The sequence below is a fragment of the Hypomesus nipponensis genome, chromosome 18, assembly GCF_054491055.1.
Source record: "Hypomesus nipponensis isolate SF chromosome 18, ASM5449105v1, whole genome shotgun sequence".
NCBI lineage: Eukaryota > Metazoa > Chordata > Actinopteri > Osmeriformes > Osmeridae > Hypomesus > Hypomesus nipponensis.
In genome coordinates this window covers 18,278,790-18,419,266 of record NC_140378.1, presented here as the reverse complement: position 1 = coordinate 18,419,266, position 140,477 = coordinate 18,278,790, and the positions used below count along the sequence as shown (strand labels likewise).

Below are 140,477 nucleotides of genomic sequence, written 5' to 3'. Positions count from 1 at the left end.
GACATTCGTCTCATTCGGAAGACGCTACTTTGCAGCGTCGCGTTAGGGACCGGGTGAAAATACTTTTATAATATTTGTATTAATATAAAACCTCAAACTGACACCAGAGTGTTCAAACAATGTCTGGTATACTTCCATAGCCTTTACTTTTTCAATTACGTTTTTTTAAATGATAGAAAATTGCTTATCTCTGAAAATAGAATGAAATCCTCGCTAATCTTAATTATTTTTTCAAAATTGTGTCAACAAATCTCAAATACACCCGATCATTCTAATAAAGTCTGTACTACTTCCACACTCTTTACCTTTTCAATATCGTCACGTAGCCGCCCTTCAGTATCTAAATTATAACTTTGCTTTAGAATGAATGTTTTTTACATTCACAAAGAGTAAGCAATTAGGAAGAATAACTAGTTTGCAACTGCATTCTTTGTACTTTTATTTTGAAGGAATCTGATTTTAGGTAACACACATCCAAATAGATTTGTAAGCCTTTCTGATTGGGCTCAAGTTACATAAATGACCTGTTAACAAAATGTTTGAAAAACAAGATAGGCTACTCTAGAATATCTTAAATCAATACGTCTTCCCCTGTGCTTGCATTATGGCATGTATCAGTCTTTACACAATTATATAAGTAATATTACTACTGTATATCACAGGCTAGTATTGCCGTTTCATTTACCAAGTTCTAGAGTAAGTACACTTTTTCACAAAACATTATTTCACCTACTGTAAAGCCTTATACACGCGTGATTAATTAATGACACTCAAAGTAAAAAGTGTCAAGTCTACCTCTTGCGGCCACCATACGTCATTAACTGTCAGACAGAGAAAGGGATACACGGACGCAAGGGGTTGAGCTAAACGCAAGGAAGAGAGGTCGACTTCGGAGGTGAGAACAAAAGACTTTATCACATATCGAGTTTTATAAAATCTCAAGGCCTTCTGATTCGCCAACTCATTCTTAAATGTTATGTATTCCTGTCGCTTGATCAATTTGTTTCATAACGGTTTTACTCTGGCTATCTTTAGCTAGGCTAACTTTTCAACGACCAGCCTTGGTTAGTCTAGCGTATCGAGGGAGCTAGATGGCTAGCTATCCAGACACCAACGTCAACTGCCTGGGCAAGAATAGTCACTGGACTTGTGTAGCTAACGTCCTATTGAACTTTCTTGTTTACACATGAAGTCAAGATGTAGCTTGCTTGTACAACTAAATAACAGAAACATTCTCTAACTTTTAAGTTAAACACGGTGAGCCACTCGGTAAATATGTATTGTAATTTAGCTGGCTGCATTTGCACACTCAATTCATACTGACTGTTCCATTAAAATTCTGCCTTCGTTCCAGCAAATAGACGGACTCTTCTTGGCTAACTTTAGCCACCAGGTCATTGCACGGGTGCTGGTGGTAGCTGTAGTAGCTATGACTTTGTAGATCGTTTATCTTGTGGTAATGCTGGTTAGCTTGCCACCTTAGGAAAGTTGCAATGGCTGACATTTAAGTTGCTTTCAGTTTCAGTGTCCCCACGTTGGGTCATTGAGCTAAAATAGTTTGAATCATGCGGCCGTGAGATAACCAGCTAGCTAACGACGTTAGCATGTGTTGGCCAGGCAGTAGAAGCATTCGGCTAGTTGTCTGACGTTGATGTTGTTGAGCTCAGTAGCACTTAAGACCAGCCACGGTTAGCGTTACTTCAGGTAATTGGTTAGCTAGCTGTGTTTAGCTTTTAACTAGTGCTATCGAAATTAAGTTGGCTTGTAAGTTTGGTCTAGGAACCAGTGTGGCTGGCAGTGACTATTATCAACCACAGGCGATAGACGATACCTCAGTAACGTCTTTTATTCTTGTTGCAACTGCAAATGTCACAACCACCTTGATGTAGCTCTTTGCTTGCCCTAAACAAGATCACTGATGTTAGCCAAACCTTAGCTAGACGTGTTCAATACTATGGTTACACGTAAACCTAGTAGAATCTGTCATAATTACTCTACGTTATTATTGCATTTCACGTAATGATTAGGGATTTGAAAATTGGCAATTTTAAACATGGACGGGTTTAAAATGTTAGTGGAAATACACATTTGTTTAAAACCTACTAAAGTTTGTGGAGACACAGGCGAGATGGATAATTAATATGGCTCCTTTAATTTATTGCCCTTACCAGCACTTGATGTGGAAATAAAAGTTGACTTTCCAACTATCCCCTAAACGGCTCTGTATTTTATGGTCTTGTCTTAATGTCTTTATGCAAGTTCCGTACACGCAGCAATTTTCTTTTCAACATTAATTTAACTTGAATGGGGCACTAGTCTTTCGTTTTAATGACCCCCTTAGTCAGTGGCCAACTGAACGTCCGAATAATTGAATTACACTGACCTTACTGAGGCAGAGACACACAAATCAAGAGCTTAGTCAATGAGCAGAGCTCTTATCCAAACAACATGCCAGTTGCCTGTGACCCCTCCTCCTCCTTCTCTCCCCCTCCTTCTCTCCTCCTCGTCCTTCTCCCCTCGTCCTTCTCTCCTCCTCCTTCTTTCTTCCTCCCTCCCTCTCTCCTCCTCCCTCTCTCCTCCTTCTCTCCTCCTCCTTCTCTCCTCCTCCTTCTTTCCTCCTCCTCTCCTCCCTCTCTCCTCCTCCTTCTCTCCTCCTCCTTCTTTCTTCCTCCCTCCCTCTCTCCTCCTCCCTCTCTCCTCCTTCTCTCCTCCTCCTTCTTTCCTCCTCCTCTCCTCCTTCTCTCCTCCTCCCTCTCTCCTCCTCCTTCTCTCCTCCTCCCTCTCTCCTCCCTCTCTCCTCCTTCTCTACTCCTCCTTCTTTCCTCCTCTCCTCCTCCCCTCCTCCTTCTTCCACCTCAAGGGTACAACGCCCCTGTTGCTCAGTCAGACAGAACGGACTCAGCCCTTGTGGACATAGACATACTGTACTGGGTTCTGAAAGAGACCGATTGTGTTTAACCCATGGGAGTATTTTTTTTAAATAGCAGTCTCTGCCCGTAGTGGAAGGTGAAAGCCAAGTACATCTGAATATATCAGGAAGGATATAAGATGTAGAGAGCCAAATGAAACGTTTGCTTGGGCTTTTTTTGTTGTTGTGATTGTTAATGTTTTATGGACGATTTGTGAAATCAACTCTGCCCTCAAACCACTACCCCCAACCCCCCTCCAGGTAACCATGGCGATGACGGGCCAGACTTCCTGCTCCTCGATGAGTAACCACACTAAGGAGAGAGTGACCATGGCTAAGGTGACCCTGGAGAACTTCTACAGCAACCTTATCGCCCAGCATGAAGAGAGGGAGATGAGGTGAGGCTCTCCTTCCAACAGTCTGCCCACTTCCACACTGTCCTTCCCCAAACAATGCATGAAAGGAGAACGTAAAGAGAATGTAAAGATTCAATTACATCTGCACACCTGCATCAGGCACGTTTTTAAGATTGTTGTGAGCTCAGCGGCCCCACGGGGGCAGGTCACTTCCTTGAACAGGCACGGCGTTGTTATGTGGAGTCGGTTCTCACAAGTCTGTGTGTGATGCAAACGATCTCTCCTGGGCTTTGCTGCTTTCTGTCAGCACATGCACTTCTCACTGTGGTGAACTCCTCCCAGTCTCAGCCTTCTGCTTCACAGAGCAGCCACGGACCACAGACAGTTTCTCAAGCTCAAGGACCCCAATTAACCTGTTGTTTCACTATCAAGACTGATTATTCAAATACACACACACATACTTGTGTTTGAATAATCAGTCTTGAAAGAAATACAAGTTTCATCACATTTATCCTACAGGCTTGCCTTGCTTGGTCATGGGGCTTCTATGTCTGTAGGTTCAGAGCTTGAAAAAACATGGGCTTCTTTTTCACATGTGTGGGTGTGTCACTTTTGAAATCGCCCTCAACAGTGACAGACTATTGAATAGAAGTTCCCGTTATAAATTCTCTGTGAAATGACAACAGATGGAAGTGACATTGTGCAAGACAGTTTTCAGTTGGAGGTTTATTGTTTGCTCACTGCCTCCAAAAGGAAGTTGATAAAGGGTGAATATGACAAATGAAGTGTCTGTTGTCCAACCCAGCTACCACTTAGCTGACTAATAACATAACCTGCTTATCTTGGTAGCCTCAGCTGTACATGGAGAAGGAAATGGCATTGTTGTATGGATGTCTCAGTCTAATATGGACGACAGGCATGATACACACACACGCGCGCACCAAAGAGTTGACTGTTTAGTCCAGTAATCATGTGTCATTTGAAAACTCAACAGTACTGAACACACAATCCATCAGAAGCCTTTTAAGCATGATTAGCCTTAAACATTGAAAAGTTGTGCTCATTATCTTTAACAGTCAACAGCTTTAACTGTTCGATCTCGTTTCTTCAGGGGAGTTCGGTCTCCTGAGCTTTTGCTCACAGTAAGGTGAACTAGGAGGAACTGAGATCTGCTAGTTTTAGCCTGGGGTTAGTAAAAGGACATTTGAATATAATTTTTTTTATATATATATAACTTTTTTATTTTTTCCAGGCAGCAAAAGTTAGAGAAAGTGATGGATCAGGAGGGCTTGGCTGATGAAGAAGTGAGTCCAGAGATGTTTACTACACACACATTCCTCACTCACTCACTCACACATTCCAGGCTCACTCACTCACATCTCTGTCTGATTGGGAGGCTTCCTGATTCTCGATAGGGTTTGATATTTGTTTCCAGGCTCCTAATGCCACGCGCTCACGTCAGCACCGACTCTAATCACGGTTGTTTACGCCCGTACAGAAACGTATCCGGCGTTCCCAACACGCCAGGAAGGAGACAGAGTTTCTTCGCCTCAAACGCACCCGTCTGGGCCTGGAGGACTTTGAGTCCCTCAAGGTGATTGGACGAGGGGCTTTCGGAGAGGTGAGCGAGAACACGTCTACACTAGCCCGTCGGGGGGGGAGTGGCTTATCCGCTGCTCAGATCCCCAGCTCGGTTTCTAGTCGTTAGCGTCCCCGCTGAGCTTCTGTGTGAATCTCTTTTTGAATCCAGGTGCGTTTGGTGCAGAAGAAAGACACAGGCCATGTGTACGCCATGAAGATCCTCCGCAAGGCTGACATGCTGGAGAAGGAACAGGTAGGGAGGGAACTGTGCAGAGAGGTGGTGTGAACACTGACAGGTGTGCAATGTATCGATGATGTCCATCCTACCATCCGACCTTTAGTCATTTAGCAGACGCTCTCATCCAGAGCGACTTACAGTAAGTACAGGGACATTCCCCCCGAGGCAAGTAGGGTGAAGTGCCTTGCCCAAGGACACAATGTCATTTGGCACAGCTGGGAATCGATCTGGCAACCCTCTGATTACTAGCCCGACTCCCTAACCGCTCAGCCATCTTACCCCCCTACTTAAGAGTTTCAACCCCAAACTTGTCATGTGCATGCATTGACTGTGTGTGTGTGTGTTGCAGGTGGGCCACATCCGTGCTGAGAGGGACATACTGGTGGAGGCCGACAGCTTGTGGGTGGTGAAGATGTTCTACAGCTTCCAGGACAAGATGAACCTCTACCTCATCATGGAGTTCCTGCCTGGTGGTAAGCCGAGCAACACTTCTGTTTTCGCAACGCTACTCAACATTCGGCGTCGTTGAACAAACCTCAGTGGCCAGAGCCCGGGCTGGTGTTTGGTTGGCTGTGGATCAGACTCTTGGTGTCGTGTGCTGCCCTCTACAGGTGACATGATGACCCTGCTGATGAAGAAGGATACTCTGACTGAGGAGGCCACTCAGTTCTATATCGCAGAAACGGTGCTGGCTATCGACTCCATACACCAGCTGGGCTTCATTCACAGAGACATCAAACCGGACAACCTGTTGCTGGACTCGAGGGTAAAGATGTCACTTTAGGCTCACCCTCAAAGATGTTTTAAAACATTCAGATCATAACATACAGACACCTAGACGCACACACACCTAGACGCACACACACCTAGACGCACACACACCTGGACACACAGACACATACACACTTCTGGGAACTACCACTGGAGTAGTATGACTCACTGTGCCTTGTTCTGGATGTTCTAGGGCCACGTCAAGCTGTCTGACTTTGGGCTGTGTACTGGGCTGAAGAGGGCTCACCGCACTGAGTTCTACAAGAACCTCAACCACAGCCTGCCCAGTGACTTCAGTAAGCAAAGTCAGGCAACCCATTTCAATCAACTCTCTCCTTTAAATTTGCGATAAAAAAAATAATCTCTAAATCTGTAATTGTCTTCTAAACTCTCAAGTATATTATACTGTAGAAATGTAATTCTAAGATGTGTATTTGATAGTGTATAAATCATTGATATTATGGCACTCGCTGTATGATGAGCAGCTCGTACGATATGAAAGTGATTGATCCTGTGAGTGGTGGCACGTGGTTCTCATGCATGACCCCTCTTTTGTTGACAGCATTCCAGAACATGAACTCTAAGAGGAAAGCAGAGACATGGAAGAGGAACAGGCGACAACTGGTGAGTCTAGTATAGTTCAGTCCTGCAGGAGCAGTCACGTTCCTGTAGTAATGTAAGGGAGTCAGATGGCTGAGCGGTTAGGGAATCGGGCTATTACTCAGAAGGTTGCCAAAAATGACATTGTGTCCTTGGGCAAGGCACTTCACCCTACTTGCCTCGGTCACTCTGGATAAGAGCGTCTGCTAAATGACTAAATGTAAATGGAGTAGCGGGAGTAGCTCTGAAGACGGAACTAGAAAGAAAGTGATCTAACTAACCGGGTGATGGGAATAGAAAAAATAGCAACAGGAAAACAAAGAGAATACCTTCATACTGAAGTAGTAATTCAGTAATTTCTCCCTCCCTGTCTCCCCCTCCCTGTCTCCCCCTCCATGTCTCCCCCTCCATGTCTCTCCCTCCCTGTCTCCCCCTCCCTGTCTCCCCCTCCCTGTCTCCCCCTCCCTGTCTCTCCCTCCATGTCTCTCCCTCCCTGTCTCTCCCCCCCCCTGTCTCTCCCCCCCCCTGTCTCTCCCCCTCCCTGTCTCCCCCTCCCCGTCTCCCCCTCCCCGTCTCCCCCTCCCCGTCTCCCCCTCCCTGTCTCCCCCTCCCTCCCTAGGCATTTTCCACAGTTGGCACGCCTGACTACATTGCCCCGGAAGTCTTCATGCAGAACGGCTACAACAAGCTGTGTGATTGGTGGAGCCTCGGCGTCATCATGTATGAGATGCTGATAGGTCAGTACCATTTCTCTCGTTGAGGGAGCATTTCCCTGTTGCCGTGTGAAAAGTACAATCCCTGTTTTCTTCTATAACTGTTCCTGTTCATGACGTGTTGTGTTCCAGGGTACCCCCCGTTCTGCTCCGAGACCCCTCAGGAGACCTACAGGAAGGTGATGAACTGGCGGGAAACCCTGACCTTTCCTCCAGAAGTGCCTATATCTGAGAGGGCCAAGGACCTCATCCTCAGGTAAGGACCTCCACCTGAATCACTGTTGGTCCAGGTAGCACGTCTCAGTTCCTCTGGGGTACACACACACACACACACACACACACACACACACACTGCCACCCCACAGAGATTGACAACTTGAGTTTTTAGCAGTAACCACACACTGAAGCCAAAATGACCTTTTACAGTGCACACACATTTCCGGTGCCACGATTAGAGTGTTGTAACCAAGTCTGATGCACGTCCTCTGCAGGTTCTGCTGTGAGGAGGAGAACCGGATCGGAGCCACAGGGATGGAGGAGATCAAGGCCAACGCCTTCTTTGAGGGAGTCGACTATGACCACATCAGGTACTACAGCCCTCGGCTACGACCCCAATCTAGAGCCGGTCACTGTGCCATGTAGAGGACCTCCAGGTTAATCTGTTGCAGGACAGTTACATTATAGTTAAGCATGGATAATGTATTTGTAAAAGTGTGGTATTCTTTAATTTTGAAGTATCAACCGACTAACTTGTCGAGTTGAAATATCAGGAAATTAAACGCCTGTCTACTAATTATTTCCCTCTTTCCCTGTGATGTTATACCCTGGTTATTTTAAGAGGCATTCCTTAGTTAGCTTCTTTGTTCCAGAGTGCTGGATCTTCTCTCTAACCCAGTCTCTCCTGTCCCTACAGAGAGAGGCCAGCTGCCATTCCCATAGAGATCAAAAGCATCGATGACACGTCCAACTTTGACGAGTTCCCCGACTCAGACATCATCCAGCCCACAGGTAGCTGTCTCACTCTCACCACCTCCAAGCACACAGGCCACTAATCCCCCCTGTTGTCCTTTATGATGCTTAGCCTTCCATGGCTTTCATGCAGGATGATGTTAAAGGAAGTTGTCTCTCTCTCCCCCCTCCCCCCTCCCCCTACAGCAGCCCCGGTGGTGTCTAACCAGACGGAAGCAGACCTGAAGAACAAGGACTGGGTTTTCATCAACTACACCTACAAGCGTTTTGAGGGCCTGACTGCCCGTGGGGCCATCCCCTCCTACATGAAGTCAGGGAAGAGATGAAGCCTGCAGCAGCCGGCCCTCTGAAACTCCTCGCTCGCTCTCTCCATCTGCCTCCCTCAAGCTGGCGTTAGGGGGACACCACCGTTAGAGGACAACCCCTTCGTCCCCTCCTCAGCCGCAAGGACAAACTAGACTCCTGAATGGAGGCCCCCCCTTTGAACTTGGTTTGAACCCAGAGTGATGGAGATCTGGATGCCCTTTTTCCCCACCCCCACTCTGCCCTTTTTTTGGCAGAGTGGGTTGGTCCAAGGACTCTGGATTCAATGAGCAGAGACGATTCCATTCACATTAGCGGGGAGGGTTTGGTCTGTGTCCGTGATGCAAATGGATAACAGGCCTCGTCTTTTTCTTATTTTTATTTTTTATTTTTTTGCATTAGTTTTCCATGTTCCAAGACCAGAACGCATTTATACCACAGACTTTTTACATGTGCGTTCCACCAAAGAGCAGTCTTGGAGGTGTTGCTAATACTTTAGCCTTCGTTTATCTTTACTAGCATCGGTTTCAACTCATCTACGACTGATTCTATGCTTCAGTATGGACTGACTCGGCCCCCTTGTCACACCAGCAGACTTCTCTTTGACCCCCAGTACCAGCATCCTTCACTTCTCTCTAATTAACCAACACAACGTCTTACATTTGACTGTGGCGCCAGCAGTGGACGCGTATGTCTGTAAAGGGCTGTTAATGTCTGTACATTTTCAAAAAAACAGTACAATTTGAAGTGAATTCATGCTTTTCAGGGACTGTGTAAAAATGTTTTTAAACAGTTTTGCTTTGAGAGCTCTTTTCAAGTGCTTCTATGAGTTTGGAAACAACATTTTGACTGTTGAAAAATGTAGCTCCTAACCAAAGACTCAGAACCGATGTAGGCTTAATCTTGTCAAAATTAAGTCCTTATTTTTGAGTCTATGTAGGTTAGTTGTCTAATCTTTCTACAATTTAGATTTCTGAGCTGTTTGTACATGGAAATATGCAAAAGATAATAGCAATATAATCCACATAGTTGCACACTTTGATTCCTTAAAAAAAAACTTGATTGTACGAACGATCTCAGTAACCCAGACATTTAGATGCACCTCTTAGTGTCTTTTAGACAATCATCTGCTTGGTTCAGTGTAGCGCCTTCATTCTGTGGAATTTGATTTAGAAAGTTGCATATCAAATTGCTTGTCTAAATGTGGCTAAAAGTATGCAGTTTGTGGAGATGCAAGTCTTTAGGTAGAAAACATAAAGGGATCCAGAAAGAAGCTGTATGATGCCTTTCATCAATGTTTTGTTCAATGGAGTCAACTAGATTGAGGGTAGTCATTAAGATATTACCTATACCCTCTATACCCAGATATAAAAAAGATTTTAAAAATACTTTGGAATTTTCCCTGAACGGTCTAAGTATGACACGTGATGTAGTAGTCTGGATAGCTGAAGGAGAACAGGAAATTACACCATTCCTCTTTTTTCACTTCCTGACATTTTAATTCCTTCTCGCCTTGGCGGGAGAATAACCTCGACCTGACATTCGTATGAAACGTGCGTCTCAACCAAGGAAAGTGCACGTCACGTCTACGGGATTGCGTGTGTCCCCCACCTCCGAAGAGTACACAGCTGTGATGACAACGTCAGCAGATCCAGGCCTGTCTAATTGTCTGTAGAAAACAACAAAACAAACTAACAAAAAAAAAACCCACATGATCCCAAATGCTGTTGTTTAGAATTGAATGTAATCCATGGTTGTTGAAAGGTGACATTGGTGCCACCCCAAATCCAGAATGCTGTCATATGAATGATAATGAGCCTGGACCACTGAAGTGGCGGTAAGGCTCCTGTCTCACAGGGTAAGATGTTGTCCTGTCCAAGTCTTTTCTGAATGATATGTCCAGTGTTTCCAGCTGGTGTGTCAGGATTGTGTGAATCCAGGCATTTTAGACTGAACAAGAAATGTTTTGGGGCTGGTCTCACTTTCTTTTTTATTGAGGCTTGATGTTGGGACGATCCTGCCATGTGCTTTTCTGAAAGCGTTTGTGAGCGAGTGAGGTGGTGAAGTGCAAATGATGTGGAATAAATCTTTTTTTCTTTTCTTTTTTTTGTTGTATTTATGCTGCTTGTGTGTGTGCAATTTGAGGGATATGTGATTGTGTTCTGTGTTGTAAGATCATGCGTTTTAGTTTGATAATGTTAGAATTTACACTGATTGGGTGGGGGGTGGGGGGGTGCTGTGTTAGGCTACTTCTGTTGAAGAATGTAACCCTGTTTGTGTGCCCCTACTGTTTAAAAACGTGGAAACACTGTTCAAAACTTTTAGGGTTGTCAAATTGTAAACAGAGAGGTGGTGGTGGGGGGGGGGGGGTCATTGTAATTAATCCACTGTTGTTGCTGTGTGTGGGGGGCGGGGGGTTCTATCATATAGTTTCTGCTATTGGACAATGAATAACTCTGCACTTAATCCCTGTATTGTGTCCAGTGTAGACTGTTTGAACGAATGGGCCCCTCTGAAGTTGTCTAGTATTCTAGAGCTATTTTTAGGATCCCTGTACTGGACATTGCTCAACAAGGCTGTTTGCTGATTGTTCTTTGTTTTAGGTGGGTGGGGGACGCCACAATCCTTTCTGTGTTTATGGAGTGGGCCCACCGGCTACTTTTTAATGGGTGTTTATTCGCCCATGGGTCATATTTACCTCCACTGAAAGCATTTGTCGAATAGGTTTCTATTACTGCAGCCCACTCAGTCTTAGCAATGCTTCTCAACTGGTCCATGGATACTAAACAAACGTGAGTTTTATTGTAAAGGGGTGTGGCGTTGCATGAAAAGCCTGTTTCTGAAGCATTTAAAGGAAACTGACTCGCCACACCTACACACCCATCTAATTAAGGACAAGAAGTTAGCTGGACAAACCTGTTCTTCAAGACCCATCCTGGAAGTTGTCGGTCTTTGTCAAAGGTCTAGACATTATGTGTACCACAGACTAGAACTGGCTACACTGCATGGTTGAGATGTCACAAGTAGAATGTTTACTTGATTAGCATCCATGCAATTGTGGTAGCCTTTTTTCTGCCTTAACAAAGTAAGTTTCTGGATTCAGTTTTTCTCTGGTAAATATAAAGAGCACATTTGTACAGCCTGTTAAAGGCAACCAGCTTGTGTCACTGGTGGTAGCAATAGCCTGCACTATAATGAAGGTAGACTTTAACAGCATTAAATAAAACACCAGTTTGTTTGAACCTGTGTTTTGTTTCTCGTTGTGAGTTTGGAATTCAAACACGCCCATTTGACCTGAGGGTCAGGTCTTTTTTTTATTGGGATCAGTTTACTGAATGAGGACCATAATGGATGAGGATGGTTGAAGCTTTGTGGGTAGAGTAATTCACTGCAGATCTAAAGGTCATGGGTTTGAATCCACCTCAGGTGTCTGCTAAATGTTATTGCATTACTCAAACTGGCTTTAGAGGGGCAGTCAAATCACTATCTGGCCCGGGTAACTGGCTGAAGCACACGCACACAAACATCCTGTATTTGCAGCTATCCGTCTAAAAACTATACCTGCTGGAAATATCGTGAACTGAGCACTATGAATTTTTAATTTGCCAGGGTCTCACAAGAAATAGGTTCAAACAGGTTTGCCAAAATTATTAAACATGGCAACCTAGCTAAGGTTCAGTGATGTGACATATCTCAAAAAGTTTAATGTTTTCTTTTTTCTTTATTACTTCAAGGCACACATTCATCTACAGTAACAACAGGCTCAGATGTAGTTTCGTGATCGTGTTGAAAAAAACTACAAACATGGTCCCTCCTCTCCTTGTATATATGGTTGTCATGTTGCCATGGGAACATGTAACTTCCAGTGGAATGTACTATAAAGTGTGAACTGGTTTCACTCATAGGCCTACAGAACACTCATGCCTACAACGGTAACAAAAACAGCAGGCACAGGATATAACATGACACACATACTATCAGGTCAGAGACTAACACAACATAATGTCATAAACGTGTTTGCATATACCGCACATAGACAGAGTATGAAAGCACTCCAAAATATACATCACTGACATCCAAAGCTAAGATTGATCGCAATAACAGTATCATTCCAAACTATGAGAACATTTGCTAGATAGACTCCATAGCCCTAAGGGGTGGACAGTCTTGCGAGGAACACAGTAGCAAGACATCCAACATGCCCAACAGTACAAGCCCTTAAAATGTGCAACCCATCCAAGAACAAACCAAATGTTCCTCTTAGCAAAAATACTTTCACAGCGGGTGGAGGGTTGACAAATTTCGCTGAATAGTCCAAGCGCCTCACAATGAGCCGATGAGAATGGATGGGGAGTAGCAGCACGTTCGATCAGGGTTTCCAGGAAATGAGGCAGGAGGGTGTGGTCCACGCTTCTCAACTGTCATTGGCTGTGGTCTGGGTGGGGAGGAGGAGCAGCCGGGAGGGGGCGGGCCCATTGAGCCTGTCGAGCTCGTCGACCTGTGGCGTTGGCATGGCACCAGCCCAGCTAACCCCCACTTCCCCGGGCGCCGCCAGGTTGGGCACGCTCTTGCTGCGAACGCACTGGAAGTCAACATGGCGGCTCTTCCCCTCCTCCTTCTCCCAGGACAGCTGGATGAAGGGCCGCTGGACGTAGTTGTAGATGACCTCTGACCTTCCGCCTGGGCGCCTTTTCACCTTTTCTTTACACGTGGGATACCCTGGGATACAAAGAACAGGGGGGGTCAGATGGTTAGGGAGTCGGGCTATTAATCAGAAGGATGCCGGTTCAATTTCCGGCCATGCCAAATGATGTTGTGTCCCTGAGCAAGGCACTTCACCCTACTTGTCCGGGAAAAATGTCCCTGTACTTACTGTAAGTCGCTCTGGATAGGAGCGTCTGCTAAATGACTAAATCTAAATGTAATACAAAAAAAGGAGGAGGAGAATGAATAAGGCAATATAAACGAGTATAAACATAACTCACCCTCTATGCCTATACGGATGTTCTTCAGACCCCTCTCCTTCAGCAAGGCTTTGGCCACATCCCTGTTCTCTATGTACTTAAAGAAGCGGTAGAGCTTTGAGCTGTATAGGACTGGGAAAGAGAACGGAGAAACCCATTAGCATACTAGGACACCAGATAGTGACAATTAGCATACTAGGACACCAGATAGTGACAATTAGCATACTAGGACACCAGATAGCCCATTAGCATTAGCTTACTTAGACACCAGACAGTGTGCATTAGCATCAGTCGTCAGATGGAAGTGGTAGCTGGTAAACGTGTGTTATATGGATACACATGGACGGTCTTCATGTAGAGGTAGCTTAATTAGTACCCTTCTCTGGAGGCATGGTCACATTAAGCCACACCCCTCCGCATGTATCCATGGAAACGTGGCACTCACTCTGGGAATACTCCTCCCCCATTGGTGGAGGGTGCTCCTCGTCCCAGTCCACGATGTCATCGTCGGCGAGCACCACAATGTGACATTCCCTCTCCCCTCCCTGGGCGCACGCCACCATGGCAGGGACCACCAGGTCCTCCAGGAACTCCTCAAATTGCTTCCGTGCCCCGTCATTGGACAGCTCGTGCAGCAGGGCGCCTGGGAAACAGGAAGTGGATGTTGGAAGGTAGAGAAGATTTTTGAACACCAGACATTCCCAGTACCTGTCTGTTCGCCGGGCCAAATTGTAGTTTACCAACCCCAACCAAAGGAAGTCGATGCGTCAATAGTAAACACCAATAAAAGTTGTTGAAGGAGGTACAGTAATTGCATTTAAGCAGAGAGAGCGGGAATACTCACTCAGGTCGCGACACTTGACGGTGCTGGCGTTGAAGTTGATACAGAGGTAGTCACATGCTTCTCTGAGCTCAGCCACCAAGACGCCATCAGGACACCTCATCACACCCGTCTGATAGAAGGTCTGACAGGAACAACAAAAAGTGGAACGCTTCACGTGTTGAACATGTTCACAGTGTCTTTCAGACTGAGATAACAAGACTGTTCGGGAGGAGAGAATTTGATTTTGATTGGCTGTTGTTTAAATGCGGTTCTGGTGTGTGGGTGTGTGTGTGTGTGTGTGTGTGTGTGTGTGTGTGTGTGTGTGTGTGTGTGTGTGTGTGTGTGTGTGTGTGTGTGTACTCACCAGTATGACCTGAAACACACTGGCGCTGATGCCCTCTGTGAGCTCATATTCTCCTTTCCCGTTGGGTCTGGTGAAGTTGTGTTGACGTGCTGGGCCAAACATTCTGCATTGACAACATCAACCGTTAACCTTTCGAAGCTCCGAGAATGTGCTTCTGCCATTTTCTCATGTGAACCAGTTCCACCAAAACTCAATGAAACAGTTGTATGGCACATCCACAGGCATGGGGATATAGCTTAGTGGTGGAGCATTTTGTCAAATCAAGAACTCGTAGGTTCAAATGCCCCTCTGTACACCGCTTTGGATGAAAGCGTATTGCTAGCTGAACACACTGCTACTGTACCTTCCAAGCATGGTGTCGGGGTGTGCTGTGAAGGCGGAGGGGTCAACCACAAAATGGCTACCGTCCACCACTAGTGTGATTCTCTCATGTTGGGCCCCAGGCACTTGGTCTCTCGGTCCGCTCATGTCTTCTTCTCAACCTGAAGGACAGTTCCGGTGCAGGTGTGTCACCATCTTTCACATACTTCGCACATTACCAAACTCAATGTAGGTCAGTCAAGTGTTATTTAGAATATATTATAAATAATACTGTTGTGTACCAGCTTTTATGCTATTCGGTTTCAGTCCAAACCATATTACAGACTCATGGTCTGGATGATACACAGGCCAAATGATAAACAAAAAAACGCAAAGCTACTGAATCATGTAAAGATCACGTGAATCAAGTATTTTAACGGCTGATACGCGTCCATATGGTAGGGTTCCTCACCGGATGTAGTCTCTACTCCAGACAACTGTCACCTCTGTAAACAGTATGGATCTGGCCACTTTGAGATCACTTGTGCACTGGCTTTTCAGAGATCTGTTGGAAAGCAGAGGATTTTTTTTTACCCCAGACATTACGTGTCAATTTGCCGGCCAAATCGTAGATTACCAACTCCGAATAACTCTGTTATAGTTGTAATATTATAGGACCTGTGGGGAACAAGTCAATTATTATTTTCTCGAATTTAATGTCTAACCGTATTTTAGTTAATGTCTACCAAAACCATGTTAAGTTAAATACTTATAAACAGGCACATTCACATAAGCATGTTCAATATAACCAACCGGTTAGTATCAGGCTAATTAATGGTTGAAATCGGCCAAACGGGATTGTCTTGTTTCGGTAATGCTAATCAGTTTATCCACATTTACTCTTTAATGAAGACGTCAATATAACAAAAGAACAGCGCTAACAAGAACGCATAAGTTTGTTAACAAGGACGATTCATTGTTAGTTTTACCACCAGGTGTCGACAAGCAGGTAGCGACAATAAATAGCTATAGGCTACGTACACCGAATGTTAAGCTATGTATTATTACGTTCGAGAATGCCCGGTGCGTTGAAAAACATGTACAAAAACTGTAATAGGGCCTTGATTTGAAGATTGTCTGTGACAGATTAAACGCAAAGCAATGTGGGTCAGTAGTTCTACACAATAATATATGTACAGCAAATATGCTTTGTCATTTGAACTAGGACAAGTTGCTACATGTTGCATGAAGAAATGCCAAAACTTACGTCTGTTTCATGTCATCTGTTCAGCTATTACAGGGCGCATGGTATCGTCGGGTCTGCAGGCTTTATTTTGTATGCCACCTGGTTTCAGACGATTAAGACATATGTTAACCGTTCGTAGAAATGATCTTGATTGCCTACACACTCTCTCTGGCGTGTTGTAGCCTACGCTTGTCGAGGATAGCCTACAAGTCGTTGACGGCTGAATCACATTCTCACCGCATCTGTCATAGGGGAGGGCTCCAACCGTAGCTTATGCTGCAACTGCGCAAGCATCCGAATTCTGCATTGAATAGATTTATTTTTAAATCGTAAGATTCCCACCAAAATACATCTCACTGTGTTTATCTAAGCATATTTTCATTTCCATGTTGTAGGCAATATAAAAATAACAGATAGCTTAGTTACACTGAAGTACAACGACAAAAAAGTCTAAACCTTTTTTATTTTAGCATAATTACGAGAAGCCTGGAAGATCATAAACTACAAACTGTCTTAAAAAAAAAAAAAAAAACATTTATATAGGTGGATAAAATGTTTCTGAAATCATGTGGCCTCATAACAATGTCTCATAACAATAAGTCGACCTGCAACTCAGAAAGGGTAATATAATTTAGACTGAGATTAAAGCCTTGTGATGTTGCGTAACAAATTGTGACAACCTGTTCTTTAGTTTCATTTGGTGAGAGACAGGGTCATTACGACCCACTGGAGTGAACAATCAGGTTATTTTCTTAAGAGGCCAAAGAGGTATATTGGTAGTCATGAGACCCTTCCTGGCATGTAGAATACAGGCCTAGTGGAGCAGAGAGAAAATATTACAAATACAAATTATGAAAAGTCGATGAGTGATTCACTGTGAATAGGAAGTGTGTGGGGTTTCTAATAAAACACACAGTAGCCTACATGACCATCCTCTTACTCTTTCATAATTGTTTAAAGATCGTGTGCAAGGTTGTTTTCTTCTTAGTGTAAAAAATATAGCAACACTGAAAGAATCATTTTAGTCTCGTTTTATTTATAAAACCAGATTACAAGCCATGTTAAAACAATCAGAGAAGAGACAGAGGAATATGGTGGATTTCGAATCATCTCTGGAAAATAAGAGTAATGTGAAGACATAATAATCAAGGTCACAAAAAGACATTGTTGCTCTGCTTTCTTTTGAAAATCAGACTGAAAACAGAACCCACAAGAGAGAGCATGTTCACTTTGAGAGAACAAGACATAGATAAGACGACATCATTCTACTCGACAACACACTTTTCAGAAAGACACTAAATAGATGACCAAAGGTATTTAAAGTGCTTCTTCAAAAGGACACACACACACTAAATCATCAAACCACGGTTCATCGTATACTTGTCATGCTACTTCCACGCCTTTAGTCCAAGCAAACAAGCACCCACCCACCCCCACCCCTCTGCCTGAGGCAACTGGGATGTTTCAAAAGAAGGAAAGGATACACAGTCTGCATCACTGATCATCACTGATCATGAGGGGACACTTACGGTTTGTAAACAAAGGGGATATATGTCTCAGTGCTAATGAGGTCCACAGAGCACTGTCAGGACAACTAGCATGCAGCACCAACAATTAATATATGTTTTGTATTTGCAAATGTCTGCCTGTGAGTTTATCTTAAAAGGTGAGTTTAGCACGTCTTAGCAAATATTCCGGGACTATACTTAGGAAGAACATTTTTAGGAAACTAACATTTGGCATTTTGTACAGTTAGTCAACTGAACACTTAGTTTATTGTTGTTTATAAGTCCCAACCCTTCATAGAACTTTAGTATATTGGTTGAAAAAATAAATTAATGGCAACATAAAGTGACACACACAAGTAAACAAAGAAAAAAGTAGTAGTGCAACTTTGGGCTGGTAGTTTGAAACGGGAATACTTTTCACAATGACAATTAATTGCCAAGAATAAGCATCAAGCTCACAATCCAACGGCACAATTAAAACTTTTTCGGTGGTCAAGAGAAAAAAAATGCTGTTTAATTTCTAAGTAGATTTAACTTTTCAAACAGACAGCACACCAGCAATATCTTACTGCCATCCTTCTATCCAAAGGTGGGTCAAGCTCGGTCTAATGGAGGACACAAGTGGCTCATCACTCTGAGGCACCAGACTAGGAGGAGTAACAGTGACAAGGGGTGTCGACAGGAAGTGACATCATTCCTCAAAGACCATGGTTGTTATAGGCACTCTGCGGAAGAAGAAGCTGGATCCTCGAAAGAGATTGCCCTGCAGGAAAGCAATTACAAGGAGCTTCACGATATGTATCTTGATGGCACTGTGCACTAGCTGACAGTGTCTCTAATAACCTTAAATAGAGGCCTGAGAGGCATGTCAAGTACTCAGAGATTTCCAGATACACTTTGCCTGTCATATCTGTCGAATATCAGTATTGAAAGGGGAGCTGTGTACCTGTTGGCTCAGGTGACTCCAGCAGTGGACCCAAGATTTGAAGATAGGAGAATTTGGAGGAAGACCTGCTACCAATCTGTAAACACACAGACACACACATGCTTTATTTGAATCCACAAATTAAATTAATTGGGCATAAAAAAAGGAGGGAGGGAATTCCTAAATGTTGAAAGATACTTAGAGGTATTATTAATGTTGTTTAATGCTGAACTTCCCACTAAAACGGGGCGTTGTCCTTCCAGCTATACCTGAATCCTCTTTTGGGCATGCCAGGAACACGAACGTCTGCACATCAGAGCAGTCTGTCACTCAATGGGTTTTAAATAACTAGTAGATTCACCCTCTACAACATCCGGAAGATCATGAGATACCTGTCTGAGCACTCCACCCGGCTGCTTGTCCAAGCACTTGTCCTCTCCAAGTTGGACTACTGCAACTCGCTGCTCGCCGGTCACCCAACATGTGCAACCCGCCCTCTTCAGAGGATTCAGAATGCAGCGGCACACCTGGTCTACAATCTACCCAGACGCTCCCACGTTACCCCGCTCCTCATCTCCCTCCACTGGCTACCCATCACGGCCCGCATCAGATTCAAGACCCTGGTACTGACCTTCCGAGCAGTGAAGGGGACTGCACCCGACTACATCAAGTCTCTCCTGCAGCCTTACACCCCCACCCGCCACCTACGGTCTTCTTCAGACAACCGTCTGGTGGTCTCACCGCTCAAGACCGCCCGATCCCAACACGAGCTCTTCTCCTACCTGGCCCCCCAGTGGTGGAATCAACTCCCCACCTCCATCAGAGACACAGACTGTCTCTCCACCTTCAAGAGACGCTCAAGACGCACTTGTTCCGGGAGTACAACGGTACTTAGGAATGGTTTGCTGAACCCATTGCTAGTTTCCTTAAGGATCACAATGACTCTTGCTTAGAGACTTGTTGCTCTTGTTGGTTAGTGGTAACTGATTTAAGATGTTGTATTCGCTGCAAAATATTCTATTTTAGTTAATCTTATTTTTATTTTATTTTACTGTTGCTTGTTTTTCTACAGGTACACTTGCACTTAGAGATTCATGTTGTTTAATTGTAACTTGCTTAACTACATGCTCTTATGGTTCTTCCCTTTGGCACTTATTTTTTGGTTGTTCACAATGTGTGCTTCTTGTTTTGGCTACCCGCAATGCTTTGGGGCTATCTTGTTGTTGTTATTATCAGTGACCTATGCACTTTGTAAAGCTCTCTCTTGGAAGTCGCTTTTGATAAAAGTGTCTGCTAAATGAATAAATGTAAATATAATGTAACTGGATTGTTGTGTACCTTTTTGAATTAGACAAAAGGACCCTGTCCTGAAATGAGTCTAATGACAGTTAATGGCAATACTATTTGGAAATTACAATACTATTTTAATATTAGCCAACATTTCAAAATACAGGCAAGTTTAAATGACCACGTCCTGATTTTAATGAACTTACATTTGGGTCAGTAGACTTAAATACCTAGGGTGTAGGCTACTGAGTATGCCAATAATGCGATGATCCCATAAACGCTAACAACGAGTCAGTTGTGGAATGTGTTTGTTACGTGTGAAATGAGTAATTTGGGTGTTGAGCGAGAAAGAATTACGTAATTATTAGGCTTTTATGACGCACACGTCCGTCAAAACAGGTATATTATTTGAATACAGCACCATCGTAAAATCATTCAGTTGGTGTGTTTCATAAATGAGCGGGGCAGGCACGTAGTCATATGTTATTTTGTCATCCTAGCCGCCTATAGATAAGACTGTTGGATCATTTAAGTTAATTGCGCCTTGTTAGAGATCTTAATTTAGTATTAGTTTTATTTATTTACCTAAACACTGTAGAGATGTGCTTGAAATTATTTAATGGGACTTTAGCGGTCATCAAGCCAGCAGACGGCGGAAAAGTACACTCTTCGTCGTTCTCCAGGTGAGGATATATCAGCTTGTCTGTCAGTGTTATTACCATCAATGCCGTATTGTTATTGTTATTGATATGCATATTTGATATGTTGTTCTTAAAGATGGTAATGAACACTCCAAAATCAATTTCAAAACATTGAAGATGTTTGACAAAAACAGCGATTAGACCTACATCGTCAAAACTAACATACTTATTTTTTGAGAAGTAAAACATTTTGCCCGCTTGCATTAGCTATTGATGTCCCTGCCAGATGTCCCTGATACCAAACTTGCGTCCCTGAACTGTTGTATAGTGGGTTAAGCAAGGGGAGTTTCTATAGCCTAGTAGTGCATTGTGCGCAGCAAGTTTGAGTGAAAAACCTGCCTCTGCGCATTACATTTACATTTAGTAATTTCGCAGACGCTCTTATCCAGAGCGACTTACAGTAAGTACAGGGACATTCCCCCCAGGCAAATAGGGTGAAGTGCCTTGCCCAAGGACACACCATCACTTTTCACAGCCAGGAATCGAACCTGCAACCATCTGATTACTAGCCCAATTCCCTAACCGCTCAGCCACCTGACTCCCCACATAACACTGACAGTTAGGCTACAAGTAGTATTTTGCAGCATTGGTCAAAGTGTGTTTGCGATGTTCGGGAAAACCAGTAATGTCCTGCCGGAGGAGCCCACTGGTTTGGAAATGTAGCCTAATACAGCGTTACTAAGACAACAGCTACAGTGGAGCCTTATTGAATATGTTTAGGAGATAGAACAGAGTCGAATTAGATTTCTCCATCGAAACAGAATGTATATTGTATGGATTGTATAGAGAGGTTATGATATAAGTAAAAATACACCATGGTTTGCTTCAAGCTTTGTCACGAAGATCAACTATATCCAAGGTCAAGGTCAGTTTTCTTTTTGTTTTTTCATTAATTGCATTCTATATTTTTAAAATGTACTTTTTTTTTACCTGTGCTTTAAAGAAAAAGAAAGATATTTTTACATCTCTTTATAAGATCTATATTTACCTCTTAAAATCTGGAATGTTATCTTACATTAGCTATCTTATCTCTGTTATGCTGAACAACCAGTAAGACCAGTAAACCACACATAAATACATTCTACATTTTGGGAGGATGTTCAATTTGTTTTCAAGTGTGTCACAGATGTGAACTTCAAGATGAAGTAACTGCTCAGTTACTTCATGTCTCCAGACAACCGTGACATGATGTTATCGAATCACAGACCTAACCCACACAGAGAAGACTGGCACTGTCATCACCTCTAATCCGTCCATCAACAGTCTTTTGTTCTCCATCTACAGAAACTCCAGCAACTCATCCAGCAATGTTTTTTTTTTTTTTCAAGTATGTTGAGGACAACACCCTCCAGATTCCAACATCATCATCCTCATCGCGAAGATCTGCATTTGTTCTCATCCTGTGTTATTTTGCAGATGGTATCATAGTCTCGGTTGAAAGGCTGAGACCACAATGCTTTAATTCAAAGAGGATGCCAATCTCATCTGAATGACATATTTTTGTACACATACCAGATGCTTTTCAGTACCTCAGTGCATATTCTTTAGAAAGTAAACAAAAAGGATCCTCTTCCTATTCACTGACAACACAAACACAATACAACTCCGCCTCATGATTGGCTAATTACATAGTCATTACGTGAGTCAGCTAGGAAGGACGACTCTGTGAAAAGTCAATAATAAGCTCGGATGTACTTGTATTAAGTCTGTTGTCTGGTCTATGAACGGACAGCCGGGTCGACGGCCGCGTCACTTTGCCAGTTTACTTTTAAAATTCCACCGGACCATCTTCCAAACTTAAATGAGAAAACTTTCCAAAACTGAAAATAAAGAATGAGCTTGACTTGGTAAGTTTTCATTGACTTGAAATTGCTCTTTTGTTTTTGCTTAGAAATATGTTAAATCGCAAGATCGAGATAGAAAATTGACTCTGCTGTTGCATAGGTGTTGCAGACTAAACATATTAACGTAAACAAGATTGAACTCTCCCTAATAATTGACTTTTAATATTGGCATGAGGGCTTTTTTTATTTAAGTTGTTTGTTAGCTAGAAATGTACACACCAAATGGAGATATCTAGATAGTAGATGCATTAATCTTTGCATGGTATTAACATTTTTACATTTAATTAGTTTCCTAGATGTATGCTCACCAGATGGAGGTAGATAGATAGGAGCTACATATTAGTATTATATATATTACTCATGTACATAAGTAGGACTTTGGAACAACCTACTCCTGTCTTCAATCTAATTTCCTGTTCTTACCTTCTGTACAGACCACCACTCTGTAATTGAAGAGGATTTTGTGATGGTTATCTTGTCAACAGTACCACATAAATCTTAACTTCCTCAAGTTACAACTAACAAACCGCAATCAAAATGTCTCTTCATGAGTGACATGAGTTGCGTAGTACAGATTTCCCTAACCAGTCTTTCTACTCTGTATTTTTCCAGCCTAAAGTCTGCATCCAAGAAAGACTTCAAGAAGTAAACAATCGCCTACATTTTGCTCATCTTCAAGAGGATCAGCCTTTTACTTTTTCACCTGACGTGTCCGTACTATTCCTTAAAGAGCGCACAACCTGGAGTTTTGAACGCCCTACACACGTCCTTGGGTCATCATGACTAATACACCTGCCGAATTTTTACTTAATATAGTGCCCGTTTCTCGAGATATTTAAGCCACAGACAGACACACACAGAGATGAGTGTGCCTTTATGGTAAAAAAAAAAAATGCCCTTCTGTTCTTTGTTCTGCTTGCATTCCGTTCTGCTCTGTGGGATCATTTGACACAAACTTTTGATAACTAGCTCGCATGGGTAAATTTCCTGGGTTATTTGCAACAAATGAATTAGGTAGTTCAGAAGAGATTATCTTGTCATTTTTTTGTCTGAAATAACCGAACAGCAGAACGGTGTGTGAGTAGAACCAGTGAACATCTATTAAATGAAAGCTTTGTAAGTAGGTGCTGCCCTGGGTTAACTATTAAATTCGAAACAAATATACGCCAATAATAAAGTGGGCGCGCCCTTCATACTGTTCAAACCACTCAAGCTCAGAGGATATGACGAAACTAGATCTTGTGAGTTTTTTGGATTGTTTTCACTCAAGCATAACTTGTTAGTTAGCTAGATTTCTACTGACCAGATATCTACATTGGTGCATTGTAACTAAATTACAATTGCAAATAGAAAGCAAACAAATGCATTGCTATTTGTTTTACAGTACAATATACCTTATGTATGTAGGACTCTATAATGATTATTGATCAAAACCAATTTACAGTTTATTGTTTCATATTTTGACACTTTTTCCCATCTCTACAGACCACAGCCCACTCACTTCAAAAGAATCCGCATTCGACAAGACTACAGGATGTAGTCTCATGTAGACCATGCTGAGTTACACATTAGATTTACTTTAACTAATTCAGAAGAATGTAAATCACTAGTGTTTTAATGCTTCCTTTATACAGCTGGCAGACTGCATCCAAGAACAATTTTTTTAAGGAAATGGTGTCAACAGGAACAGTTTCGTACATTTTGCAACTCTACAAGAGGATCTGCATTCTACATCCGTATTAATCCACGACGTGTGCAAACCTCAAGAATTTCAAACGTGATTCTCAGTAATATGATAAAGTGGTTGAGATTGCGATGCCTCAACAGCTACATCATGTTACTGAATATCAAGTACAAATCTACCCTACAGAGGGGAGAAGCACTGTGCTCTCTGCCTTCTCAACTCTGTAGATGTAAATTAGTGCTTTTTAAAGGGACACTCAACAGGATACAGCTGTTTTTGGCTCTTTACAATGAGAGTGTTGCTATAAGAGCAGGTTTCAATTGTGAGGAGTCAATAATAGTAAGAGGACGTTTATGTTAAACGTTTAACGTTAGTTGGTTAAACTCACTCCTTAGTATCAATACCGCCTTAAGTTTTCACTGGAAGTATTTCCATCTCAAATGAAGCCTTTTTTCAACCTCAGAAGACTTACTCCACTTACAACATGGAATGAGGTAAATTGATATTGGCATGAGTAAAAATGTTTGACGAACTTCATGAGTTACGAACTAGTTAGTTAGATGTCCACTGGACAAACAGAATACAAAAATAGATATAATTGCATGATATATCACTAATTTCACAGTAGATTGTAGCTCACATATGTAAGGCTTTAAGGTACCTGTTGAAACTCCTGACTTCTGTGTAATCTCCTGTTCTTATCTTCTCTGCAGATCACCCACTCCGTATTTGAGGAAAACTTTTAGATGTTCATCTTTTCAAAAGAACCACTTAAATAATATCAGCTAAACTGCTTCAATTTACCATTACAATCCACACTCCACATTTCTTTTTATGAGTATCAGCATATGACACCAATTGAGTTGTACACATTTCACTAACCAGTCTTTCTACTCTACATTTCTACAGCCTAAAGTCTGCATCCAAGAACAATTTCAAGAAGTAAACAATGTCTACAGAAACAATCGCCTACATTTTGCTACTCTTCAGGAGAATAGGCATTTTACTTTTTCACTAGACCTTTGTCAGCCAAACTATTCTGTAAACTGCGCAACATGGAGATTTTCGAACGTGATTCTCAGTAATATGGCAAAGTGACTGAGACTGATATCTCAACAGCTTTCTCATCTTACTGAATGACTAGCATTTACTAACAGTTGAAAGTTAGCTTGCGTGGGTGAATTTACTTGGTTATTTTCAACAAATTAATTTAAATCGTTCAGAGGAGATCTCATTTGGACAACATTATGACATTTTTAAAACTCAGAGCAGTCGCTGACATGAACACAAAGACAAGAAAATATATCAATGTGAGTTTTTCATATTTTTTTCTCTGAAACAACTTATTAGTTAGATAATTTCTACAGACCAGATGTCTACAGTACACTGGTAGACCTAGAAAGTATATTACAATTGCAACATACATACTGTAAATCTTGCTATTTGTTTTACAGTACAATACATCTCATGTATGTTGGTTGGTATTGTTAATAATATCAAATTTTATTGTAATTCTGACACACTTCCTTCCATCTCTCCAGACCACATCAAAAGTATCTACATTCAACAAGACTACAGGACACATCAGACCATAAGGTTACACATCAGATGTACTTATATTCACTTAAACTAATTCAGAAGCATGTAAATCACTAGTCTTTTCATTCTTCCTTTCTACAGCTGGCAGACTGCATCCAAGAACAATTTAAAAAAGGAAATGGTGTCAACAGAAACAGTTTCGTACATTTTGCAAATCTCTAGGATCTGCATTCTACATCCGTATCCGCAACGTGTGCAAACCTGGATCATTTTAAACGTGATTCTTAGAAACATGGTAAAATGGTTGAGATTGCGATGCCTCAACAGCTACATCATGTTACTGAATATAAGTACAAATTTACCCTACAGGGTGGAGAAGCACTGTGCTCTCTGCCTTCTCAACTCTGTAGATGGAACATATATTAGTGCTTTTTAAAAGGGACACCCAACAAGACATAGTCACAATGAACCAAGGAGCTTCTTCCTGTGTAATAATGTCTTCATTTAGCAGACACTTTAAATCAAAAACAGGGGAGGGGGATTTGAACCTGCAACCTCTCAAACTGCAATCAAATCCTCTCCGACTGAGCGATACTCATCCTGACAGAAGCATCAACATATTACAACCCTGCCCTCTTTATTGGCTCTTTACAATGACAGTGTTGCCATAACAGCAGGTTTTGATTGTTAGGAGTCAATAAACAGTGTGTAGGTGGGCTTGCATTATGTTTATCCTCTTGTCTGTGAGTGGGCTGTCTGGTGCAAACGAGTCGGTTAAACTCACTCAGTGTCAATAGCCCAACCTCCGAGCTGCGACATTAAGTGGTCTGCATTTTCGCGGCGTAGCCAAGATCGAACCCAGGAGATGACGAGGAAATAATAATAAACGGGAAACAGAATTTCAACAGAAGACAGAAACTTATGTTGTTTATGACTAATAGTCATGTGACCATGTCAGAAGACCCCAGATCAATCCCAGGAGTGGATGAGGAAGTGAGGAACACATTTGCGATGCATTATGATGTGTTTCCATTTGCACTGGACATCCTTAAAGTAATTTCTTTAACCTCAGTGAAGACTCAGATTCCACAGCAGGAATGCGGAATGAGGTAAAGATGGTTAGCTAAATGTCCACTGACCAGATATGTAGATGTCTGTATAGCTTTACAATAATGGTAAACGCCGATCTGCTGTCTTGTGTAATCTCCTTTCCTTTCCATCTCTACAGACTACCAGGCTGTATTTGAAAAGGATTTGAGGAAGATTACCCTGTCAAATGAATCTACAAATTCCACCAACATACACCACACTACATTTCTCTTCAAAAGTATCAGCATTTGACTAGACAACGGAATATAAAGTATCCAAATATTATATATTTAACTCACTAATGCAAAAGTATGTTCATCACAAGTCTCTCTATTCTTAATTTACTACTGTCCACAGACTGCATACAAGAACGATACAAAAGAGAATGTCATCAGCCAATCAGTCAACAGTCATCACATGATGTCATCAGAAAAAGTCACATCAGTTTTTGCTACTCAGCAAGAAGATGAGCATTGGACTTTTTTGCGTGCTATTTTTAAATAATTTTCTTCAGAAGCGAACAAACCTCGAACATTTCTAAAGAAATTCTCAGTAACATGGTAAAGAGAGTCCGATACCTCGACAGCTATATCATCTTACTGAATAACAAGTACAAAACTACCAATCTTTAAATGGAACATACTATATTTGTGTTTTTTAAGGGTCAATTCTAAATCCAAGTCAGACCTTCAAACCACTCACCCACAATTGTTGACTGCCATAAGATCTGCCACCAGCATGAAAGGATATGTCAACACGCTCACTGCGATCTTGAGTAAAGATAAGGCAAATAAGACAAAAAATACCAGGGATTTTATCGTAGATAAACAATGAAGTATTTTCGGACTTCTGTTTGAGGAGTGTCTATTGTGTTGTGCAGTAGTTCAACGTCTATCAAATGTCAAGAAAAGTTGTACTGCAGGGATAAAACACTGAAATACCCTCAACTTACCCCCATCACAAACTTAGTGTAGCTTCTCACTGCTGGTGCTTGGCTGAACTGCAAAAACAAATCACAAGGATGATGGTGTTTTACTTTGAGTAATATGTTTGCAGTTGCCGTAGTAATTCGATTGAAATTCGAATCGAATGTCGTATTTTATATATTTGATCCGACTCCTTGTTACAAATCAGCACATTCATCCACATGTTTCCACACCTGGCCTCTATAAAGTTGTTCATTGGTTTAATGATCCATCCAGTGATCCATGTTCCCTTCTCTCCTGTTTGCTGTCAAACTGTTCTCTCCTGTTTGCTGTCTATCTGTTTGCTGTCATTTCGGAGCTCCGGAGCATTTCCCCCTGTGGCCCCTGTCCCTGCGTTGAGTTGCCTGGTGCCACTGCATACCCTTGGCTGACCAACCCTGACCTCACCTCCAGAGAGATGGAGGCCCCTGAATCCTGGATCCAACACTCTAACCCTAACCCTACCTAGAGGCAATCCAACTACACCAGCTACAAAGATCTACAGTCAACCTACATGATATCTGACCCCGGGACTTGTTGAACTGCTGTCAAATGGTCTTCCACTGAGCTATCCGTATCCATCATCTATAGATCGTAAAACATACCTTCATGAATGAGATTGTAATTTAAATAAATATATTCTATATATATATATCTTTGACTTCTTTGTGAGCAAGTACACCAATACTAATGATGGTAAAGTAAGGTCAAATGTGAGAGATCAGCAGCTGTAAGTGCGTGGGCAGTAAGGAGGGGGCTGGGCAGTAAGGGGGGGGGGGGGGGCAGTAAGGGGGGGGGTGGGCAGTAAGGGGGGGGGTGGGCAGTAAGGGGGGGGGGGGCAGTAAGGGGGGGGGGGCAGTAGGGGGGGGGCAGTAAGGGGGGGGGGGCAGTAAGGGGGGGGGTGGGCAGTAAGGGGGGGGGCAGTAAGGGGGGGGGGCAGTAGGGGGGGGGCAGTAAGGGGGGGGGGCAGTAAGGAGGGGGGCAGTAAGGGGGGGGGGGCAGTAGGGGGGGGGCAGTAAGGGGGGGGGGGCAGTAAGGGGGGGGCAGTAAGGGGGGGGGCAGTAAGGGGGGGGGGGCAGTAAGGGGGGGGGGCAGTAAGGGGGGGGCTGTGCTGGGCTTACATTGTCGTCCACAGCGTAGGTGTTGATGAAGTGTGCCAGAAGGTTACAGCACCACAGGAAGATGACCTCACCAAGAAGATGGGGCACCAGACCCCTGAAAAACACACAGCAATCAGAGTTGAGGTCAAAGGTCAAATGAATACCCCAAACACTTGCAAACCACTTTTGTGATGGGTAGGGTGAGATAAACATCACTACTTCTGTTGGATATAATTGATGAATGTGGGTCTTGCAGAGAAATGAAAAGGCTGCTATGGCTGTACAAAGAGGCAATGAACAAAAAAAATATTTTAAAAAGTCACTCACACAAAGAAACCTTCAATGCCCTCTTCCTTGAAGATCCTGGAGACACAGCTGAACAAGCCCCTGTCACAGGCAACCCAAGCAGACAGCCAAGATGGGGAAATTGCACACAATACACACCCCTCACAGGCTTTATAACAGTGTTTGTCTCTGTCGGCTGAGACTGAACTACACATCTTGTGGGCAGAAGCAGCATTAGGCTGTAAAACAAAGTCAAAATTCAAATCATGGAAGAATTATTTCAATATCAATCGACACTGCTTATCATTGAGTGACAGATTGGGTTTGGCATCTGGATCAACTGACTGAGTCAGACAGAGCGTGAGCCTGTTATTTGCATAATCATTTTTCCCAGGTGATCTGTGTCGTCTTACTTGTACTTGACCTCACTCCCCACAAACTGGGCCATACAGCGCACAGAGATCACTGAAACACAAGAACGAAGACCACGTCAAAGAGGGCAGTGTCACCCCAAAGTAACCAGTGAATACTTCTACTAATGTATAGAACGCCGTTGTCATTATCAGGAAAATAAGCCCCGACAGGGCGAACAGCACTTCGACGCGAAGCGGAGGGGTGTAGCTTTGCTCGGAATAATATAATGAACGGCGTTCTATACATTATCCCTTACAGATTACACAAATAGGTCTGCAGGTTAATCTACTCAATTTCTACGTGGGTAAAAGAGGGGATAAATTCAAATGAAAGGTTACGTGATATAAAGCCATGAGGTTCAAGCTCAGAGAGAATAAGCAAACATAGACAGACAGACAGACGGTTGAGACAGTGATAAACTGTAGGACATACCATGGAAAGGATGGGTGGCTATTCTGGACAGGCACTGGATGACCATCTCATTTGAGGTCTTGGGAAAGCGTTAAATGGATGAACAAACAATAATATCAGATGCCAAATCCTATCTAATAAAATCTCAGGAGATCTCATAGAGGAACATTACAACATAGTTGTTTGGAATATGGATTGGGGATCAGTGTGTCGAATAGCAACTAAACATCACTAGACAAAATACACAATGTACCATTTTCCTAGTGGCAGCAAGTCTTTCTAACTTAGTGCAGAGAAAGGTAAGGGTGACTCCCATGGAATGAACAGCATGCTTTTCCTCAAGTTTGAAGGGTTTTATAACCATTTTAACATGACCTTTGACATTTCACCTCTCTGACTACTTTCATGACGGAGGTCTTCAGGTCATCTCGGTTCGATACGTGTTCTACCTGCTCTTGTGGGATGGCCTGTTGGCAAAGACAACAGACAAATGCCCTCTGTGATGTTGCATGTAAAAAGGGCTATACACACAAAGTTTGATTTGTATTTGAACAGGGAGTCAGGCATAGTCATTTAATAGTTCAATAGCAACACCACAATAAATACTAGGAAATCAGTTCATGTTCGTAATGAATAGTAATTCTTAGTGCATAGTGCATCCAATACTGTACATAAGAGGTACCCTAATTGACCTGTTACCTGAGGAATGACCACATCTTTGTAACATTCCCTCACCTGTTTGACTTTACTGCGGACCATCGTGGAGATGGCACTGGACATGATGCGGGGAGACAAGCCCCGGAAGAGCCCCCTCTTTCCATCCACCCTGATAATATACCGCGCTAACGACACACACACACACACACACCACACACACACACACACACACACACAGAACCACGTAAACAACTGGCCCCAGCAAAGAATTCTGGGTATTGACGTGACATTAGATTAAGACTCATTTTATTCACCATATGAGAAGAATCCAGGAAGGTACAGCACTTTCCTCCCAAACATGGTGGTCCCGACAGTTGGGGCAAGGGGTTCATGTCCGACCTGCAAACATAACCCATACCAATGGCTGCCAGCTGGGATGCGGGTCAGGTCAGGGATTGGCAATTGAACCACTCAATAACATGGAAATCATTGCTACTTTAATAAAAAGAGCTGCCTTAAAAAATATAGCCTTTAACCTTTTATTCACCAGGCTAGTGGACGTACACTTTACTGACTCATTCTAATGTAAATAAAAAGAATAATGTTTTAAAAAAATTATACAAATATACCGTGTGACCGCTTAATCTGCAGTCAAAGGCACTACCCACTAAGCTAACCTCTCCCCTAAACCTAATTAATTGAGCTATGAGTGGGTTTACTGTGGTCTGCCAGTTCAGACAGTAAAGATGAAGTGACTGAAGACTGAAGCGTCTCAATGGAATTTGGTCTGTCTGGCTGGAAATGTGAAGATCTTCATCACATACACAGCTGGAAGGAGATACAGTCAAACTTGCTCGCTGATTACGCTAGCTAAGTAGCTTGTTATTAGATGAAAGCTTGTGTAACGAATATGCACTGGTGGCTATTGCTTTAAAGTAGCCTATTTACTGGCCCGTCTACAGCTAGATAAACAAGTACTAAACCAACCAATTATAGCTAGTATGTTAATGACAAGACATGACAAGAATTGCTAGCTATAGTAGCTCATACTAGCTACTCTTGCTACCTGAATTAGCAGTTTGACGTATAACAGTGGGTGTGTGATCGCTGTCACTCCGGCTCCGAGAAGCAAGATCGCCGTGTCCATGTCTACCGGTGTGACGGCCGGGTCCCGCTCATATTGGGGGTCCGTTCGCCCACTAGTCTCACCGGACAAGTTCTCCGGTGTCACCATTTTAACGGCGGTATCGCGAGGAACTCTCTCCAGTTTGACCAAGGAAATCCACAAGCTCTGAAGCGACCGTAAGAGCGATGCGCAAAACAAAACCGTATCACGTGGTTACGAGCTAACTAGAACCAGAGAGCCAGTGGCTCTGACTACAACCAAAACATTGACGTTTTGTCAAAACTGCACTTACCATCAACTGTCCCCAGCAGATGGCAGTATTTACTCAAAATTGTTGATTGTGGCTATAGGCCAACTGTTTGTTAATCAGCATAATAACTTAACTAGCTACAAAACCCAAGTGTCAAATACATTACATTGCTTGGTACCACATTCATTATAGGCTGGTGTTGTTGCAAAGGTAAAACAGTAGACTCAAAATGCGTTGATGGAGGATAGGTTAAGTGGGGCCAACAAATATATTATATGAACAGATTATGGACTAGGCCTACGTTATTATAATTTCTTATCATTAAAAACTAGTTTAGTGACACTATCCGTAGTTCCAGTTGATGACGCTTTAGAAGTCCTTTCTTTGTACTTCCTTGTTAACATCTACAGGCACATTGGTGTAATATGATTAAGAACTCTAAACATAAAACCTAGTTTATATAAGCAACATGTGACAGCCAAATACAATGTCCAACTTTGAGGATAAAAAAGTGCTCTCAATATTTCCGCCTTCTAAACCGTATGTGAATATTTGGAAAGGTCCTCCAGTTAAATTGATTTTTACATCATAGGTAGCACAAAAGTCTAAGGAAATGTGGAAAGTCAACAAGCCACTTGAAAATCAGCATATTGTAGTGTAAAATGCACGCAACACACTTGAACTTTTACCTTTTCAAACATCAATACCAAATTAACTCCTGGCAGCATCATTTAGGCTAAACCATGATTATATCAAATATGATTCATTCTCCCAGTAAAACAGTGAATGAACAACTGATTGCTTCAACAAACAACTGTCAGCACTCATGAAAAACATGATTGGTCAATAAAGAAAGGCTTCTTTTTTTCCACACAAAAAACACACACACAAGCACACACGCCTTCAGACATAGGCCTACATATACTTAAATTCAGTAGACTACATGTAAACACATACATTCACACACAATTGCGTAGAATATACACACAAACTAAATGTAATAAGCACGGGGGTATGCTGTGGGTGTTTTTTGTGTATTAGTTCAGTCGTAACCAGAGCGCTGATTTACAATCATCATGGGCTGGCCTCGTCTCAACCCACTGCCCATTTCCATTTCACCGGACGGACGTAAGCCACTGCCGTTGACTCATCGACACATCCATCATTCAATACCACTGATGCCGATGTCCTAGACAGTGACCAACAGACCCTCGGCATCAAGGTGTCTACAATGCTAGGTTTGAAGAGCCGTTCACATTACATGTCAGTGAAACGAAACAGGATATTAATCACGTGCTGCGGTTGGTTATTCAAATCCGTCATGCAGTCATGACAGTCGTACTTGCAGGCCTGATGCTGAAGGTGTTAGTAAAACCTACACAAAGTGATAGACTACAGTACTCTCACATGCCTCTAGAGATGGCCAACAATAAACATAATATCTGTATGAAATATAAATTGTATTAAACGGATTTGCCTCAAGCGCTCACAAAAGATCCTGAAGCTATCATTCAAAGGGTATAAGTTATTGACTTCATTATGATTTCTGTCTCCTTACAATCTGCTTCAACATAAATTGAAATGATGAAATCTATAGTTCCCATTATTCACTTGAAGGGATGTTTTGTGTTTAATATGCCTCTGCCTCAATTCAATTAAGATGTTCCTGTCTGTCCACATAACTCTATTGATCACATAGCCACCGTTTTTACAGAAGCCTATTTACATGCCAAAGCGCTGAGTTTTATTAATGGCTGGCACTGGGGGGAGGGGGGTGATGGTCCATGCAGGATATGGAAGGTCAGTTGGTCAACATTAGGTTCAGGTTGGGGTCAAGCACTGAGCCAAGTTATGCAAATGTAGAGATTGATTTGGCAGTTTATGCCATTGTGATGGCTTTAGTTGATGTTATGGTTTTTCATAAGTCGTTTTGCTTTCTTTTATCTATGTATTTATTAGATTGCATGGGAAGCGACCAATGTAGTACATGACTGAAGGATGTTTGCAACTGTATTTCTGTGCTAACATCTAGACTGTGCTCAGAGATCTGAAGAGGAAATTGCCATCTGTGACAATTCTTTCAAACAGTTTCCCTCTTTCCAAATACTCTGAGAGGAGTAATGAACCAACAGGGTTATCAACAGGCATTGTACGTGCATGTGTTAGTAACAATGATAAGAAAGTGAGGACGAATACCTGTGAGGGATATTTTCTGGAGGAACACCCTGCTCTAATGAACTCAGGATGTCACAGAAAATGAAATAGCTGGAGGCTGGTATAATTTATTTTGAATCCAGTCATAAAGTCCCAGAGGAAGCATAGTAAAACTAGTAGAGTAAAACCTGTTTCCTGATGGCCATCCCTGTTTTTCAACATCTAATGCATAGTCTCCACAGGTCTTCTTGAATAAATCATGGTGTTGGTTTAACTGGGGTATTAAACCAGACATAATGTCGAAAGGCCTGCTGGGAAGGCAAATGCCATTGGCTTTAATGTTGAACCTACGCATCATCAACACTGGAACCTATCATTAACTTCAGCTTTCTGGATGTCAGTAATGGACGCCACTGTACTCCACTATATATCAGCTCTCAGACACACAAGTGGGCCTGCCTATGTGGATCCAACTAGACCACTTGAGCCCAAGTTTCTTAATGGTGTGTAGACAGGGGCCCAGGAGTTGGAAAGATATGCTGAGGGAATGGATGTAAAGCTTCTCGTTTAGACAGAGCTTTCATGAACAGTCAGAAGCATAGCTTTGTGAGTCAAGTTTCTCCTTTACGAACAATTACAATAACTGGGTCCCTTAAATGGGATTTACCCAGCGTCCTCTTAACAGCCTTTTTAACTTTCTTTCAACATTGTTATGATTCTTAGAAACCGTCCCATTGGGAATTAAATGGCGCTTTAGATTTCGACTCGAGATGACGGTGCGTCGGTTCACGTCGGGAGTAGCGTCTCCCAAAGTGATGCATCATTTGCATCAGTTAATGGGCATAGACAGCCTTATCTTTGGGGTGAGGAACTCATTAGCAACAAAGGCTTATTGGCTACTGGGGTCCATAATGGAGATGGCATGTGAAGGTCACAGGGGAAATGTGCTCAGTATACAGAGCTATCGTGGCGACCGCTAACTGTCTTCGGAGCGAGTCATCCATCACTGCACATCAACTGTCTCAAATGTGTCAAAAATGTGTGTCCATGAGTGTGTCGCAGTGTGTGTGTGTGTGTGTGTGTGTGTGTGTGTGTGTGTGTGTGTGTGTGTGTGTGTGTGTGTGTGTGTGTGTGAATTGACCATGGAGCAATTACGGTGACATCCGGATGGCATTTAAGATCACAGACAGACACGTGGGTTTAAGACTTTATCTAACTTGATTAGTTGCCTGGAAATACACTGGACTTACGTTGCGTTGAACTGTAAAGTCAGTATTATTTTTTTCTGCTTATTTACATCACTAAATCCAACAATAAAACCACTGACCAGCAGAAACACAAATAAACACACTCACACACACAGTCTCACGTTGTTAAGATCGAGATGCAGTTATTGTATGTCAGGTGCAGTTGCATGGAATGACCAAGATTGCTACCAATCTCTTTAAGGCTGTTTACCTTTGGGAACACACAAAGATGGACAAAAGTAGCCATATAAACAATAGCAAAAACAATATAAAATGAACTTCTTGACCCAATAAAAACAAGTTAAGCAGGTTTTATTTATCATATCAGGGTTCAGTGTCTTCCCGCCTGTGAAATGAAAAAGAAAACAACATCAGTAATTTCTAGAATGTAGTTTTCCATGCACCCTGCCTTCCAATAGCAAACCACTCCTCACCAAACCAAACCAATGTCCACCAACACAATTCAGTTGCATTAATCCCTGCACCCCAGACAACAAGGGATATGGTTCAGCCATACAAACCAATTGTATATAGCCAGGCTCTGCCAGATACTAAATCAAATAGGCTCATGATTTCTCCAGACAAACCTAAAGAGGGTTTTTCTTGTGCACTTCAGAGGGCAGACAGAAAACACAGGATTATTTGAGACTAACCCAGGCCCAGACTCTGTATACACCACTATAAAAATGAGCCTCTTGATTTGACATCTTCATCTAGACTCTATAAATATTGGCCATAAAATGGCTGCATGAGCCCTTTAAGGCCAAGCCCCCGGAATCAACAGTTCATGAATGAATGGTGATGACTGGATTGGGAAATTGTGAAAGCTTGTTTTTAGCTAGTTTTCCTTTTATGTGTTATTTGGATGAATTTGGAAGCTCAATGTATGACTTGTGTAACTTGTGGTAAGACAACTGTAAATGTAACTTTGAGAGATAAGACCTCTATTATCAGCTAGCAGATAAGCAGACAAAAAAAATCGTTTTTAAACAAAACACGTTTGAACTTCTCTGAGAAATCTAGAAGATATGACTCATCAAGATTTTCAAATGGATAGTTATAGCTCTGTGGTAGAGCATTTGACTGAAGATTAAAAAGCTGCAGGTTCAAATCCTTGATAAAATCATTTGCTAAATAAACACATTTTCATTTTCAAGGATATAGTTTCACACAAAAAAAATACAAAAAAAGAAAAGAAGAACGACTACAGAAGAAGGCCACTAGAGGGCACAACATCCCTCAATCTCTCAGTGTCAAACATGACGTACATTAGATGATAACAACATTTTTGTTCAAACAACAAAACCCTAAAACTAAAATCTCTCTGATAGATTTTTATGGCGAACATAGTGTTGACATATACAATATAACTGTTAAATAGTTTGTGGAACAGGCATGATTTTATATCAAAATGATGTCCCAATAGCAGGGTCCATTAAGTAACCAATTTAATAATAAATCTTGGATTACTAAGGTTTAGTCTGACCCTTGTCATGGTCCTCTTAAATTAGAATGTTGCTTCTCAATGCCATCTGTGCAAGTGTGTCTCTAAAATGCGACAACACGTAATTGTATTAGCGGCAATATGTTGGGTCCAAATTACTCATGATTGTGTCATGCAGCCTTCATACCAATTATATTCCTTAACACGTTCAAATGAGATCTCTCTGTGAAAGATGAGATTTGATTCAATCCAATACAGAAAAAAACCTGCAGGTAACCTGTCTTTTCGCACCTGGTCCCCGCCAACACGTTTCAAACACGTCTAATTATTTTCATCACAACTTCTACGCCCCACACTCCCCATGATCTGTAGAAACAAGAATCATTATCCGCAGATGATAATGGCCGACTGGATCTGTCATCAGAAAATAGTTCTATAAACACAATGAATGTTAATCACGAAGGACAGACTGGCGGACCCAGGTGACACCTGCAGCATGACGTATTGTTTTATTATTCTTTCGTCAAGCACAGGAGACTGTGACAGTATGTTGGCTTCATACATTCTGAAAGTCTGTTAGTCTACTGTGCTGAATACGAAGAGACATTTCAAATCGACTTATCTCACATCTCAGTGAGATGTCTCAATTTGACATGATTGTTCCAGTCCTCCCCAGTTGAACCCTTGCCCAGAGATAGAGAAGGCCCAATAGGCTTGGTTCTGGGTCTTGGGTGCGGGTCTATGTACGATTCACTCCTTACTTTCACTGCTGGGTAGTATATCCAGTGCTGGACATAAACAAACACAGGATGGATGGATGACACACACAGAAAATCACTCCTTAGCTAAATGAAGTTTAGGTCAGTGAGAGAATATCATGCAGGCTAAAGGGGATCATGAACACGACAAACTGTGTGGATTTTGATGCGGCATTTCAGGATTTTAATCTTGTCTGTTGTGACTTAGTTGCTAAAACAGCTGAAGGACACGGTCTTTTTCTTAACATCTTTATAGATAGATGTGTACTACACGTCTTCAGGCACGATTGATATTACATGAGCCTATTAGTCACTTTATTCTTTTTTGATAACACAGCGGTGCTGAACAATCCATCCACCTACACCGTCAGCCTATCAACTTGACAGTTAACATCTAGGCCTATGTCCGTGGCTAGCCAAACTTGGATAACAATGACAGAAGGCAGCTCCGAGGTCTATTACGCATCTGTCTGTCGACTCCGGTGTGGGCGGTGTGATTCGAGTTCTTTGTCTTTTGAGCCATGGGCACATAGCGAAATCACGTAGCGGACCAATCTGGTTGCTGGGAGGGGAGAGAAACCGATGACGCCCACAGAGTTTGCGATCTCTGAATGCACATGGCAAGGTCGTCCCCTCCTTTTGTTTGTCCTGGTTAAGAAAAAGCCTGTTTGTATCCTTAAGGTGAAGTTCTGCTTATATAAGTGAAGCAACCTATTCAACCTGCTGGAGTACACCTACTTTAGACCTTGTGGGAATGTTGGACCACAGTAGGCCTACAGTACATCTGGATTACGTTGGGAGCGATAGGTCTATAGTTGCAGCCTAAAAAACTGTCTTCACGAAACGCCTATGGCTGCCACCATACCTCAACTACTTTTTCCAATAACTTGAAAAACGTTTGCTTCAATTCTTTACTAAGTAGCCTACTGCATTGTCTCAGCGTTGCTGAATTAAGTAGGCTAATTGTTTGTAGTTCTTCATTTTCAAACATTCTGTTGACCTGTTGATTTCACGCGATGTCTTCATTTAACCGTGATTTTATATACATTGACAATAAATTACCCCTCTGTCATCTTTTCCACAGGCATGTCATTTAATCCTTAGTAATTCCCTTTACCCGTAAACTATTCTCTACTGAGTTTAAATAACCAGTAATCCGCGTGGCAACTAGCCCAGTTCTCTACGCAGGCACTGACACGGAGTTGATTAGTAAATTGACTTGTTAACTTCTCCAGGCCCTGACCCCAGCTCAGAGATTAACTATCAAGGGGCGCAGATTTCAGAGCAGGTTCAAGGTACGCCTATTCATGACATGAAACCGCTAGGCTGACTACAGAGCTTTAATCCATCCAGCAAATAAACCGATACTACTTGTGTGTGTGTGTGTTTTTTTACCTCATCGGTCAATGTTGAGCGTCACTCCGACGTGCTCGGTCAGTGATTGGTATTATGAGGGGCCGTTTAGGAAATAGTTCAAACTGTAGCTACTTACACAAACACGAAAGACATCCAAATTCACACATGAAACGTTCACACACATTCATAGGCCTACTACTTAAAACTCACATCCACATATGTGAAATACTCGCATAGACATATGGAAGGCAAAAAAAGCATGTTGATATCCGAAGCTGTCTCTACAGCAAGTACGTGTGACAGAGGTATGAAAACATGCGTTTCATGAAAATGCTAAACCACAATTATAGAAGACGGAAACACACGGGGAGTGTTTCCTCAACTCAGCAGATAGAGGGCAGCACCTGGTGCTCGGGGCCACGGGGCCAGACTCGGTGCTCTGAACTGCATTTGAGGATCAGCTCCGACCGCTAGCTCTGCTCTCAAGACAGAGCTCACAGGTGGTACAGAACACAGTGTACTAGGTAAGACTGTGTGCGTCTAAGGAACAAAATGTACCACTTGGAAACGTTCTAGTATACACAGTGCAGAACAGGTGAAAAACACATTTTCACTGTGAGAGCAGACAAATAGGGGACAAAATACGTTTGAACAATACACACGTTTCCTGTGAACCTAAGGTGTTGTTAGTGAAGACAGTATCTTTGTACAGTATAGGAATATTTGCACTCCCAGTGTGTGTGTTTGTGTGTGTGTGTGTGTGATTAGAGCAATATGGCTCGACTATGTCCTTCCTCAGGATAGAGCAGGCTTGAGGACTCGGCTGGGCCTGTCCTCAGATTAAAACAAGACGTGACTAATCCTAATCCCTCCATCTGAGTTCAGACACCTCAGGAACCAGGATAGACAGAAGGTAGCCAGTGTAAGTGCTGGAGAAGATGAACAAATAAGAGAGAGAAAGAGGGACAGAAAGAGAGAGAGAAAGAGGGACAGAGAGAGAGAGAGAGAGAGAGGGAAAGAGAGGGACAGAGAGAGAGATGGAGGGACAGAGAGAGAGAGGGAGGGACTGAGAGAGAGAGAGAGGGACAGAGAGAAAGAGAGGGACAGAGAGAGAGATGGAGGGACTGAGAGAGAGAGGGAGGGAAAGAGAGAGAGAGAGAGGGACAGAGAGAGAGAGAAAGAAAGAGAGGGACAGAGAGAGAGAGGGAGGGACAGAGAGAGAGAGGGAGGGACTGAGAGAGAGAGAGAGGGACAGAGAGAAAGAGAGGGACAGAGAGAGAGATGGAGGGACTGAGAGAGAGAGAGAGAGAGGGACAGAGAGGGACAGAGAGAGAGATGGAGGGACTGAGAGAGAGAGAGAGAGAGGGACTGAGAGAGAGAGAGGGACAGAGAGAAAGAGAAAGAAAGAGAGGGACAGAGAGAGAGAGGGAGGCACAGAGAGAGAGAGAGGGACAGAGAGAGAGAGAAAGAAAGAGAGAGAGTCTGAGGCACTCAATATATAATTTCCTGTTCCCAGCCGACTGCTCCTGCCTTGTGCATAAAGCAGGACAAAACACACACATAAGATTATCCTTCTTTCAGATGAAGGAGGGAAGAAATGGGGAAAGGAATGAGGTTTATATGATTGAGTTGAGGAAATAGTGTGTTTGGGAAACGTTTTTATGTTTTATCTTTCATGTCACATGATTAACAATAATTTGATTAAACTCTGTCGCATCTCAAACATTATACAACAGCACAGACAATTTTACAACTTTGTGGCCTTTACATGAATCACAGTAGATATGTCAGAAAACAAAAGTGGTTTCTACATAGGTACCCAGACCACTTCAAGCGTAGTCTGACAATGAAAAGATGTTGGGCTTTGAGAATATCCATTAGCTTCATCAATACTGTGATTGTGGCACTGGAACTGTGATGCATAAAAAGACCTGTCATTTTTTATAAAGACACCGGGGAAAAAAACTGAATTGAATTCTTAAACAATTAAGACAGTCTTTCCCTGTAGTTTTTCAGACCTGTCCTCACACAAAATGGGTATCCTTTCATCTCTGCTACTTTGCTGTAGACAGAAAGAAGCTTCAGCATGCCATGTATTAATGGTTTTAACGGTGACTGGCGTTAGTCTTTTGAGACAGATTTCAAAAGGAAATGGGTGGAGGAAGTGAGCCGCTGACACAAACAGATGCCACGTGTCAAAGCCAGCAAATGTGCTGATGGTTCTCACTTTCTAGCTTGTGTGTGTGGACAGCATCTGTTGTGTGTGCATAAAAAAATCGACACGTCTTTAGTATCTGCATGTGTGTGCATGTGAGTGTCCATGTATGTGCGTGCATGTGTAAGGGAGCATGTCGCCATGTGTGCCACCCTCCTTCCTGACCATGATTTCCTGCTGTTGTGTTCAGCTCCACGTGCCAGTCCGTGAACCGCACCGAGACCGCAAACATCCTCTATTTCTCTCTCTAGACCTGTTTACCTTTTCTGCATCCTCTAAATGAAGCTATGGTAGTTGCAGAACAATGCCTACGCTAGTGACTCTTTTACTCAGTCTCAACAAGTTACTGATATCCTCCACCAGCACACTTTGTTTATCTTCCGACAGGCCCCGGCCCTTCACTGTAGCGAGTGGGAGATACCAATCAGGGATGATAAGGAGGCCTCTGGGTACTGTTAGCTAAACTTCCATTTCAGTTGTACTGTCTTCTCTTAAAATGGACAGAAAAAAAAGATTTCACAGTTCTCACACAACTTCTGATAAAAGCACACAGTTAATAATACAGTATATAATTATACTAATAATTATACTATAATTATATTTGATATGAAGTTCAAGAAAATTGCATTGACTTTAGTACAGTATAATTCAGAATAAAGAGTTCTCTTTTGATAGAGATGATCGTTCTCACAGCTTATTGGCTATAAACTCAGTGCCCTCTGGATTTAATCTTATGTTTACATCACTTACACCCCTACTCATCAACGGATCTGAAGTGGAGAAGGTCAGCTGCTTCAAGTTCCTCGGGGTGAACATCAGCAACGACCTCACCTGGTCTTTTCACACGGACAAGGTGGTCAAAGGGGCCCGTAAACGCCTTTTCTTCATGAGGAGACTGAAGAAGTTTGGTATGGACTCAGTCATCCTTACTAACTTTTACAGATGCACTATAGAGAGCATTCTGACTGGTTGTATTACAGTGTGGTATGGGAGCTGCACAGACAGGGACCGCAAGGCCCTACGAAGTGTGGTCCGTTCTTCTGAGTTCATCATCAGCAGGAAGCTCCCAGCCCTACAGGACACCTACCACACACGATGCCTCAGGAAAGTTGGCAGGATTCTAAGAGACTGTTCCCACCCATCCTTCAGTCTCTTTACCCCGTTGCCTTCTGGCAGGTGTTACCGCAGCATCCGGTCGCGCACACGCAGACTGGACAACAGTTTCTACCCAAGGGCCATCAGGCTTCTGAATGGACATTGATATGGACATTGATTCACTTCACACTAGTCACTTTAAACACTGTCACTTTCAGCTACTGTAATGTATGTTATCAGTAACATTGTACTACTGTACCTCACTGTTCTTTGCCATCAGGCTCCTGTATGGTCATTGACATAGTCACTGATTGGCCTCTGAGTTACTTACACACTGTCACTCTCAGCTGCTGGTTGCACTGTGATTTTGCACTATTGTACTGTACTCCACCTAGGTTAGAATAGGTTATAGGGTTTTAATAGGTTTTATGTGCATTTAGGGTTAGTATACTGTCTTACATATTGTTATCTGTATATTTAGGAAGTTTTAGTATTAGGGTTAGTATAGTGGACTATTTATTGCTATCTGTATATTTAGGAAGTTTCACTTATTTAAGCTTAGCATAGATGTAAATTATGTTCTGTGTACTTATATGTTATGTCATGCCAGGTGCTTGCGTTGTCTTGTCTTAAGAATTTCAGTGCCCAGTCTGACCTTGTGTTGTTCTGTTTACCTGACCAATAAAATACTTGAACTTGAGAACATGCTTCTCCACCTGCTCTGTGCATTAGATTTACATGTATTCATTTAGCAGACGCTTTTATCCAAAGCAACTTCCAAGAGAGAGCTTTACAAAAGTGCATAGGTCAATGATCATAAACAACGAGATAGCCTCCAAAACATTGTGGGTAGCCAAAACATGAAGCATACAGTACATTGTAAGAAGCAATTAAGTGCCAATGGGAAGAAACATAAGAGCATGTAGTTAAACAAGTTACAATTAAACAACATGAACCTCAAAGACCAAGTTTGGCACAGCCCCTTGGAGTGTGTGGTGGAGTTGCTGAACTTCTAACGTTACTCAGAGAGGATTGACTGAGCCATGAGACCTGGAGATATGTGGGGTGCAACCAGTGCCAAGAATCCGGTATTTAAAAGTAGACAGGGTAGTGTTTCACTTGCATGAGTGCAAAAGAGGTGTTAACAGATATTAGGACAATGCACAGCATGCTTGTGGACTTGAGAGAGTGCTGACGTAGATTTATGTATATCTGTTAACACACACAGTGGGTGTTTGTGAAGGCGTAGAGGGTATAGACTAGTGTCGTACACAACTTTGACCCAGATGATCCTTTTAATGTTGCATCTACAATCGCTTCTTTACTCAGTCCCCTCTTTATTTTTCTCTTTCTCCCTTTTTCTGTCCTCCTCCTCTACAAGCGCTCTCCCCTTAGCCCCTTCCACCTTTTCCCTCTCTCTCCCTCGCTCTCTTTTTCCATAGATACAGTGGCGCTCTGAATCCTTTGCCCCGCCCCTCTCATTTAAAACTCTCTCTCTCGCCCTCCCCCTTCCCGTTCTATATTCTAAAGTACAGCGTGTACCCTGGCATGTTCTTCTCAACACAGCGCAGGTGGCCCCTCCCCTGCTCACTGCATTCTATAGGCAACACTTCCTGTTTTCCCCTTTGCTTCCCCCCCCCCTCTCTCTCCCTCCTCTATCTCTCTCACTTTCTCTCTCTCGCCCTCTTTCACTTCCCTCCCTCTCTGTGGCTTTCTATAAGTGTACCCCACTTGTCTTAGGTTAGTATACGTCTATGAGGTTAGTATAGGTCATTATGTGTATTAGTGTATAATGTGTATTATGGTTTATTGCATACTTTTTTGTATATTAGGATGTTTATTACTTTTATTTTATTTTTATTTTATTCTATTTTATTTGAGCTTATCATAGATGTGTTCATATGTTATTTGTACTTATATGTTATGTTATGCTAGGTTGCTTGCGTTGTCTTGTCCCAAAAATGTCAGTGCCCAGTCTGACCTTGTGTTGTTCTGTGCACCTGACAATAAAACATGAAACTACATTCTGTATCTTTTTTTGCTGAGTAGTCACTTCTCTCTACCTTCAGTAAACAACCCCGTATCCAACAGGGAGAGACATGACATAACAAGTGTGTGAGTTGAAGGAGTTAAAGAACTCGTTGAGACTGCGCTGGTATGTGGTACGTTCTAGCATGTTATACGGCAACACCCAAAATAAACTCTCTCTTTAAAAATTTTAAAGAAATCTTGAACCCCCCCCCCCCCCCCCCTAAATACACTTTCCCAGTTACATTTTGGTAATTTGGGAAAATAATAAAATCGCATTTTTCTGAAAGAAATGTGTGATCTTATATCAGATAAATCAAATCAAATGGAAATACCCAGTATTGTGTATGTGTCACATACCATAGCCACAGTACACTATGTTATTGCTCGTCTATAGACCGCTGTGGTGTAGGCCAGCTGTGATGCATCTGCAGACATACAAACCTGTGTGATAACACCAACAAACATCTTCAACATACTGTAGGTTCTCACCCAGCACTGCCTCAGCAGATACAGTCGGTTGTCCAGATCACAATAAGTTATGCATGAGTCATGCCAGGAAGTGAAAAGTTATTGAACTCCACTTGAAAACAAATGTGAGGCATGTGCCCAAACATGATCCTAGAAAGAGATTGTGTGGTTAATTGAGATTTGAGACCTCCAAACAAAAATCCCACTTTGACCGGGTGAAATGTAATCTGCTTTTAATAAACCCTTTATTACTTAGAAATTTCAAAAGAAAAGAAAAACATTTGAATGACTAACCCTAGCCTATAAATTATACAACATATACGTACATAAAATCATAACCAATATTTAAATATTTTGTAAAAAAAAAAAAAAAAAAAGATTAAATAGTCAGACTGATTACAATCGTGATCAATTGGACGCCACGAAACAAGCTGCAATATTGTGTAATATGGATGAGCTGGTCTGGGTTTTGAGCTCGCCCCCTCCTCCTGTTGGGTCATTAGCTCCAAGTCAAAGCTGTTTTTCACTAAACCCCCCCCCCCCCCCCCATCTCTCTCCTCCGAATATCCCCCATCCATTAGCTCTCTTTCACTGCACCGCCACCCCTCCCCCTCCCCCTGCTCCCATACTTTCAGTACATCGTGTACGATGTACCCAGCTGAACATGAGAACACTCACACATTGTTGTGGCGCGCGTGCCTTTTACACCAGATACGCGGAGGGGAGCTAACATGTTAGCATGTGATAGCGTTTCAAGACGCAGCGATACGCATAATTAACATGGTAAACCCCGTCTCACCCGGACTTGTGGTCTGTGAAATAAAGTAGGCTAATCAGACACAATGAGGAGGCCGCAGACAGGTCAAAGGACATCTGTGGTCATCTTTTTTTGCTGAGTTTCTGTTTTATACATTGTGTCGTGTGCGTAATGGGGTAATTAAGACACTTCTCTTATAATTTGTGACTTAATCCTCTTACTTTAGTCTCAATAGGGGGTCTCTTTCACTACCTCTCTGCCTTCATACATTCCTCTCAACCATACAAGTTTTCAAGCCGTTCATGAATCTCCAGGATCCCATTAGTGGAGATACTTGGGTATTATGATTTTGATTCTATTGGTTTTAGAAGTCCAATGGCTATAGCTGTGAATTAAGCAGCTGAATTCCTCGTCTTCAGTAAAATATGTCACCTGTCAGCGTGAATGTACTTCAAAACTATGATTATCGACTTGAGCAGTCTTCAACGCCCAAATATGTAAACAGGGCACGGACAGCTGGCAAGAAGGAGGATCAACATGCCTAGATGACCAGTGGTGTTGGACTTAATGTTGTCAAGCATTCTCAATAGGCCTAATGGGTCAGGTTCGCCAGTGGGCTCAAAACACAACGATATTTTTTCAAACTCCGCGCTTTTCAGAACCGTTGTGGTTTTGAAATAGACCTAAAACACCTCTTCACATAAATGTAATTTCAAATGTTTATTTAAACGAATCCTCTCTATAAAAACAACACAGTTCTTTCTATAATGGCAGTGATCCACATCACGTTGTTGTTCACGGAGGAAAGCAGACGTGTTTACCCAGGGTTTGAGCCGGTTTGAATTTCGGCCAGATCGAACAAGCCCTGTGGGATAATCCAGCGAGGCAGACAGCCGCGGGGATCTCAGGGATTATTGACTGCTGTGGGAAACAGCCTCCTCCATTTGGTGATTCTCCTCAGTAAGCCGCGTGTTCGTTCGTGGCAACAGTAAAATACCCCGGGACAACAGCTCAGTGCGCTGAGATGGTCTGACATTAGGCACAACCGAAAAATCTACCGCCATTGACTGTCACCATGTGTGTCTGACACTTGTCATCTTTTGCAGTGCTTGGGATTTGGAGGTATGGATGCATGTGTTGATTTGTTTCTGTACAAATTGTACGGTTTCATTTTAGAAGAACAGCCTAATAATAAAACCAAAGACCAAATAACTATTTTTGATCATTTATTTCAAGAAAAACAGAAGTTGTCAAACATATTTACAGTAAACAAAAAAACGATGCTTTGCTAAAACATCTAATGGCTCCAGTCTGCTTTATAAACAAAAAAAGCTCGTATTTTACATGACATCATGAAAGACTCATTATTGTATAAACTTCACAGAGGTTCTGAAAGATTGAGTTGAGGATATACCAAACAGAAAAACAACAAATGGCGTGTGGTTTCTCGCACAATGTTTGGAAAGTGATAAACGGGGTGTGATTACAGAGGGTTGCATAGCGGAGAAAATGTTGGTTGGTTTTCAAGTGGAATTATGCTAACTGTACAAGGAGTCCTACTACCAAAGGACCCTGAGGAACACCAGGAAACTCAAATGACAGTTTGCCACTATGATAACATTGACTCACCATTTATGTAATCCGTGTTCAGTTTCTCAAGTGGTAGAGGGAGGTAATGTCCTCTCACACCACGTGATCACAGTATTGTACTGAGCTCAGGTGGTCAAAAGAAGGGTTATTGGAGCACTCTTATACTTAACACTAAGAAAGCGGTTAAAAGTTCGATTAACACAGGTCGATTTCTTTTTCCAGGTAAGTAATTGGTCCCTTAGGTAGAAGCTCAAGTGTGAGGAATACAGGTTTTAAGTCAAGGTGGTTCACTCAAGTGTAACATGAACACGGGTATCTGAGAAAAGTGAGAGAGGTGAGAGTTTTGTTGTAAGTAACAGTCTATATAACTGTGAATCTTCTGCTAAGGTTTTCAAAATATCAATTGGTAGCTCGCAAAAAACACACAGAATCACAGATGTTTTTGCTAAGTTGGTTGAGGTTGAAGATAGTCAGAGGTAAAAATTCAAAAAAAAAAACTAAGTATTCACCCCAAAGTAATAGCTTTCTGAACCCAGTTAATGCTGACTGAAACTAGTCTAAATTGACATTTTCACGTGAAAGTGTCGAAAGGAAGGAGACCTTCCAGACTTCTAGGAAAATGAGGTAGGACCATACTATCAACACACTTGTCCAAGTGTCTATCACTGTGTTGAATATATGTAAACTGTTAAACTAAAACCAGTACAATCCTCTAAACTGGACCTACAAATAAATAAGGAGTAGTTTGCCCAAACATAACTATAGGTAACGCAAGTATCCTCCCTAAAAAATAAATCCTGCACAAGAGTCATCGAGTCAGCAAACACCATCAACCCTCCATGTTCTTGGGAGCCAAAATCAGACTGTGGACAACATGCCCAATACAGAATCAGACTTGAGGCTCCAACCGCATTTAATCCAGCGGTCCATGTTGGTGCCTGTCGACTGGACAATCCCATGCCAGGATATCTGTAATGCTCTGTGGTGCCGACTGTCTGCTACCTGAACAGACATCTGTTGTTTTGTAGGGAGAACTTACAACAGGGATCCTAACTAAAATTCACTTTACAATCCTGTAGGTAGCAACATAGGGGGTGGTAGTGTTTGTGAAACAATAACTATCTAGACACTGCTTTGTGTACTCTACTCCGAGAGTGCATCGGTGTATTGGTCCCATACACCCCATATCATGCTGTTGACGTTTGTGATCCTGTACAGGAAGTGACACGGGTGGGTCTTGGCTCAGAGGAGAGCCAGGAACGAGGCGCCATGCCCCCTAGGACTGCAAGGTGCGCAGGATGAGCGTACTCACTATTGAACACAGACAGAGAAACCAACTGGTGCCTCGACAACTTTTACAAAGCATGTTTGTCACATTCTGGCGTTTTCAAAACGCTCCCTTAAAAGAGAAGAGAGGTGCTTTTTTCGGGGCACTTGTAATGGTCTGACATTGAACTGTTTCGAGTTTGCATTCTGTTACATCCTTGTTTGTGAGTAGCTTGGGGTACTGTTTCCCAGTCCCAAATTCCTCCAATGAAGCACCCCTTTAACAGATATTAAAGAACCATTAAATCACAAAGATCTGAAGATTTCGATCACAACTGTCATTTGATCCCATACCATTAACCATAACATTATTTACAGTTTAACAGCAAATTCCTGTGAAACAAAACATTGGTAAAACAATATCCATAATCAAATCAGTAAATAAGATAGTTAACAAGGAATTTAAAAGATTCCAATTTTCCCTATAAATCCAAAAGACTGCAAAGTCATTCCTCGAATATATTTTACAATTTGTCTTGATTTTGAGGAGTCACACACAAACCCACATCAAAACTACAAGAGGCTCAGAGTCACCATCATTTTGTATAATGTAAGACTTTTCATAACAGGTAGTCAACCAAATTAACAATCTATTTCAGATAGAAGGTTAACTTTTGACACACACTGGGATAAATAACCCAGTTATCCGATTCATTAAAAAAATAAAAATAAATTGGTATAAGCAGTTGCTAATGCCCATGATCTCATCTGGGAACCGGGCACGTTTTGGCTTCAAATGCACAAAATATGAACTGATATAGGCTTGTTAGGAGCGGGCAAACAATATACTGCATGACAACAGCGAATAAAAAGTCATTATTTTGGAATCAAATTGTTTACGCCTTCATTTGATGAGGGTAAAATAAGGCACAAGGGTGTAACGGAAGGGACAGCAAAAGTTGAGCTTCTTTTTTTGACAATAAAATCAACAATTGAGCTGGATGAACATGGGACACTGTATACCCACCATATTCACATTGCACTTTCACAGTCCCTTTATCTTCATTGGTGGTCAAAGTTGATCCTTTTTTTTTTTGTCTGGTCTTGTGGGTACACAGTGTAACATGCTAGCCTCTTCTGAAGGCTAAGCCCTCACCCATCAAGCAGAGCAACACATGCCAACATAACAAGGCAGGGGGACAACATTGCTGTATTAAGTGCTGACCAATAGTTGGGGGGTAAAAAAGAAATATTTTGTGCCAAGAATAGGTTCATTTCAAACTAGACTTTTCCCCTAAAACATTTCAAACTTTTGATTATTTTGCAGAGTCCAAACTTAGCCCAGGAACACTTTGTGGCACAGTCACACCTTGCTTACAGGTCAATGTCATTGGCTTGATCATGATTATAGTAACAACATCCAAATTAAGATGGAAGGAAACATGGGAGACTGGTATGCCTCATGAAGTGATTGCATAGCTTTCACATGTGTGTGGTCATCCTGGGTTTTCAGAAGGGCTGGCCAGCCCTTCACTTATTCTCCTGTGTGGTTTTTCACATTCTGTAGTGATGGGGGAGGTTCACAGTTCAGAGATTCTTGCCGTCCCTTTTTCCATTTCTACACAGACGTGGAACTCACATTGACTTGGTAAACAAACCTGCAGACAAGAGGAGGAAAAATATCGGTTGGACGTTAGCACACACAGGATAAGGATTAACCGAGCAATCAGAAAAATCTAATTCTGGCCAAGTGATTCGGTGCAGTAGGGAAATTATGAAGTGACCCGTTGAACTGTAGAAATGACTCGCCTGAATGTAAATATAGAACCGCTGCATTATGTAAGGCCATTAAAGTATACGTGCCTGGTAGCAGTCACTGTGTCATGCAACCTCATGGCGTACCCTATGGATAAAACCCATGAACCAAAAGCGATCTTGGTTTAATGTCTTACACTGGATTTCAGTTATTTCCTTCTCAACATGGGGATTTGAGTACGTTTCCCACACCCTCCGGTCAACGGGTTTGCGATATAAACAAAAGCTACAAGGATGCTGATTGGTGGCCTCAAACATCGTGTCAACCAATCATGACACAGAACTTACCCAGGAGGAATTATATAAAACTGGGCTTTGTTATATAAAGTCGCTTTGGAACCAAAAATAAATAAACAATCCCAAACATGACATGTGCTTACGTAACGTAGATCCTACACTTTTAATTCCAATGACACTATCCATCAAAAGAAAAGGCGGTTGTAAATAGGGTCAACGTAGTAAAGACAGCCAAGCGTTGGGCCATGTTTGTCCCCCGTCTTCCCCAGGTTACCTAACCCTTCAAAACACGCTCTGTGCACAAGTGGGTCACAGTTGATTCTGAATCAAGCAAAAAGGAGAAAATCTCACAACATACAAAACCAGGCTCAATGTCCTCAATGGCATCCATTACTCCTCCCTTCTAGCTATGCCAGCAGGAAATAACGCAAGAGCATACCAATCCTATTAAACTTCACATACCCAAGTTACACCCATTATATAAAAACGAAACAGTCAACCAGCCTCTTCTCTTGAGTCAGAGAAACCTCCCAGCTTGTCACGTTGCCAAAGTGAAGCACCTGGAGATGGTGAGCCCTTTTCCCTGTGCTTATGTCAGCACTCAGACTGAGGTGTGCCTGGAGACAAACCTGCAGCAGACGGGCTGAGAGGCAGCCAGGACCGACCGGCCGACCAAGACTGACCAGGACCGACCAGCCAGGACCAACCAGCCAGGACCAACCAGCCAGGACCAACCAGCCAGGACCGACCAGGACTGACCAGCCAGGACCAACCAGCCAGGACCGACCAGGACTGACCAGCCAGGACTGACCAGGACCGACCGGCCGACCAGGACCGACCGGCCGACCAGGACCGACCAGCCGACTAAGGTCAATAGCTCACATATCATCTCAGGCTGTCAGATGATTCTCCCTTCACTGTCCACCATGCACAGCCACCATGCACAGCCACCATGCACAGCCACCATGCACAGCCACCATGCACAGCCACCATGCACAGCCACCATGCACAGCCACCATGCACAGCCACCATGCACAGCCACCATGCACAGCCAGGGAAATATAATACAGACCTGACAGGAAATACGTAAAATAAGACTAGTTAAATCAAGACTAGTTAAGTTAAGACTAGTTAACACTAAGCTCTACGGCTCTGAGCTGCCCGTGACTGCTTGAGAAGACAGAAGGGTCTAGTCTTGAGGACAAGACCATTTTAGGAGGGAGTAACACATGTTCCTGGCACGTCTCCCGAACTCCAGCACACACAATAACACGAGTGGCTGTCCTGTATAACTGCCAAACCCAGAAATAAGCTCTGTAAACACACCGTTTAAACCCCACGTCTACGGCTTTGAGCATCAGTGCACAGTAACCCCAAAACCGCATACAAACGCATGCCCTAATGATTCGTGACCACAACCGCAGCATCGTAAGTTAAAATGGGGCTTGGGGAAACTGTGCTTCATTGTGTGACTTCAACCACCCCCATGCGTTACATAACTGACCCAGAAGGGCTACCTTGTTCAAATCCAGTCCAGACTGGTATCTCTGGGGAAGGAGAGGGGGCCGGAGGGGGCTGGCTTCCCTGCTGTCACAGTAACAACACTTTACCTTCACAGCTGGAGGAAAGAACATTGGCTGTTTTTACAAGCTAGTTTTTATTTATTATTTTTATTTTGTGGTTGTACTAACCAAACCAATGCATCCTGCTTGGCTGAGAGTAAATGAGTTTGAGGAGTCTCAATCTAAAAAAATAACTTTTAATCATTTTAATAGCCTAATGCTTGTGATATAATAGTTCTTCACATGGGAACAAATTAAGCAGAAGAGTTGACTTGGGATAATGTCGTCAGAGCCACACAACCGTAACCATCTATTGCCCTTTAAAATAACAGCCTTGAAATCACCCGGTCCACCCCTGCCTTTCAAACTGTGTTATTATCCGCAAACTACCTGCCCAAATCAAAGGAATCCCCTTTCAAACAAAACATGGAGCGTGTCACCCTCCCTGCCCAGTTCAACTCTCAGGAGTGCTGAGGCCCATCACTCCCTCACACTCAACCAAGCAGAATCATTTCCCTCTGCGAGTCTCTGAAAGGATCGGAAAGGCTTCGTCCTCCCACCACAGCCACACTGTCTTCTGTAAATGACACAACAAGGAGTCATGGCAACACACGCCAGGCTCACCCCAGAAAGAGAAACGATGTCAGCAAGGCAATTAAAAGCAGAAGGAGAGTCTGGTCTTCACCCAAACCGGTTATTTCTAGCCAGGCTGACCACTCCACTCTAGAACAATAGAGAGCTCAGGGAAGGTGAAGTGAAACTCAGAAAGAGCAAATTACCTGGCACATCAAACTGAAAGTTGGCTCAACGGCTGTTTGGCTTTGGGTGAAATAAATGCTCTAAGCCTCAGGTAAACAAACACACACACACACACACACACACACCTTGAAGTGATCCCTCCACAGGGGAATTAACAGTTGAGGACTGGGGCTACAGTTGTCTGATTGCTACAGACTTCAAGACCCTCTGTCTCATTGTAAACAAATAAGAACCTGGGATAATGTGGACTCTCAAAGTCGATGTGTAGTATAGTGCCACTTAGTACATTAGGTCCTCTGTCTTACTCTCACAGAAGCTGCAGATTCATCTCATCTATAATTCAGACTCTAAAAGGCCCAGAAAATGGCTGCACAAAAGCTTGCAGTCATGTAAACATTCAAAGCTACCAGGACTGACCATACAAATACTTTTGTAACGAGCAGTTACATAAAAAATATAAATAAATAAAAGGAACGCAGTTGGCAAACAGTACTGGTGGCCTGACAGCTAGCAGTGGAGATGCTGAGTTGTGTTCGACGAGAGGCGGGGAGCGTGGGGTGTTGGGGGGAGGGGGGTAGACGGTGACACAGAGCGGCTGGGGCAGGGGTATCCTGGGGGCAAGGCACAGTGGGGTCAACAGGAGATCCATTAGATCTCGTTTCGTGAGCAGTCATCCTTGTGTTTTTCAATGGGGGCAGAGAAGTGGAAACGCTACTGAGGTTCCCAGCGTTACAGAATAACGCATTGGTCGACCCCTCTCTGAACTAGGAGCGAGAACAATGAAGCTAGGTGTTTCTTATTAGTTACATTTGCAATGAGGCAACAAAAAACAAAGAAGAAGAAAATAAAAAACTGGGTCTATGTTATACTGATTATTGCCAACGCTGGCCTTATTTTTTGCCCAAATTCAGTTCTGTTTTTATGACTATTCAGGATATTCGAGCTGAGATCATTCTTGATAATATCTTTAATTGGACCATGGTGACAGTTGCCAAAACCACTAAATGGTTTTTAAAGTGCTTATTTGATAGAGGGACCGCACAAAAAAAGCACATTCCACCTCCCAGCTGAGGGGTCCTGTTTTTAGAAGCCCTGTATAGTTCTCCCCTTTGCACCCCCCCCCACCCCGTAACATAACCCAACTTCATCCTCTACACATTCTCCCGCTTGCTAAAAACCCTGCCGTCGTGATCCCCCACCAACATTTGAGTCCCTGGGTATTCCTCTTTCTCAAACTTTACCCCTCTAACACCCTCCCCTCTTTTCAGACACGCGCACACACACACACACACACACACACACACACACACACACACACAGTAACAGCTTCCCTGGTAATCAGCCTCTATACATACAGTTCAGTCACGCCCACAAGCCTCAGAGTACATACCGTCCTGTACATTCAAACCGCTGTCCAAACAACCGCACTTCCACACAGACCAATGGGTAAAGACAGAAGTAGAAAAAGCATTTTAAACATTTTGTTCCCTTTGCCTCATGGCCTTCTTCTGAAGTGTACACTGTGTCCTAACATGTGGCCTGCTTGAGATATTATGTAGGTTGAAGTTCCAGTAGAACCACTCTTTGTAAATAAGATGTACATCATACATGTACCTAAACCCATACAGAGAGATACCTCACAAACAATGTTTTCTTCTTACGGCGTTAGTTTGAGACTTAAATTTGGCATGTGGCATGGTCTATCACTTCCAAAAACAACCCAACACTGTCTTGGCAGTGAATAGAAAAAAATAAAAAATAATAATAATAATATTTTCATATTAAATAGTAACATTAGACGAGGCAAACCACCCCAAATACAGAAAGAACAGGAGTGCTACAGTGCACTGGACTGCTGCACAGACGCAGAGTGGCAGGCAGGCGGGCAGGGAGAGGACAAAATGTTCCAAACGTGATCTGTAGTAAACCTTCCGAGAGGGAGCAGTGGGACCATTGTCTGCCGTGATGAGAGGGGGGAAGGGGAGAGGGGAGGAGGAGGGGAGGAGGAGGGGAGGAGGAGGGGAGGAGGAGGGGAGACGTTCTAACCCCGGAGGAGCAGCTGATGTCTGAGTGCTGCTGTTCTGAGAGGAAGGGGCGAAGGGGCGACTCTACACCAAAACCCAGCACGCTGCGTGTGTTTGTGTTTTGCGCAGGTAAACCAAACAAATAGAAAGTATGACCATGGTTATGGTCTCCGTGACGATGATCTCAATTTCAGTTTGGAGTCTAATCCCCTGCTTGTAATTAGAGAGTGCTGAAAGGATTTGCACTTAACACAGGTCAAAATCCCTTATCATGCTACGTGCACACACACACACACACCCCCTGCCTCCACTCCGCAGCACTAATCCCCCTCTTTCTCTGACAGATGATGGATTCTCCCGTTTGGATGAGGAGACAGGGAGGGGGGGGGGGGGGGGAGCATGGTTGTGTAAGAGCTGTCCCAGCAAGCTTTAGGAGGGGAATGAGGCCACTCTGCTCCTGATGACTGAGGCACGCAACACCCTCCCTTGCTGCCAAGTCACTCACAGCTCACTGACCGGCTGGGGACAGCCAGGCAGGGAACAGGGAGAGGGAGAGGGAATGGAAGTACACGAAAACAAGGGTTCGGTTAGGAGAGCTGGAGTTTTGATCCGAAGCTGGCCTCAGTTACTGGTTCAGAGGAGGCCTGGTTCAGAGGAGGCCTGGTTGGCTTCCAAGGCTGGCTTCCTTCGACCACAGATCCGGCCGGATTGTAGATTACAAGAACAGATATCAGTGAACAGTGTATCATGTCGTGAAGAGACAATTATAGCAACGCAAGGGCTGGGTGTTCCATCCAGCAAATCAACACCATCACATCCCCTCAGGGACCCCCCCCACCACCAACTCCTCCACAGCATGCCAATCAATTCCATCTCGGGGGGAGGGGGGGGGTTGGGGCTTTAACAAGGCACTGCCTCCGTCTCTGAGAGCTGTCAGTCAGAAGTCTCTCTGGTGACTCAGCCATTTCCAGCTCATGCCATGGGACTGTGTAGCATAACAATCAGTCAGATAACATCACTTACAGCTCACTGAGACCCCCCTTCCCCCTGAGGCAATTACAGCCTTGCTATAGGGACTGGGTGTTGTCTTGCCTATATAGAGATAAGAAGACTATTCAGTCTTTCTGAACGACAACAAAAGTTAGGTTGGGTTCGCCATACAGACTTGATCTACTTGACGCTCCATGACTCAACACGACTTAGTCAAAACTCCAAGATGCCAAGCATGCGTTGTTGGTTGAAACGAGTTGTGTCAGATATTCCCACATCCTGATCAACAGAACAGGATTGACCTGCCAGGTTCAGGCCCCGGGGCAGTGAACACGAGCCAACAACCTTGTGGAGCTGTCAGAACGAACAAGGTGTGGGCCGGGATCCGAGTTAGTCGACAGGAACGCGAAACAGCACACAGGGCAGGGAGTTCGGGGTGTGAAAGGTACCCAGGTCGACTGGGTACACACACATAAAAGCCCAATTAGAAGCTATATAGATGTATTTATGAGGAGTTCTGTGCTGCAGGGATGGAGGGTTTTTAGACTAGTTCTGGCAACCTCCCTGGGTACACTCTGGCCCTCAGGGGAAGTAGGACGGCTTTGATTAAACCCACGGAGAATGAAAACAAGAGAGAAAATGATAGATAAAACGTGAGAGAGAGAACGAAAGAGAGCGAGAGAGGGAGGGAAGGGTGGTCGGCTGAATGAATAGAATAACAACGTCGGCAACAAAAGCAGAGCAGGAACTTGGGGCATTCCTGTCTGGTCTCTGGCCACAGCATGTTAGTCCTCTGACAGTCTGAACTGGACTTCAGCTAGCAGCCTTAGTCTCCATATTATCTCTGTATCTGCCTTGAGTCTGTGTGAACCGAGATGAAATGGAGGGAGGCCAAGAAAAAATGAAATTCAAACTGTCAAGAAACAAGTAGCTTTCACAGCTTGAAGTGGGTACCAATGAAAAGCTGATAAGCCCTTCACAGGAACGCGGCCCTAAGCTCAACACAGAACAGGAATGTATTTCTTGCTAACTCAGCAGAAGTGCGCCAAAGCAGCTGGGGATGTCGCGACCAATCACAAATGAGCGACATCACAACCAGTTGCCAATGCACTTGAGGTTGATGGGTAAACAACGTAATAGGATTAACTTCTAAAATGGGGTCAAGGTGGCCATGCTGAGTTGTGTTCAACTACAAGAAATACATATGTTGTACAACAATACAAGTGTTGTGCGTATGCCAGTGTGTGTGTGTGTCTAAGAGTGTATGTAAATAAGTGTTTGTGTGTGTGTGTGTGTGTGTGTGTGTGTGTATGCTTATGCATGTGTGGAAAAGGGAAGTTAGAACTGTACCTGTTTAACGACGGGCTCCCTTCTCTGTCTGGGTGAGGGTTGTAAAGGTGAGGGTCGGGGGAGGATGGGGAGGGGGGGGGGGGGTCACGCAGCACACGTGACCTGGTCCACCCGCACCTCCAGCTGGAAGGCATCGGGCCGGTCCTGGGGGTTGACGGCCAGCATGTCCTGGAGCAGCTTCTTCACCCCCTCCGACATGGAGCTCCGGGTCTTCTGTGGGATGTGGAGCACCATCTTGGGGTTCTCCAACAGGGCCTCGCCCACGGGCACGATCTCCGAGCCCTGACGGATGTAGGTGCCCAGGAGCTCGCGCTTGGACTCCGCGTCGATGAAGGTGATCCTCTCGATCATGGCCCAGATGATGATGCCCAGGGCAAAGATGTCCGCCTTGGCCGTGTAGTGACCCTCCCACACCTCGGGCGCCATGAAGAAGTCAGATCCGCAGGCCGACGACAGCCAGAACTTGTTGACGTTCACCGAGGTGTTTTTGTTGTGGTTGCCGCCGCCTCCTCCTCCTCCTCCGCCCGCCAGGCAGCAGTCCTCCCCGTCCTTCCCTCCGGCTCCGCCCAGGCCAGCGCACACCTTGCTCAGGCCGAAGTCGGCCACCTTCAGCACAGGCGAGCCTGACTTCTGCGAGATGAGGATGTTGTCGGGCTTGAGGTCGCGGTGGACGATGTTGTTCTTGTGGAGGAAGGCCACGGCGCTGGTGAGCTGCCGCATAAAGCTCCTGTTGGTTCGGGGGTCGGGCCGCCGCGACAGGATGAACTGGTTGAGGTCGCCGCCTTCGCAGAACTCCATGACGAACCACAGGTAGCAGGGCTCCTCGGGGTAGCCCAGGACCCGTTCACCTGGGAGGGGGAAGGACACACCGAACGTCAGACAAAAAGGGTTTCTGGCAGGAGAAGACTTAACAACATGGCAGCCAACTGGCACACAAAGCCAGTTTGTTACTGCTCAGTCTCTGGCAGGGCCCTCGCCGTAGCTCCGCCTTCGGATGGTTTCTAAGGTGATGATACGTCAAATGGAACACAGTGTACAATTCTGGATTTAAGCTCATGACAAAGACCTATAGAAAAGGCCATTGTGCTGTTCAACACTAACATCAACGACAGTAATGGAATCTTCAAGTTTTGGAAACAAAGATGGCCAAACAATTTGTTTCTACTTCTGAATCTGGTCTCGGTGGTTTGTCTACGGCTGACACCCACTAGCCAATAACTATGTCTAAGGCCTATAACAATACTTATATCAATATTCTGAGTTTATAAGATCCTCAGTCACAATAATCATGTTGGATCAAGACTGGGGACAGCTGCTCACAGACAGCTATGTCAGACATAAAGATCGTTCCGTTTAACCTACATCTTGTAACAAGACGTCGAAATAGAAAAAAAGAAGACGAAGTGCTCTGAGATCAGAGCCCCTTGACTCCTAAATAAACACTGTCTCGCAGCTTAACCCAGACTTGAGCCTCGTGTCGAGAGATTGTTGTTAATGCCGAGTCACACTCACTTACAAGTTCAATCTGATTGGTTTGGTTAAAAAAATCTAAACAAAACTCCAGCCAATTGGATTGACACGCTTTCCACCCAACACAATCCCCCTCCCTTCCTGAACTATGGTCAATGAACCCGTAGGATTTGTTGTTTAAATAAACTATGCTGAGCTATCTAAATGTTAAACTGTAGGGCTGCTAGGACAGGGCAATGCCCTGGTGTTGGGACTGTGCCCAGGATATCCAGCGCAGGACAGGTAATCTGTCGGTGTCCCCAACTGCCGCTCAAGATTATTTCAGCAGATTCAAGATGTCTAGAGGAGGGCAAATTAAAAGTGTAGAAAGCCAGGCTTGAGAGGAAATCCCCTCTCCAGACTGTCCCCAAAGGCCAAGAGACTCTCATCATTATTAAGCCCGGATGTCAGGGCAGAAACCACTACCTGACCAAAGATGTATTTGATTATAAAGAAAGTTTGAGAAATATATATATATATATATATACACCTACAATAGGTTAGGTTTGGATCATGCCTACTGGTTCACACTGAATTTGAATTATATTTTGAATTTACCAGGGTAGAGAAACACACTACTGTCCCTTTCTCCCTGAATGTTTGAGTGTTTCAAACTTAACACCATACATTCAACATGTGGATTGAGTAAACATATCAGTTATGTGTCTCCAATGCTTTGCAGTGCCTAGTACTGCAGTGTCAAATAAAAACATGTAATAACATTACGTTAACACTATAAAGTCCAACCCCTGCACATTAACTTTACATGTTAGAAACTGGGGCACACAGAGGGGAGGCTGGTTCAGACTCTTTAACGTCAAGGCTGAGCCAAAACTGGGTTACCCTGGTAAAAAATTATGAAAAAATAAGCCAAGATGTTGCTGATGAAGCCATATACTGTATAACAACATCCATGTTGACATTTAAATATAGCATACGGAAGCTCATTAATCAAGCTATTCAAACAAAGATGTCAGGGTCATGATTACTATTTTATGGGTTGATGAGACTAGTGGTTGAAATGGGGACATTTACATAACAAACTAAAAGAGACCCAGTAAGGGCTCTGTCCTTTAAACTGTGAGATTAAACCGATATGTTTGGCAAAATTATCCAAATACAACAAGATTAGAAAGATACTCTGTTGATGAGATACATGTCAATAACTAATAATTAAATTTGGGTCAAACTGGATATAAATATAATAGAACCAATTGGATTATTGATGATGGAACTAACAGTTTAACAGCAGCATATCCAGTCCCAAATACTTGGTAGTTGAATAACTTTGTTGTGCTATAAACAAATGTCCATAGAACAACGAACGGGTTAACGTATGGCCAACTAGTACACCATGTTCTCTCGCGAGCTAGGAATAGCACACAGTGCATTTCAAACTCCAACCTATAGCATTGACGTATACATTTTCAAATATTTTTTGTAATTAAAATCACAGACTATAGATATCTTTAGTTACAAGAAAGGGGAATCAAGCGATTTACTCATCAATAAGTATTGATCAACGCCTACTGTTTATATATCTGTTAATATATTGTTGCTATTTAAATCAGTATGAGTGGAAACAATACAATCTAACTTTATAAATGACTTCTTAAGTGTTTACTTCCGTAAGCTTAATCGTAACTGGTCCTTATTTAAGCCAAGAATGTATGGGAACCCAAGGGCAATCCTATTGCTTGCTAGGAGAGTCATTGTTTTGATTAGCCTGCTTGGCTATAGATTTCCTTGTTTCTTTTGTCACCTCTGTTGTGCTTGGTCTTCACATTTCAACCATTAACAGTAAAGGAGACGACGGGACACAATGAAAGACTTAATAGTCGGAAAATGTACAATGTAAACAATTACCTTTGATTGAAGTCTCCACTAGCCGCAGGTATTGCTTGGACCTTTTATTCCCATGACTCATTTTTTGGGCCATGCCATTCCTTTGTAGAACACATTCCTCGAGCTGTACCACATTCTCGTGCTTCTTCTCCAGGCTTGCCAAGGCCCAAAATTCGGCTAGAGCGAGCTCTACGTTCTCAGGTGCATCGCACTGGAGCTTCTTAACCGCTACCCTAGCCCCAGTCTTACGTGCAATTGCCTCGTAAACTACCCCATAACTGCCCCTTCCAACCTCTCGCAATAAACTATAACGCGGTGCCATGACTAGGGCATGCTCCAGGTTCTCATTTTTGAAGTAGTTCGTGGAGAAACAGTCCTCTTCCATGGGGACATCGACGTCCTCGTTGTTGTTATACTCTACCTTGAGCGTCCTCAGCACTTTGTTCACGTCCCTTTTCATTTTCACGTTTGCATTTTGTGCTTCTTGTCTTCGACAGGCCCGCGTGCTCCTTATCTTTCGCCGCCTCCCATTGCAAATATCCATGACTTCTTCTTTGTTGAAAATAAGTGTGTAGCTAAAAGGTGTGTATCTTTCATTACTTTGCCTCAAACTACTAAAGTTTGAACAACTGACCTTTGTTGGTTGTGGCTTAATCCTTAATAGTCGATTTACTAAATGGTTTAATGCAACAAAAAAATACACTATCCTCTAACACAGAGATTGGAGTTTGATTCATAAACAAGTGTTCCAGCCTCCGAAGTACGGAGGGGAACAGGGGGCGTGGCTTCGGTAGACTCCTCCATTTTTCACGTCACGCAGGTGGGTGAAAAAGCAGAAAACGAATATATTTTCTTTGTAACTGAAAAGCGTTTCACTCAATAATTAAAATAGCAACGTGTAATACGATGAAATAATAGTTCTAGTATATTGCACGGGTCATACTTTCAAGTCGTTGAACGGTATGGGATTTTGTGTGAGGTCGCACACATCGAATAAGTGCAGCCACATCGAAATGCTAATGAGGTAAATCCAACTATGGATACGGGGGTGGAGTGTGCTTAGAACACGTTAGATTTGTTTTTATTTTGAGTCATGCAGTTACAACTCTGGTGAGGTTACCGATACTGGAACGTTATCCGTTCTCGTACAACTCCACTGCGATATATACGTATAGGTGTAATTCTTTTTTTGGTTTGTCATCCTACGGTGGGGTTTTTTTTCTTCCGCATCAGCTTGCGCGGGACACGTGTATTTGAAAGCAGGGAGCGTGGTTTATCAGGGACGGGAACATGTTAGCATTAACAAACAAGATGGGATAAAGTTGATCTCTTATTAGGAGACAGAACATTGCAGATAGAGACAGTGGCAATGATGTTATGTAATGCTACTTGTTAGTTTCATGCCAGGGTATAAATACCTCACGAATAATCCTTCACCTAGGGCCTTACCATTGCAACATACACTTTAACTTCTACATGTTTTACATTTATGAAAGCTGTTACATTATAACATTTGACACATTTGACATTGAGTGTGTGTTCTGTGGTCTAAAAGAGTAGTTTTGAGTACATGAAAGGTGTGAATATGTCCTTTTTTATATTATTTATTTGGTCATTGTACATTTCACTATATGTATGTATGATGTATTTTAGTTAAGATCAGCCTGCCCAGGGACTACGGGTGAAAATGAGCTCTTAGCTTAAACCTGGTACTATGCATCTTTCCTCTTGAGATTAATGTTTATTGTACGCTGTCCCTGTTTCTTTAAATAAATAAATACAATATAATTGTCTGTATTGTGGTCTCCTTCAGTATCATAAAAATGCAACATTATCAAATAATTAATAGTTTATTGAATCCACTATGTATATCAATTTGTTTATTATAAAGCAAGACCTATGAAATTGTCCAACTTTTACTAAATCCTTGGGAGATGAAGTGTGTCTGGATTTAGATAAAGAATACATTTGAAGGGTAATAGCATCCCCAATCCTGGCAGTCAGTTGCAGAGCGAGTGGCACTCTCATCCATGAAACAAAGAGTTTCGGTCTAGCTGCCTGGCTATTGTCTCATTCCACTGGTCAGTGAAGGGTTTCTGCAGCTGCAATCAAAAAGGGGACATTGAAGGGGGCTTAAGAAAGAGTTCAGTGGTCAGCAAAATATAGTAGGATTGTGAGAACTGTGCACAGTCTATTTCAGTGATATGAAGTGTCCTGCGAACAGTGCACCCATCTGTAATTCGATTAAAAACTGTTTAGAATACATTGGAAGTGCCATGATCCTAATCACAAGGTCTCCTTTGACTATTGCACAGCAAAGCACAGTATGAACCTACTTGTTTAGAACACAAAATATTATATTATGTGTATGTAAGCATAGTTTTGATAAAACATTTGTGTGCGGCCACAGTGAGGCCGACATCGTGGGGATGGGTACAGCTGAATGGTAGAGAATTTGACTGCCGATCAAGAGATCCCATATTCCCATCATCGGTTTGGATAAAAGTGTCTGCAATAACCCACGTTAATTAAAAGGGATCTGAAGCTCAGAATCTAATGCTCACTAAATCCGTTCTTCAAGTGATCGACTTGTTCTTGGTCGATGCAGGGTTCAAAAGGAAGTACACTATGCACACTATATATCCTTAAAATGTTGTTTTACCTGAAATATACTGACAGAAGAATACTACCTTTATCATGTGCAGTGGTGTAAAATTGCCATACTCCTCCTACAGGAGGTGGCCAAGTGGCCTGGGTTAGGGTTAGAAAATAAATATTATATTATGTGTACCTCCTACAGGAGGTGGCCAAGTGGCCTGGGTTAGGGTTAGGGTTATATTATGTGTACCTCCTACAGGAGGTGGCCAAGTGGCTGAACATAATGGAGTAGCTTTCTGCACACCCAAACCACTGAGTCTGAAATGAGAAACTTTAGGAAAAATTAGATGCAGATTTCATTCCCAATATATGCTGTAGAATCCTAACTTTTATTCCGAAGTTAGTAATTCAGCGTTCCTTTTGGAGAGGCGAAAGCGGGTTGTGAAGTGTCAGAACTGATTTTACCAGAAGATTTCAACAAAGGACTAGGAGGTCCTTTCAGAAAAATAAACTGAGCCATGCATGAACATCATATGAAATTAGATCCCTGCTGATGGTCAGAGTGACACAAACACACATGCACATGGATACAAACACACACAGGCACACACAAACACACACACAGGTCAATGTAAACTCTTTGTTGGGGGCTAGTTATTTCTTTAAACAACCACCTAGGTGACTCACCAGCTCCATCAACTGTATTTTTTGCCAACCAATCAAAGTGGTGTTCTCGTAGGAAACTCGTTATCTTATAATGCCAGCTCTCATTTACAGTATGACTCACAACTGTGCCCGTTTGTTTAACAGTTCTCTGTAAGTTTTCAGTGAGATATTGTCATTGGTGTCAAAGGAAACATCTAAGCCCTGAAACCCTGAAACTCTTTTGATGGAAGGTGCTGGATGAAGGACCCCCTAAGTGGTTTGGTTTGAGACTGAATGACTGGTTTGAGACTGAATGACTGGTTTTGTGAAACGGCCGACAGAAAGAGAATAGGCTCTGGCCTTGAGGTGATCTGATCAAACTGTTGCAGAATACAAGAGTACATTATAGTGCCCTGCCTGTAGAGGGAGACCCCCCCCCCTCTCTCTCTCTCTCTCTCTGTCTCTCTCTCTCTCTCTCTCTTTCTCTCCCTCTCTCTCTCTCTTTCTCTCCCTCTCTCTCCCTCTGTCCCTCTCTCTCTCTCTCTCTTTCTCTTTCTCTCTCTCTCTCTGTCCCTCTCTCTCTCTCTCTCTCTCTCTCTCTCTCTCTCTCTGTCCCTCTCTCTCTCCCTCTCTCCCTCTCTCTCTCTCTGTCCCTCTCTCTCTCTCTCTCTCTCTCTCTCTCTCTCTCTCTCTTTCTCTCTCTCTCTCTCTTTCTCTCTCTCTCTCTCTCCCTCTCTCCCTCTGTGCCCACCTTGACCCTCTTCCTTTGCGTGGTGACTATATCACAATGACTGTGTACGGTGAATCTGTGTGTTTTAATCAAAATCTCGTTCTTTTATTTCACCAGCTCTGCTCCCGGCAAAATATCTTTTACACTAGTTTCAGGGACGTTCACTGCCTGAGTCACGCTATTTCTCTGTGTTCTTTTTCTTTCTCTCTCCTTTTTCACCCTCTTGTGATGTCTTTGAGTTTCCATAGCAACCCGAAGGACATGTCCTTTTTTAAAGGTATTAAACGGAAATACCATGACAGCCGTTGGATGATACGTGTTTTGTTTAGTCTGTTTTCAAAAGGGTATTTAAATTAGATCAGTGCGTTATACATTGCTCTTTGACAGAAGTTCCACAAAGACGTGCAAAACCCATCGTACAAAAACTTGGAAGAAGTACAATGAAAAGTGACTCTGAAATATATGTACAAATGTAATATACATTATACATTTAGCAGACGCTCTTATCCAGCACGACTTACAGTAAGTACAGGGACTTTCCCCTGTAAAGTGCCTTGCCCAAGGACACAACATCATTGGGCACAGCCAGGAATTGATCTTGCAACTTTCAGATTACTAGGCCGATTCCCTAACCGCTCAGCCATCTGACTCCCTAATAAAAGTTGGAGAACGAGTGTGGTGTCAGACCCTATGGATATTGAAACATATGAAGACCAAAATTCTGGCATAACTAGTGACCATCACACAATGCTAATAATTATATAAATAAAATGAAAATGTGCTAAAAGGTATACTTATTTGGCTCTTGAGTGCTGATTGGCTTGTCTTCCACACTGCAAGGGCTGACAGGACGACAACCTGCGCCCCCTACTGTTCCCTTGACCCATCGCTTCGACTTCTCAAGTGGATTTGGTCAACCTCGTAAAAACAGCCTCTTTGACTTTTATCCTTCTGTACTCTTTGAAAAGTTAATAAAATTACACATCAATTTTCTTTAGCTTACAGTGCAACAGATCAGTCAAGTGGATGAAGGGGAAGAACAGTCCTCTGTATTAACGCAATGTACAACTATTACTAGCGTAATAGTACACTGACTCCTTGCAAAGCCAGATTATTTATGTGTTCAGTGTACTTTCTGATCCCATTCCTCAAAATGATACTAAGATAAATGTCACTGCTCCTCAAAACCAGCAGACCAACTGGGAAACCCATTGACATCCAAGAAAATAGTCAATTGGTTGAGAGTAGATGCATTGTGATGTAGATAAGGTATTTAAATACACCGTCGTGTATAGTGTGTAGGTGTCTGAATATCTTTAGAGACCCCATCACAATTGTGGTTTACAAAGCAACAGAGGAAGACCATAATTGTCTATTATCTCTTAACCTTGGAAACCAAGGTGGCAACTCAAGGCAAAATATATATTTTCATATTTCTTTCTCAAATTCTTCATTTAAATTTGTGTTTTTCTCTTTGTATGTGTGTCTGGGTGTATATGTATACTTGAATGCCCTTGATTTGTAGTTTTATGAATGAAAAAAACATCTACTGATGATAAAAGAACTAAAAACAGACTTCTGTCAAACCGTTCAAAAATATTTTGGGGGAGGTCTAAATGCAGATTGTGGTTACATTTAAGCTCCATTTTAGCTGAGACCCATTGGCCTGCTGTGACCTTGGTCAAAACAGGTCAAACAGCATTTTGCATTCGACAGCTGACAATGGCCTGGATTATGGTTGAAAACACTCAAGGTCCACGGTTCAAGGTCCTGCGGTTATTCATATTTGATCTAATTTCCAAATCAGCGCCCGAAAAAAACGATGACCGTGTCGCAGGTGGAGAAACGGCAAAATGCTTTTAGACGCCTCCCAGGAAGTCCGAACTCCATGCTGGGCCAGGGCCGCACAAAGGAAACATGGGAAGTCAAGCAGGTGACTCTCTGATGCATCATTTATTGTTAGTGTCCCCAACAACGTCAGGAGCGCTTATCTTCTTCAAATATACAGCAGGCCAAGTATGGGGACAAATGACAAAACAGTGTGCACCAGACATTTAGAGGCCCTAATTTGTCCTGTGGCAACAATCACTCCTAATAGGATGTAGATGGCCAGATTCAGGGTGATAATCAATCATTTGGGATTGAACCATATCTGGAAATGTATTTCTGAACAAACAATGACTTCTGAGAGGGGAAGCCTATATTATTATAACACATGTGTTCTAATACATGTGCACATATTGAGGTTTCGTTCTAATATCAGTACCACTCTCACTTTCCGTGGATTGTTTAAAGACCCAACATTTATCACTAAAGTAGCCATTATTCATTTAAAATGGTAGAGTTGAGTCATTCCTAACTGTCCTTGGTAATTATGTTGCCTGCATCACACCTGTCAGAGAAAGAGAAATCTGAGTTGAAACAACCTCCTCCCTCACCTCTCTGTGGATCAAAATGTCTGTCTCATCCACAACTAAGATTTGAACGTTTAATCTTTTTTATTTTTACGAAGAACAATAGTTTTCACACCCTGCTAAGCACAGTTATAACTAAATATCATGACAACTCAATCAGCAGTGCCTTGAAACACATAATTTTCAGTTTGTATTGGTTTGCTTTGTCTTTGTACAATGTATTGAACACAATGTGTATATTAAAAAAGCTGCATTGATGTTAAGGTGCAGTGATATCATACTACAGTAGTTGTCTTGTTTGTTGTACATGTAACATGCTATGTTCTTCTGTATTTCTGTGTGTGTGTGGAAACACTTACAGCCACACAGGCTCACAAGAGGCTGAGATTCACAGGGGAAATTTGTACAGCAATAAAATGACCTTGGTCTCCGGAGATACGAGGCAGAAATAGGAGCTCTTTGGGATCCCAAGGCTGTGTGTGCGACACTTGTCTTTAAAACTGACATAACTATCATAACGTTCTTAAACTGGGTTATGTCTGGTCCTCGAATCCATCTCCTCGTTAGAGCCTCTGTCCGAAAACCATCATGATGATGTGAGGACCACACCCTAGTATAGCAATTGTTTGTCATATCCGTTGCATGCATACGTTCTCATCTCCCGTCAATACTTCATGTGTGTCTTGCTGCAGTATTTAGGATCTCAGGGATTCTCATTGACATGAGTAGGCGTAAAGGTGCGAGGGTCAGACTGAGTGAATCCCATCCCCCATATCCATTAGGCATTATTTTGACAGGAAGTGTCTCTGTCTTTGAAAGGAAGACACACCCACGCAAAAAAAAATCAATAAATCAAACACGCTGTAATTAGTCCCTGTTATTAGATGTGCGTTTTCATCTGAAAGTGAATGTTGGAAGATGCACCCACCCCCACTCCAACTCCTACCCCAGCACTCACTCTATTTTCTTACATATATCCCACCCCTACATCTATCCCCTTCCGACCCCCCGCATGCATACCCTCCCCCACCTACATGTTTTTTATGCAGGGCACAGTATTTCACATTCAGAGTTCTAACATGTTGATACAACTGTGAGGAAGACCTTCCTCCATAATGCAAGTGACACATTCTGTGCTGGAAAGGTGAGCAGTTGACTAACTATAGAACTTCCAAGAAAAGGTATTAACTACTAAAACGTCATTAGGTTTATTACACAAAACCATCACACGTCACTAGGAAGTCATGATCGTCCCACTCTGAGCTAAGTACTTACTCCTCAAATAAAACGACTGCCTCGTGCTTCACCTTTTCCTAATTTTCTCAGAAGTTGATTTCCATCCCCCTCAAGACTTATTTCTGTGGCGTCGGCGTCGGCAGCTCCTAACGGCTGCTATGGTTACCTTCACACTAGACAGGGTAGAAAGTTAAGGTGGTGTCGTCGCTAACAGTTTCACCACACCTCACTTCTGAAAACCAGTTTATTTTTCCTAACAGATCGCTTTCTTCGCTGAAGGTGTCAAATTTCTCCAAGGGGAGGTGGAAAGATGAAGAAGACTGCCTTGTCTAACTAATAAATATAATATATGTTTATAAAATATCTATCAGCTCCACCACATACAGTACATATTGTAAACTGTGGTCATTTGTGTATGTCTTTCACTCCAGCATGCATGTCACATTGTATGACTAAAAAACGTTTCTTCTTCTACCAATGTCCTTTCATCATGTTACTGTAGTACAAAACCTCAAAATATCATTCCATATTATTTATAACATGCGGCTATGAAATGTATTTAAACTGTAGATTGTGTTTATGATAAAAGCAATTCTGTTTGTAAGTCATTTTGCACTCGATAATTATTGAGGACCAGATGTTGTGTGTGTGAGAGGCAGAGAGACAAAGAGAGAAAACAAGAGAGTAAGAGAAGGACAGAGAGCGAGAGAGAGCAAGAGAGAGAGAAAGATGGAGACAGAGAGGAGATAGGGATAGAGAAAAGAAAGGAGAGACAGAGAGAGAAAAAGGAGGGGGGAGAGATAGAGAGAAAGTAAGAGAGAGAGAGACAAGAGATAAAAACAGAGCCATGTCTTTCATGTGGGAGGACCAGTGTAGTTCCATCTGATGCAGGTGTTTCCAAGTGACAAAGGTATGTAGACGTAAGCAGAGCCATTCAGACGAGCGAGGATGATGATTTACGAGATGCTCTCAATGGTGCTCGCTATCCAGGGCACCACAGATCATGGAGGCCTGATGAGTGGATTAATGATTTATTTAAAAAGCAGCAGTGCCAAACAAAGTCTGCTATTATATAAAATAAACAGTTTTTTTGGTCAGACATGCTAGAGGCTACTGTTTCTAGTGGCATGTGCTGAAGAATGTTAGGATTCTCTATGTGGTCCCCAGAAGACCAGACGAGATAAGAAAATCTCGCAGATACAACAAAAGCTGTTGTGCAAATGTTCTCAGAGTCGTATCTTTGTGTCAGCAGTTGTTGACCGTTCTTTTTCATATTATTTATTTTTTTAGGTGTCAGAGGCACCATGTCAATAAGAGGCGAGTTGTGTTTACCTAGCCTCGCAGCATGGACGTTTTAGCCAACTGTGATATGCAGTTTTGATTCCCTCTCACAATTGTCTCTATTTAAACAGATGATAGATGAAAAAAGAATCCCTAGTCATTTGTCTTTTCAGCTCTCTCCTCCTTATATGCCAGATAGGTCAAGTGCACAAGTCTTTACAATGTTCCAATACAACTACCTTCTTGTTGTTCCTCTATTGAGTTTTGAACAACAGGCTCACACAGTGCAAGTCAGTTCTTGCATCATCCTAATCACTCTTGAAAGCTCATTATGCAGCCTTTAATCACCTCATATCCAAACCGTGACACCTTGTTTGAAGAATATTTGCATCTGCTTTAGAACTGACCAGCCAGACGTTTAGGGTTTGGTGGTGAGAACAATTCTACAGGTTTACCGTGAAGCCACAGATAGGCCTGCCATAATCAAAACAATATGACGCATATATTAATCTCAAACAACAACAACATAAACATATCAGTACCATCGCACAGTCCTTGTTTAAAAATCCACCACGCATTCAGTCACCTTCCACTCCAAGTCGGATTAAGACGCCAGGCTCAGAACTTGAAACTGCTCCTTGGTGCAGAGCTGTTTGAAAGAAAATGACATTCATTTAAGAGTCTGGAGTCTTAACCCAAAGGGAAACTCGACATGCACGTATATCAGTCGCCTGGTGAGCCAGTCTCCCACAGATAACGTCAGTTTGGGAAATGGAAACGCATCGAGGCTCTGAGAAGCCAACCGACTCAATCAAAAGACCGATCAAGACATCAAGAGAAACCCAACAATGCCCACTCGAGGTTGCCTAGGAACGCTTTGCCAATTTGATTGGAGCTCATTAAAAACAAGATCACATGATTTTCATCTGGGATTAAGAAGAAGAAAACATCTATACCTACAGTAAGCATAATTGCTCCTGCTTAATGGTACAAGAATGATAATACAGAACACACTGGGCATTGCTGTTGTAATGTCAGAAGCTGTAGACCATGGAGAATTAAACATTTAGTTAAAGAGTCCTTTGATATACAGTATACACAATACCATGAAACATACACTTGGGACAAAAGGAGGAAGGAAGGAAGGAAGGAAGGAAGGAAGGAAGGAAGGAAGGAAGGAAGGAAGGAAGGAAGGAAAAAAGGGATGACAAATGCACTTTGTAATAACTACTTTGTCCACTTACGTGTGAACTCTAAAACCCATTTTGTACAACATGCGTTTTAGAGTTCAAACACATTGTTCTACAACTATTTTAATTCGTTTTCAAGAAGCTTTTGCTGATATGTTCTTTTTGTACACTTGTGGTTAGGGTTAGTAATGGGACCAGTTTAGGGTGCTTTGTGACATGGCAGTCTGTTCTTCTCACGGGGTTAGATCCAGGGTCTAGACAGATATACATTATTAAGTAGACATTTTACAAATAGAACCATTTTACCAGTTAAAAGTTCTGCCGGGAAACTAGGCCTTAGGCCTTGATGAACAGGTAATGGACAAGACAACTTGCCATGTGGGTAACCCTTATTAACTATGATAAGCATTGAATAAAGGGGATGTCTTTATGAAGCTATTTATTAAAATATCCACTGGCTCATTGTGAGTGTGCATTGTGCTGTTTGTGTGTGTTACCTTGGTTGCAACTTCAAGGTTTTCCTGTATTCATATAGAAGGAGCCAACCATAGGCTTTTCAACTGCCTTCACGTTCAGTTAGACTCCATTTCATTGTGATTTCATCCATAATTCACAAATCTTGACACACTTTATGGGTTTCATTATACACAGGACATGACTAAAGTAGTCCATACTTTCAGTAGAATTCTTAGACTCTTCCCTACAAATTATCCACATGAACATGTGTGTGTGTACATTTATGTTCAGTGAAATTGCCAGGTTTCTGATAAACGAATGTTGTGTGGGCGTGAAACAGATAGAGAGGGAGGAGGCGGTGACGGGTACGAGTGAGACTATTTGCGCAGTATTTGTCTCCCATTGGCCAGTTTATGGAAGCTACTCTGATGTGCCCCAGTGACACGACGAAGTCTCCGTCAATAAAAAGAAAGGCGAGGAGCCAGGCAAAAGAAACAAACTACAGTTGGAGGGCCATTCATCCTTCTGCGAATGGTCTCACGCGCCTTCTCACAGCTCCACATCTATGCGCCAGGGTTGAACTAATTCTTCATCATTGTTGAGGTAATTCTAAAATAATTATTCAAATTTCGCATTTATTCTTTTGCAAACTTGGGATGTATAGGGTCCATTAACTGGTCGTTACAAATAGTAGGAAATTCTATGCTATTGACCATTCAATTGTACATAAGGTATTTTCCCATTTATTTGGTAGGCTTTCAAACTTTAACAACGAAACACTCAGAAGTTCATTATGCGAAATTGACTACTGACAAACCATTAGCGCATTAGAAAGACAGGCAGGAAACACAAAAATAATAATAATAATTAAGACTTAATGAATGGACAAACATATAGCCTATTATCTGATTGAATGGGGACTGGAATATATATATCAGTTATTGTTTGATGATATTACGACCAGGGTACAGTAGGCTAGTTGTATACGCAAGAAAAGTAAGCTAACGTCATTTTTCTTTTCTTTTTTTGCTTACTTTTCAGGGACTGTTTTTGCCAAGAATGGAGTGGTATGCCCTGGTGCTGATACTCAGCTTGTCATCTTCCATCCAAGCAGATTGCACGTCCCAATGTCTGAAATGCGCACAAGAAATCTTCAACACAGAAGAGCCTATCAGCAGTTTGGTAAGAATCACAATTTAGACATTAAAGCTCGTTCATCTCCAATTCAAAGTAACAACAGAAAGCACTGAACACGACAATCCTTAGTTGTAGTTGTAGAGTAGTTCTGTTAAATGGCAGTACATTGTAATTGAGCTAGCGGAGTTGCGAGCCATGTGGACAACGGCTCAATATTCAGCACCACGGAAACCGCTCCTGGCGATTGAAAGCGAGGGAGAGTCAAGAAGGTTCTAAGCTAGTCTCATGTCAGATATGGTAATATTCGCATTTCGCTCGCGTCAGTACACATAGTGAGGAACAACGATTAAATGACACAGATTCAATTTTATTCTTTTTGCTACTACATGTGAGTTAAAACTGTGCGTAAACTGTGCGTAAAATATATTTTTTATATTTACCTTCTCTAAAATGTGTTTGCATGCCAAATAAGTACATGTCGCTTTCATGTTCTATTATTCTTTTATAGACTTGTACCTTGGAGTGTGAGGCCACTCTACTGAACAGTGACGAATTAGAAAAGTGTGGGAAGATTCTACAGGCACGCGCTGTGGATTTGACGGAATTCAGCGAAGATACCGGTGCAAGGAGCGCACCACAGGGAGAAGAGGAGGAAGTCGCAAATAAAGTCAAGCGGTATGGGGGATTCATTAAAAGAATCGATAAGAACAAAAACAAAATATTTACATCTCCTTGGCGTGAAAATGCCGTTTTTAAAGGAGCATTCCCCAAGAAATACGAGGACTTGCTAGAGAAATTTGCTGAAAGAGACCTGTCGGAGTTTTCTGAGGACGACCAGGGCGGGAGTTTAGCATCTGAGAACGAAAAAGGGGTATACAATGATGACGACGCAATTAATGAAGTTAAACGTTATGGTGGGTTTTTACGCAAATTTGGCCCAAAAAGGAGTAACTCAATGGAGGAAGGAAGACAAGGAGAGCTACAGAAGAGGTATGGTGGGTTCATGCGGAGAATTCGTCCAAAGTTGAACAACTTGAAATGGGACAACCAGAAGAGGTACGGCGGCTTTCTACGTCGCCATTTCAAAATATCCGTCCGTTCAGATGAGGAGCCTAGTTCCTATGACGACTTGGGGCTATAGATAAACGGTGAGGCCGTCATGCAGGATGACGTAAAGAACTTATTCCGCAGATTCACTTGAATTCTTGCCATAATCCGATAGTATCCGTATGTGTGCTGCCAATTTCGCTTACCTGGTTGCACATCATTGCGGCAGATTCCATGTCTGTTAATCAAAGTCCTGTACCTGCTTGTGTCAGTCATGTTTTGAACGCCTACTGTGTGACGGACTTACCAGTGACTAAATGTTAAAAGTTGTGTGTTATTAGCGAAATATTATTTATATAATATGCTTGTTTAATAAAATCATTAATAAAAGCAACTACTTTATTTGTCAAAGTGGCAAGAAAAATATGTTTGTGTCTCTGACTGAGAAAATTATATAGCCTAGCTTGAAAGAACTGCGACACACACAACGAAAACTGCACGCACACAAACATACATTTAGCAAAACGCATACCATACCAGAATCTGGGTTCAAAACCAGAGTAATATATTTGCACCTTCAAATAACTGTAGAATCTTCTTTTTTTTTTTTACAGTCACTTTTTTTGCTTTATGGGTATCAGAAAGCCTATGAGCACCATCTTGTGGAAAAGTGAGGCTACAAAGTCGTTAGTCTGCTATTGACGGTTCCATTGAATCTAATGCTTTCTAAACCTCTAATTCAATTATTCTAAACCATGTTCTACATTAAAACAATGAAGGCTATACAACATTATCAAATTACAAACCTTACAAATGACAATTTATTAACAAAATGTACAAAATATGTGTCAATCTCCACATAAGCCAAAAGACAATAGGTGAAATATATTCAATATTGAACAAAAATCTACATTACACATTTAATTTATCTGAATTCTTACATCAGTCATTTTAATGCAATATTAATCCTTAAAGCAGTATGGACACCTGAGAAAATCTTCATAAATTTTCAACAGATCAAAATAATTAACCTTGAAAAAACCTCAAACTTACATTGCAATGAACATTCTATCCTGCCATACAACTAATAATACAAATGCTCAGTAGATTTATATCTTCACACACACACACACACACACACACACACACGCATTTTTGCTTTCAGTGGCAGGTCATGTCCACACAGTGGTACATATCTTGCGGTCATCTTCACGAGTTGGATAGAAAATCACAACATGACAGTTCAAAGCTGCATAAGCACTTAACCAGCGCTAGAAGTGCACTTCTTTTTCCCAAACATACTGTGGCACAGCAAGGCTCCTAACCTAATGAAGTCTTCATCCCTGTGGAAAGCAAATGTGGGGAGGTCGCCGGGCGCGAGGGGGTCTGGGTTCTCCGTTTCTCCTCACTGCTCCTCTTCCACCGGCGCCTCCTCCACCTCGACCCCCGGCACCTCCTCCTCCGCCCGGTCCTCGATCTGGATGTCCACCTGCTGCCCCTCCAACGCCGCGGTCGTCAAGTTGTCGTTGCCGACCGGCAGAGCCACCACCGTGCCCTGCTGCGTGCAGGTCAGCCCTTGCAGGGTAGCGCCCAGCGAGGCGGGCAGCGTGATGAGCTGGTACTGCGGGCCCAGCACCTTGACGAAGTTAGCGGTGCCTTCCTGGACGGACGCCGCGGTGGAAAGCACCGTCAGGTTCGAGGCGTCGGGCGCCAGTTCGGCCGTGCCCCCGGGAGACGTCAGTACCGTGTAGCTCCCCAGCGGGGTGGCGCCGCTCTGGGCGCCCGCCATGGTGAGCACCTTACCCAGGGGTAGGCCTGCCAGCTGGGAGAGGGGCAGGGTGATCTGGGGGTGGGGGCTGGGGGCGGCGTTGACGGCCGCGGGGCCCGATACGGCCCGGGTGAGGCGTGGGCGCTTGGGGGTGGGAGGGGCGGGCACCGGGGCGAGGGTCATCAGGACGTTGTTGAGGTGTTGAGATTTACTCTTCAGCTCTTTGGCACGTTTCCTGTGCTCATCGCACTGCTGCTCCAAGGCTACGGAGAGAGAGGAGGGTCAGAACTCACGTTGAAAATATTTTTTTTTATTGCTCATAATACTGTGTGGGTGTTCTCAGAATGTATACCGAATGACATAAGATTGCCAAGTTTAAAGCAAATTCCTTGATTTGCTTCTCAGTACATTATATACGTGTGAAATGAGTTCCTGAAAGCATGTGCAAAGTGCAAAAACTTTGTTGCACTGAAATGTGGAGTTAGGCCGTTGAACAGTTTCTCCTCCGTTTTCAGCTCAGGTTTTGTATAAGCGGAGCCAAAACTCAGCTGGTACGATGCAAAGACAATGTCATTTATACCTAAAACTACTGCGGGTAAGTCTGTTCTGATATCTGCAATTGATTTAGCTAGTGTTGCTGTTGTTGCTAAATTCAATAAATTGAAGGGGGCGGAGATTCAGCTCCTTCAGGCGACATGCCCCCCCCCCAGTCTCAAGCAGAGAAGACTGCTGATTTTTCTCACGATTTCAAAGCCTAATTTAACATACTTGTCTGTGTTTTTTTTCCATTCAAATTTGGATGAGTAGTTAACAACACATTCTTCTGTGGTGTGATGAACTTAAAACACATTTTCAATTCCATTTTACAGCATCTTTAAGATAAGTCAAGCTTTAAGTCAGAACTTGATGAACTGATCTTTACTCTCACTTCCTGTAAAGCATATGTTGACTTGTCTTACACACCAAGCAGAGGAAAATGTCGTCTGTTAATGAATGTCTGACTCACCAGCGAGGCTGCGTGTGTACTGTTCTCTGTACCGATCCATCTGGCTTTTGTGACTCGCCAGAACCTTCTTAACGAGTTCCAGCATTCCAAAGTTCTGCACTATGTTGTTAAGCAGCACAGCATCTGGACAAAGACATGATTGAGAGAGACAATCTGAAGTCAGATAGGTTGACTGTCTGTTTTCACACACAGAAAGATGCGTTGTCTCTCTAGCTAATGTGGATGAAGAAAAGGATTTATGTTTGGGAACGTGCACACACACACACAACTGACCTTTGACCTGCAGCGGAGGTTCGGCCACCCGCTCCTGCATGCCTTTCAGTACCTCCTGGATCTCGTTCTGGAAGTCCTCCACCACCTCCTCCAGAAGGCCGGCCTCCTTCAGCCCACGCCAGAAGGTGACAGAGTCCTCTGGTGGACACCAACACTCTTATTAGACAATCCTCAGATCAGCTCCAGAGCTAATACACATGCTAGAGACATTAGCGCTTTTGGCTAGCACAGAGACACAACACAGTAGAGTCCGTTGCCTGTTTTGATTCTGAACAGAGGACTGTTCCAGGTCTGAGTTGACAGGAAACAACGTCAAAATCGGAATCATTGCAACCGTTGGAATACAGCAGGGTTTCCCGCAGCACTGTTCAGTTAAGGCGGGCCGCCTAGGAAACACACGCCTGCCGCCTTCACTACGTTGTCGACGTTTTTTTTTTTGTTGGAGCGATATCCGCCGTGTTACTCCGTCCTGTTTTCTCCTTTCCATTCCAAAACGCCAGTCTCCCTTCTCTGTAGAACGCATTAGTCTATCGCACAAACTAGCCCCCCCCTCCCGGTCTGACAGCAAACCCCACCCTACCGCTTTAACAAACACATTTTCTGTTGGAAACCCCGTACAGTGCTTTGCTTTTTAATAATTGTGTTATGTCCACTGTACTGTCCTGTCTGCAGTGTTGAATGTATCTCTGTTTTTAAAGCTCTGGGTAAAGAACAAATTGCCCCTCGGCACAATAAAGGTTTTCATTCATTCAGTGTCCTCGTTGACAACCCAGAATATGGAGAGCTTTAGTCTTCTGGAGGTTGAAGGTCCAGCTCACCTCCTATAGCAGTCACCCACTCTGTGCTCTCCTCCACTGCTTCTGCTGGGAAAGCTGCAGGGGAGCCATTCACTGGAGCAAACAGCAGAGCACAGGTTACTCATCTATAATGAACTTACTTTACATTGACTTCATGGGGTCTGCAGAGATAAATGACGGGGAGAAATTGCGTCGCGTGTGTGACATTTTGCTCAATTCACGTATGAATTGAACAGAACTAATTGTTTAAATCATTAATTTTCCAATTTATATAATTCAGTGTTATAATCAATGAATGAGTTTACCATCTGTCGTGGAGGGAGTGACGGGGATGAATTCAGTAGACTGTTGGCTGCTGATGGACACTCGGGTACCCACCAGGTCAATCTTGGTACTGCGGCAGGTGTTCGAACACACCTTAGAATGCTGGTAGAAGTCCAGCTCACCTGAGTCCATGATTTTCCTGAGGAGGTTACAGGATTACAGGTCAAGATCCTGACAGACAGCAAGAGTCTTACTGCAGGCCTTCCTACAATCCTAGAAATCGGGATCAAGGTCCATCTTTTTCATGTGTTGTGTGACAGTGCCACCTTGTGAAGCATTTGTGAACTGCCGTTTGAAAATGTTAAACAACACCTGTTAAAATGTACAGGTATGCCACTTATCATAATGTACATAATATACACTTTTCATCAATGCACATCTTTCAGTTTGTATATACACACACGTTAAATGCTTCAGAGCTCCACACCTGAGCATAGTTCCATTTAAGCGGATGGCTCTTTTCCAGTCCTTGAGCGTGGATTTCCCGGCCAGAGATACAAACTCCTTTGGGCTGATTAGGTGCTCATTGAACTGGAAAACAGATCAATAAAAACATCAAACAAGCAAACAAACAAAGAGCTCTGAGAGGTCAGACAGACCTCCGTGGCTTCATAATGAGAATATTTCCTGCTTCATGACGTCCAAATCATTCAGACCGGTATGCGAACGTACGCACTTGAACGCATTTGATGTTGATGCCAGGACAAACAAACTTCCTCCAGACCAGGGTGGCCTTCACGTCGCCACAGGTGACGGGGTAAATGATGTCAGCCTCCACATCCACTTCCTCTGACATTTTTACTGTTCAAACAGACATCCGGTCAATGATACACACACTCATAATGCCCTGTCCCTTTAACTTCCACCATGAGTAGCAGGGGTGAAGGTTTCATTATACATGGGTGGAACACATCCCATTCACTGAAAACAGCAAAACTGCCCCCCCTCCCCCCAAAAAAATTATGTCGCACCCACATTTGACAACAAACATATGCCCCTGTCGAGTGACGTTATGAGAGAAACGTCCCTCTACAGAATGTGTCACACGTTACCTATGACTGCCTCCTTTGACAGTGCATCTGTACTGGCTTCCGTTTCTGATTCCATGCTCCCATCTGCAAGAACTTCTCCTTCCCTGTGTGACACAAGATTACAACACAAAACATGGCTCATTTCAGCCCATTACGAGACTGACTATGCTTGTTCCCACCTCACAATCAATCACAGGTTTTGGTTTACTAGGACCTTATTGTAGGCGTGCATGTACTGCATGTGAGAAAGGGTGCAAAGCTGAGTCTAGAAGCAGGCTTGCATCTGTGACCAAGCAAAATCCTTAACAGACTGAGATTACCCCAGTATCCTAGCTCGGTAACAGCCTTGTGGTAGAAAATGCCTGTGTGTGTGTGTGTGTCAAGCTCACCCTGCATGGGTCAGATCTACATCCACCAGCACGGTTTTCAGATCATCCACTGAGGTGGCCGCCTCACCTACCCCATCAGGGGTTGTCACGACTACCACCTCCTCCACATGCATCTCCGACGTTGCCATGGGCAGGATCTGACCTACAGGCCCTGGAACACTAATAAGCAAATGCATAGTCGGAACGGAAGAATGGAAATCTTCCATCACACTTGGTTGCAGTACTACTATATATATATATATATATATATATATATATATATATGTTCTGCTGACATCTTGTGAACACTGGTAAAGGGGTCATTAGACTTTATTGGTTGAATTTTACAGTGACGGGTTACCAGGTCAAAAGTGTGGCCTTTTGTAGCCAAGTGGGTTTAAAATAACTAGCAATTTCTTTATTTTGCCACATGTGGAATTAAGTTGTCACGGGTGGTAAGAGACAGGATGTTGTTAAATATGGAGTGTTATATCAAAGAGTCTGTACATTTAAGTAATCTGGATAATCCACCATTTTGTTTAAAATGAAACTCAATAACCACGTCAAAGAATGTTTTCATTGGCATTATGAGGTGTTGAGTGTTGTTTTTTGTGTCTACAACATAGCAAAAAGAGATATGTTCTGCCGATGCGAAGCCAATAGCTTGCTATTAGGCTACCGGGATAGGATAAATCAATGTACAATATGCGGCAAACAGCTTTGCTCTGTGAGCTTGATGCTGGCGAACCATGCCAACAACTTCAAGCTCCCTAGCAATATATCCCAGCCATTGACTGATTCGTGTCCCCGGGCCCTAATTTATACCTCGATGGTCCTGTTAGAACATGGGCTAGTACAACCGAGTAGCTAACGTAAGCGGCTAGCGCTACTTGTATGATTCACAACCATAAAGTCACGGTGTCAGAAAAATAAGGCTAACGGCGTTTAGCTTTGCTAGCTGGCTACGTAACGTTAAGTCGTTTGGTATAAAATAGCGTAATCTTTAACGAGCACGCACGTCGTTACGACGACGGGGGCGATCGTGGCGTGCGTGCACTGTTTATCTGTAGCTACCTACTGGTTAGCTAACCTGCTGCAGACCCTCTCAAACTATAATGTTGATTAGACTATGAAGTACTGTAGCTAACTTACAACTTGCTAAAAGGTAGTTACGTATACACTCTATTGTTCATCTTACCTTTCGGTTTGTGATCTCAAAAGTAACTCGTTGGTGCAGTGGTTGCTGTCTATGTTCTCCTGCGCAGTTGTGGCTATGGTATGGCTAGCTAGTGTTAGCTATTCGCATTACAGCAAAGGCTAATGGGGTTTGTTCACGAGCGTCGAGTGTTGCTCTGGCGCAGTCGCATGATCCTTATCTGTGATGAACTCTTCAGCCACCCAAACCCTCCGAGTGTTAAGATAATTATAAACAATACAAATAATAATATATTTTTTTTTAAAGTTGGAGGTGGTAGTGCTGTAATTATTTTAAAATATCACTTTGGCAAAAGAAGGTCAATTTAACATTTAGGGATTATAGAGATGAATGACCCTATATAGGGTATGGTAGTCCTAGACGTCTTTAACCACTTTAAAACTATTGAGCTTGTGTGTGGGTTTGGCAATTCAAAACTAGTGACTAGTTTGACACTGGAAATATCGTATTGTGAGTTACATACTGCCCATACATGTGTCAGAGAACAGCGTCAGTCGTGTGTCAGCAGAAGCTACAGCATAATGCAGTGCAGGCGCACTTTCAATGTACAGCTTGCCCCTTGTGACTTGCATGGCGATGTTCTCTGAAAGCACCGGATGTGATCAACAGTTATTTACAGTTATGTACATTTTGTCATTTAGCAGACGCTCTTATCCAGAGCGACTCACATTAAGTACAGGGCCATTTCCCCGAGACAAGTAGGGTGAAGTGCCTTGCCCAAGGACGCAACGTCATTTTGTCACGGCCGGGAATCGAACTGGCGACCTTCAGATTACTAGCCCGATTCCTTAACCATGCCTGCAATACAGCAGACTAAAAAATTATTGAATAACTTCCCAAACTGAAGGAGTAGACTACACTTAAATCTAATTTAATGGTTTTAAATGTAATTCTTAAAAATGTTCAGTAATCTTTTTGCACACAATTGGAAGCATAACCTACTTAAAAAGTACACATGTTGTACTTTCATACTTATTGGCAACTTTGATATGTGCAAGTATGTACTTTGTACTTATACTTTGTAAGTATACTTTTTATATTTTTTTGCCTGGGTTCTAAAGGGAACATGTCAATTGAAGGGATTTATGACACACCCCCTTAAGAATAATGACAACATTCATTACACTTGAATTTTATTAGTCTGTTACACAGTTAGATCAACACAGAGAATCCCTATCAACAATCCATGCCGTATGTATGTAGAAGCGATGCAGGTCAGTATAGTATGTCTGTGTGCAGTTCTCACATGGTTGGGTTTGTGTGAATGATGTGTGTTTGCATATGTATGTGGATGTGTGTGCATGCGTGCACAAGCAGATTTCAGATTCCAACCACTTAACTTCGTTCTGACCATAATAAACCGTGAAAATCTAATGGTTGAAAAGCCTGTGGCATTGTTGTAAGTTTTGTGAAGAAACATTATACAGTAGACGGAAGTGTTGTAAAATGCACTATGACAGTTATGTAATATCTTGTGAGTAAACTTGTTCCTCTATTAAATGACAGATGAGTTTGCAGGATGCAGAGCTAAATCATGGCATTTGACACACAGGTGTTAAAAAAAGTTATTCCTCGCTAAAAACACACTTCACACAAGGGATTCCTGCAGGAAAGCCTTTTTATCCGGAGAGATCGGCTTGAAGCTCCTTGTTCCGGCGAACTTCCTCAGCATGCCTCTCCTGAAGAAAACAATCAAAAACATGTCACAGAAGAAAACACCTTCTCATTTCGAAGAGACATACTTTAATAGTCACAGCCTTGCATTCATCGAGAGGGAAAATAGGCGAAGCACGATTGTGATAAACCAGAGGAAGGAAAAAAGGAGGGTCGAGGGTGAAGAATTATATCAAATCTTATTTGTTTACACACAATGTCAAAAAGAGCTTCACACATGCCCATAGAACTGCACCTAAATCAACCTAAACCCTCAAGGAAGACAAGAAAAAACTCCCAGGAAAACTCATTATTTTTAAGAAGGACAGTAAGAGTAATACAAACTGACAACGCTTCCCCTCACCTTTTCACGAAGCCTTTGCTTCATGGAGTTCAGGTATGCCTCACGGTTCTGGGTGATCACCTCCATTTTGTGGTTGAGCTTCTCTTCGGCCATCTTGCTAAAGTTATTGTTCTCCTCCAGGGCCTTGTGCAGAACCTCTCGCTCGTGTTCCCTCCGCTCAGCCAGCTGTCTCAGAACCTGGGCCTCCTGAGACTGGAGAACACACACACACACACACACAGGGGGATGCTTAAAATGCAGATTAGGCTACATCATTAGAGGACTTGCGTAGGAATCTGGGTCACATCGAGGATTGAATATTGCAGAAAGATAATATCATAAATAAATCTGGAATTATATCTAACTCATAAGAAACAAAAGAGATACTTTAGGAGCACACTGTTTATCTGTATAGTGTACATTCATACATCATACAGTTAATATCCCTTACCTAAAAATACTGAATTATAATTCACAATTTGTATTTACTTTTTACTGAAACAAATTCTGCTTGGTCTGCCTTGTGTTGTCCCTTGACTTCCACTCACAGTCTTTCCTCTCCACGGTACGACAGTAATGACAAGCCTTCCTTATTCATGACAGCCTTTTCCCCCTGAGCACCCAATGACATGCAGCTCAGGCTGTTTGAAAACCAGCCAGCCAGTCAAGCAGTTGTCACCCAGTGATGGTAATTGGTGTTCAGTGGTTCTGGCGAGGTGGAAATACTGGTATACCACAGAGAAAGGCAAAGTAATGAAACATGTTCGGAAAATCCTCAGAATTTAATATTGTGGGGGAGTGAAGGCAGTTATTAGTAATTGCCATGGTGAGCGATGTTAAGGATTTCATTTTGACTGAAAGGTGTCTCGCGCTCTCGTTTTTCTGGTCCATTCATGTGTGACAGCTGTGGTTTTACAATAGAATAGATATTTAAATATCTGCACGAGAGGGGATGTGGGTGGAATTTGTTTTTTAATCATCCATAATTTTCTTCTTTTTTTCTCCATCCAACCCTATTTCTATGCTTCACGTACGCTCCACTTTAATGATTCATCTATCCCTTCCCATCCTTTTCATTCTCTACGCTTCGATCTATCCAAAAGATTGTTAGTACTTGTTACCTTCCTTCTCTCTTCGGCTGCCTCCAGCCTCCTCTGCAGCTCATCCAGAGAGATGTCCTTCTTCCTAGGGGGAGAGGCCAGGGGACTGGGCTTGTCTGGAGACAGGTCGGTGGGCGACTTCAGGATCACCTCAAAGGACTGTCCAGACAGTCGCTTGTTGATGGGCTTAACCTCCATATCTGTTAGTACGCATAAATAACTCGTCTTCATACAGCAAGACCCACACAGCGCAGTGACTGAAGGTCTGTGAGACTTGACTGTGATGACCTGCAGTTATGGCAGTGATGTCTGTGATTACCAAAGCATCACTAACCTCCAAACTGGTACTCAGCGGTGGGGATGGGCTGAGGGTATAGACAGGAACAGATGAGGGACATCATGGACATCTCCTTGATCTTCTCTGTGTAGGCTGGCAGAACACATTACAGGAGAGAAAGGGAAAGAGAGAGAATGTAATGATACTACAGACTACAGCATTAACAGTATTTCTGCATTTCCACTATATTCTTTTGTGGCCATGGCAACTCCCCGGAACAATATATTTTTTTTTGGAACGTAAACCGTAAACAGATCAGTTTAGAACGTAAGGCCCTGAACTGCATCCAGCTAGTGCGTTCCGTACATTAGTCGCTAGCTACGCTATCGTCATCTCCATCGATTATCATGACTAGCGCATATTACAATAGCCCACATTAACTGGTGTGAAAAGCAGCGATACATAAGGAAATTAAATTCTAAATCGTGTTCCCTGCCCGACCCACTAGAATCAAATTATCATGTTGGTTTTTCCCCCGATAGATCTTAAATTGATACCTGGGGTAACCTACAACGATGTCTACCACTTTTTGGTAGAGAGAGTGAATGCGTTTACAGTAGGGAGGCTATTAAAGCGTACAAAAGTCTAAAACGTTCATCCAAAAAGGTCTATGCGGTTATGGACATACAGTAAACAACAGTTTGTGATATGCAGTGGCCCACCATATGTTGTGTAGTTTGTTTAGTTGTAAGGTGCTGCTGAGAAAAATGTGATAGTGCAGCAATGGCAGTTTTACTATAAATGGAGTTACCGGCTCAATTGCATTACTGTACCTGCCAACACACTAGTTTTATCACCCTCAGCACGTTTTTTTTTTACTGCACAAGAGCAGAGTGGTGCAATGCACGAGGCAGATGATTTATGGTCTACACTCAAAAGAGACATATAAACTCTGTGAGGAAAAACATATTCTGTGTCAATAAAGGTGTGTGTGTGGGGTGTGTGTGTGTGTGTGTGTATGAAATTGAGAAAATGTTCAACACTTTTTCCCCTTCAAAACAATCTACACAAAGGACTCTTTGACATTTTGGCTCACGGTCTAATATGTGTCCTATCTCTCGTTTGCACCCCAAATCCTTTAACAGCCACAAGAGGAAAGACCATGCCTGAAGATCAGAGTCAATCAATACAGCTCTAATTAGTATTGTGTTGGTAAAAGGTCAGGCTTCACGCTATCTGAGAGACGAGAGGCTATCAGCAAAGCAGGGCTGTGTGGATTTGCTAGTCAAGAGGCTTTTATTGAGGATTTGGGGGAGGAAAAACAGGAGGTCACTGATTAGTCACACACACATGAACCCAGTGCCACAGTGAATTCAAATGGTTAGGGTTTTCCGGCATTTTTCCGATTTGGCAGTGGAAAATGTCCACTTAACAATGACAAAAGCCATGTTCTTATGCCACAGAGGACAAAGGAAAGAAACTAAATGGGTGTCGACCATATTGACTGCTGTGCTGTTTAATATCCTCAACAGCAACAACTAAAATTATAACGTAGGAAAAACTCCACCAAACCCAATTCAAGCAACAAAGCAGCTCACAATATCCACAATTACATACAGAACATTAGAGTAACCTCTGAACGTTCCGCACGGACAAAAGGGGCTATTTTTAAAATCAAAATGTCGATCTTTGCCTCAAAACCCTGCAGACGCATATCATGCAGTATTTATCTGTGTGGTTTTATTCTCCCCCCTCCACTCCTTGTCCTCACATGGTTGCCTGCCATGGTTTAGCCGGGTGCCGTGCCAAGCAATGCAACAACCCTCAAACCGAAGTTTCAGTTATGTAAGTGTCATGTTCTCAGCTACCTCTCATGTTTGAGAGGAAATGCCTGCAGGTCTTAGGCTTCATCCAAATACCTAAGCTGAAAAGTTTCACACAAACATTACATTTAAATGTACTTCCCCCCTTCTGCATTTAGCATTTTACAGTGTTATAGGATTTTACTGAAGTATCTATTATGGTAATGAAGATAGGGACTGTGCATGTCTAGACTACTGGCCCACAGAAGTACTGCTTCCTCTTGAAGATCAATGTTCATCTAAAGATGTCCTTCCTTCTACAGAGATAAACAGTCTATCACCCTCAAGCACCTGTGGTACTTCGGATGAATGAATTTGGCAGTCTGCTCTATTTGTGAAAGACTCAATATTTTTCATTACTTGTTTTTCATTGCTCGTTATGTTTCCTGTTTGATTCAATTGCCTGATCATTTTGGGTGCGGTGTAAGTTGCAAACATGAAAGTTGAGTTTTATTATTCTGACATGCTACGGTTGGCATCTACCCTCCACCTTTACACTACATCTTCCTGTTTTATTCTGTTTGATATCTGGACAAAGTACAGATGTAATGGTGGGGGGGGTGGGGGGTGAGAGAGAGAATAGGAGGGAGAGAGAGAATAGCAGAGATAGGGAGACAACAACAGAGATTTTAAAAAATCAGACAAAGAGAAGATGCAGTAAGAAGATAGAGTAGAACGAGGGAGAGAGAAAGAGGGGAGCGAAGTGTCTGGAAATGCCCTGGCCCCCAGACATATACTACATGACAGTTCTATATTCAGGAGACGGTCTGTGGCCTCCTGCGGTGTGGAGACATCTTTGCCACAGCAGGGGGCCCTCCTCCCTCTATCCCTCTCTCTCCATCCCTTTCTCTCTATATCCCTCTCTCCACCCCTCTCTCTCTCTCCATCCCTCTCTCTCTCCATTCGTCTCTATCACCATCTCTCTCCATCCTTATCTCTCTCTCTCTCTCTCCATCCTTCTCTCTCTCTCCATCCCTCTGTCTTAATCTCTCTCTTTCTCCATCCTTCTCCAGTTCTCTCTCTCTAAAAACACATTTCCTCCCATTCACATCTCTTTGGTAGGGACACTCAGAATTCTACTTCCTGTCTGAAAGGAGTATAGGAGTTTGGGTACAGTCTCACACACACACACATGCACACACACACACACACGTTCTCTACCACAAGGCTGCTGGCTAGTGTTTGGGCCACTGGGGTAATCTCAGTCTTAAGGTTTTGCTCAGTCATGTACTAAATAATTGAGAAGCACACTGTCAACTCCAGCCCCCATCCTCTACAGCAATCCATTTGGGTACAAGCACACAGACACGCATACACCCACAAAGGCTTTCACATAAAAACATTGTATGCCGCACAAAAAAGGACGATATTACCATATTTCTGCATACTATTTGAGTCCCTTCACACCTGAACACACACACACATACAAGCACACACATACACACATATACACGCATACAAACACACATACACACAAACAACACAGCACACACACACAAACGATCTCCTGCTGTGCGCACACACGCTCTTCCACACTGGGTGCGCGTTCTAAATTATTAAAATGTTCTTTTTTAGAAAACCTCCATTCGTGACTCAGGCTGCAGCCCAAAACCTATCTTTGCTCAGACTCTCTTAGGGGTAATGGCCACCTTTTGCGTCGCTTAGGCAAGCTGCACTGCAATGCAGCTGTGTGTGTCCGTGTGGGGATGATTCAGGGAGACTCACCACTGGAGAGAAGGAGCTGCTGTATTCGTATTATGCTACAGTAGGTTCAGTCTGGTCTGCATGTGGACCCAGGTGCTGTCCGTGGTGCTGAACCTGTGAATGAATCCCATTGGTTCTAAAGAGTGTGTTTTTCCTCTTTCTCTATAGCATCTAACCCTCCCTTCCAATTTCCACGGAAAGGTGACAACAGCACACTTGGACTTCTGCTAAGAAATCGGAACACAGATATTCTTTGTTTGTACTGATTTTGATCTGCCTCGGGCTGATATGATTTGACTGTTTCCACGTACTTGATTCAAGCTGAACTAGTTCCTGCTAATAGGATTCAACAGTCATATTCATTTTCTTATACACAACACGGCCCAACTTTATAACGCTATCAAATAAAAATCCATTGAATCATATTGGATAACACTGTATTGTCTAAGTTTCTGATGAACACTCACAAAAGACAGGAAGAAAATCGAACTTCCCATAAAGAAGTCATCGTTTAAACTGCAGGAAAAAGATAATGTCTGTGTGTTTCTTTTGTGCTTGTGTCCTACTTTACCCATAACACTGCACCTACGGTTACCCTAATATTTCTTCTCAATTGCACTGTCTGACTAACTGGGTGTCACTAGGGAAATTAGGTTGAGGCCCCCCGCTTGAAATCATGCTCGGATATGAAATCTTAATATAATTTCTCCTTTGGCTCACCCACTACCCCCCCAACCCCCACTTCTTATCCTTTCTTTCTCTCCCTCTTTCGCTCTCATCTACTCCCCCCCCCCCCCCCAAGGCTGTTATTCCTTTAGCCTCTGCTCCATTGTTTATCTCTATTTCTACATCTCTCCACCGTAAACTCTCAATCCTTTCACCGCTCCCACTTTTATCTTCTTTACAGGACTTCCAGGAGTCTTTCCAGTCTACAGGCACTATTCCCCATTCACAAGGGAACACAACCAACTTTTAAAAGCAGGCTTTGATAAGACTAAGATACCACGCATGCACATTTTGCACACTAGTACAAACCCACTGGGAACCTAGGAGGAAAATCTGAAAACCTACCAAGATTACAACAAAAAAACTATGTTCAAGGGCACACAAAAAAAATCCAGTTGTATTACTTGTTCCTTGCTTGTTTCTTTTTATGGCAATAAGAAATGATACTTTATCTGAAAGATTTGTAAATGCTACATTTAAATCTCTAGCCTTGGTATGGGTTTTGCAATGTATATCACACTGGTGGACCACCCAGTCCATGTCCAGTCCAGATCTGACCAACGAGAGAAAGCTATCCAAATGGAACCAGATAATTGATTGGAGCAGAATGGGGGTGAAGGTCAGGTCATCTCAGCTCTGAAAGAACGTGTGACCTTTTCTTCTCCTTTTACCCAACCCCATCCATCTTGATTAAGACAATATTGGATAAGAAAAACTAAGAATAATTTGATCAGCTACAGGCTTTGCTGAGGCCTCCACATTCAGCTCAGCTATTTGTCTTCCACAAGTGAACTACAGTGACACCTCACTAAAAGGAAAGGCTTTCCACCCGATGCAAAAACGGATTCTAAAACGAACACAGAGAAAATTTCAATTTTTATCTCTCTGCCTCTCACGTTCAACGGTCCATTTATTGTAACAGTCTTCCCACAGAGAGCAGCTGACCTCTGTAAATGCCAACTGTGCTGGCACATGCCGAACACATGGACTGCTGTTGTGTCCCCTTGTTCTATCTGTTGCTTAGGGTGTGGCTTTTCCTTGCACAGCATTATTGATCCACAGCACCACACACACACACACACACACAGACACACACACACACAGACACACTCACCTCAAAAAACACACACACAAACACACACAACCACTCCAGATCATTAAGATAAAGGCCCCGTCTGCCAGTTAAGTAATGACACAGCATGGGGTTGTGTCACCATTTGAACATTACTGGTATATCTGCATCATATTCCTTTGTGTTGTCTAATTGCTTGCTTCCAAATCTTTCCTTCTTTCTTTTCTTTCTTTCATTCATTCTTTCTCTCTCTTTATCTCTCTCTCCCCCTCCCATTCTCCCCCCCCATCTCTCTCCTCCAGCTGAGCTGTGCTGGGAACAGGGTGGTGGCCCTGGAGGTTTTATGTGTCTGATGTCTGGGTGTCTGCAGCCAGGACGCATGTGGCTTGGGCTAATAGGACCAGACTAGCCCACAGCCCAGAGCACACATCACAGAAGAAACATCTAAATGTGCCTGAGCTGGTCTTTGTGTGCCTTGTGTGTCTATCTTTCAAGATACCTTGTGGTGGGCTTTATTCCCAATGTATAATCAATCAAGCAAAAGTAAATATTTGGTGGCTGAATGGAGTCTGGATAGGATGGTTAAGGTTGCTGCATGAAAAATTAGAGCTCAATTCCATGTTTACACAAACGGTATTATGGTATTACACTGTAGCAAAATGACAAGTCCATTACAATCAATTTCTACAGCTTTAGCAGGCTCAGTGTGACTTCAGTAGGGAGGAAGAAGTGTGTCAGTTGGTGGAGGATTACTGTAATATGCTTTTCAGTTGTTGATGTGTGTATAATAGCATTACGGTACATGGGGCAGAGGCCTAATAGCATTAGCCATAAATGAAATTACACATATCCTGACATGAACAGTTGCCAAAGGTTGCTGTATGTCTTGGTGACTTCATCATATGTAAATTAAATCATTTAATTAGTTAAGACAAAGGCCCTCTTATTAAAAAACAAACAAACACACACACGCACCCATAATGACCTTAGATGCTTATATCAGTAATTATTATAAGCAAAGTTTGTTGCCAGTGAAATAATCATCCGAATATTTCTGTCCATTCTATATAAATCAAGGGCTATAAAGTTAAACTCACATAAAATGTCCGACTTGGTCTTAGCGTTGTTTTAGCGTTTTGTTGTCACACTTTCTAACAATGAATTGGCATAATATGGAGCTTAAGCGTTTTGACTTAAGGAGTGCCCCTCTCATCTTCACCAAAGCTTTTAACAACCCACATACAGCAAAATATTTTAGGCCTAAACAATAAATTCACCAGGTTATCTCTTATACGATAGAGCAAACAACAATAGTTCGTAAAGATTTATAATCCTAAAAGATGTAACGGCGAAAGGGTGAATACTGTACAAGGACAGGTACAGTAATGGTGCACCGACACAGGCTACACCCAAATAGTCCTCAAAATCAGCAAGAACACGAGCACTTATCACACCCCTTGAACGAGTCGTACCTGATATAGTGCTCGTCATGATGGTGGTCTCCGATATCGGGCGAATGCAGAAAGAAGGTCAACCGTATTCAAGGGAATTGAGGGTGATATGGATCCGCGTCTGTAAGGCTGTCCGGTGCTGCGTTAACGAACAATGAACGACGCACTCTCAGTCACATCTAACGGGCTGTGGTTTGACAAGAGGAGGGGTGATGGCAGGGGGCGCAGGCGTGATACGTACACGCACTATCTCTCCCCCTGCGCACGTTTGATTTTAATTAATAGGTGTGTATTGCATCAAAAACTATTTCTGTTCTTTGAGGTGCAACGTGTAAAAGGGCATTATAGCCCTACGTACTATAGCCTGGTACATTTGAATTATCCTATTTTCAAATTGTATTTCACAAATAATCCATGAAATTACTTATTAATGTACCCATGGTTAATATTAGTTTTGCTGTTCCATTTTCAGTATAATATGCAGTCATTGGCATTTGATGTAAAAGCCCTAAAGTAAAACTATATGTTTAGATTTACAATGATTGTAACACTTTGAACACAGCAATACATTGTGTAAAGGGAAAATATAAAGTTGAAGCACACATGCCAAACATTGTGCACATGCCTCATTTGCAGCCATCTCAAGCTTTCTTTATAAATATATTATTGCCCGTCTTACTATTTGTTTACCATTTATCAAATATTAATTATTAGCATGACTTATTTGCTGTCTTCTTATTTTAATCAATGTCTATAAGACTGGTTCTCAAAGTCAGAGAGGGGAGTTGTCTTTCAAGGGAAAGAGGATGACAATCTGAGTCTGAATGGTTGCTATGGTAGATCATTAGACAAGAATACGACTGTAATGCAGATCATAAACACATTATTGATTACTTCCATGGCTCACATAACCCCTCTATTTCGACACGTTCAGTGCATGAAAAAACAGATATAATCAATATCCAAACAACACACTTAGCATTTCTCCACTTATAAGAAAGGCTGGCGGGTATCAGCCAATAAGAAACCGTCTTTGTAAATGTATTAGTTATGAATCAGTTAGAAACATGGAGAATGAAGGTTGGGTTTATTTCTTACACTCGTAATCTATAATTTTGTTTAGTAGCCTAGTCGAAAGAGTGCGTTCATCACGAAAGTAAGTTGTTTGTTTGTTGTCCTATTATTGTTTAAACATATTTCATATTCAGATATTATGTACTCAACAGCTAAATATTTAAGTTTTATGAAATTCGACACACAAATATTTCAGATCTTTCATATTCAAATTCAGATACTTTTGTCAGCTTTCTAGCTCCATAACATACTCTATCTTATCTTATTCACCTATACCACTGGACTATGTTGCCAGCCAACTCTGGGATGATAACAATACAGTAGATGGTCAGATAAATAAACACAATAAAATATTGTTTTTAAATAACAGTATGTGTTATGGAATATCAAAGGCAGGTTGGAATGGAAAATTCTAGAAGATTAAAGTAGGTCACGTGTAATAGAAGACATTAATCTTGTTCTTGGAATGTTGGGATGAGGGGAAACAAAGGAGTTGGGGGTCTTAGTTTCCCTCTCATATCAACATTGATTGATGGAATCCTCACACATTTTAATACGTTTGGTTGCATGGATACGGAGCCTCTTTATTGTGGGCTAGGCTACCCTTTCTGTAGATTAGTGTGTCAAGCTGGTTGGAATCTGAGTTTTTTAACCACCTCAGTGATATGCATTGGCTCCTACAAAAAGTACAGTATTTGCACATCATGTTCAGATAAACCGAATATCGTATTGGCACGAGAAAAAATAGTTGTCATTAAGAAGGTGCTAGTTTTCATGTCTGACCTAGTTTCAGCAGGTTTCTTGGGATTTAGGTCTTTGTCGAATAAATTATGCCAGTAGGTCTTTTGATCATTTCAGCGTTCTAGTCTAATTTATAACCTGGAAATACTGTACTCTCTTCCAGTAGTTCTACAGTAAATGTAGCTTACCTCTCTCCCTCTCTCTCTCTCTCTCTCTCTCTCACACTATTCTCTCTCTCTCTCTCTCTCTCTCTCTCTCTCTCTCTCTCTCTCTCTCTCTCTCTCTCTCTCTCTCTCACACTATTCTCTCTCTCTCTCTTTCTTTCTCTCTGTGTTTGTGTCCCTGCCTGATGTTATGGCCTTCCGAAGAAATTCTAGCCTACTTCAAGTGAATAACTTCCGTAAACACATTTACAGGTTGTAGAAAAGTTATGTAAAAACCTTACATAATAAACATTGAAGGCATTTTCTAAAATGCTGAAGTTTTGATGGTCCTCTCCCTAGGCTACTTTATAGAGACACAGCTTTTTTGTGAAAAAATGAACACAGAAAATCTGTTTTCAATCGGTATGATCAACTGCGCATGACAGGCACGAAGGAGCTCGCGCCAAGCATGAAAGTTGCGGCTTGTGTCAACATTGTTCCAAGTTGCATTGCAACTTAGGGAAACATGCGTAACTATCTACATACTTTAGGAATTGTGTAGGTTAATTCTCGTATGTCTAGTAGTTTGTTGCAATATTAGTACACACCAACGAGCTAGCTAGACGTTGCTGCCGAGTTGATGTCAGTCTTTGTATATGTGTTGTTGCTAGCTAGCTAGCTAACCAACCATCCAGTAGTAGCTAGCAAGCCTACTAGCCGCTGTACTGTAATCAGAAAAACACTGAAAGGCAGTCGCCTGGCGTTGCACGATGCCTCCGCTGACATTGAAAGGGGTAACTGTGGATTTCCCTTTTGATCCATATGAATGCCAAAAGGAGTACATGAGCAAAGTGATTGAATGTCTACAAAATGTAAGTGTTCTTTTCAAGAAAGCTTTCGAAGGCTAGCTAATTAGTCTAGCTAACTAGCTAATAACTAGGTGAAAAGTTAGCTACCTTGCCGGTACATTAGCTATACGTGTCAATAATCCCAATTCGTTTTGATACAAGTTTGCTAGCTACTAGCATAGCTCCTGAAGCTAAGTGCTGTCAAGTGTTCTAGTTTACGGGCTAGTTGGGCAATCCCGTCCACATGGACATGAATGATGTGGGCTGAGACTGAGTCCACTCATTAATTTGGCTACACGTCAAATTGTGCATTTCACATCATTTGACACAGTGCCCAATCATGGCCACCTGCTTTAATTCAACATGTGATCTTGTGAAAAGCACTTGTAGTTGAATCTGTCGGGCTACATTTGATTATTAATCCACATAATCTATCCGTATTTCAGAAAGAGAATGGCGTTTTGGAGAGTCCAACGGGTACTGGTAAAACACTGTGTCTTCTGTGTTCCACACTGGCCTGGAGAGACTATTTCAAAGACTCCATCTCTGCGCGCAAAATAGCAGAGAAGCTGAAAGGAGCAGAGTTGTTTCCCGACAGACCCTTGTCTTCATGGGGTACTGCAGCAACAGATGGCGACACACCGAGTATGGGCATCTCACACACTTGGCATCTGTTCCTTTCTGGAAAATCACGTTTTAATTATGTCATTTCACTGCTGTTGATCTGTTCGTTTTGTTGTTGCTTCAGTTGGCATTTTAATTATTTGGCTGATTTAACCATAACTTGACATTAGATTATTTTGAAATGTCTTCATAAAAAACTTAAAACGTAAAATGTCAGGTGTTCAATTGAACTCAGTTGACTTTATTGATCTCAAAGAAAACGCAAGATGTCTTTTGATCGTTGTTTTTGGAACTCTGCAGCTTACTATACGGACATTCCGAAGATCATCTATGCATCCAGGACACACTCTCAGCTGACTCAAGTCATCAACGAGTTAAAGAACACCTCGTACAGGTGAGCCTTACTGTCTGCCTCCCCCATCTGCCTTATGATAATATTCATATGAGTTCACTGCTATTTTTGTCAAATAACTTTTCTCTGTATCCATATGTGCATCTGCCCCCTCCACACACACACACACACACACACACACACACACACACACACACACACACACACACACACACACACAGACACACACACACACACACAGACAGACAGATAAAATAGCAAGTCATCTATGTGTTGTTGTCATGTGGCCTCTCCCTCCCAGGCCCAAGGTGTGTGTGTTAGGATCCAGGGAACAGCTCTGCATCAACCCAGAGGTGATGCGACAGGAGAGCAACCACATAAAGGTACGTTCGAGAGCAGCGGTAGGAGTGTGTTTAATCACCCTGTCCACAAGCGCTGCGGAGGCGGAGTTAGATGACCGGATGTCAGCTCTATGGGTGGACCCACAGCAAGCTTTGTCAACTCCTGATGGTTGGATGGTTTTATAATGGATGTTACCAAAACATCTATTCTGTGGGATCCTACTTGATGTTTTCCTCAGTTTTATCTGGCTATGCTAAGAAGCAAGATCTCTATGCATCATCTGATCCTTCATCTTCGGCTGTGCTTTCCGCACTACATGCATGTCACTTTAGATAAAAGCATCTGTATAATGAATGAAATGTTGGATGTAGTCGTGGTTCTACAGCGTAGTCCTGATTGAAACGGCCATGTTTCTGCAGGTTCACATGTGCAGGTCCAAGATCTCCACCCGGTCGTGCGTCTTCTACAATAACGTGGAAGGTATTCATGTGTGACCCATTCCCAGGGATTGACTACGTTTCAGACACACAGTGTGTCTACTGTCCATTGTGTAGTCCTCAATACTCTAGTCTAAACCTGCTGCACAGCAACACAGACACCAAACTGTTCCAGTAAATCTAATATATGGACATTTATGTAATCTTACAGTTGGTATGCATGTACGTTCTAATAGAGACTGAGTTGATTGGATTTTCTTTGTTGTCCCTCCAGAGAAAAGCACGGACAAAGAGTTTGTGAATTCCATTCTGGATGTGGAGGACTTGGTGAAAGCCGGCAGTAAACAAAGGTCTGACACTATTGTATTTTTTCCTCCACAAAAAAACCTCTAAACATTTCCAGCAACTGCTACTAACAGGTACATTTAGCTGAGCTGGTGGAGGGCGCATTAGAATATTGATGTCTCTGGGGTGTTGAACCTGCGAGTGCAGGCAGTGGTAGCTGATGTTTGCCTGATAAGGCTTTGAGTTATAGCTGGAGCCATCAGATATATCATCGTTCTGGATTCCCTCTGAAGTGACACCCACACTAGCAGCCCAGAACAACCAGGGATGCTGGATGATGCATGTTTATGAATTAATTTGCTTCGCAGTGCAGAGTATAGGGATTGAGGCACCGAAGGCACCCTTTTTTAATTTTTTTTTATAAGGCTGCAAATTGGATTCTGTAATTCACGTTACCTTAAATTGCCTCCATATTTTATTCACCATGAATTTGTCGCGACTAAACTGTCCTTGACCTACGCAATGTTACATTACGTTGGAAAATCACGTTTACTATTTGAAACAAAGCACTTTTTTTTCTCCCTTAAAATCCCTTCCTAAAAAATATATACCCAAGGTAGTATTCATTATTTTACGTACAAACGCCCCGTGACAGTTTGACTAAATGGTTCATCAGCTTTCTTTTACTGATGTTTGCTCTCTTTCACTAGGGTTTGTCCTTACTACCTCTCTCGGTCTTTGAAACAGCAGGCAGACATCATATTCATGCCTTATAACTACCTCCTGGACCCAAAGGTGAGACACACTGTTTACATTTAGCAGAGGCTCTTATCCAGAGTGACTTACAGTAAGTACAGGGACATTCCCCCGAGGCAAGTAGGGTGAAGTGCCTTGCACAGGGAGGGACACAATTTAATTTGGCACGGCCAGGAATCAAACCAGCAACCTTCTGATTGTTAGCCCGATTCCCTAACCGCTCAGCCCTCTGACACCCTATGTTTCTTAGAAGGGACAAACAAGTAAGACCCTCGTCACCTTTAGTGCGCCGTAAGAAAGGAAAACAAACGGCCATTACATGCTGGGCCTGGAAGTGGCCTTATGTCCTTGAAGACTTGTTTTGGTTTACGTGCACGTGAAAAGTGTTTGTAAGTATCTTCTGCATCTTCTGTGGGTATGTGATTACTAGAGTAACGATTGTGCGTTGTATCAGAATGTTTTGTTGTTGACAACATTTCTGCTTAAAGGAGAGAGTGACAGTATTAGAGGGAAAGGAAATACAGGGGAGAACCTTCCGGAAATGGTCTGACCGGAATCAAACCCGGTTCCCTGCAGTAAGGCCTTTTGCTCTTACTCAGGTGCCCCTATGTCAGCATTTCTGATGGCAGTGCAGAAACTTCAATGAGTCAGGTGGCTCAGCGGTGAGGGGAGTCGGGCTAGAAATCTGAAGGTTGCCAGTTTGATTCCCTGCCGTGTCAAATGACGTTGTGTCCTTGAGCAAGGCACTTCACCCTACTTGCTTCGGGGGGAATGTCCCTGTACTTACTGTAAGTCGCTCTGGATAAGAGCGTCTGCTAAATGACTAAATGTCCATATTATAATCAATAAAAAGTGATGTATTTGATGATGATGATGTACTGTTCTCTCTCGTTTTGAGCCCTTGCCCCAAATGGAGATGCATAATCCTGAACCATCTTCTCCCCTCACGTGTGTGTGTGTGTGTGTGTGTATCTCACTCACCCTCTCTTCCTGTTTCCTCCGCAGAGTCGCAGAGCACACAACATCGAGTTGAACGGGGCAGTGATCATTTTTGACGAGGCGCACAATGTGGTAAGAGACTTCTGGCCTTCTTGATGTATTTATAAGCTGTGGATGTCATTGATAATTGATATTTGCTCGCCCGCATCCTCAAACTATTATAAATTAGATGAATATATTTATTATTCAGCAGCATTTTGAAAGGGAGTTTCTTCATCAGGCAACTTGAAAGAAAATGCTCCTGTATTCTGAATGGTGGTAAACAGTGAACATAATTATAATCTGGCGTGTGGCAGTCAGAGTACTGGGTGGTTTGATGTGACCTGCCCCCCCCTCACTCCCAAGTTTGGTACGTTCCACTCCAAGTTTACCCAATGTCCCAACCCTGGTCTAGCCTCGGTGAGAACATTCTGCTCTGTTTCTCAGGGGGGTTATGCAACCTGGCCTCTGCCTGGTCTCACTGCACTACAGTTCTACCATCACAGCCCTCAAACTGTGTGTGTGTGTGTGTGTGTGTGTGTGTGTGTCAGGTGATTCTGATGGTGGGGGTAGGGAACATTGGATGAAGTGCAAGTCACGCGATGGTGCTGCCAGTGCTCGTTACAGTCACCCTTTGCCATTCTCCTGGCACTAATGTGAGGATCCTGACTCTGCAAGAATCTCACACACGGAGGCAGAGACCTGAACACTGCCCCCTTGTGGACAAGCATTCTCAATTGGTGAATCTTGCTAGTCAGTGTCGCAACATGAACTTCCCTGCATTATGTTTCTGTGGTTTATGGATTTATCAACATTCTTCCAGGGGAATATTTAATCAACCATAAAAATCACACATTCATGTCGAAAGAAAAATAAGTTCAAATGACAAAGAATCCAATTCCAGCACCAATCCCATTACGCAGAACGACACGATAAAACAACCAAACTTTGTGAAGAACCCGGACAGTGGCCAACTTCCTGAAAGACTGCCGGCTCTCTCCAGTCCCACACAGCTCTCTCCAGTCCCACACAGCTCTCTCCAGTCCCACACAGCTCTCTCCAGTCCCACACAGCTCTCTCCAGTCCCACACAGCTCTCTCCAGTCCCACACAGCTCTCTCCAGTCCCACACAGCTCTCTCCAGTCCCACACAGCTCTCTCCAGTCCCACACAGCTCTCTCCAGTCCCACACAGCTCTCTCCAGTCCCACACAGCTCTCTCTAGTCCCACACAGCTCTCTCCAGTCCCACACAGCTCTCTCCAGTCCCACACAGCTCTCTCCAGTCCCACACAGCTCTCTCCAGTCCCACACAGCTCTCTCCAGTCCCACACAGCTCTCTCCAGTCCCACACAGCTCTCTCCAGTCCCACACAGCTCTCTCCAGTCCCACACAGCTCTCTCCAGTCCCACACAGCTCTCTCCAGTCCCACACAGCTCTGACAGGCCACTGCAGAGTCGTATATCATCCTGAAGGACCCATGACTTCATACATGCATGGATGTGCTGCTTGGACCACTGCAGTACAAGAGCTGGAATCTCTCGTTCTGTTTGAGGATGATTTTGTATTCGTTACAGAAGGGAGGTTTCCTTTCCAAGTTTGTCTTCCCGTAAGCAATATAGCTGTTAGGAGTCTAATGCCGAGAGGATAGGCTTTGATTCACGTGGCCTGGTTCTGCCTGTTGCGGCTTGTTGAAAGCCAATTGGGTTGAAGGATAGTTGAGATTTGACTGCTTGTTCTAAAGCTATCATGGTTTACCATTGTGTCTGTGACAGTGCTCACCCCCTCACAGGTACACACACAGACACTAAACAATTTGTAACTTGTTTAACTGCATGCTCTTATGGGTCTTCCCTTTGGCACTTGTTTAGTTTTTCACAATGCATGCTTCATGTTTTGGCTGCTTACAGTGTTTGGGACTATCTTGTTGCTACCTCATTGTTATGATCAGTGACCTATGCTCTTTTGTAAAGCTCTCTCTTGGACGTCGCTTTGGATAAAAGCGTCTGCTAAATGCATAAATGTAAAACAGTCCAAAGTAGGCATGTTGCTAATATTGAGTCTTAATAGTAGTAATGGCTGCCTCCTCTGTCTGTCTTCTGTCACAGGAGAAGATGTGTGAGGAGTCCATGTCGTTTGACCTGACGCCCTACGACCTGGCGTCTGCCATCGACGCCGTGGACAAGCTTCTGGTGGAGCAGGCTAAGGAGGCTGACCAAGGACAAGCCAGCGAAGACTTCAATGTGGAGTCCTTAAACTCAGGTTTGAATTGGGATGGTTCTAGTAGCGTACACATAGTAGGAACCACATTCTCCTCTTAGTTTTCATTTGTTTTGTTAATTGTGTCCAACGTAGTTTTTACCTACAAATATCAACATCTAAGTATGACTAACAATGTTTTTATTCTAGGGTTGAAGTTGAACATTACGACGATTGCCAAAATAAAACGTGAGTAGTTTCAAGTCATTTGACTAACTAAGTTTCTGGTTGTGAAATTATAATTTGTTAAGTTACTGTCTGATACTTTACAACCCTATATTTCCCATTTCCATGCAGAGATCCTGCTCGATCTAGAGGTTGCCATAGATGCTTTTGAAGTTCCAGAGAAGGGTATTACCAAACCTGGCAGGTGTGTGACGATCAGTGGAGGAACTGTAGTTCGTCACTACTTTAGTTTATTGTCACCCAATTTAAGACAGGACCTTTTGTTCAGGCTTGCTCATGTTGAGGAATGCCAGGTTGTAATCCGATGTACTTTTGACCTGATTCTCGTCTGCTGCTAGTTTTATTTACGAGATATTTCAGAAGGCACACCTCACTTTGGACTCCAAGACTGCTGTGTTTGAAGCTCTGGACCAGATCACAGGATATCTGTCAGGACGTGAGTCTCTCTGGACGCACACCCTCCTATATGTATGTGTTGTTATGGTTGTGCTATGTCCTTGTGAGGGTGGGCAAATAATTGGGAGTATCTCAGATGAAAGCTGATCCACAGGCATCCATTGTTTTCCTTGGGTAACTAAAGTGTTAACATTTAACAACGGAAAGAATTAGCCGCAGATTGTTATTGTTGTATTGTTTCTGCCAGGACCTGGAATATTTATGAACACGACTGGATTGCAGAAGTTGTCAGAGATAATTCAGGTAGGCGATGTGATTTTGTGACATATTTTGCGAGTGTTTTTTTTTTTTGTGCAATGACAAATACCTTTTATAAATGAATGGCTGTGTTTCCTGACACAGATTCCCCTAATTTTCATGTAATGACACATGTACTGAACCAATGATATAGATTGATATATGGGCTGTATGTGTGTGTCTATTTATTTTTCTAAACCAGTCTCCTAATTTCCAATCTTGTTCCAATACTTTTTTTCTCTCCAGCTGGTGTTCACAAGCGATCCACAAGAGGGCGGTGGAGGACTGCAGATGCAGTCCAACACGGCTCTGTTCAAGGTAACTGGTTTTACTTGATGTTGAAAACCGTTTTCTGCCAGTATGAATACCTGTATGTGTTTGTGCCCTCAGGTCCACATCCATAGAGACACCAGTCATCACAAGAAAAAACAAAACAATGACATATGGTCTTCATCTTCAAAAAAACAAGGTACACTGAAAATGATTTCTTAGCAGGTTGAGACAGGTTTGGAGACACAAGCAAAATTAAATTTAAAAGGATGTGTGTGTGTGTGTGTGTGTGCCTCACAGGAAATGTTCTGAGTTACTGGTGCTTCTCGCCTGGATTCAGTATGAAAGAGCTGAAGGGCCAGGGAGTCCGCAGCATCATCCTCACCAGTGGCACCCTCTCTCCTCTCTCCTCTTTCACGTCTGAAATGCAGATGTGAGTCTGTGTGTTCTCAGTCAGCCCGGTCTACTGACAGTCTTCAGCCTGGCCCTGCACATCTTTTATAATGAAGAACAATAGATGTATTTAAAAGCTTAATACTTCAGCGTAATGTACAGACACAACTCAAACTGCTTGGTTTTTAACTATAAACAATTTTTCCTTTTGTCACAGTGTGATAGCATTTTCCTCTTAACGAGTGACCCTAAAAACAGGATATTGCTCACTCAATCATTTGTTTTTTGACAGACCATTCCCTGTGTGCCTGGAAAATCCTCATGTGATTCAGCATGATCAGATATTTGTCAGCGTGATAGACCGTGGCCCTGACAGTGTACAGCTGAGTTCAGCCTTTGACCGAAGGTGAGAATGATTCATTTAGTGGTGACCTTGAATAAGCTAATGGTAAGCGTGACTCAGGGTGTGGTGTATGTCTTGTGGGTGTGAGTCATAGAAACACTGCCCCTTAGTCTAGTCTGGGGAATCCCTCAATGTTTGTTTATTGTTTTTGGAAAAGTCAAAAAAACATGACTCAACTTTGTTAAACAACCCTTTGACAGAATGGAATCTATGCCATTCAATTCATTCCCGTTCCTGTGTGTGATTGCCCCCCCTGCTTTCCAACACACAATGAAAATGTTGATTGTTTTCATTGTGCTCTCATAAAAGAATGGTCGGACATTTCTGGCAGGTCATCCGTGACTGAATGCACTGCTTGTGAAAATCTGTGGTCTTGTTTTCCCAATGCTTTCAGATTTCTGCCTGACAATATGGCGTCTTTAGGAAACACTGTCGGTAAGACATTCATATCTTAACCACCATGATTCCTAAGCCAGGCCCACAACACAGTCAGTAGATATTGTTCTGTCCTCCTGCTCTGTCCTATACTGTCCCTATAGTTCGACAGGAAGTTAAATTCTTCCCACAAACAATCTACCGGAGACGTGTTCCTCCAACATCGTTGTTTTTTTTGAAATTGTAAGAAGATAATACTGGAGAGAATACAAAACAATGTATCAGTGACATGTTATAAAATAAATACAGAAGAATGTTAATTGGCTTATAAAACTGTAAAATAATATTAAACTGTAAGAGCCGCAGGGCTATACAGCACGGAGTAGAATGCCACATATTTGCTGCATAGCCTACTAACTAGCTCTTGTCTAGGTGAGCAAAGCGATACTAAGTAAAACCAAGTATTGTTTCTGAACAAAATGAAGATATTACAGACAGCATGCTGTACAATTTTCTTATTATGAATTAAGAAAGTTAAGACATTTAGAAAACATGTGAAAAGCTCAGTTTTACCTAAAGAAATAACGTTTACTTGGTAACCTTGACAACGGTATCAAACAGACACAGCTGGAGCTTCGCTAATATTAAACACAAATAAATACGGGACATAAAAACAACTTTTACATCAGATATTTGTCTTGGGTGAAATCTCAACATTTCAAAACCACAATATCTTACCAAAGATGCTATAAAAGGGGCCAAAAACAATTGACGAACTACAAGCAAGGTAGGCATGGAAAGTTATGATCTCGAAGCTGCGTCAACTGAAACAGAAAACAAATGGAAGAAGACGTGAAACACTTTCGGGCAATGACATCACCACGCCACCAGCAACAAACTCAAAACATAACTGCAACAAACTCAAAACATAACAGACATCATTCATATCTCTACAATCACCTTTGTTCATTTTGTGGTGAGACCATATTTAAAATAGCGTGACAGTACATTCAAGCCCGTATGATATCTTATCTGTATTCTTCGCTGGTATTATGAGAGCAACGTTCAATGTTGCATGTTATCCTAAATTACTGATACGCTTTATCCTTGTGCCTTTGTCATGGCTGTGCTACCTCAGTGAACCTGAGCCGGGTGGTTCCTCAAGGCCTGCTCGTGTTCTTCCCCTCCTACCCTGTGATGGACAAGACCCTGGAGTTCTGGAGGGTGAGTTCAGCTGAAGGTCACATCTAAGTCACATTCAGTCATTGGGTGAGAAATTCACGTTTTCCATGTGGATATATAGTTAACGGTTCATGAATGAGAATTGATTTTTATCCATGTGTCCATGCAGCTTCTGAATTCTTGACGGACACCTCAAAGCTTAAAGGACAGGCGTTTGCTAACGAGGTTCCCTCTTTACCCTGTAGGCCAATGGACATGCGGACCGTATAGAGACTATGAAGCCCATGTTTGTGGAGCCCAGGGGAAAAGGAACTTTCACCGAGGTCAGAATTGTAGCTTTCGGCTAAGGTTGACATCTTGTGTCATATATATATATATATATATATATATATATATATATATATATATATATATATATATAATCATGATAACCTTAATTATCCTGGACTTAACTCTCCTCCCTCTCTGTAGATCATTGATGGTTATTATGAAAAAGTCGATAGTGCAGAATCAAAAGGAGGAAGCTTCTTTGCCGTCTGTCGTGGGAAGGTGAGACCGACTTTACTGATGTGTCTCTCGGGGGGTTTATGACCCTCTTCCTAGGAACAACATGACCTTTGCTCATAAACACCACAAAACAAACAATGCCGGTAAAATAGCAAGTTTGTTTTTCTCTCAAGGCAATCAATTGTACCCACACGTGTTTCTCCCTACTTGCTTGGCAGGCGAGCGAGGGCCTGGACTTTGCCAACTCGTACGGCAGAGCCGTCATCATCACAGGCCTCCCCTTCCCTCCCAGGATGGACCCCCGGGTGATCCTCAAGATGCAGTTCCTGGATGAGATGAGCAGGAGGAGGGTCCCTGGGGTGAAGGTGATTGGACACCCCCCCCACCTTCCCGGTCTCGCCCCCTCCCCTCCACTGACCATGGGACTTAATACATGTTTTGTGTCTTTTTAGAGCCTAAAAGATGTGTGTGTGTGTGTCTGTGTGTGTGTGCACCCTCCCTTGTGTTTCCCCAGTACTTGACGGGGCAGGACTGGTATAAGCAGCAAGCCTACAGAGCAGTGAACCAGGCCATCGGCAGAGTGATCCGCCACAGAGAGGACTATGGTGCCATCTTCCTATGTGACCACAGGTTAGCCTGGGGGACCTTCATTCCTACATTCTGATCACTGGCATGCTTCAACGCCACCATTACCTAGATTGTTGAACATTTCCTTTGTATCTTAGTTGACACTATACTTTTTTGTTTGACAGTTTGTTATTTCTAAGTCATGCACATCATGATGATTGCATCAGGGGCTTATGTTCTTTGTCCGTGTAACACCCATAGATTTAAAAGCACAGATGCTCGCGCCCAACTGTCGTCATGGGTACGGCCCTACCTGCGCACGTACAGCAATTTCGGGAATGTGGTCCGGGACGCCGCCCAGTTCTTCAGAGTAGCACAGAAACTGGTATGTTGTTATGGCAACACGAGCGCTCTGTTTACAGACACACGCTGTTTACAGACACGCCGTTTACAGACACGCCGTTTACAGACACGCCGTTTACAGACAAACGCTGTTTAAGGCCCCGTCACACCATATTGTTGTGGTCAACGTTCTCTAAACGTTTTAATTGTTCAATTTGGAGCGTTCTAGGGCGAGGTGGACACATCTGGCGTGTGACTAACGCGACAAACACTTTAGTCATTGTTAGTGTTGAGCATGTGTAAATATCGACAGAGTAGCGTTTTGCTGGTGTGTGGGTTTTATGGTGAAACGGGTATAAACCGCTGGAAAATCAGTGGATTCGGTTGTTCTGAAGAGTAAACATCATGCCGCCTAGACGACGTAAGGGTGCGTGGGGGGCTACTGCAAAGCAAGATGAATAACTACCAAGTAACGCTAGGGTAACGACTGTATAACCATAGCCAAACGCCTGCAATATTTGTCAAACGTTCCACAATCGTTTCTTCAGCGTTATCCAGTGTTTAAAATTAATCGTCGGAAGAACGCTGATCTCCATGAGAACTTTTGTGCATGTTCAAAACTTTTTTCCCAAAGCGTTCTCCAATTACCAGCGTCCACACAACGCTCTTTTGGCGCCATACCAGCAACCATTGACGACTACCAACGTTTCCTCTAACGTCATAGAACGTTGACCAGAACGTTATGGTGGGACAGGGCCTTTACAGACATGCGCTATTCACAGACACTCGCTGTTTACAGACACACCCTGTTTACCAACACGCCGTTTACAGACGTGCCGTTTACAGACGTGCCGTTTACAGACGTGCCGTTTACAGACGTGCCGTTTACAGACGTGCCGTTTACAGACGTGCCGTTTACAGACACGCGAGATACGTCTTTGATCCATCCTCTGACTTTGACAAATGGCAATCCCTGTGACTCAAGCATGATCAGGAAAGTTACGAGTTTTTCCTCCGAAGAAAAAAACGGCTATTTTGCAATGCGGTTTATTTTAACACGCCCGTTGTATTTCTGTAGAATGTTCTAAAGCACTTTGAGCAGAACCTTACGATTGACTTTTTTGTTTTACGTGACAAGAGGCCTCCTACAGAGAAGAAGCCAACAAGGAGGAGCTGTGGGACGGTGAGCTCCGATGAGGCTCAGTGCTCCACACCCTGTGCACCCCAGAGCACCACCCTAAACCAGAAGGCCAAATCACTAGATTCTCACGTACCCAGCCTAAAGAGACGGAGGCTAAGTAAGGGGAAACACTGTGCAACTAAACACTTTTATTTAATGAAATGTTTTTATGTGTGTTTATATTGATAAGATATATCATTTAATGTATACATATCATTTAATGTATACATATCATTTAATGTATACATATCATTTAATGTATACATATCATTTTATGTATACATATCATTTAATGTATACATATCATTTAATGTACCAGATGAGCCCAGTGGAGCAGACTGCATGACGAAGCTGTGTGTCGAGTACGAGGCTGACATGGAGGCTAGCAGGAGGAGGCCGGCCGGCCTGCTGGACGCGTTGGAGAGCAGCGACCGGCGCCACGCAGAGGACGAGGAAGCACTGGCAGGGGAAGAAAGGGTATGATGGGATTCAGATGGCTATTAATCAGAAGGTTGCCGGTTCGATTCCTGTCCGTGCCAAATGACGTGTCCTTGGGCAAGGCACTTCACCCTACTTGCCTCGGGGGGGAATGTCCCTGTACTTACTGTTAGTCGCTCTGGATAAGAGCGTCTACTAAATGACTAAATGTAATTGTATGCACAAGGCTAGATTAGTACCCCAAAGGGCCCCTGAGCACTGAAGTTCATGTGCAATGTCCGCAGTTCGTGCTTGTTCCTTTCTGGGTGACCAGAGAGAAGCAAGGTTTATCTATTGCATTGATGATGTAACCATCATGTTTCAGTCATGTTTCACTAGAAAGGATTAATAATCTCAACAGCAGGTCAAGGCTATATACCCTTCGAAGCTAACAATGATTTCCAAGAATTTGTCTGTTTATCACAACTGTTCCACTGGCTCATATTCATTGACAGAATATAGGGGACTGACCTTGTTCTAAAATTCATGCAGGTTTCCCCATGATAGTCCCAATTCTCCGTTCTTTGCTTACTTGATGACATTTACTGTGGTACTAATGAATATACATTAAGAAATTGATCAAATGTTTATGTAAATTAATCGAATCCAGATTTTTGGGGTTCGGCCAAAACCGAATCCTATACTCCCAATCTCAGTCCATTAACACAGTAAACACATTAATGAAGTAAACAACGTCCACAGCAGTGTATTTTTCTTTTCTTAAAAAAAAAAATATATATATATTTGTTATTCTCCCCAGGCCTTTCGTATGTCAACTCTATCTCTTCAATATGACAAGCGCTTGGATGACGAATTCCGAGGCGGGAAACGTAAAATTAAAGTGGTCCATGAACGGGTAAGTTACGTCGGCAGAAGCCTGCGCTCTATTTATGGATCTTTAGAGTACCAAGTTATGTGTCATCATCTTACTTCCCTACTGGTGTGGTCATCTGAGTAACTTGGAAGGCTTTATTGATGAGACATGGTCACAGAAAAAGCCCTTCGTTATGTAAAATAATATTTCGTTTTCTCATTTCAACGTAAATGGAAAACTTTCACCCTTGCTTCTTTTGTAAGCAATGTATTCTATTTAAAACTTGTTTCCTTCAAGATGACTAACCTTGTGACGGAGGCGGCAGAGGAAAGCAAATCAGGAAAAGCCAAAAGTTTCCTCGATGAGATGAAGAGGTCGCTAAGCCAGGTAAATTTCCAGCTCATCATGCAGGCTCTGCAGACGTACAAGAAGACAGACAGCCTGGATGAATTTCTGGTCCAGGCAGCCAACCTCTTCACCGCAGATACCAACACACACAGTCTGTTCCGAGGTAGATTGTTTCCCCTGTGCTCACATGACACATGACAGAAGCATGTGAGAAGCAATGATGTTTGTAAACATGCACATGCACGCACGAAAAAATCCAAAACACAATCAACGATGAAACATTTTCCATTAACAAGATTATTGCTTAGACTTAATGAATTTTTAAATAAGGATATATAATATATCCGTCACTTAGAGTTTGGCAATTGTTGCAGGCTTCTACCAGTTCATACGCCCACATCATAAGAAGAGGTTTGATGAGACGTGTCTGGAACTGACCGGACAGGGCTGTGGATACAAACCTGAACACTCGCTCTCGAAGGAGGACAAGGAAGCGCTGATGCAGAGTATGCAGTTCATTAGTGTTTACACAACAGTAACATTTGAATTCTGTTAGACGATTGAGATATATTGTGGTGTTCCCTTTCCTCCTTACAACTTACATGGGAGCGGATAATGATCAACAGGTCGGTTTATTTAACTGTTCATGGAAACATAAGTTATGTATGTGTCAGTGGTGGCGTGTTGCCTAGCAACCCAGTCTAAAACCTCATCTGTATCGCTCTTCCAATGACAGTGGTCATTGCAGACCACTGGAAATGAATTCCAGTCACGGCAACATGAGGGTTTTCATGACATGGGAAGCTCTTTGGGTGACTTGGTGAAATCACACTTGAAATGTCAAGACCTTTTTTGGTCATGAACAATTCTCTGACGTGTCGCTTTAGAAGGTCGAAGGGCCTTCAGATGGAGTGTGTGAGCAGAACTTGCATGCTTCAGCAGTCCTATATTTGTTTTATCCGCTGGACAGCAAATGTTCTCAAGAAAAATGATATTGCATTATCTAAATTCAGTGGGTGAATTTAATCAGGCAAACCTCTGTGTTGTGTTAAAGGTACATTAAGTAGGATTGTTTCAGTATAAAATGTTTTTGTCCCCGATAAACATGTTAATGAAGCACCGTGAGAGTTGTTTAGAAACACAGACAGCTCAGTGCCGTGTTATTTTAATAGTTATTGGAGCTGATACTTCCCAGCCAATTATACTCCAGCAATCTGTTCCAGCCAGTTAACTTTAGTGAACCAGGCCTACCTTCATGGATGTGGTTGCTGTTTCTTGTGAATCCTGACGAATGATTCTTCCAAGAGGACCATGATTCACTTAGGATGATCAATCCCGTTTTCTCACAGCTTCTTGGTTTGGGTGTGACAAAACAAATACTAGTAATAACTTGTGTTTTTACCAAGGAGGAGAAGTAAAAGCAACGGGTGTCCTACCATCTGCATCCAGTAGCATTTCGACACAGCTTGACTCCTCCAAGCAACTCAACCAGGGTGGCTGTCACCTTGGTAACAACACAAGTGCTGCAGGTTGGTTTCCAGGATGACACTCCTCTGCTGACAAGTTTTGACTTCCTTGATTGACATTCACCTGTGTCAATACAGACTGCAGAGTGGAATGTAGTTGATTGGAAATGTCTATGATTTTCTCTGAAATTGATTCTATTTTGAAGTATTTCCTACTTTTATCCTTCAGATGGGTCTCATAGTGTAGACCAAGCACCAGTCCAATCCACGCAGAAAAGCCAAATATACTCTAAATATATCTCGGATGTGAAAAAAGCAATTGGACTAGACAAATCCAATCAATTGTTTCAAGCCATTCAGAAGTATAAAAAGACAGACAACTATGAAGATCTGGTCACCATAGTAGTGAGCTTGTTGACTGAAAAAAATGAAGACTTCACTCTGCTGGATAGTAAGTGCCTTGACATACTGGAACCTTTTTTCATTGTATGAAATTTACATTCACTGGTGAATTCTTTTTTATTTTTTACAAATTGCAACTTGACTGTTGAATTTTGTAAACATTTGTGTCCCCCAGCGTTCGGGCTGTTCATTAGACCTCACCACAAGAAGCAGTACAAGGAGATGCTGGATGCATTAATAGGTGACTCTGTATCAACAGTATCTACTGAGAATTCAGACCAACTGTTACAAGGTGACTGGAGACAAACAGAAAGCACACATTTGTTTACATAAATACTGCAACCATACAGTAGTAGAAAGCCACAGTTTATTGACCTTTTTCTTTCTGAATCTCCTCTTTCAGACCCTATGGTCTCGACACCTGGGAAAACGCAAAGCAAGATCAACTCCTTCTTTAGTAGCAGCCAGCGGAAATGAAAAACTGCATCATGATGATGAACATTCATTTTATTTTTGTACTCCTGTATTATGTGTCATTATTATTGATGTTGTACTCAAATACATCTGTCAATATTGTATTTCTGTTAAATTAAATTGGTCAATTAAAACATTTTTTTAGGCAAGGTTCTGGTCACGTCAATGCTAAAATGTATGTATAAATGTGAGTCAGGTGGCTGAGCGGTTAGGGAATCGAGCTATCAACCAGTTCAATTACCGACCGTGCCAAATGACGTTGTCTTTGGGAAAGGCACTTCACCCTACTTGCCTCGTGGAATGTCATTGTACTTGGCTTACTGTAAGTCGCTCTGAATAAGAGCGTCTGCTAAATGACGAAAAGGGGACATTTGGTTTCGAGAGGGGCGGGGCCCCGCGCGGCTGTTATTTGAAAGATGACCAAATAAACCAAATGATTTGAGAGGTGCTGAAGTTACATTTTCTTCGAAACGCAAAAACTGTTTTTTTGTAAACGCGTGGGTGTATGACTTACACCCTCAGATGACAAGATTTAAGGATCAGTTGCCTGTATATAATGGCCGGAATCCCAGTGGAGTATCAATCGTCAGCGATTCTTCAGCCGATCACAAAATGTGTAGGCCTACGGTAAGCGTGATGTTTAATCCCTATGGAATTTCTTCAAAATACGTAATAGAGACGCGAGAGTTCGACAAGTTAAAATAAAAACATTTAAAATGTATAGTAAAATAACTTTCTGTTTAACGAAATGTTTGGTTCTAAACATGTCTTCCCCTTTCACTACAGCAAACGTATTTTTTGGCAATCTTGGCATGTCTGTGCTGTTTAGCACAATCCGACACTCCGATTTACTTCCGAACTGATGACGTAACTGGGGAATCCCTTGCTTGTGAGATGTGTCCCCCAGGAACTCATTTGGTCAAACATTGCGCCAAAGGCCGAAGAACCGAGTGCGCTCCGTGCCCTAGCTCCCACTACACAGAGATTTGGAACTATATTGAAAAGTGCCTCTACTGCAATGTATATTGCACAGAGAACCAGTTTGAAAGAGTGCAGTGCAGTAATGTGACCAACAGGGTCTGTGGGTGCAAAGATGGATTTTACATGAAGTATGACTCATGTTACAAGCATACGGAGTGTCCCCCAGGAGAAGGGGTGATCGCACATGGTAAGATTTGACTACAATAATAAATTGAAGACACGCCTATCCTTCAAATATTGGGTCTGACCGATCCGATATGCAGGCTGTCGTAACCCTGTTATGATTTGCTGTTGCAGGAACAGCGGATAAAGACGTAAAGTGTGAACTGTGCGAATATGACCTATTCTCGTCACATTATTCCAGCACTGACAGCTGTCAAGAGTACTCGTTGTGCCCAGCCGGTCATACCACTATACCTGGCAATGACAAACGTGACGTTTTCTGCTCAGTATGCAAGAACAGCACCAAAACAGAAGGTATGTTTTAAAATACAGTTTGCCGTCCTGACACATGTATATGTCAACAGTGCAGTGTTTAATTTATAGGCTATTTGAATGTAATGTTTTTGCTCTTTCAGACCAGGAGGTGTGTGCCGACCAGCTGATGGAGTTTATGAAAATACTAGTGTTCTCTCCAAAAAAGGATAATGTTTTTAAAAACAAACTTCGGAGGATTGCTAAAGAAAAAAATAAAAATCATTCCAGGTCACAGCTCCTCGAAAAAATCAGGGAAGAGCGGAAGACGGCACTGAATTTTGCCGAGGCCATACTAGGCGTTTTTGAAAGTGTGCAGCTTTCTAATCAAGGGGCTAACATCCTAAAATGGTTTTCATTTTGAAACTGCATAAATAGTTCACCAACCATTTCACTCCAAAATAATGTCAAACCTTTTTGAGTCTTGAAGCTTACTTTTTAAGGATATGGAAAAGTATAAATGTATTGACGGAACAATGACTTAATCGTGCACCCTAGAATGGGAATCAAGAATATTCACCAAGTGGTTGACGGTTCCTCAAGGTATGCATGAGCAAGCATGGTGGAATACTCAGACTCTCGGGTCCAAACATTTCTATTTTTACTCCATAGGCTATATATTTCTAAATGTCATGTATTTTCTCGTTATTTAAAGAGAATTATCTGTTTGAACGTATTCTGTATATCTGTGATTTTGTGAAAATAATAAAATACTTTTGCAATGTGCACAATGGTGAGTGTGTTGTACAGGATAAGTGTGAGATCTGACACAGGTGGAAAAACCTTTTTGCAAAGTAAAAATAATAATACATGTTATTTGTATTGCACTCTATATTTAAAGCAATCTCAGAGTTCTACAAAGCATATAGTAGGCCTAATAAAAAATAAAAAAGAATCAAAGTTTAATAATTCAAATAAAATAAATCTAAGTAGAGAAGGCCTAAGTGTGTTAGGGTCTTTAGAATTTCCTTTAACTCACCACATAAAACAAAACAATGTCATTATGATTCCTGTTGTTCACACATGCTCTTAATTGAGATATGGATTGTACCATTGGAGTGAAATGCAGCCATGCTTGTTTAACAGGTGTGAACCTGTACAACTCACTCCTCAGGTATTTAATGGGCTACCCGCAGATATCCTTTCCAGGAAAAAGTTGTCATTCATTATGAAGTTTCAGTGTCTATTCGGGAAAGGCTATATAACTTACATGAACAAACCTGCCAAGCAAAAGCCTCTCTGGCTGATTTTCCGTTCACAACGTTCACAACGTTCACAACAGGACTTGAGGAATTAAAGCTGCATTGTCCTGTAATGGGATCTTTACAAAGTAAAAGATAAACATGAACTGTGTAGAAGTGCACGTCCCCATGGCCTCACTAACATTCTGCAGATGTTGATAGCTGGGTTGTAAAAGGTGTGCTGGAGCAGTTTTCCTTGGCAAGTTCAAATACGCCTAAGATAAGAACATCAATCAAATACCGGAATCATGTCCACGTCAACTGAAAGGGGAGTAACTACATGATGACACATTGCTTTGGGATTCCCACTTTAAAATGACTAATCTTGTCATAGCAAAACACGTGAACACATAAAAATGCAGTTGGTATCCCTACTCACTCAAATCATTATGTAACAATGTTTTGTATTCATTTAAAGAATAACTTAATTTAATGAATAACTTCATCTCACCCATTAAAAGAGAAGCAAAAGGAATATTGCATAGACTCTTATAAAAAGAGAAAGCAATTCTGCTCATTCATGACTAGATTTGATGCAGTATACAAGTTTCAAGAACTTTCACTTTTGTTTACATTTCCTGGAAGATGGTCATAAGACATTCCTTTTACTTTTGCTTTCAATTATTCTCAGAAAGTTAAGGAAATGTGAAAATTGAGCAGAAAACCAGTTGCTCAAGTCTGGGTTGAACGAATTTGAAGGTAAGAGGACAACCAGTGCCGCCGCTAGCCATTTTTGTGCCCTACGCATAATTCCTTTATGATGCCCCACCACCACCACCACAGCTGCCCTGTCAATGCATCCACATTCTGTGTTTGATATGATGCTAGTTACGGAGTTAATGCGAGTGCGCAATGTGTGCGAGAGCGAAATTTTGGGGCCTTTATTTGAGTGCATAATAGTTTTTGGAGCATAAACAAAATTTCTCAAATAAACAGCCGTTTTTCAATTGGTAAAACCTTGTCTAGTGAAGGTGATGTATTTTTGTCTCAATTTTTCAGCCCCACCCTTATGTTTCTTAGCATGGTTTTCCAAATTAATTATAAACATTTAAAACTGAAAGCATGCAGCCAAGGAGCTCTCCACCTTTATTACTAATTTAAAAACTATTTGATCAATCAAATATAAAAGCATCATAGAATGTACAGTAAAGTAACATCTAGCTGGCGTCAGTTATTTCAAACGCATAGATAATGTTTAACAGTAAAATCTAAATTTAGTTTGCACCTAACATATTTTAGTGTGCTAAAATTAGCAATAACGTCAGCTAGTTTGAGGTGTATGCATAGGCTAACTATAAGTTAGCAGCACATTTCCCGTATTTAACAATAATTAAACATGGACTTACCTGAAAGTGATGGACGGGCATCATCTCGCAGTTTATTTCTTTTTCTGCCCCTGACTCCTGTTGTCTTTTTGAGGCCATTTTCGAAAAGTTTACCTAGCCTTCTGTCAAAGTTCGTCAGGCCACTGAGATAGGAAAGGGCAAAACAATATATCTCTTGTTTTGCCTGTTTTGTGATATACATGCCTAAAAGGTGCGTAATATTGATATAGGCCTACTGAAATAATATCGGCATTGTAATTATAATAACTATGATGATTTTTCAGTTGGCAATTTTTTGGTGCCCCCTCAGGACTTGGTGGGGATAGCTGACCATGCTAAAAAAGCTGAACATTTTGAACATTTTTTGAAAGTTATAAGCTGAAGCTTCAAAGCGCCCAAAAAGGTATTTTAAATAGGGGCTGGAGCTGGATGAAGGCATCAAACTACAGAAAACAGAAGAAAAATGCAAAACAAAAAGTGAAAAAAATCAGAAAAATAGAAACTGTGCATACAAATGTGAACATGTTGCAGAAAATTATTTGCTGGAGTTTTAAAAGGCCAGAAATGTATGTTAGAAAGGACCTGCAGATGAAGGCAGAAAAGTACAGAAAAAATGCGAAAGTACTGACAGGTGGAAGATACTGCTGTGAAAGGTATTTTTGAAAGGACCTGGAGCAAGATGAAGGCAGAAAACCGAAGAAAATAAGAAAAAATGCTAAACAAAAAGTGGAAATTTTCAGAAAGATGAGCTGCAGCAAAATTTGCAAATTTAGCAGAAAACCAGTTGCTGAAGTCTGGGTGAACGAATTTGAAGGTAAAAGGACAACTTTGGAATGACTTGAACTTGCTGGAAAAACGTAGCAAACGTTGGTCATTGGCAACAGACTGGCAACATTTCTAACCTAGAATCTAGGTATCAGGTTCAAGACGGAGGAGAAACTTATTTAGAGTATAAAAAGATATTTAGAGTAGAAACAAGTTACTTAACATCTGTGTTCAATATCGTCAATTAAAAGTAAAAACTTTCCAGTTACGAAGCGTTTGTTCGTAGGATTAACGCCAGCTGCAGCAAACACTTACCCCAGCCCCTGGTTTGGCCGTTTGTGACGGTCAGCTATGACTGTCTTGAGCCTCGATTTTTGCAGATTTCTGTGAAACTTGCCAAAATAAAAACCATCTAGCTAGATTATGTACACTTTACGCTCAATGTACATACCTTGTTTGGCCAATTTGGTCGATACTGTAGTTGAAGAAAAAGTCGAATCGTTTTATGGAGAGCCATATCGGCTAGCTCGATTATAAGAGTGAAACAAACATTTACCTAGCAATCACACCTCAAACACGTTAACCTAGACGCAAAACTGTACGTCCAATCCAAAAATAAGGATATATTCCGAGACCCAAGACTCTGCTGAAACCATTGATATTCTTTGTGTCTGTGCGGTCATAAATACAACTCTTTTTGCAGTTTCCATAACGTCACCCAATTCTGCTTTCATGGTGCGTGTCTGTTTGGTTGCCACGGCAATGAAACAGCTGTACTCGCTAACGAGCTGGGCAGAGAATGACACATTTAGCTAGCATCCACACCTCAAACAAGTTATGCTAACATAGACGCAAAACTATACGTCTAATCCCTAACAAAAATTGATATTTTCCAAGACCCAAGACTCTCCCGAAACCAGACATGTCCTTTATATGTCTGTGCAGTCAGAAATACGACTCTACCGGCAGTTTAAAAACACGTCTACTTTCGAAATTCTCTGACGAATTTTACCCACCTCTCCATTGAAGTTAGTGAGAGAATTTGAAAGGCTGCTCTCGCTTCAAGGCTCAAAGCTGAAAATCTGTAAATGTGAGCTCTTTAGTAGTTACATTGGCTGAAAGAGGACAAGTTTTCCTACATTTTAAGGTATAACTTGTTTCTGTAAGTTAAACTATATGAACGTCAGAGGAATTTGTTTGACAATTTAGTTGAATATCAGAAAAAGAGCAGCCAGCTGCTGGCTGCTCAATCGTAATCAAGAAGGAGCTAAATGTTTAATTTTCACAAAAACCTTAATTCTTTAAAAAGTATAAAAGTGAGATATACCAGAAGTCATAGCCATCATCTCCTGAAGGAGCTGAACGTTTTGATACCAAAATTGTAGGAATCGGTGAAAGTATGCAGGACTAGTTAAAGGCCAAAAAACGGCGGAAAAACTGAGAAGTTGAAAAGCAATGGTGAGATATATCCGCTGCGCGTCAGGCCTAACAACACCCTTGAACACGTACTTTATTGGCGATAAAGTACTGCCTCTCGTACCTTATTGCTTAAATATATTTTCATTTTCATGGGGCCCAAAATTCCTGGCGGCGCCCCTGAGTGCACCCACGCATGGTTCTCATGATACCTACTTGAGGACTAATTTGACAGATATGTGACCTTCTCCATTCTCACAATTCACGTTTTACAGGATATAAAACAACAAAAGCCACAGGCTGCCATTTTTTTCCATGATGTTAAGATTTTAAAAGGGCAATATAATCTAAATTGACATTGTACTATTGTGTTTTGAAAAACCTTAACCGTTAATGCTGAAAGAACTTTAGTTACAATTCTAGCTTCATGTTTACTCAAGTAAGCTCTGTGTTGTAAAATGGACATGTGTATACAATGAGACACATCATTATTGTTTCATTTGATGCTGGTAATTCATGAAGAAAGGGACATTCTGATTGGGGGCTGAGCCCCCCTAAAGGTCTGATCCTAGAATCGCCCCTGGGTTAAAGCATGAGTAGCTTCTCGTTCTCTCTTGTTTTGTTATTTCTTATTGGAAAATTATCTAGTTCCCATACATTCGTTTAGTGGCCTGTTATTTTATTTGAACAATAACTTGCTATAGACAGGGAGTCAGGTGGCTGAGCGGTTAGGGAATCGGGGTATAAATCAGAAGGTTGCAGGTTCAATTCCTGGTGTCAATACAATACTTCACGTGCTGTCGTGTAAACATTTGTTGAATGGCTTTAAGAGAATGGCCGGTGAAGTTGATAATTATGTGAGACAGCAGAAAATTGGATCATATGACACAAGTACACAATAAGTAAGACACATAAGTACACAAGTATGACAAGTTTGATTGACTTTTGACTGTTTGTCAAAAGTATTTGACTGGTGTATTTATATAAATAAACAGATATGATAAACTGGACTGACTGGTGACTATAAGCTTCAAAAAGTGCAAAATGTTTCTTTGGAACAAATTACGAAATCACACAAATACACTGTTGTTTTTTATCTAACATCTAACAAACAATATTTGCTTTCACTGTAAAAAAAAAAAATCTAAATTGGCTGAAAAACATTGGTTTTTATGCTGTTTTTGTTTACTTTAGAGGGCACTGACCCAACTGCAAAACAAAAAGAACGAATTAGGTCAACATGGTCCTTGTTGCCATCAAAATTGTACACTGTGACACTGATTGTATCATTAAAAAGATAGTTTATGGTCATTTTTCATGGATCATCTTGACACATCATGATGACCATAGGATATGAATAGAGATTGTTCTAAACTGTTAGCCATCAACATTTTTGTATTAATAAGCTCATATGAATACTACAATCTGACAAGAATGTGTAGCCTTTACGTTTGTATTGTCAGGCTGATTACTGGGCCTTTCCACGAATGGAGTTGAAATTGGGTCTGAAACAGTTTAAAAAACAAACTTTGTTTTTAGATTTCATGAAAATAAAGTCATAATGAAAGAATTAGTTTAACTTTCAGAAAATTTGAGAAAAATGTTCCCATCAGGTCATGAAACAGTATTTTATAAGCATTTTCTCTTTACATGCGCACTGCGTTTGCAGAATACTCATGTTGCGGTTTCAGCAAGTTATGATGTGTGCAATTTTTCGTCTGTACAATTTTTACAGAAGGTCATAAGACCAACATTTGTAATTTATACTTACTTTGTTTCATTCCAAAATCAGAAACTCGTTTTGAAAGACGAGTGTGTTTCAGGCAAATTTGTCATGGAAATAAAGGCCCATCATACATGAAGAAGTTTAGCTCCATCTAGTGGCCATAAAATAAAATGCCTGTCTGAAAGTCTGAATTTAACTTCCGGATCACAGTTCACTGAAACCTTGCAGTCTGGGACATCCATATAACTAGCTTGGCTAGCTTTCGACTAGCCGGCTGTTAACACTATTTAGTTATCCGTTTCTGTATTTATAATGTATTGCTTCGGAGATTATATAGACGTTCTCACAGTAAGTACATATTATTTACTAGCAAGCTATTAACAGTAAAGGTGATACATAACCGTATTAAGGTAAGTACCAACCTAGCTAGCTAGCACTACTAGCTAGTCAACCCAACCAAATGAACCACTTCTCACTCATTTCAAATAAATGGGTCTGCTTTAAAGAACATTTATTTAGTAGCTAGCTAAAATAGTCTTACCTGGCCAGCAGGACTGTTGGTTCGACTGTTTATCTTAATATCGTGTAGTCTTGTTGTAGCTAGAAGCTACTGCTCGCTCATTATATACATTCAAAACATCCCATATTGATCCTACTATATCATCAAGAAGTGTTATATCTCGCAGATGTGAGTTCATCATGACATCATGTCTCTTTAACTTGCAACTGAAGCTAACCAATAGGAAACAGATTGTCATGCATTTCCTGCTTCGCCCCTGGCAGACCCTTGCTAGATGTTGACCAGTGACCACTGCAGCCGCCATCCAGCATGGACGAAGGGACCTTGGAGGCGGCCATCTCGGCCTACGAGGCTCAGCGACAGCAGGTGGAGGGCGCTCTGTCCGCCTGCCTGGACCCCACGCAGCAGACCGACCTCCTTCAACTGAAAGAAGATCTCACTCAGCTCATCGAGCTCACAGAGGCCAGCTTGGTGTCCGTCAAAAAGAGCCGTCTCTTGGCGTCTCTCGAGGAGGGAAACTTGTTTCTGTCACAGACCACGGACGGTGCGTCGGCGACCGGCGGCGGCGGCGGCGGCGGCCTGGACAACGAGTTCGCCGCCTTCTACTCTGAGGTCGGAGAAGTCTCCGGAAGCAGCTCGGACACACGGGAGAGAGGGGAAGAGAGGGACGATGAGCGGAAAGATGATATCGGAGGAGAGGAGGAGGAGGAGGAGGAGGAGGAAGACACTCTCAGTGGCACCAAGGTGCGAGCCCCCTACCGCACTTCCTGGGGCGTGCTGGAGTACCACAACGCCATGGTGGTGAACACAGAGAGGCCAGATGGGGAGGAAGCCCAGGTCAGGGTTCTGTATGTCCATCCCACTCAGAAGTCCATGAAACCGTGTCCCTACTTCCTGGAGGATAAGTGTCGCTTCCTGGATGACTGCAGGTAGGCTCATCCTTTAGGCCCGTTTCGCCACCCTCTCCACACCTTGGAGTCCACAGCAGGATGGCACAGCAGGACATGTACGCTTGGTTCTCCATGTGGTCTGTGTGATGTTCTATGTTCTGCTTCTGGTCTGTGTGATGTTCTAGGTTCTTCCTCTGGTCTGTGTGATGTTCTATGTTCTCCCTGTGGTCTGTGTGATGTTCTATGTTCTCCCTGTGGTCTGTGTGATGTTCTAGGTTCTTCCTCTGGTCTGTGTGATGTTCTATGTTCTCCCTGTGGTCTGTGGGATGTTCTAGGTTCTTCCTCTGGTCTGTATGATGTTACAGGTTCTCCCATGGTGAAGTAGTGCGCGTGTCGGAGCTTAGAGTGTTCCTGGAGGCCGACCTCAGTAACCTCCAAGAGGGCTCGCCCTGCCTGGCTCGACATGAAGATGGGATCTGGTACCCAGCTAGAATAAAAGGTTGGCAGCTGAGGCACCATCGTGGGCAGGATTCCCCCTCCGCCCCAAGTCGCATTTGAACCTACCCACTACAAGTTGTAATATAATCACTAAATTATAATAGTCACTTGTAATAGTCACTAAATTCAAAAGCTGTGTGTCTTGATTTACTTACCCCAGATTAATGTGTTTACCTAACCATAAGCGGACTGAAAACGTTCTCTTGTGTAGATATCGACAACGGCTTCTTCACGGTGAAGTTCAACTCGCTGCTGCTGAAAGACGCCGTGTTAGAGGCGGATGGGGTCATCCCACCAATGAGAGACGACGACTCGCTCTCCTCCGACTCGTCCGAGGATGAAGACCTGATAGATGGGGAGGCAGCCTTTGCCAGAGGTTGGTTCCTCCGTGTCCCTTATGGAAGATGTTAAACACCCTCTGTTGTGTTGGTTTGTGTTGTTCCACACCCAGATATAGTGCACAGACATTGACTTTATGTATTTATATTAACTGCGATTCTCCAGTTTTGGACCACTCCCAAGAGGATGACAAGATCCAGTCTAGCGGTTCTTCCTTTGGGGGCTGGGAGGCACACACAAGAGGCATCGGCTCCAAGCTTATGCTTAAAATGGGATACGAATACGGGAAAGGTATGTTTTTACTGTCAAAACATGGATTCACGTGTGTGAATTGTAGACTGCTGAGATAGGCCAGAATCCTGAAGGATTTGCAGCAACAGTAAGAGTTTTGCTGTAAAAAAAAAAGTACCGCAAAATACCCTTAAATTGTAAATTGTAGCCCCTGTCTGTCCTACACCGGATCGCTGACCCATTGTCTCTGTTCCCCCAGGTTTGGGTAAGACCTCTGAGGGCAGAGTCGAGCCGGTCCTGGCGGTGGTTCTCCCCAAAGGCAAGTCCCTGGACCAGTGTGCTGAGCTCACTGGGCGCAGGACCCAGAGCAAGACCTCGAACAACGGCGAACAGGTGGCCAACAAAAAGAAGAGGAGGAAGAGGAAGGGCAGAGCGGGCCCCTCTGGGGGGCGCCGCAACGTGTTTGACTTCCTCAACCGCAAACTGGGGGACGGCGGTGTGGACGGCGGTGGGGGCCCCTCCCCCGCTCCGTCACAGCAGGGGTCGGGGGTGGAGGCATACAGGGGGGGTAAGAACGCCAAGAGGAGCCTGAACGTGAAGGTGTTCCAGGCTGCGGAGAGAGTGATCCAGACTGAGAGGGAGATCCAGAGGCTGACTGAGTCGCTCAGGAGACGCAGTGGGAGGTGAGGAGGGGCTCAAAGATGGTGACACTGCTGGGTTTTGTGTCTTGGCTGTTGGGCGCACTTAACACTTTAGGTAGTAGATGAGATAGAGTAGAGTCTGCCTAGATGTATGCATTCCTTCGGATGTAGTCCTGCAAAATTCTTTCCAGAAACCACTAAAGAATGTCCTTGAGAGTTTTGGTACTCGGAATGCTACTATCACAGAATGCCAATGTGTTTCATCTCTACACGTAACAGTGTGTGTAATCTCTGCCTGTTACAGTGATTCACTAACGGTTCCCTCACTGCTGTGTTCCCGGGTCTTGTCCTCAGGGATATAACCATGGTGAGCCACCTAGAGGAGAGGCTGACTGCAGCGCGCAGCTTGCTGATCCAGCAGAAGGCCCAGGAGATCTCCATTCAGAGGGAGAACAGGAAGGCCGACACGCACAAGAAAATGACAGAGTTTTAAACTTTTACTGGCCGATCGTTGGAGGCACAAATAGACAGGACTGTCAAGGAGACCTTCTTGTGTCAAAGGACACAAAAGACTATTTACATGTTTTGTAAGGATTTAGTTTTGTCCGGCTAATGGCTACATGCATTTGTGAGTTTTGTTTGTTTTGGTGTCACTGAATTTCTTCAACTTTGATCATGGGAAGTCTTTTTGACTGTTTGGTCGGCCTTGTTTCTTCTCGTTAACACCAATTCTTCTACAGTTAAAAAATGTTTCAACACAAGTGGATTATTCCTTTTTTTGGGAAATGTTACTTTGCCAAAATCAATGGATGAAACTGTACCTGATCATACATTGTAAATATAAACTTCACGTACTTAAAGAGAAAGCCATTTGTGCTATAATTTCTGGCGCTTATGTTTTTGTGTTGGTTGATAGGCGGTTGATTTGCAACTGGCTTTGATAGGCCACTCAACCGTTCTAGAGTTTTGAAAGGCATTTTCCTTCTCCCTGACTCCTTCCTCCTACTTGTCTTACTGAAGCCATGGATCCATTCTTCTTTCTTTTTTCCTGAAAGCGGGCGACTGATTTCTGCCTCACAATGTGCAGACATTGACATGTCTGAAGGCGTAGATGTAGTGATTTAATCTACTGATCCAGACACGTTTTATCTCACTTCTCTCTCAAACACATTATTAAAAAGGTTGAAGTCGTGGTTCCAGATAAGATACCTGTTTGCTTGAAGGGGAAGACATATAAGGAGGAGCTGCAGTTTGAGGACAGATCATTTTCTTCACACTTTCAGGGTTCTGGTGTTCTTGATTTGGGAGTTACAGGTTTGTGTTGAGAGATGTAGATGTGTTTACTATGACCCTGTTTGTTTCTCAGTTGGTGTTTAATGGGTTCCTTTGTGGCTACGCCTTGCCAAAGTGGTTCCTTGATTGCTTGAGGTCATTCGTCAGTGAGTCACAAACAATAGAAACACATCCAGGTATGTGAGAGAGAGACGGAGAGAAATACACAGAGAGAAAAATGAGTGTCCCTTGACTGTTGAACTGCACACATCTTGTCTATATATTAAATGTGACTGGCCTATTAGGCTGTCTAAATGGCCCTCACCTCAGCCAGGCTTATGTGATTAAGGAGCTGTGATTGTGAAATTGATTGGATGGCTATCTTGACAGATGTTTTACATAGGGATTCAAACTAACCTTTCAAATAACCACACAAATGCCAAGCGGCACACCTATTGGCATTCCACAGAGCCCCTGCACATGAAGTTCAAAGGTGTCTTTATCTTACAAAAGCATATGTTTCGTTATTTTGTAAATCTGCTATTTCCGATTCATTCATGAGCATTGTTAGTTTTGGGAAAATAATTGGATGGATTTTGTTTTGGAAATATACAGATCCAATCTTTAGGGAACACATGGTGGCTTCCAATTTTAATAACTATCAGTAGGATGGCATTTCAAATGTTTGGTATTGCCTAGGCCTAATTAATTTGAAAAATTCATAGCAGTTATGGGAAACTTGTGTTATCTACTGTGTGACTGCATTTGCATACAGTATAGCATTATGTTTTCATAAATTGTGAAGGTACTGTTCTCTGCCTAAAGGTAAATGATCCTACAGGGAAAGACTGGCCAACTAACAGACAAACAGCATCCATTTATCACAGACTAATGGGTGTATTTGAAAATCTGAAACCAAAATAAGGTTTTCTTATGCATGATTGTGAATGTCCGTTTGTATAATCACCTGAATTAACTCATCTTCCAAACTGACCCAATCCTTAAGCCAATTTATTCAATCAATTGATTATGAAGGCATTTGCAAATCCGCACTGAAGAAATACTAAATTCATTCACTTTAAAGGTCAATTTCCCACCCCATGAAGATTAATTTAATAACCTGACATTAACTTCTAATTAATAAGTTAATTTAGTTCCATGGCTGTGTCACCATAATGAGATATTACAAAGCATGCAAAGCAATAAAGAGTAGATTGATTAAAGTATACTTGGAGAAATTGATAATAGCATTTGCACGTGTATTTACCATTGTCATGATTTGACTGAAGTCAATGTCGGAGTCTTATCTGGAAATTGAGTAGACTTCACTTTCACAAAGACAGCTTATTCTATCTAGACATCCAATTTCAGTCTATTGTGGAGCTAATGGAAACTAAAAGAACCAAATCATAAAATCTTAATATCCTTTTTTACTCCAATATTTGAACTGGCACAAGTTTAGCAGAACATATTCTTTTGCTTGCTCAGATTAATGCATTAACACTTGGGCTTGTGAGTTTTTAACCTTGTAAAAAGTGCTGTGCTTCCATATTACGTCTACAGTTAATTGCTATTTTCTCTACTCGTGTTTTTCTACACATAGATCAATGGTCGGCCAATTGCTGAGGCAGTAGAAATCCAAGAGCTGTGCTTGAGGTCAGTATTGAGGTCATCTGTCTGGGTATTCAGGTGTAACATTACATACTTTCACTAAGATTCAACAGCAGCGTGAATGAGGATGACACTGCATGGTCAGAGGATCACTATTTCACAGACCTAGCTGATGGTGCACTCTTATCTGCACGGAAATCATTCTGGCAACTTTGAACCATAAAGATTTTTATTTTTCAGAAAACATGTTAAGAATTCAATTAGGGTACGTTGTAAATAAAGTACTTCAATTTAAAAAATGAATGATTTGATGTGATGATCTGCAATTTAATAGCATGGTGAATGAAATGCAAATGTAACCTGACTGACAAAAGAAGTCAGTCAGGTAATGAGTTCGTTTTTAAAACATCAATATCCATTAATATTACAGTACATATCTTGCCAGATGTGCTCAACGATCTGGCAAACTACAGACATTTTCTGCGTGTTTCATCATACAGCCTTGTCTTTTTGCTGTTTTATACCTAGAAGATCACATTTGAGAGACTACTGTATCAAAAGGATACTTTGGGGAAAGTAACCCTTGAGTAAATGTTTTATAAAGAAAGTAAATTATTACCGGCATTACCTGTCTTACATTTAAAATATGGCCTGACAAAACTATGTTTTCACATTATTTCAATGTGTGTGTTTGTGTGTAGGGCCATTCCTCAGCTTATGGACGGTGATGACCCGGGTCATACAACTCAATGTCAAAATGGAGGATTAAGGAGGAATGTTTTTACTGCTGGCCTTTTGGTCTCATAAAGAATGCATGTGCCCAGGGGAATCAATGAAAGACATTTCACTCTATCTCTCAATCGGCAACCTTTTCATACCCAGAGCAAACAGGCCACAACAAGGACACAGACAGACTTAGGAGTTTAATTTAAAGGCAAAAAAAAAATAAAAAAATAAAATTAGAATTTCATTACAATTACAAAAAATAGAGAGTAAGTCATTAGTACACTGAAAGGTAAGCTTGCAGTCCAACTCTGAACAACTTGATGCAACCCCCATGTCCATCTGCTGTCAGAGGATCTGGATCCTTGATCTTCTAGATCATTCCGGCCAACCAGGGAGGAAGGAACAATCCAACAGTTCCCAAAATGCACACCAGTACAAACATCCAGAGGAAGATTCGGTCAATAACCATGGCAACGTATTTCCAATCTTCCTTCACCTGTTGGAAGAATAATAGAATTTTGGTGGTCTTTTCATAACTGGTGTCATGCCACATACATTTTACAGGCTGTCAGTTTCTGCCCTCGATTGATTTCTTGGATGAATGGCTGATCTTTTTCATTACAAGGGAGCCATCTCTTAAATGTCAGTCATTCTTGGCCCATGAAAAATTCAAGGGCAAAATTGGCAAGCCTTAATTGTTTCAAACACAGGAATACTCTGACAGTGGCTACAACATGCTTTATGGAGCATGAACAGCAGTCATACATTTTAAGCACAGAGTCTGCGTTCAAATTCCCAATACTATTTTCAAGAACCCTATCTGTCTCCAAATTCCATCTAATCAATCCTTTAAATTTAGAATCAAATTTTTTTCTCATCATAGTTTGTCTTCCAGTAATACATTTCAAATAGCTTATAAGCAACTCTTGTTAATTGTAAAAAACAAACAAAACAGAAACAATGGTCTGGTTATGATTCAAAATAAAAATGTTGCCCCTCATGAAGAACACTTGAAAAGACATACGCTGTTAAATTGAGACCAGCCATCCATGAAATATGAATGGATTTAGAAAGAAAAGTCTCCAGTCTCATCTTATCAGAATACCTCAGGGCTTTACCAGCTATATACTGTGTTAACCCCCTATTTTCACTGAAGTTTTATAATTTAAATTGCTCTTGTCTAATTTGAATGAAATTAGAACATGACTTGGCATAAAACCCTATTTAAACCCTAATAATTTCATCCTCTGTCTGTACATAGTGTAAATGGTTATACCAGGCACAATCTGTAGCTAGGCGTCCCTTCAGGAGATTATATACTTTCAAATGTTTAGGGGCACTGATGAAGTGGACTTTCAAGATCATTTTAGTCAATATCTTGCCATTTGGTGTCCATGGTCCCCGCGCAATAACAACTAAGCAATCAAAGCTCTTTGAAATGGCAGTAGAAACCCAGAGAGAACATAATATTAGAACAGGTCATGGTAGATGTAGACTTAAATTACTTCAGGGAAAGGAAGTTGATTTTAAAAGAACTCACCGAAAAGTCAGCATCTTCAGCCCTGAGGTGATCTGCGATGTACTGCACCCCCTCTATGGCCCGCCTCATCGCTGGCGACATCCTGAGAACCATAGAATCCGGCAACCCTGGGTTCTTGGCAACTTCTGTGGATAAATCTCTGGCTAGGTGGTCCACGGACACCTGTCTCCTCTGTCTGGAGGTCATCGGAATCCCCAACCCCTCCCCACCCCCATTGCCCCCCCCCGCGTCCAGACAGCAGTACTGGAAGCTGTTTGAGCGACAGCGGTGTGCAACTCTCTGCGGGGGGTCCACGTGGTGATCGAACATGTGCTCCACGCTGAGGGAGCGGCCTTTAGGAGCCAGCGTCCCAGGCTCGTCTCTGGGCAGGGTGCGGAGGGGTCCCAGGGGCAGGGGGACGGAGGAGCAGGAGGGGCCAGAGGAAGGAGGAGAAGTGGAGGAGGGGGAGGAGGAGGTGAGTCCCAGTTGTGGAGGCTCTTCCATGAGCATCGAGTACTGGCTGGATGGGGACCGGCAGAAAACCTGGGGCTTCATGGGATGCCTCTCCAGGGATGAACCCAAAGGAGGAGAGGAGGTCTTTGGAGGGAAAGCCACCTGGATGTTGGGGCTGTCGGAAGGGGTGGCCGGAAGCATGTGTCCCTGTTGCCCCATTTGACTGAACTCTTTCTCCAAGCCCAACCAAAAGGTTGGGGAGTGCCTGGGCCCTGCGGGCTGGTGCATCATCTCTATCAGCTTCCTGCAGTTCTGCTTGGCTGTTGCCGGGGGCCTCTTCATGAACAGGACCCGGGGAATCAGGTCCAGGAAGACCCTCCTCACCCACTGGGGCATGCCGTGGGTGCGCGGCGAGCGGTGGTGCACGTTCAGCACAAACACAGTGATGATGATGGACAGGGTAACGAAGATCATGGTGAAGAGCAGGTACTCCCCGATGAGGGGGATGACGAGCGAGGTGGAGGGGATGATCTCGGTGATGAGGAGGAGGAACACGGTGAGGGAGAGGAGGACGGAGATGCAGAGCGTGATCTTCTCCCCGCACTGCGAGGGCAGGTAGAAGACCAGCACGGTGAGGCAGGAGATGAGCAGGCAGGGGATGATGAGGTTGATGGTGTAGAACAGGGGGAGTCTCCGGATGATGAAGTAGTAGGTAATGTCCGGGTAGATCTCGGTGCAGCACTCGTATTTCTTGGTGTTGTACTTGCCTACGGCGTCGATGATGACCCACTCGCCGCTCTCCCAGTAGTCCATCTGGTCCACGTTGCTGTCCATGCTGATCAGGTCGATCTTGGCGCGGTCGTAGGTCCACGAGCCAAACTTCATCTTGCAGTTCTGCTGGTCGAAGGGGAAGAAGGTGACGTCGATGGAGCAGGAAGACTTGTAGATGGCCGGGGGCGTCCACTTGATCCTGCCGTCGTAGAACAGGTGGGCTTTGGTCAGGTGGGTCACTGCAAAGTCCCCGTCAGCGCTTTGGGGACAAAGAAAGAGTTTGAAGAAGCTGCTGTTTGGTGTCTCAGTGATGTGAATGGACTGCCTGTGCTTGTGTTTACACCAAGCTTGTTAGCAACAAGAATCAGGAGTATTGCAAATGTCACATTCAGAAATCATAAGACATGCGTCACCGTGAAATACCTACTGAAACGTGCTGTGTGTATTTTCACAGTTTCGGGCTTAAATCAACTGTGGCTGAACAAATGTTGCGTTCAAAACACATTACACAATACTAATGAAGACAAACCACTGTTCAATTACTGGTGCATGTGTTTATATTTCCCCTGGGTTTGAAGCATGAATCCCCAATTGTAATATGCCTGCTGTCAATCATGAATGTAATTACTACACACAAGTAATCGACTGAACTATGAAATCAGTGCTTGTGTTCTACAACGTGTTTATTTGTTATTGGTAGTAAAGGGGCAAATATATGCCATTCGCATAAAAAAGACATTCACAATATATGATTTACCAAATGAGTGGCTTGCAGCAGTTATTGAGATGCTGTCTCTACCCCCTATTTTGTAATGTGCTTGGTCTCCTTTTAGTGTTAAGAGAAAAAGAAGGCAATAGGCATCAGTCAAAATGATCCATGTTCACTGTAACCCATCCAAACACATCCAACAACATTCCATCCTGTGATTTCTAGGCTGATGTATTGCTTGGTACGATGTGCTAAGTTTTGTTTATGACCAGACCCATTAAAGTCGCCCTCATCTGCATTTATCTTCTTCGTATTACATTTCGACATTGGCTCAGGACAAAATATTTGGCTCAATAATTAACTTTAAATATAAACGGCAATACACTTAATCTTTAACTGGAAATGTTTTCGGCTCTACATTAGTCAGTCTGGCATTTAGAGACTGAACAATACTGTAAGTAAGTAATGTCAATAATACTTCCTAAAACTGATTAAAAGAATCTTACAGTCATCAAGAACAGCCCACATCTGAGTTTTATTAAGCCCTGTTTCAGTAGAACAGATTCATACTATCATCACATGCTTCATAACAAACAAATACATATTGTAATAAAACAGTGTATTACTTCTGCTATTAAAAACATCAGTCATTTCCCAACGAAACTTGTGTGCCAGCAGTCCTTACTTGTTGTACAGTACAATGTCTGGTCTCCATATGAGCTCTGAGGGGATGCGGATAGAGGTCACGTTCTCATAGTCCTTGGGGTTCCAGCGAAGCTTGTAATCGTTCCACTCCTGAGGGAGAGGGCAACAGGAAACAGGAACAGGAAACACACCAAGAGCTTCATCCCGTCACCATCATGTTCACCTGGGATTTATCTCACTACCTACAGTTCACATGCACTCTCACTATCTAGCCAAACACCAAGGCAATTACGCACCCTGGCAAGTTGATATTACTATTTGTGCGCCGGTTTTGCACTGATTTTATATTGCTTTGGATGAAGTTGTCAGGTAAAATGAATAAAATGTACGGTCAAATGTGAACAGCAGCTGGTGTACTATTGACTCTATACATACTTGTTTCACCCAGACGTTTGTGGTCATCATCTGGTTCTTTTCATCCTGTGTTCACAGACAGACATGGTTTTGTTGAATCACTTACATCACATCACAAAACTCTCCCAGGACCAAACCCTATGATGCTGCCATCTCCCCCAACTCAAGGAGGCAACACGAACAATCCCATGAACAATTGATAAACACACACAGCTGTTTACCAAAATAAATTAAATAGGTTTCCCAGGTCTGTTGAGTGTGATAAGGAGGAATGGAGGATTCCTCAGTATCTCTGGAGTAGAACTGTCAGCACTCTCCTATCTCCAGCCCCCTGTTCCCCAGCCCTGTCGTCCTGTCTCAGAGGCTACACGGTGGAGCGCTCCCTGGGAGCAGCAGGCTGCTGGCTCTACCCATACTCCCCCTCTCCTCCAGACAGCAGCAAGGCGAGTGTGGAGGGCCCAGTCTTTTAATTATGTGTCAACCTCGTAACTGAAGTTCCCTGGAGGATGCACAGTAAACAAGTTTAATCTAAAGATCTGAGTTAATGAGGAAAGAATAAAAAGGCTGAGAAGACGATTTTAGTATTTATTTATTTTTTTCGGGGGAGGGGGGGGGGGGTGCTTTTAAAACACAGCACATTGTTGTGTAAAATATCTTCCAACCACAAAGTGAAGCACGTCTTTTTCTTCACAGTACACGGATCAAGAAGTTACCTCATTGAGACTACAAGCTGACTAAGCCTGGGGGGGAGGGGGAAACATGTTCTAACACACTCCACAGTGGCGGCAAGACAAGTCAAACTCGCAAACACAAGCAGAAACACACTGAGAGGTCTCACCACGTCAATGAGCTGAGCGATGGAGAGGCCGAAGTGAACCAGCACCACGTCGGAGATGTTTGCCACGGGCCGGGACAGCTTGTTGTAGCGCACAAACAGGTTCTGGAGCAGTCTCTCCTCCGCGTGGGCCTTGGGACCGCCCAGCAGACACACTGGAGGGAGGAAGGGGTCCGGAGACAGACGGAAGCCACAGTTAGACACAACTGGCCCCCGTCGACTTTTATATTGACTAAACACCAGCTCCTACTGTGGCTACACCACCTATTACTTTGGCTCACACATTGGTGTTGACTTTTGTATCGACTGAACACCACCTATTACTTAGGCCCACTGATAGTTGTCGACTTTGATCTCGACTGAACAATAGAGAGGTAGGTATTTTATCAATGCCAGGGTGAAATAGCAGAAAATGCCTACACATTAGCTACAATACCACTAACTGTTCTGGAGGATATTTTAATTGTTGTTGCCTGTCAGTTATATTCTTTGTCTGTATATTCTAGTTGTTTTGGTTCTTGGATACAAAAGGAGTGCTTGAGTGTTGAGATGTAACACAGCTGTGTGTATCTTCACATCAGCAATCATTTCTTTCTCCTGACACTTGTCTCCACCAGCTATTTTGGTCCAGACTTTGATGAGCTTATCTGACCATTAACTCTTTCTGGGGTCATTAATATTATAGCAGTCAGTCTTCTGTCACAAGTCAGAGATGGGTTTTCTCCTTGCAATACACTCTCTTTGTTAAACCGTTACATTTAAATTGAGTAGAAAACACTTAGCAACGGGGCTGTCCTCGTCTAAAAATAGGGAACCATTAAAGCCAGAATCTGAGAGGATAAACTTACATTATTGCAAATGTCCCCCCCACCAAAACGGCAATATCTATAATGAGTTTCTTTCAAGCAGACAGGACGCTCTGCTATGGAGAGGAGGTGTAATCTAAAAGTGGGTGACCTCTACTGTACGTAATACTGACATATGGTAACTCAAGCCTGTATCAGATGAGAAGGAGCCAATGGGACTAGAGGAAAGAGAAAGGCGTGACGGGAGGAAAGGAAAGAAGGGAATACGAATCCCATTCTGTGGACGTCTGTCGCGTATCCGTGGTGATGTGCTGATGGAGAGACCTGATGAGACGCCTCCCTCCACCCCTCTCCCACCCCTCTCCCACCCCTCTCCCGCCCCTCTCCCACCCTTCTCCCACCCCTCTCCCTCTGCCCCTCTCCCACCCCTCTCCCACCCCTCTCCCACCCCTCTCCCACCCCTCTCCCACCACTCTCCCTCTGCCTCCCTCCACCCCTCTCCCACCCCTCTCCTCCCGCCCCTCTCCCACCCCTCTCCCACCCCTCTCCCACCCCTCTCCCACCCCTCTCCCTCCGCCTCCCTCCACCCCTCTCCCACCCCTCTCCCACCCCTCTCCCACCCCTCTCCCACCCCTCTCCCACCTCTCTCCCACCCCTCTCCCACCCCTCTCCCACCCCTCTCCCTCCGCCTCCCTCCACCCCTCTCCCACCCCTCTCCCACCACTCTCCCTCTGCCTCCCTCCACCCCTCTCCCACCCCTCTCCCTCCGCCCCTCTCCCACCCCTCTCCCACCCCTCTCCCTCCGCCTCCCTCCACCCCTCTCCCACCCCTCTCCCACCCCTCTCCCACCCCTCTCCCACCCCTCTCCCACCCCTCTCCCACCCCTCTCCCTCCGCCTCCCTCCACCCCTCTCCCACCCCTCTCCCACCCCTCTCCCACCCCTCTCCTACCCCTCTCCCACCCCTCTCCCACCCCTCTCCCTCTGCCCCTCTCCCACCCCTCTCCCACCCCTCTCCCACCCCTCTCCCACCCCTCTCCCCCCACCCCTCTCCCACCCCTCCATCTCTCTATTCCTCTCTCTTTTTTGTTCTTTCTTTGGGCCCAGTTGAGGGAACTCAATTACACGGTTCTTTTTCAGACCCTCCCGCAGATCAGAACCTCACAAGGTCTAAGAACAATTAAGGGGAAATCACAAAGCTTGGGACTGGGACATTTTACATCTTTCTTTTTTTGGGGGGGCGGGGGGGGGGGGGGAAGACGACAACACTATTGTCATTTACAATAGAGTGCATCACATTGGATGGATGATTTTAATTACAGCTGCAACCCACTAAGTAACGTCTATACATCATCACTTTGAAGCGCAGTGACTGGACATCATCCTTAATCAGAGGTGCCCATACTCGTTAAGTATTGACGTCAAATTTGAAACACAGCTGGACATCACTTGGTATGCTGGCTGCACGCTCCTCTCCTCCTCTCTCAATCATAGCTGATGGGCTGTCCTTCACTTGCCGGAAATCTGGCATCCTCCTCTATTTTTAAAGGCCTGGGATCAATATCTTATTAGATAGATATACTTTCATTTTGCTTTCTTCCTGTTTACACCTGAGTCTGTCTGACATGGCCAAACACTCTGACAACCTTGGAATGTTTTAGAACTTTGGAAAAAAAGTAACTGTAAAGAAGCTGTTTGATGGTATGCTTTGGCTCAGTAATATCCCTGCTTCATCACTCGAGGGAAGAAAGTGATGGAAATGAATCATAGAATGTAAGAAATATCTATGATGATAGTTAAATAAAAACTCAAATAATGTGTATATATTATATGAATACAGACTGAAGACTAATTAATAAGTAAATGCATGTCATGAGGATCCAATTTGTTTTTAATAGTTTGGTTGAAAACTGGAAATATTTATATGGAGCAAAGGAACCATGATACATAATATTTAATCTTCTAACATATCTCATAATTTCTTGAAAAGTAGATACAGAAGTCTGTAAACAACAACACTTCAGCAAATGAAGCAGATTTGCAAGCAACAATTTCAAATGTGTTTAAATTCTTCACCATTTATCCTATTCTATTCTGTGTTTTGTCATTGTTCTACATGCCAGGAAGTGATGTCATGCTGCAGGTGAAGGTTCCATCGGATTATGATGTTCGTGCATCAGGTCATCACTGGTGGACCCAGTTCTGTACCAGTTTGATAAATGCTTTTTCATTAGCCAATATTGGTTGAGCTGCATATTACAATGTGAATATACAGATGCAAATAAGTGCTGCACCACAACCAAACGCTTAACTCTTATTGCTAAACTGACAGTGAATGTGGAGACTGCTTTGTCCATATCTGAGTTCAAATCGTACTAACTCGAGGCTGCAGAGCATGCAAACTTTTCAACAGAAAATGGAAATTGAATGACAGTGGTTCTACATGAACATTAAATAATGACATAGATTAAATCATCATGGGAACCACTAAATATGTTCACGGTCACGATAACACATCAACTCCACATCTCACAAACCATCAACAAAAAGTGAAGTGCATTTTACGGCATTTCTTTTTCTTTTCTTTTTTTTTTTTTTACAGCGAATGCCAGAATTATTATTAGAAAGCAATATTTACCTTGAGAAGGGTAGATGAAGACAAGCAAACTCAACATCCGGAGGCACCTGGTCAGATTCATAGTGGAAAAAACAATACCCGTTTTCCTTCTCTAAACTCCCTCCAACATTTGGCATTCGTCTCCACTTCCAGAAGGGTAAACCTCATTCAGAGAGCCCAACAGCCGGTCACACGAGTCAACAGCCTCCAACTCAGACAATGCAACAGATGGCAAGAACCCCCAGCAGATATACAGGTAGGTGCTGTAGGGTTTTCAGAACGCCTTCAACCTGCAGAAGGAAGGGGTCATGTCAATCTGAGTGGTTGTGGAGAACAGGACAGTGCTCTCCATCTCTCTTGAGGCACTAATCAGATCAGCATGAATATGAATAGCCACGAGCGTCCTGCTGTTTTTCCTAACTCCACATCCTGACCGACTCCTCGATCTTCCCTCCTTTTGAACAAGTGTTGTTTCTCATCCTGTCCTCTTCTCCCTGCCTCTCTCTTTCCCTCTCTCTCTTTCTACCTTCTCCTCTCTACGTCTCCCCACCCCCTCACGCCCCTCTCCCTCTGCTCTTTTTCTCCCTCCCACCTCTTTACCTACCTCCATGTCTCAGTCTCTCTCTCCGCCCTCCACCCTCTCTTGTTTCTGTTCTCTCTCCACCCCCCCACCCCCCACTCTCAATTTCTCCCTCCCCCTCTCTTGATCGTGTGCTATCTCCATCTCCTCTCTCTCAATCCTCCCCCCCTCCTAACTCTCAGTGAGGACAGTGTCAGTGCTGGACTTTTGCGACCAGCTTGTTGTACACGTGGTTCTGCCAATTATTTATTGGCATTGTGTGTGTGTGTGTGTTTGTGTGCACATGAATTTGTATAGGTGCACTCTTTTGCATTTTAGAATGTGTGTTGAGATACAAAACTTGTTCTTATGCTTTTGAGTGAAGGACTTTGTGTGCGTGTGTTTGTGTGTTTGTGTGTGTGCTTGCTTGTGTCAGATACCTGTGGACCTGCCAGAGACACCTCTGGGTTTAAGGCCAAACACTCTCAGCACACACACACATCCACACTCTCACCACACACACACATCCACACTCTCACCACACACACACATCCACACTCTCACCACACACACACATCCACACTCTCAGCACACACACACATCCACACTCTCACCACACACACACATCCACACTCTCACCACACACACACATCCACACTCTCACCACACACACACATCCACACTCTCACCACACACACACATCCACACTCTCACCACACACACACATCCACACTCTCACCACACACAAACACAAGCCCTCAGCTCCTTTCCCTCTTTCGTCCTGAACAATACCATCGTCTTCCTCCCCGCTCCCTCCCTCTCTCTTTCCTCTCTTACACGTCTGACTTTTCTAACCCCTTGTCTGTGGGCTGTCTCAAATCTCCCCATGCAATCTCTCCACTGCAGATAAAGATTCACTTCTTCCATGACCTTAAAAATGCTCCTCCGCCCATCCAGCAGTCTCACGCGTTTCCGCAGTTGTCACAGACAATGAGGGAGGCTCCATCTACTTTAATGCCAAGGATGAGCTCAGAGACCTGCTTCTGTTCTCACCAGGGTGAGCTTGGGTCACCTCCACAGCTTATCAGTCTCCTCTTCTCTCCTCACTTCACAGAGGTTTTAGAGCAGAGGTGTCAAAAGAAGGTTTGACTGTGTGCCTAGATAATTCACGTGAAATGAAGCTTGATTGAATGGTTATTTAAAATTAACTTCTATTGAGGCATTCCTATTGTACATATTTTCCTTGCTTTCAAGGTGGACTGTTTCAAACTGCACTTACACAATAAAATAATGTTTTCAACTGGAGTTATTTCTTTGTCAGATAGGTTACCATATTTGGTTTTGTGCCCACAGAGAAAAACCTCCACAATATATGTATTGATTTTTTTCTTCAAATCAAAGACACACTCTCAATCTGGCTATGACTAACACCAAGTTTGACAGTTGAGTAGATCGCTTTCTCTTCCGACATGGCAGACAAAGGTCCGATGTGAGTAGTCTGACCATCTGGAACTAGAGAGACAGAGAGAGAGAGACAGAGAGAGAGGAGAGAGAGAGAGAGGAGAGGACAGGAGAGAGAGAGAGAGAGAGAGGAGAGAGAGGAGAGAGAGAGAGAGAGAGAGAGAGAGAGAGAGAGAGAGAGAGAGAGAGAGAGAGAGAGAGAGAGAGAGAGAGAGAGAGAGAGAGAGAGAGAGAGAGGAGAGAGAGATGATAGATTGATGAAGGATGTGTGCATTTCTGAGCAGGCCAAAGCAGCTGATAAAATAAAATTCAGGAATTGTGTTTGTCTAAAGAAAGAACAAGAAGTACAAACAGGCCCATTAAGGATGACAGATGTAAACACCCCCCCCACACACACACACACACACACACACACACACTGGCTATGACCACTGATGAGACAAGCCATCTGTGGTCCATTCTGGATGGTTGGGGGGGGCAGGTGGTACAAAAGAGAGGGAACAGGGTTAGAGGGGGTCGTCTCTGTTTCATTAAGCCGGGAAGGGGAGAGCAGTAAGGGGGGTGAGAGATTCACCTTTAGCACTGGGCTCCTTACTAATTCAACAGGCGTCCAGAGCAGGAAGGCAGTGTGGACCTCACGAGCAGATGAAGTAGCGAGACAGCGTGACCTTCCGCCGTCACAAGACGGCAGGGCCCCTTGACCTGCTGTATCCATGGCGGTACACCACACAGTGGGGGGAAGGGGGGAGGGAGGGAGGGGGGAGGGGGGAGGGGGGGAGGGGGGAGGGGGGGAGGGGGGGAGGGGGGAGGGGGGGAGGGGGGAGGGGGGGAGGGGGGAAGGGGGGGGGGGAGGGGGGGAGTTGGCAGTTCTCCAAACGTCAACAGTCTACACCTCAACGCCAGATGAGGAAAACCAATCCTGTACGACGGGCTGGCCCTTGTCGAGCCCAGTTGTAAATCTGTGCTAATCTAATCATCCGCACGACAGGTAACCTAATAGTTCCAATCTTGTTTTCACTACCACCTGAAAAGGTCTAGCTGGTTTGAAGAGAGCTGCATTTTCCATCCTGCAAACATCTTTAACCACTGCAACACCTTGGACACACAGCAGTCTAGCTCAGATCAGTATTCCACGTGTCAGTATCAGTATCTTGTGTCTATCTGTGTCTCCACTGGTGTCAAGATGCGGGGGTGGGGGGCGGGGGGTGGGGGTGGGTGGGTAAGAATGAAAGGTATGGATCCCATGTTATTAACACAGCAAACTGCAGTCATGAGGGGGAACCAGTGAAGGGTTGTAGAATTATTGACAGGCTCCTAACGCAGAGATGCGTCTGTCTGTTCTGTTGACCAATCAGACCACAGAACGTTTCTTCAGAAACCAATCTCTCTCAGCAGAGCTCCTCAGAACACCTGGATGATGTGTTCACCAGGGTTGGCTGCACTCAGAGAAGCTGTTCACTTCACTGACTCACACAGTGTTCGTCACACACACACACACACACACACACACACTCACACATTTCTGCGTGCGGACACACGTGCCTGCGCGCGCACACACGTGCACAAACACTGGACACGCACACAAGAGCATGCACACGCGCATGCAAGCAAACGCACACACTCACTGAGGCAAACATCCCAGGTTCCAGGAGATGCATGCATAAACACACGATGCGGGAACAAAGTCCACCTGCCAGTCACAAATCTTCTCCATGGGAAGAGTCAGGTGGCTGAGCGGTTAGGTAAACGGGCTAGTAATCTGAAGGTTGCCAGTTAGAATCCCTGCCGTGCCAAATGACATTGTGTCCTTGGGCAAGGCACTTCATCCTACTTGCCTCGAGGGGAATGTCCCTGTATTTACTGTAAGTCGCTCTGGATAAGAGCGTCTGCTAAATGACTAAATGTAATGTAATGTAAATGTAAGAAAAACAACTGCAGTGATTTCTGGGCAGAGGATAACCTACCTCCAAGAGAGATTAATTGGTTGTCGTTTTTTTTGGGGGGGGCTTCTAAAATCCTTATAAATAAAAAGATAATTGATTTAAATGTTGAATTACTTCAAGCAGGACAACATCAGACTAGCGGTCAAAGCAGAAGTCAAAGTTACCCCCTCAGGCATGAGGGTTAATGCCATCTTGAAGCTGAGAGAGGAGAAAATATTGACATGCTCCAATGCCAAGCCAAAACACACCTGGAGGGGCCCAGAGGGTGGTCTAAGATGAGCATGAACAGGTGGCAAGACAGGGCACCAGCTCACAAAGAGCCATCTGCTGCCCATGTAGAGGACAGCTACATCAAGACTGCCTCAGTAAAGTTAGGAATAATAACAACAACACGTTTCATTTAGGAAGTCTGGGGCTTTGCACATGAGCAAAGGGGTGTTTCTTTCCTTTTTCAAGGAGAAACACAGAAGATTGGTACCGTTTGGTATTGACGGAGTTGCACTTAAACAAATGTATTTTTCTTCTCAATCCAGTGAGAAAGATGTTATTGGCTCTCCTAGCAATGCAAGTTCTTAAGTCACCTGGGTGTCGGATATTCCATTTGCAAATCACTATCCAATTTAGAGAGAGACAAATGGATTAAACCAGGAATGTACCCACAGACTTTGAACTTGACCAATGTCATAGAAAGCAAAGAAATCGTAGTACATAGACATACCATGTTGACCCAATATCTTGAAATATAAATACATACATCACAGTGTCACAATGAATGTTTGAAACAAGTTATATTTCAATTCACATGACTTACTTGTATCATGTCATGGTACAATGTTTTTTATTGGACTTATTTTGTCTTCTTGAAGCTTCTTGTCAGGTTGTTCTTGCTCTGTCTCCAGATGTGTCAAACCACAAATGCCAACAATTAGATTTGCTTCTTCTTGAATTTTGAAATCACTGTGTCAAGAAACTTAACCTAGAAGTTTTACAGATACAGTGTTCAAAATCCGTTAATTAATTAATTACTATCATGAAACAGCCATTCTCTGGCTTTAATTCAGTGATAAGAGTTAATAGTTCATCGTTTGTTGACTTACAAAACAGTTTAACACAACCTTTACTCTATTTTTATATAAAATGATGACTTAGTGTCTTTCTGATTCAGATTAAGTACGTTTCTATTTAACGGAGGTGATTATCCAGAAAAAAGGGATCTGTGAACCATGAAACAACCTAACTTCTTCTAAAGTGGAAAATGTGGAGTCAGGCTAGTCCAATAACTTTGTTGGTTAATTGCTATTGCATAAGCAATGAGTTTAATTATGAACTACCCCCTCCCCCCCCAGTTTCTCAATTTCTCCTGCCATTCTTCTCACCTCTATCTCTCTCTCCTCTGCCTCTCTCACTTTGTTTGAGACTCCAGGTGTCAGTGTGACCCTGGAGGGTATAATCTGACAGAAAGACAATATTGCTTCGTATGAGACTCTGTTTGCTTGATAGAGTGAGAGAGGACTGTGGGCGCAGCATAATCACAAATGGGAAATGAGACACCCGATAGAGAACTCTTTGCACTCTCTGTGTACCTCCCCGGTCTGCCTCCCTTAGACGAGAACCCTGGAGGCTGTTAGTTAGGTCTCCCTGACACAGATGTGGTATCTGTCAATACATCTAAACATTCCTGCAGTCGTCTTTTGCAGGGGCACTGGCCAAAACTGAGAGAACAAACACGTTTGTGCCAGCAACGCTGAAAAGGGAATTCAGTCATCAGAAGCTCCAATATGAGCTTTCAACAAGTTCTTATTCTGCGGATGTGTGGGAAATTCAAATACCTGTTCTAATCATCGGAAATGTATTTTCCAGTTGGGTTTCCCCTTCTGAAATTTGTATATATGATTCTCAGAAGGCTACACTGCAAGAAAATAAGGATGAATACATTTAGTTCCTGGCTCCATTTGCACGTCACGTGACCACAGAAAGCAATATGCCCGGGGCTGTGCTGAAGAGGGGTAGGACAGCCTAGTACAACAGTGTACCATGTGGGCTTGGGAGGTGCGTTTTCTCTCTGGTGTGTTGGCAACATATGAGTTAGAAAGAGCTGAGGATGCTCCACTGGGAGGAACTGCGGAGGTGCGAATGACCGTCTCTTTTCTGGAAAGAAAATTCAATTTAGAGTTTTCATTTCACCCACAGAAGCAATCCGAGTGAGTGTGATCACGTTGGCATGCCAACATTGTGCACTAGTATTACAATAAGCTTTGTAATCGCTTTACATTGAATTGTGCTCAGATTATCCATGCAATATGCAAAACTGAAAGGGGTCGGATTTTCTACTAAGGAGCCAATGTGTTGCTAACAGACAACATACAATAGAAAACATGTTGACACATTTCAAGCAAAGCATAGTTGCTTTCGTTCCCTTTAACGACACAATGGCTATGATGTTTGACGAAGAAAATGTTTAATTTATGAGACATCCGTGAAATGTCAGGTGAATTAGAGAGAATCCCCTCCATGCATAATAGGCATCGTTTATCTCAGGTCAGAGAAGGCTGTACGCTAACCCAGGGCTTCCCAGAATCTCCGGTCCTCCCTGGCGCGCTGGAAAGACCCCCTCATCCATCACAAGACCAAGGTGTCAGGGCAGGGTGGCAGGGAGACCCTGGGAATACGTCTGTGGGGAAGGAACTTTGACCCCAGGTTGCTCATCCCACAGTGTGCAGCAGCAAGACTTGCACGGTTGTCCCAAATGGTGATCCATCAATGACATGATCAGTTCCAGGGACATTTCAGCAGGCATGAGACTATTAGCCTGATTGTGCTAACCAGCACTGTATGTAGCTAGTTGATTCTCATGTGTGTGCGTCGGGTCCACTATTGGGGCTAATCTTTATTGTGCAGTCTTTCTTTAGAAAGTTACTGATTTCTGACCAAAAAACACATAAGTGACTGATATACAGGTACAGCTGCTTTATCTTACGTGAAAACACATTTTAAAAAGATGGGGTCAGACAAACTTCACTTGGTACTTTTCTGATTTAAGCTCCAGTTCCTGTTCCTGCAGGGGGCAGGGTACAAACAGGATCTAAAACATCAAAAAAACACGATTTAATATTCAGCTCTTTAACAAACAGCACTCTAATTACAAGTTGATTAAATACTCACTGGAGAACTAACTGCCATGATGGGACAAGCTCAAAATGGCTGCCTTTTCTTTCCAGAACTCTACAAACAACAGGAAGCGGAGCTCCTCTGAGAACGATTTGGAAGTCATTTAGAATATTTCAGCATTTTAGACTGTTTTAGACTAGAGGGCTTGTTAGCCACTGTTTCCACTGTTTCTCTAGGTTCAGCTGTTGAAGCTGTTCCTATGCCCACAGATTGTGTGTAATAGTTCTGCCTGCCAAAGTTGAGTTTAGGTTAGTGAAATGTTTCTGTCACCTGCGGAACTGCAATTGTTTACTTTTTAAAAGCCAGAGAATAAAACATGACAATAAAACTGATATTTTAAATATTTTCGGTTCAGCTAGGGTCCATTCTAAGCAACATAAACAACCTCAAACGGGCTCTTCTCACATAGAATACCCAGGTGAGTTATGCTAAATCATTTCCCATGAGAAGTATGTGACATCTAATATTGAAGCCAAGCCTGGGAAGCAGTAGTGCTGGGAAACAATAACCCAGCCTCTCAACACCTCTCCACTGTCTTCGTTCCACAGACACACACCCCCGCATGTACAGGATGCACAGACACACACATACACACACACACACACACACACACACACACACACACACCCTCACTCACATACGCAAACAAAGAAAGACACAAAAACAATATTGTTTTTGAGCTGAATCAGCAAGGTTTCCTCAAAATTGATTTTCTTTGAAACAGCTTGACCTACAGTACCAGTCAATGGGAAAATGTGTCCATACGTTTGACTGGTTCCGTATAACATGACCTGGTATGGTGTACTTGAAACCCAACCTGTACAGAATTTAAAAAGGGAAGGTGATGATAATGTGATGATTGTTAAACTTTACACTGCGGAACATGCAAGCATAAACAGCTGTGTATCAC

General features: G+C 42.9%; 12 protein-coding genes and 3 long non-coding RNA genes across 20 annotated transcripts in view; 7 read left to right on the top strand and 8 right to left on the bottom strand.

Annotated features, from left to right (window-relative positions):
• Positions 1–35, bottom strand: part of LOC146252554 (choline/ethanolaminephosphotransferase 1-like) — an 8,498-nt gene extending 8,463 nt beyond the window's left edge. The window contains exon 1 of the mRNA XM_084680821.1: positions 1–35. This exon is cut by the window's left edge and continues 377 nt beyond it. The gene's annotated coding sequence lies outside the window, so the exon portion shown is untranslated.
• Positions 36–764: 729 nt separating this feature from the next.
• On the top strand, positions 765–11,681 carry LOC146252553 (serine/threonine-protein kinase 38). Of its 2 annotated transcripts, none has more exons than XM_084680820.1 (14): positions 765–895; positions 3,170–3,306; positions 4,517–4,568; positions 4,763–4,885; positions 5,015–5,098; positions 5,433–5,556; positions 5,695–5,849; positions 6,048–6,150; positions 6,417–6,478; positions 7,074–7,191; positions 7,300–7,423; positions 7,659–7,754; positions 8,081–8,175; positions 8,323–11,681. In XM_084680820.1, the coding sequence occupies exons 2-14, from the start codon at positions 3,176–3,178 to the stop codon at positions 8,460–8,462; spliced, it is 1,407 nt and encodes a 468-aa protein (XP_084536946.1). In that variant the 5' UTR covers positions 765–895; positions 3,170–3,175; the 3' UTR covers positions 8,463–11,681. The 2 variants fall into 2 exon arrangements, with proteins under 2 accessions (XP_084536946.1, XP_084536945.1); XM_084680819.1 differs by having other exon boundaries at positions 6,048–6,159.
• A 459-nt stretch (positions 11,682–12,140) lies between these two features.
• On the bottom strand, positions 12,141–16,407 carry LOC146252552 (BTB/POZ domain-containing protein KCTD20-like). 2 transcript variants are annotated; one of them, XM_084680822.1, is made up of 8 exons: positions 16,158–16,406; positions 15,363–15,455; positions 14,934–15,072; positions 14,591–14,693; positions 14,248–14,368; positions 13,849–14,046; positions 13,425–13,535; positions 12,141–13,158 (listed from the first exon to the last, which is right to left on the bottom strand). In XM_084680822.1, exons 3-8 carry the CDS (start codon positions 15,056–15,058, stop codon positions 12,854–12,856), a joined length of 963 nt encoding a protein of 320 aa, XP_084536948.1. In that variant the 5' UTR covers positions 15,059–15,072; positions 15,363–15,455; positions 16,158–16,406; the 3' UTR covers positions 12,141–12,853. The 2 variants fall into 2 exon arrangements, with proteins under 2 accessions (XP_084536948.1, XP_084536949.1); XM_084680823.1 differs by lacking the exon at positions 15,363–15,455 and having other exon boundaries at positions 16,158–16,407.
• Positions 16,408–17,152: 745 nt separating this feature from the next.
• LOC146252550 (mitochondrial carrier homolog 1-like) lies at positions 17,153–31,890 on the bottom strand. 2 transcript variants are annotated; one of them, XM_084680047.1, is made up of 12 exons: positions 31,612–31,889; positions 30,860–30,944; positions 30,624–30,730; positions 30,278–30,355; positions 29,910–29,967; positions 29,477–29,528; positions 29,106–29,165; positions 28,800–28,893; positions 27,666–27,713; positions 27,416–27,483; positions 18,591–18,666; positions 17,153–18,407 (listed from the first exon to the last, which is right to left on the bottom strand). In XM_084680047.1, the coding sequence occupies exons 1-12, from the start codon at positions 31,777–31,779 to the stop codon at positions 18,336–18,338; spliced, it is 966 nt and encodes a 321-aa protein (XP_084536173.1). In that variant the 5' UTR covers positions 31,780–31,889; the 3' UTR covers positions 17,153–18,335. The 2 variants fall into 2 exon arrangements, with proteins under 2 accessions (XP_084536173.1, XP_084536174.1); XM_084680048.1 differs by lacking the exons at positions 17,153–18,407; positions 18,591–18,666 and adding an exon at positions 26,723–26,861 and having other exon boundaries at positions 31,612–31,890.
• Positions 26,259–28,330, top strand: LOC146252551 (uncharacterized). Its single transcript, XR_014732049.1, has 2 exons — positions 26,259–27,273; positions 27,376–28,330. It is a non-coding gene; the product is annotated as an uncharacterized LOC146252551 (long non-coding RNA).
• A 14,138-nt stretch (positions 31,891–46,028) lies between the features above and the next one.
• On the top strand, positions 46,029–48,615 carry LOC146252549 (uncharacterized). Its single transcript, XR_014732048.1, has 2 exons — positions 46,029–46,568; positions 48,255–48,615. It is a non-coding gene; the product is annotated as an uncharacterized LOC146252549 (long non-coding RNA).
• stk35 (serine/threonine kinase 35) lies at positions 46,660–61,114 on the bottom strand. The gene is made up of 3 exons (XM_084680036.1): positions 60,415–61,114; positions 57,040–57,887; positions 46,660–49,960 (listed from the first exon to the last, which is right to left on the bottom strand). The coding sequence occupies exons 1-2, from the start codon at positions 60,935–60,937 to the stop codon at positions 57,124–57,126; spliced, it is 1,287 nt and encodes a 428-aa protein (XP_084536162.1). The 5' UTR covers positions 60,938–61,114; the 3' UTR covers positions 46,660–49,960; positions 57,040–57,123.
• A 10,347-nt stretch (positions 61,115–71,461) lies between these two features.
• pdyn (prodynorphin) lies at positions 71,462–73,521 on the top strand. The gene is made up of 3 exons (XM_084680417.1): positions 71,462–71,546; positions 71,985–72,125; positions 72,589–73,521. Exons 2-3 carry the CDS (start codon positions 72,003–72,005, stop codon positions 73,219–73,221), a joined length of 756 nt encoding a protein of 251 aa, XP_084536543.1. The 5' UTR covers positions 71,462–71,546; positions 71,985–72,002; the 3' UTR covers positions 73,222–73,521.
• Positions 73,522–73,930: 409 nt separating this feature from the next.
• Positions 73,931–80,033, bottom strand: gmeb2 (glucocorticoid modulatory element binding protein 2). The gene is made up of 10 exons (XM_084681409.1): positions 79,893–80,033; positions 78,716–78,874; positions 78,348–78,430; positions 77,972–78,096; positions 77,723–77,826; positions 77,277–77,434; positions 76,993–77,064; positions 76,175–76,312; positions 75,902–76,024; positions 73,931–75,158 (listed from the first exon to the last, which is right to left on the bottom strand). Exons 2-10 carry the CDS (start codon positions 78,841–78,843, stop codon positions 74,533–74,535), a joined length of 1,557 nt encoding a protein of 518 aa, XP_084537535.1. The 5' UTR covers positions 78,844–78,874; positions 79,893–80,033; the 3' UTR covers positions 73,931–74,532.
• A 1,005-nt stretch (positions 80,034–81,038) lies between these two features.
• stmn3 (stathmin-like 3) lies at positions 81,039–90,275 on the bottom strand. The gene is made up of 5 exons (XM_084679915.1): positions 90,120–90,275; positions 83,341–83,436; positions 83,028–83,206; positions 81,928–82,119; positions 81,039–81,589 (listed from the first exon to the last, which is right to left on the bottom strand). The coding sequence occupies exons 1-5, from the start codon at positions 90,136–90,138 to the stop codon at positions 81,530–81,532; spliced, it is 546 nt and encodes a 181-aa protein (XP_084536041.1). The 5' UTR covers positions 90,139–90,275; the 3' UTR covers positions 81,039–81,529.
• Positions 90,276–92,519: 2,244 nt separating this feature from the next.
• rtel1 (regulator of telomere elongation helicase 1) lies at positions 92,520–109,457 on the top strand. Of its 2 annotated transcripts, XM_084680843.1 has the most exons (33): positions 92,520–92,928; positions 93,351–93,549; positions 93,829–93,922; positions 94,182–94,263; positions 94,642–94,702; positions 94,934–95,009; positions 95,655–95,739; positions 96,706–96,771; positions 98,784–98,937; positions 99,085–99,123; positions 99,232–99,304; positions 99,459–99,556; positions 99,764–99,819; positions 100,060–100,131; positions 100,204–100,282; positions 100,384–100,516; positions 100,769–100,882; positions 101,274–101,314; positions 102,393–102,478; positions 102,682–102,759; positions 102,908–102,985; positions 103,162–103,308; positions 103,458–103,573; positions 103,772–103,895; positions 104,991–105,150; positions 105,352–105,509; positions 106,270–106,365; positions 106,621–106,834; positions 107,046–107,177; positions 108,078–108,200; positions 108,367–108,588; positions 108,715–108,831; positions 108,943–109,457. In XM_084680843.1, exons 1-33 carry the CDS (start codon positions 92,827–92,829, stop codon positions 109,014–109,016), a joined length of 3,549 nt encoding a protein of 1,182 aa, XP_084536969.1. In that variant the 5' UTR covers positions 92,520–92,826; the 3' UTR covers positions 109,017–109,457. The 2 variants fall into 2 exon arrangements, with proteins under 2 accessions (XP_084536969.1, XP_084536970.1); XM_084680844.1 differs by lacking the exons at positions 92,520–92,928; positions 93,351–93,549; positions 93,829–93,922; ... (3 more) ...; positions 95,655–95,739; positions 96,706–96,771 and adding an exon at positions 97,266–97,418.
• On the bottom strand, positions 100,990–102,159 carry LOC146252544 (uncharacterized). Its single transcript, XR_014732123.1, has 2 exons — positions 101,993–102,159; positions 100,990–101,511 (listed from the first exon to the last, which is right to left on the bottom strand). It is a non-coding gene; the product is annotated as an uncharacterized LOC146252544 (long non-coding RNA).
• A 53-nt stretch (positions 109,458–109,510) lies between the features above and the next one.
• Positions 109,511–111,199, top strand: LOC146252542 (tumor necrosis factor receptor superfamily member 6B-like). Its single transcript, XM_084680848.1, has 4 exons — positions 109,511–109,640; positions 109,800–110,181; positions 110,292–110,471; positions 110,573–111,199. The coding sequence occupies exons 1-4, from the start codon at positions 109,536–109,538 to the stop codon at positions 110,830–110,832; spliced, it is 927 nt and encodes a 308-aa protein (XP_084536974.1). The 5' UTR covers positions 109,511–109,535; the 3' UTR covers positions 110,833–111,199.
• A 5,932-nt stretch (positions 111,200–117,131) lies between these two features.
• zgpat (zinc finger, CCCH-type with G patch domain) lies at positions 117,132–120,812 on the top strand. Of its 2 annotated transcripts, none has more exons than XM_084680846.1 (7): positions 117,132–117,289; positions 117,725–118,390; positions 118,717–118,850; positions 119,061–119,225; positions 119,354–119,479; positions 119,679–120,102; positions 120,415–120,812. In XM_084680846.1, the coding sequence occupies exons 2-7, from the start codon at positions 117,771–117,773 to the stop codon at positions 120,551–120,553; spliced, it is 1,608 nt and encodes a 535-aa protein (XP_084536972.1). In that variant the 5' UTR covers positions 117,132–117,289; positions 117,725–117,770; the 3' UTR covers positions 120,554–120,812. The 2 variants fall into 2 exon arrangements, with proteins under 2 accessions (XP_084536972.1, XP_084536973.1); XM_084680847.1 differs by lacking the exon at positions 117,132–117,289 and adding an exon at positions 117,293–117,351.
• Positions 120,813–124,039: 3,227 nt separating this feature from the next.
• chrna4b (cholinergic receptor, nicotinic, alpha 4b) lies at positions 124,040–132,518 on the bottom strand. The gene is made up of 6 exons (XM_084680845.1): positions 132,458–132,518; positions 129,019–129,170; positions 128,202–128,246; positions 127,807–127,916; positions 125,210–126,671; positions 124,040–124,165 (listed from the first exon to the last, which is right to left on the bottom strand). The coding sequence occupies exons 1-6, from the start codon at positions 132,516–132,518 to the stop codon at positions 124,040–124,042; spliced, it is 1,956 nt and encodes a 651-aa protein (XP_084536971.1).
• Positions 132,519–140,477: the final 7,959 nt, after the last annotated feature.

Bases quoted from the DNA above. Each gene is read 5' to 3' on its own strand.
- LOC146252542 (XM_084680848.1), top strand. From the start codon at position 109,536: ATGACAAGATTTAAGGATCAGTTGCCTGTATATAATGGCCGGAATCCC. The intron at 109,641-109,799 runs GTAAGCGTGATG...CTTTCACTACAG, and splicing joins ACAAAATGTGTAGGCCTACG to CAAACGTATTTTTTGGCAAT. The intron at 110,182-110,291 runs GTAAGATTTGAC...TTGCTGTTGCAG, and splicing joins AGAAGGGGTGATCGCACATG to GAACAGCGGATAAAGACGTA.
- zgpat (XM_084680846.1), top strand. From the start codon at position 117,771: ATGGACGAAGGGACCTTGGAGGCGGCCATCTCGGCCTACGAGGCTCAG. The intron at 119,226-119,353 runs GTTGGTTCCTCC...GCGATTCTCCAG, and splicing joins GGAGGCAGCCTTTGCCAGAG to TTTTGGACCACTCCCAAGAG. The intron at 120,103-120,414 runs GTGAGGAGGGGC...TCTTGTCCTCAG, and splicing joins CTCAGGAGACGCAGTGGGAG to GGATATAACCATGGTGAGCC.
- stmn3 (XM_084679915.1), bottom strand. The intron at 83,207-83,340 runs GTTAGTGATGCT...GCGTACTAACAG, and splicing joins CGCTGAGTACCAGTTTGGAG to ATATGGAGGTTAAGCCCATC. The intron at 82,120-83,027 runs GTAACAAGTACT...TGTGTTCTCCAG, and splicing joins CAGCCGAAGAGAGAAGGAAG to TCTCAGGAGGCCCAGGTTCT.
- stk35 (XM_084680036.1), bottom strand. From the start codon at position 60,937: ATGGATATTTGCAATGGGAGGCGGCGAAAGATAAGGAGCACGCGGGCC. The intron at 57,888-60,414 runs GTAATTGTTTAC...TCCCCCTCCCAG, and splicing joins AGTGGAGACTTCAATCAAAG to GTGAACGGGTCCTGGGCTAC.
- pdyn (XM_084680417.1), top strand. From the start codon at position 72,003: ATGGAGTGGTATGCCCTGGTGCTGATACTCAGCTTGTCATCTTCCATC. The intron at 72,126-72,588 runs GTAAGAATCACA...ATTCTTTTATAG, and splicing joins AAGAGCCTATCAGCAGTTTG to ACTTGTACCTTGGAGTGTGA.
- LOC146252553 (XM_084680819.1), top strand. From the start codon at position 3,176: ATGGCGATGACGGGCCAGACTTCCTGCTCCTCGATGAGTAACCACACT. The intron at 4,886-5,014 runs GTGAGCGAGAAC...TTTTGAATCCAG, and splicing joins GACGAGGGGCTTTCGGAGAG to GTGCGTTTGGTGCAGAAGAA. The intron at 6,479-7,073 runs GTGAGTCTAGTA...CTCCCTCCCTAG, and splicing joins AGAGGAACAGGCGACAACTG to GCATTTTCCACAGTTGGCAC.
- rtel1 (XM_084680843.1), top strand. From the start codon at position 92,827: ATGCCTCCGCTGACATTGAAAGGGGTAACTGTGGATTTCCCTTTTGAT. The intron at 95,010-95,654 runs GTCTGACACTAT...CTCTTTCACTAG, and splicing joins AAAGCCGGCAGTAAACAAAG to GGTTTGTCCTTACTACCTCT. The intron at 108,589-108,714 runs GTAAGTGCCTTG...TGTGTCCCCCAG, and splicing joins AGACTTCACTCTGCTGGATA to CGTTCGGGCTGTTCATTAGA.
- chrna4b (XM_084680845.1), bottom strand. From the start codon at position 132,518: ATGAATCTGACCAGGTGCCTCCGGATGTTGAGTTTGCTTGTCTTCATC. The intron at 129,171-132,457 runs GTAAATATTGCT...TCCTCCCTCCAG, and splicing joins CTTCATCTACCCTTCTCAAG to TGTGTCTGCTGGGCGGTCCC. The intron at 124,166-125,209 runs GTGAGTTCTTTT...TTCTTCCAACAG, and splicing joins CTGAAGATGCTGACTTTTCG to GTGAAGGAAGATTGGAAATA.
- LOC146252550 (XM_084680047.1), bottom strand. From the start codon at position 31,779: ATGGTGACACCGGAGAACTTGTCCGGTGAGACTAGTGGGCGAACGGAC. The intron at 27,714-28,799 runs GTAAGCCCAGCA...TTGTTTTTGCAG, and splicing joins CCTACGCTGTGGACGACAAT to TTCAGCCAAGCACCAGCAGT. The intron at 18,408-18,590 runs GTACACAGCTCC...GCTTTCCTGCAG, and splicing joins GGAGTCACCTGAGCCAACAG to GGCAATCTCTTTCGAGGATC.
- LOC146252552 (XM_084680823.1), bottom strand. From the start codon at position 15,058: ATGAGCGGACCGAGAGACCAAGTGCCTGGGGCCCAACATGAGAGAATC. The intron at 13,536-13,848 runs GTGAGTGCCACG...TCTCTTTCCCAG, and splicing joins GGGGGAGGAGTATTCCCAGA to TCCTATACAGCTCAAAGCTC. The intron at 13,159-13,424 runs GTGAGTTATGTT...TTTGTATCCCAG, and splicing joins CATCCGTATAGGCATAGAGG to GGTATCCCACGTGTAAAGAA.
- gmeb2 (XM_084681409.1), bottom strand. From the start codon at position 78,843: ATGGCAACGTCGGAGATGCATGTGGAGGAGGTGGTAGTCGTGACAACC. The intron at 78,431-78,715 runs GTGAGCTTGACA...TGTGTCACACAG, and splicing joins GTAGATCTGACCCATGCAGG to GGAAGGAGAAGTTCTTGCAG. The intron at 78,097-78,347 runs GTAACGTGTGAC...CTGTTTGAACAG, and splicing joins GTCAAAGGAGGCAGTCATAG to TAAAAATGTCAGAGGAAGTG.